At 39.0% G+C, this 102,197-nt stretch overlaps 2 protein-coding genes across 2 annotated transcripts; one reads left to right on the top strand and one right to left on the bottom strand.

The window, feature by feature from the left end:
- Positions 1–7,188: 7,188 nt before the first annotated feature.
- Positions 7,189–9,396, bottom strand: LOC308659259 (carbohydrate sulfotransferase 8-like; the record flags this gene model as incomplete). The annotated part of the gene is made up of 2 exons (XM_081312750.1): positions 7,189–8,000; positions 9,303–9,396. 2 exons carry the CDS (start codon positions 9,394–9,396, stop codon positions 7,189–7,191), a joined length of 906 nt encoding a protein of 301 aa, XP_081168876.1.
- Positions 9,397–25,128: 15,732 nt separating this feature from the next.
- On the top strand, positions 25,129–70,993 carry LOC308659251 (calpain-14-like; the record flags this gene model as incomplete). The annotated part of the gene is made up of 21 exons (XM_081312737.1): positions 25,129–25,377; positions 28,142–28,211; positions 28,336–28,457; positions 29,309–29,445; positions 29,564–29,738; positions 30,685–30,750; positions 33,170–33,255; positions 37,186–37,260; positions 39,627–39,790; positions 43,578–43,741; positions 44,436–44,447; positions 51,382–51,584; positions 52,814–52,850; positions 53,959–54,015; positions 54,971–55,022; positions 59,471–59,535; positions 60,352–60,420; positions 62,060–62,138; positions 68,788–68,904; positions 70,340–70,395; positions 70,967–70,993. 21 exons carry the CDS (start codon positions 25,129–25,131, stop codon positions 70,991–70,993), a joined length of 2,082 nt encoding a protein of 693 aa, XP_081168863.1.
- Between the last annotated feature and the right edge of the window lie 31,204 nt (positions 70,994–102,197).

The following is a 102,197-nucleotide window of genomic DNA, read 5'->3' as shown; positions in this document are numbered from 1 at the left end:
TCTAATTTCTTCTTAATTTTTTGGATGGATCACTTAAGATGGTAAGACAGTCAGGAGAGGCCACTGTTTCCTTTTCCTTTTGTGTACTAAGAAGGAGAGAGGTAGTTTAATGGCTAACAGAGGCACTTTTGGCCCATTTTCAGCTTCCTGTTCTTTCAAATTTGCTAGAGTAAAATCAGTGTTATCCCCTTTGTCAGAGTGAGATAATCACCCCAGGGAGGAGATGCAAGGCCTATAATGATCCAGTACCCAAATCCATGGGATTATGATCTATTGAACTCAGTGGGACTTACTTTTCAGTTAGCATATACAGAATATCAGTAACCTATATGTGTATATATCATAGAAAGCTGTTTTTCTCACAATATATGGAGCATAATCTCCAGTTTAATTTTGTCAAAAAATGGATAAGCTAAACTGAGGATTGTGGGATTGCACAAAAGCACAATTTGTGGAGGCTTATTAGGGAATACTGTCTTCCCATTTTTTTGCCCTATAGTGTTTGTTCAGTGTAGTGTTTATTTAACCAAACACTCCGCTACATGAATATTGATTTTTTTTTTGCTTTTATCCATTCCATGCTATGATACTTTTGTATGTAGGCTAGGATTATTATTATTGCAGTTCTGTATCCAGGCTGAATATGTTCAAAATTCACACATTTTAAAACATATAACAAAAAATGAAATACATTGTACAATAAACATATTTTCAATATATAATAGATAAGAAGTTAAGGAGCCCTAAGATATTAGAGAAATGGGAAGAATCCTGGACAAGTTTATCATACTAGTTCCATTTCAGGAGGAGAAATGTACAGGTGAACTGACTGGATCTTCTTCCTGAAGATGAACTGGTTCATAATTTATTTGAAGTATTTAAAAGCCATTTAGTTCATCATATAACTATGGGGCACTCCATTTCTCCCACATCAAATCCCATTATACTCTTTGTGCTATATAGCTCTTTACATTCTTTTAGAATCTTATAAATTTTAGAATCAATATCAATTAATACAAACTCATTTCCAAATGTTCAGAAAGCAGGCAATGGTATCATTCAAAGATTCTGATTTTGCCTTGGGCTCTTGGGATGCAGTTTGTGGTTGATACCAAGGAAATTGTATGAAAGCAATGTGTACATTCCTAGAACAGAAAAACAACAACATACAAAATTTTAGTGCTTTCTAACAAAGTGAATAGGTACATAAGCACTGACAACCCAAATCTTGAATGGACCAAATATAGTCACATTATTTTCATGTAATTTCCAATGATTTCAATAGGTGTACTCTAAATAAGACTACATTGTAATCAAAGTAGAGTAATACAATACAACCATGCTGTATATTAAATGTCAACATGGATTACAGGATTGTAAAAAAGAGAGTTATGGTACAGTTTTATAATAAGGTAAAATACATTGATTACAACTCTTGTCTGTCATTTACTAAAATAATACTTAGTATTTGGTGTTGATAGTTACCATTTTGTGTTTTGATGGAAGAAAGAGAAGAGGTTGATTGTTTCATATGGCTGTCAATGTCCTGAAACCTCTACATGCTCTAATATTGATACTTGAGACAGACAAATCAAAATGTAATACTAAGCCAGTGACTAATTCTGCCTCTTCCTTCTGCCTTCATTTTTATTTTGTGGCAACTAGGATTCATCACTATTCTGGGGCTGACCATGGCTGATTCTCCATTACAGTTTAGGATGAGATTTTCCTTTTTACTTGCAGCTTCAGGCATTTTTGCATCATAGAAATGACACTATTCTTGAGGCATTTGATACTGCTGTGATGATCACCTCTAAAACATGCAGGGCCTGTGGTCATTACTGAATCTCTTTTCATTGTTGAAAATGTTGGATGAAGCTGTTGAAGTGATATGAAGGAAAATAATGGAGCTGTATCATTTCAATCTTAAGAAGTGGTTTGTGTTACTTCATGAGGCATATTCAATGTCCTGTTGAAGAAAAAGGCCATTCTGAAATCCTACTTTTTGTTTTCTTATTCATTGAATTCATTGGAAAATCCCATCCCTTAGCTGATCCCTAGTTTAAGGAAGAACATGTTATCGGTGGCCTCTTTTAAAAGCTAGCAAAGTCTGTGATACTTAGCCCATAAAATGTGATGTTAAACAAGGATTCAAATTAAATGTACCTGCTGTGTGGTATTTGCAAAAGAAGGGATAGCTATCAATAACATCTTGTTATTAATGATTCTTCACAGGAAGACTACTTTTCCAGGAAGCATGCAAATTAATTTTATCTGCATACGTTACAGACATTTCTGAATGAGCTTACTCTTTTACGATCAATCTGGATGTCTGCTCTAAATGAAACATTTTGAAAAATAAACATGTATTTAAATGCTTTTGTGGTTTCTATATAATGTTATGATGACTCACAGGACATACAGTTTCTCTCCCTCCTGGAGGTTTGCCAGGAACAATTATGCCTTGAATAGAAGAAGGTTTTCTCCTCATCAGTGGCCTCCAAATGCATCACATTAGTTCCTCCCCCTTGTCAAAGATGAAAATCATTCTCATTTATGGGAGAAAGTATTCCACAAAATGTATGTTGGGGAAGCTAGATCTGCCTACAGGGATTACAGTCATTGGGAATAAATTTTGTATTCTCTACACAACTCCGATCTGGATTCTATTTCTTAAAGGTAAAGGTTCCCCCGCACATGCGTGCTAGTCGTTTCCGACTCTAGGGGCCGGTGCTCATCTCCGTTTCAAAGCCGAAGAGCCAGCGCTTGTCTGAGGACGTCTCCATGGTCATGTGGCCGGCATGACTAGACGCCAAAGGCGCACAGAACGCTGTTACCTTCCCACCGTAGTGGTCCCTATTTTTCTATTTGCATTTTTACGTGCTTTCGAACTGCTAGGTTGGCAGAAGCTGGGACGAGTAACAGGCGCTCACTCTGTTATGCGGCACTCGGGATTTGACCCGCCAAACTGCCGACCTTCTGATCGACAGGCTCAGCGTCCTAACCCTGAGCCTGTGATGTGGCCAAATCTAGAGATCAAATATGGGCCATTAATTTAGACAGGATTGTTGTTGTTGTTGTTAGCTGCGAAGTCGTGTCCGACCCATCGCGACCCTATGGACAACATTCCTCCAGGCCTTCCTGTCTTCTACCATCTTCTGGAGTCCATTTAAGCTCACACCTACTGCTTCAGTGACTCCATCCAGCCACCTCATTCTCTGTCGTCCCCTTCTTCTATTGCCCTCGATCTTTCCCAGCATTAGGCTCTTCTCCAGTGAGTCCTTCCTTCTCATTAGGTGACCAAAGTATTTGAGTTTTAGCTTCAGGATCTGGCCTTCTAAAGAGCAGTCAGGGTTGATCTCCTCTAGGACTGACCGGTTTGATCTCCTTGCAGTCCAAGGGACTCGCAGGAGTCTTCTCCAGCACCATAGTTCAAAGGCCTCAATTCTTTGGCGCTCAGCCTTTCTTATGGTCCAACTTTCACTGCCATACATTGCAACTGGGAAGACCATAGCCTTGACTATACGCACTTTTGTTGACAGGGTGATGTCTCTGCTTTTTAGTGTGCTGTCTAGATTTGCCATGGCTTTCCTCCCCAGGAGCAAGCGTCTTTTAATTTCTTGGCTACAGTCCCCATCTGCAGTGATCTTGGAGCCCAGGAAAACAAAATCTGTCACTACCTCCATTTCTTCCCCATCTATTTGCCAAGAATTGAGAGGGCCAGATGCCATGATCTTGGTTTTCTTAATGTTAAGTTTCAACCCAAGTTTTGCACTCTCCTTCTTCACCCGCAACAAGAGGCTCTTTAGTTCTTCTTCACTTTCTGCCATTAGAGTGGTATCATCTGCGTATCTTAGGTTGTTGATATTTCTTCCGGCAATCTTAATTCCAACTTTTGATTCATCTAGCCCTGCCTTTCTCATGATGTGCTCTGCATATAAGTTAAATAGGCAGGGCGACAGTATACAGCCTTGCCGGACTCCTTTCCCAATTTTGAACCAATCAGTGGTTCCGTGTCCAGTTCTCACTGTTGCTTCTTGACCCGCATATAGGTTTCTCAAGAGACAAATAAGATGGTCTGGTACACCCATCTCTTTAAGAACTTGCCACAGTTTGTTATGATCCACACAATCAAAGGCTTTAGCATAGTCAATGAAGCAGAAGTAGATGTTTTTCTGGAACTCCCTAGCTTTCTCCATGATCCAGCGTATGTTGGCAATTTGATCTCTAGTTCCTCTGCCTCTTCGAAATCCTGCCTGTACTTCTGGTAGTTCTCGATCCACATACTGCTGAAGTCTAGCTTGTAGGATTTTAAGCATGACTTTACTAGCATGAGAAATGAGTGCAATGGTGCGATAGTTTGAACATTCTTTGGCACTGCCTTTCTTTGGAATTGGAATGTAAACTGATCTTTTCCAATCCTGTGGCCACTGTTGAGTTTTCCAAATTTGCTGGCAAATTGAGTGTAGCACTTTTACTGCACTGTCTTTTAAGATTTTGAATAGCTCAGCTGGAATACTGTCACCTGCACTAGCTTTGTTGTTGCTCAGCTTTTCTAAGGCCCACTTCACCTCACATTCTAGGATGTCTGGCTCGAGGTCAGTGACCACCTCATTGTGATTATCTGGGACGTTAAGCTCATTCTTGTATAGTTCTTCTGTGTAATTTTGCCACCTCTTCTTAATCTCTTCTGCCTCTGTTAGGTCCCTGCCATTTTGGTCCTTTATCATGCCCATTTTTGCATTAAACGTTCCCTTCATCTCTCCAATTTTCTTGAAAAGATCACTGGTCCTCCCTATTCTATTGTTTTCTTCTATTTCTTTGCACTGTTCATTTAAGAAGGCATTCTTATCTCTTCTAGCTATTCTCTGGAATTCTGCATTCAATTGGGCATATCTATGTTTTTCTCCCTTGCCTTTCGCTTCCCTCCTTTCCTCAGCTATTTGCAAGGCTTCCTCAGACAGCCATTTTGCTTTCTTGCATTTCTTTTTCTTTGGGATGGTTTTGGTTGCTACCTGTTGTACAATGTCGCGAACCTCTGTCCATAGTTCTTCAGGCACTCTGTCTATCAGATCTAATTCCTTAAATCTATTTGTCACCTCTACTGTATATTCAACAGGGATATGATTTAATTCATACCTGAGTGGCCTAGTGCTTTTCCCTACTTTCTTCAGTTTAAGCCTAAACTTTGCGAGGAGAAGCTCATGGTCTGAGCCACAGTCAGCTCCTGGTCTTGTTTTTACCGACTGTATAGAGCTTCTCCATCTTTGGCTGCAGAGCATATAGTCAATCTGATTTCTGTGTTGACCGTCTGGTGATGTCCATGTGTAGAGCCGTCTCTTGGGTTGTTGGAAAAGAGTGTTTGCTATGACCATTGTATTCTCTTGACAAAATTCTATCAGCCTGTGCCCTGCTTCATTTTGTACTCCAAGGCCAAACTTGCCTGTTATTCCAGTTATCTTTTGGCTTCCTACTTTAGCATTCCAATCCCCCATGATGATAAGGACATCATTTTTTGGTGTTACTTCTATAAGGTGCTGTAGGGCTTCATAGAACCGGTCAATTTCATCCTCTTCAGCACTGGTGGTTGGGGCATAGACTTGGACTACTGTGATATTGAATGGTTTGCCTTGGATTCGAACTGAGATCATTCTGTCATTTTGAGGATTGTATCCCAGTATTGATTTCCCTACTCTTTTATTGACTATGAAGGCTACTCCATTTCTTCTGAGGGATTCTTGCCCGCAGTAGTATACCTGATGGTCATCTGAATTAAATTCACCCATTCCTGTCCATTTTAGTTCGCTGATACCTAAGATGTCAATGTTCAGTCTTGTCATCTCTTGTTTGACCACGTCCAGCTTTCCTTGATTCATGGATCTTACATTCCAGGTTCCTATGGAGAAAAAATCTTTACAGCATCGGACTTTCCTTTCACCACCAGACATATCCACAGCTGAGCGTCCTTTCGGCTTTGGCCCAGTCGCTTCATTCTTTCTGGCGCTACTAGTACTAGCCCTCTGCTCTTCCCCAGTAGCATATTGGACGCCTTCCAACCTGAGGGGCTCATCTTCCAGCGTCATATCGTTTTGCCTTTTGGTACTGTCCATAGGGTTTTCATGGCAAAGATACTGGAGTGGGTTGCCATTTCCTTCTCCAGTGGATCACGTTTTGTCAGAACTCTCAGCTATGACCTGTCCGTCTTGGGTGGCCCTGCACGGCATAGCTCATAGCTTCATTGAATTACGCAAGCCCCTTCGCCACGACAAGGCAGTAATCCATGAAGGGGTTAGACAGGATAGAATACAGAATAACAGAGTTGGAGGTCTTCAGATCCAACCACCTGCTCAAGCTGCCAATCTCTTCTTGAAAACCAATATATCACCACTGAATCTTCCAGACATACAGTACATGGATAATTTCCACAAAGAATCACAAATATCATCAGAGCCAGTAATATATTGGTCCTATACTGAAAGCTGTCCTGCCACAACAGTTATTTTGATATCTTCAAAAGTAAAATTTAAAGTGATTCTGATTCTTATATTACCCGTAGATATAAGGAGGGAATGTGTGAGTATAACTCCATATTGCAGTAAGTAAAAGAATAACATGGAAAATACAGAATTCAAAGGGTAGTCATTCAAAAGATTAAATGGGAAACAGTGCAACAAAGCAGAAGTGCATGATTTCTTTTATTTAAACCCTTTGTAGAGGCCAAAATGGAGAACTTCACATTAGTAGATGTAATATGATGGATATTATATTTTTGGACTTTAAAATGCTTTCAAAAAATTTATCTCCGAAAGGTTCATGAACCACATCAGCAGGCATGCAAATAGAACATAGATCCCATTATTATGGGACAATGTGAACAGTAACATTTCCCCAAAGCTCTGTATCCAGACAAGGCTTTTGATTGTTTCTAAATGATATGGAATTAGAGGTGAGAAGTCAGGTGCTAACATTTGCAGATTATTCAGGAGCATAAAATAAAAAATGGACTGTGAACAACTCCAGAATATTTGGGACAAATAAAAGGAAGTGCTTCTTTACAAAGCACGTAATTACATTATGGAATTTGCTTCCACTAGATGTCAAGGCTACTAGTGTAGTTCCCCATTCTGTAAGAGTCTGAGATTTCACTTCATTAGTTCAATTCTGTGCATTTTTCTTTGATGACTAATCCTAACTGTTTCCAGAAATACATATGAGGTCCCAGAGCAAACTTCTGGAAAAGGCAAATGCAGCAAAGTCAAATCGAAAGAAATGGCAAAGCCTTTTCTTCTGCACAAGGGATAATTCACTGAACATCTTTTCTTCTAGCCAGGTATATATCCACTGGAACTTGGAGTCCATGAACTCAGGCATCTGGATATTATCTGGAAATCCAGTCCGGAGCATCAAATGGTGCACTTCATTGGGAAGAAACCCAAACATTATGATATAGTCATATTGAACAAGACATGGATGACACAGCTTGACTAAGGGTGTCCATTCAACACTGGCATTCTTTAATCCAATGTACAAGATGTAGTCAACGAACTCTCCAAAGGTTAGATTTTTTGCCAATCGATGCATGTAAGCAGAAATGAGTCTGTGGAAAGGATCCCTAATGAAAACCACTTTTGTGTAGGCTTTAAGCAGAGCTTCCATTGATGTCAAGTTATATTTACTCAAGGCCATTTTGTTACCAAAGTCCTGGTGATAGGGGACAGGCACCTGCAATGTGACATTTTCGTTCTCCAATATAACTTCTAACAGGTGCTCCCATTCTTCCACCCCGGTGGCTGGTATTTTGCAATACAGGAAATTCAGTTTGTGATTCACTGCAATAGAAGAGAGTACCTGGGAAGCTTCCTTTTGTGTACCTGGAAGTTTAGTGAGTTTGCTCTTTTTCCTGCAAAAAGACCTCAATGTCTTTTTTCTGAGCTGTTGAACATGTAGCAGAGCATCAAATGTGAAGGGTACATCAATCTTCTCTTTGATGGTCAAATGGTCTGTAAACAGGATGGGAAAAGCTATTCAAGAATATGTATCATCAGATGCATGATAACTGTAATGTATTGGGCTTTGTTTGACTTAAGTATATCACGTGGGGTTAATTGCTGGAAGGTTGCTCAAGCAGGGAAGCTGGCTAATGGCTCCCAGCTCCTCAGACAACCCACCTCCAGCACTGCCATTGGCTGCCTCTAGGGCGGCAATAGGTTGCTTTAAACCTATTGGCCGCCACCTAGAGGCCAGGGTATAAATTGCTGCATTTGCAGCCCTGTTTCTCAGTTCAGTTCCTGCAACCAAATAAACAATGATCTTTGCTGAACTCACTCGCCTCGTCTCATCAATCAAGCAACAACCCCAGTATCTAACAATAACATTTGTCCCTTTAGTTCTAATAAGGGCCTTGTGGCCACAGAGATACTTATGTCTGCATACTCCCCCACCTTTTTTTTAGTCTCCTCCAGTTGTGCCACTGAGTAACCAGCAACTTTGTTCCCTAACTTTTGGGGACAAAAAGCTTGCACAAATGCTTTTATAGGATCTGATATGGGCTTAACATAGCCTTTTCCTAAACATTTTTATCTTACACCAGACTAGAAAAAGACCGCAAACCCACATCCCCTCTCATAAATGTTGCATGGCCCCACCCACACAACATGTGAGGCAGACCCCTTTCAACAATTTGCCCTCCAGAAAGGAAAATGTGAAACCCCAGGTGTTGACAAGTTTATCTTCCCCTGCAATAGCTTGTTGGGAGCGATGTTGTTTTACATATTTTCTCCTACCACCAATTGCTAATCAAGTAATGAACACTTGAAATAAATACCTATTGGGTGTGTTTATTTTGCTACTATACTATATCAATAAAGTTACATTTTTATATTATTAAGATACTTTTTGAAAAGGAAGAGCAGGAAACAACTGAGTATAAGTTATGCTAGTACTATTAGTTGTTTGTTATGTGTTACCAGGTCACTAAAACTAATCCTCTGCTATGGAGCTAGGATTCATTGGCAATGTGAATAAACTGTAACTGTATAAAAAGAGAAAGAGAATATGGCAGGTTTGAAGGAGTGTTTCTCCAATTAAGCTGTACTTGTTAGAAATGGTTGACTTTTAATAACTTTATTAAAATTACCTTGGCCTTTGTTGCAAGACACCTATTAAATATCTTGATTCTAAGAACATAGATTCTAAGACCGTAAGTGCCTTCCACTGCCTATATTTCCTCAACACATGTCTTTGGCTAGTTGAGGCAGCTTAGTGTTGCTTTCAGATGAGGGATGTGGAGGGGGATATCTTACCTTGCTGCTGAGGGGTAGAGAGATGATGGTGCCACCATAACAGGGAAATAAAGCCTACGCAGGTTAAGATAATGGCTCGAGGGAGAAAGCGCATTGTCTTGTCTGTCCTACCCAAAGGAGAGCTAAGAAAAACAACAATTATCTGAAGCACTGTCCATGGAAACACTCTTGGATGTTTATTCTGGGCAACAGAAATATGAGAATAAGGTTAAAGTACTGTTTGAACATGCCTGGACTTTCCTTCCTGATATAACTGTGACAAACAAAAGGGAAAAAACAACAACCCTATTCCATGTTACGGAACATAACTATCAAAAACCCACAACCACAATCAGCTTTAACCCTACCTCCCTCAAAAAACCTTTCTTAAATCTTTTTTTTAAATTCTAGCGAACACCAATGTAACTGGATGCTGATAAAAGTAGTAAGAGGGGCCATATATTTAACAAATGAATCCAGGAAATATAGTTTTCTCTGTAAACCAGAACTCAAGGACAGAAGCAAGGAATGGTGTCTTTCATATGGGGACACTGCTGTCTCCTGAATATTCTCTTTAGGGGTCTTTGCTGCAAAGTGATGCTACATGATCAAAGAGCCAATGGCTTTCCTAAGCTAAAAGTAAAGGATTCACAGAAATCTTCCCCAGCGGACACTTCTGAGACATGATAGATTGCAATTCCCATTGCCATCAGTTAGAATGGCTAGAGAAACTGGGAGATATTTTACAGTGCATTTGGAGAGTCCAAAAAAAGAGAAGATTGGTTTGCAAGTGAGATTTTTGACAACAAATCCTTCAAAGAATTAACTATCTTTCTTTAAGCAACTAGCTTCAGAAACTTTGGTAGGGGCATTGTGTCGATCCCTTTATAAAAATGCAAACTTTCTATATCAGGGGTCTTCAAACTTGGCCCTTTTATGACTTGTGGACTTCAACTCCCAGAATTCCTCAGCCAATGTGCCTGGAAGTTGAAGTTCACAAGTCATAAAAGGGCCAAATATGAAGACCCCTGTTCTATATAAACTCACCCAGTACTAAGGAGTGAAAAAAGACAACAAGGAAGAAGAATGACTTAATTACTTCTTTTTAGAGTAGACATATCAAAATAAAGTTCAATTAATCATTACTTTCTTAAATGCCCTTAATTTTAGTGAAATTGTGACGGAGAACTCAATTAATATTTTATACATACAGTACTTAGTATTAAAACTTAAAAAGTTTGAAACAAAGAGATTAGACAAATTTGAAATATTTGATTTCATATTTGGAATATTATGACTTTTACTTTAAGACTTTGGAAATAATTAAAAACAAAAAATAGTATCCTTGTGGGAACCTAAATTGTTTAGTCTTTCGGGAAAGAAATGATTGGTTGATTTAAAAAAAAATGAAGAAGCAAAAGAAATTTGAGATAGGCTATGTCATTACAAAAAAGAGACACTAGATGTGGCTAAAGATCCCAGGTAGAGGTAAAAGAAAAAAAAAAGCCTGTTTTCTACCTTTTTGAATTTGATAACCAGGAGTGAAGCTTGCAAAGTTGACAGATAACAGTATTACATTGGGGACATTTCAAAAGGTTTTTTTGAAGAAATGTGAAAGAAACTTGCAGCTACAATAACAACAATATATGCTCATGAAAATGCAGTATTTAAAAAAAAGATCTTAAAGAAGAAATGAAAGATGTGATGGAGAATAATTTGGAAGAATTTACAGATTGCCAGGATGAAGAAATAAAACAAAGCACAGCATATACATAAATGCCAGAAAATAAAATAGAAGTTTTGAACTGTAAAACAGACATAAAAAACTAATGCAGAAATACAAAAGATAAACCAAGAGATGAAAAACAACCTGGATAATGACTTATTACTAGATTTACAAAAGAGGGCTGTTAAAGCCATAAAAACCCTCTGAGACTGAAGAAAGATTACCAAGATTGTCCTAATTTAAGGATAGCTGAAATATATGTCAAAGTTAACGATGTCTCTGTAAAGCAGCTTTCCTCTTTCCTCCACTGATTAGACATATATTGATATTTCTTTCCTTAAAAACTCTAAAAATTTAAGATCCTCTTAAGCTGCCAGTTTTTTTAACAGTGCAGCTTTAAGAGGAAATGTAATGTATTGGGATTTACTTGAACTGCTTTCACGTGTCTTTTGAATGCTGCTTAAGGTTGCTCAATTGGTGTGTCTGTGTAACGGTCACTGACTTGCCAGACAAGCTGTCTCCAAGAAGATCATTGGAGGATTTGGGGCGGGAATTGGTTCCTTTAAACCTATTGGCTGCTGCCTAGTGGCCAACCGTATAAGTAGCTGCGCAGAAACCTCTGTTTTTAGTTCTGTTCCTGTTTGCAACCTCTCGTCTCGCTTACTGCCTCCAAAGAACTCACTACACAACAGGAAATATAATATTTGCATTAGTACTATAATGGACCACTACAAAGATAAAAATGCAATGTCACAGAGGAAGAAAAGGAAATTTTGGTTATCATTCATCTGATCCTGTTGGTTTGCACAATGGATTAAAACACATATAAAACTTCTGTAATAAAGAAACAAGTTGAAAAAAGAATCAATTGTTGACTGAGTCAGATTTTATATACAATTGTCGTAATAATTTTTGTCCCAAGAACTTCCTAGTTGTTCCAACAACTTCTATGAATTGTTTCCAAAACTAAAATGGGAGAAGTAGATGGCAGTAAATGACTCAAAGAAGATTTTTTATTTGTACACTAGAAAGTTATCCGGTGTCCTCCAAATATGTGCACTTCAGTTCTCTAATTCTTATTCAAAACTGTGCTACCTGAGGAATTTGGGGAGCTGAAGTTACATATTTGGGAGGCAACCAGGAAGATGAAACCTGGTTTAGTCAGTTTATGAGCTGTTGCCAAAAAGGCAGCCGTGACTGAATTCAAACAGTGGATGAAACAGTCAGAGCTGAAGAAGCTTCTTGGATGAGAAGCGAAACATCTTCAAAGAAAAACAAGAAAGTCCAGTTGCTTTGTGAAAAAAGCATCTTTGTGACAACCATGACCTGGATGACTGAGAATCTCCCTAGACAGTGGTTGACACACATTTATCCAATTAATTGCCTCTCCTCACCTTGGTCTATCTTTTTCTGAAAATGATGCTATTTGTAGCCTTTATTCTGAAAAAGCCAAGCTTTTTGAACCTCTTCTTTCATGAGAGTATGTTTAATATGCAGTGGCGTAGCGTGGGTTGTCAGCACCCGGGGCAAGGCAAGTAATTTGCGCCCCCTAACCCGTGGATTTTAGCACTCGAGTCTGCACTGTCCCTCCCCCAGATAGTCCCTCGCTCTCTCTCTGCACCGCACCGCACACCTGGCACCCCCCCCCTCCACAGTGGGCGGCGACCCGGCGGCTCGGATTGGATTCGCACAGCCAGCACTGCAGTGAGAGAGAGTGAGTGAGCCAGGCAGGGGCAGAGAGCTGCGAGTGTGAGCGCGCCCCCCCAGATGTTGCGCCTGGTGCGGCTGGCCCCCCCTGCACCCCCCACGCTACACCACTGTTAATATGTAATGGATGCATTCACAAAATGGTTGTCCACAAAATAACTGCTCTTGCAGGCAAGGCTAGTCACAAATATTTCTTTGTCAGAAGGTGAATTAGCCCTTCAGAATATTAATATCCTTCCAGAAGGCCAAAAGAGTGGGAACAGTTCTCACCTTGGGTGGTAGAGTGTTCCACAGGGACGGGGCCACAGTGCAAAAGGCTCCTCTCCTTGACTCTGGCCACCAGAATTCCTTAGCAGGATCTGTAGCAGGCCTGTTCTGCTGGTGAGAGTGGGGCAGCCTAGTCCCATTGTTATTAAATGTTTTTATTAAAATATTTTTAAAAATCAGATGGGGAAATGAATCTGAGAAATATCCAAGGAGGCACATTGATATGCATGGATAGCTAACATAATAGACAGTGGCATTAAAAGTAACAATGAGATCAGCACATTGCTAGTATATAGTTACCTACAGACTTTTATCATACTGATACTGTTTTCCTTTCCCAAATGCTTAGTCACAAATGGAAATTAGTTGATATTTGTCTTTGAAACATTGAGAATATCTGACAAAGTGTATCTAACTAGTGTTCAGTCTCTCTCTCTCTCTTTCTCTCTCTCTCTCTCTCCATTTAAGTTGTACTATTTAATTACTAAGGGACTCAGTGGCTCAGTGGATTAGGACACTGAGCTTGTCGATCAGAAGGTCAGCAGTTTGGCAGGTCGAATCCCGAGTGCTGCATAACAGAGTGAGCGCCTGTTACTTGTCCCAGCTTCTGCCAACCTAGCAGTTCAAAAGCACGTAAAAATGCAAGTAGAAAAATAGGGACCACTATGGTGGGAAGGTAACAGCGTTCTGTGCGCCTTTGGCGTCTAGTCATGCTGGCCACATGACCACGGAGATGTCCTCGGACAAGCGCTGGCTCTTCGGCTTTGAAACGGAGATGAGCACCAACCCCTAGAGTCGGAAATGACTAGCGCGTATGTGAGGGGGAACCTTTACCTTTTTATTTAATTACTTCAATTTAATTACTTCAATTTAATTACTCTTTTTCAAAAGACTGAGCATTGCAGTGAGGCAAAGCTATCAACTTGCCAAGTTGATGTCCTACAGCTCATTTTAGAAACTTCCCTTTTAGACAGAATTATCTCTATAGGGAAAGGGGAAGCCTAAGTGCTAAAGGAAAAAGCTGACTGCCAACATGCCCTGCAAAGTTGTGGCATTTCTAGTTGTGTAGAACAGGGCTTTTTAACCTTTTCACCCATTGTACCACTTTTAGGATATGGCAACATCCAAGTACCACCAGTCACCTAGCAAGGTGTCAAAAACTTGATGATCAAAAAAAAAAGAAAAGGAAAGGAAAAAGGAAAAAATGATGAAGTACAGGTAGTCCTCGACTTACAACAGTTTGCTTAGTGACTGTTTGAAGTTACAATGGCACTGAAAAAAGTGCCCCCCCAAGCCACAGCTAAGCAAGAGACCTCCCTACCCACCCGGCGGTGTTCTTCCTCTTGAGGTTTTCATTGTTGTGAGCATTTCTGCTGAGGATTGGCAGCAGGGGTGGGGTGGGGTGGGGGGTTTGGTTTTTATTCCCCCCATCTGCTGGGTGGTTGCAGCAGGTTTTGGTCACTTCACATGACCCTGGGACACTGTAACCATCATAAATATGAATCAGTTGCCAAGCATCTGAATGTAAATCACAAGACCCTGGAGATGCTGCAACATTCCAGCTGACCGGTGCTTCTTCTGGGCTCAGAAGCACCGGGATCAGTGCCAAGCTCCAGCTGGAGCCTGGCGCTGATCCTGGTGCTTCCACTGAGCCCTGACAGCCCCAAAGAAGTGCTGATCCTGGCGCTTCCGCTGAGCCCTGACAGCCCTGCAGCTCCAGCCATCTCTCACTCAGGGTTGTGTGGTGCTACCACAGGTTCAACTCATTCCCCTCCCTCGCTACCACTTTTGTAGAATGGTCGCGTACCACCTACTAGGTGCCAATGTACCACAGGTGGTACCCGTGCCACTGGTTGAAAAGCCCTGGTATAGAATACTCTTGTACCTCAATTCAGCCAGAAATAGACCAGCTCAGCTGTCTGAAGGAATGAAATCCTAAGCCCACAAAGTTCTCTATATTTATATAAAAAAATGTTGACTGATTTGTGACTCACTTGGGAGCCTGGGAGATTTGGGGGACATTATCAGAGTGGGAGCCATACAAATCTCTTGTGGAGGTGGGAATCCTATTCCAGAGGACAAGTATTGTGACAGAGAAGATAATACAAATTTTTTGACCTCTGTGACCAATGGTAAGGTAAACCTTGACTAGAAGTCAAGTTCTTCAATTTCACTCCTCCTGTGGAGCACATTGCCTAACCCTTACAGGAAAAACAACAACAATGTAATAAACATTCAATAGAGATTCTTGTAGAATCAAGAGAACAACCTGGATAATTTTCCTATATTGGACTAAAGATCAAGAATTTTAAAAGTAAAAGGAAGGAGTATAAAGCTGATTTATTTGATCAAGGTTAAAATAGACATTTATTTTAATTGTTCCCCACCTTTATTATTTTTTATAAATAACTCAAGGCACTGAACATACTCATCCCCCCTCCCATTTTCCCCACAACCACAGCCCTATGAGGTGGATTGAGCTGAGACACTGGTCACCCAGCCAGCTTTCATGACTAAGATGGGACTAGAATTCACGGTCTCCTGGTTTGTAGTATGGTACCTAAACCACTAAATCAAACTGTTTCTCAGTATGTTGTATCAGTATGCTGTTTTCTCTGGTAACCCTTCATGAAATTTTATAGAGATCCTGATGGAACTAACAAGGATTTAAGGAGATGGTTTATAGATATGAAAAGGGATATGGGAAGAAGACATCATTTGTTGCATTTTAAACAAAGGTGATATATTACTAAAATTGTTTATACTTGTGATGAAGGGAAAAGTAATTTCTTTAGATATTTCTTTTATTTTTCTTTTACAGTATTCTTATTTTTCTTTTCTATTTTTCTTTTCTTATGCACCTGTTTTTTCTTTTTATTCTTTTTTAATGTTTGTAATATAATTTTTAATAAAATTATTATATTTTTAAAAAAGAAGGTTTCGAGCAACAGCCTATTCAGGAAGTAGTTGAAAGCAGTTCATGAGTCACTTAACCAGTCTGAATATAAAAAAATGATCTGGTTTTGTTCTATTTTAAAAATGCAGCAGCCTATTGGCTTCCTAGCAAATGACTCCTCAACTGGTAGTGACTACATATGCTTCACACAATGCTTTCTTCAAAAATATATTTCCTTATCTCTCTGTTTTTTTCCTCCTCCGTAGGTAGATTTATTTTATTATTTTATTCTTATTTTATTTCCCTAAGATTATGTGCTAGAATTCTTCATTTTTCCCAAGAAGGTGAAGCTGCCCAGGCTTGTTGAAGTCATACTACCATTTCATTTCAGCAGATTAAATTGTCAGTTTTTCTCTGTTTTCAAATAGTTCATATAATACAGGATTTTTCTCAAGTTCTTATTAAGAGCCAACTGGAAGAATGTTTGTTGTGTTATTTGGCCCTGTAAGTTGTTTCTTTTAAAAAAAAAAACAGAATTAGCCAATGGTGGGAAGTGAGTAGGATGGTCTGAATGACATAGGTTCTTCCAATTCCTACTTCTCTCCAATCTGCTCTGAAACAGATTAGGAGGCAACAAGGGGAGAGAACCTATCACGTAATTCTGCTGAAGAGGATGGGGGAAGGTCTTGTTGCATGAACAGAATCCTTATCAATAACTAACCCTCCTCATCTTTTTCAACCTCTAACAAAAGAAACTGTGTATGTGTACGATCCAAGGCTACACACACTCTGAGAAACAATTTACATCCTTCAAAGTAACCTCAGATCACAGCTAAACAACAGGCTTCCAGGTTTTGCCTAAAATAAATGTCAAAATGGATATGTTAAAGGTTGTGTGCCTTCACATATGTTCAAGGTCCTCCTCCAAGTCCTCCACAAAGATGTGTAAATTTTTAACTCAGTTTTGGATGCTACTAGACACACACATAGGGACACGGTGGCTCAGTGGGTTAGGACGCTGAGCTTGTCGATCGGAAGGTCGGCAGTTTGGCGGGTTGAATCCCGAGTGCCGTGTAACAGAGTGAGCGCTTGTTACTCGTCCCAGCTTCTGCCAACCTAGCAGTTCGAAAGCACGTAAAAATGCAAGTAGAAAAATAGGGACCACTACGGTGGGAAGGTAACAGTGTTTTGTGCGCCTTTGGTGTCTAGTCATGCCGGCCACATGACCACGGAGATGTCCTCAGGACAAGCGCTGGCTCTTCGGCTTTGAAACGGAGATGAGCACCAGCCCCTAGAGTCGGAAACGACTAGCACGCATGTGCGGGGGAACCTTTACCTTTTTAGACACACACATGGCTCTTCCCAGGTCAAAAACACATTGCTTAACATGTGTACAGACCAGAATTATAAACAAACATTGGCAGAAAGGATGGCTCATTCCTCAGCAAAGTGATGCCATTGTTTCAGGCAGCAGATAATAGAATCCCTCCCCGCTACCCTGGAAATTACCTAACTTGCCAAACCAGGTTTATTTTGAGAAAAGTTTTCTGAATAGATCTTTTTCTTATACTGTTGTTGAAAGAAAAATCTTCATCTGCCTTTAAGATCCTTTGGGGAAATACAATATTCTGCCTTTTTAATATTCCCCAAAATATTTCTTTCTCGGGCATGGTGGGGAGGGCTGACTTCCCACACTGTCAACAATAATTGGAAGATGTCCACAGTTACATAAGACTTTCCATCTATAGAGGGATCATCTTGGTTTAACAGTGTTTACTCTACTTTTTATAATATGAAGAAGTAACTACAGTTTACAAATCATATTGTGAAGTATGCAGAGGATGTGGCAGTGGTTGGTCTTATCTGGGATGACAATGAAGATGCTTATAGGGAAGAGGTGAAGGCTCTGGTGGACTGGTGCAATAAAAGTAACCTGATTTTAAATGTTGATAAAACAAAGGAGATCATTGTAGGTTCTATTCTATTCTATTCTATTCTATTCTATTCTATTCTATTCTATTCTATTCTATTCTATTCTATTCTATTCTATTCTATTCTATTCTATTCTATTCTATTCTATTCTATTCTATTCTATTCTATTCTATTCTATTCTAGCTACATTGATACTCTACTCTCTTTGTACTTTCATGTAAGCAATATCAGAAGGAATAGCATTTCTGGGCTGGGATCTTGCTCTTTAGCCCTAGTGGTAATACAGCTAATGGAGATTTAATCTGGACTGTGGAAAAGTTAAGTTTTCCATCTAGGGCGAACACATTGCATAAGGTAATCTGGAGTGGGAAAAGGGGTACATATCTGAAAGAGACTTCAAAAATGAATAAATGAATTCTCATGCAATCAGGCAAGCATTTTTTATCCTTGCTCAGTTGACTTCTTCCTTTTAAGTTTCAAAATCTTTACGAACATTGAAATGTCAGCCTTCCTTCCCATGATAGAAAGATTCAGCACTATCTACAATGGAGGAATGGTTGGTCAAGATGCTAGAACTGACTGAGATGGCTAAAACTGACTTTTTTGGTAACAGAAAACCCAATATCTACATTTATTGCTGACTGGAAAACCCATATAGATTTATAGACAGAAAAATATGATGTTCTTTATCTTTATCTTTATCTTTATCTTTATTAGACTTATATACCACCCTTCTCCCGTAGGACTCAGGGCAGTTCACAAGGTTTTTAAAATAACAATACAACAATTACAAAAATTAAGAACAGTTAAAATAATTACATTTAGACCTTGAATAAATATAAAACCCAATTAAAATCCAATTAAAACCCCAATTAATACTCTCAGTCCAGGCCAGAAAGCTCAAAGAGCCAAGTCTTCAGGTCCCGGCGGAATGAGCGAAGGTCAGGGGCAGTCCTAAGCTCTATGGGCAGCTGGTTCCAAAGGGCAGGTGCACCCACAGAGAAGGCCCTCCCCCTGGGTGTTATCCGCTGGCAATCTTTTACTGGCGGTACCTGAGAAGGCCCTCCCTGTGGGAGCGCACAGGACGAAGGGAGCTTGATGCCGGCAGCAGGTGTTCCCTCAGATATCCCGGACCCAAGCCATTTAGGGCTTTATAGGTCATCACCAGCACCTTGTTCTAATTAATGATTTTAATGATTAGACAGGATAGATTATAGAAAGAAGAGAGTTATGTTGAAGATCATAGAGTAAGAGATATATTTATAATTGTTCTTATAAATTGTAAAAGGGGTTGGCATCTTGGTAAGTTTTTTCTTTCTTTTGTATTTTTATTTTACTTTTTTCCCTTTCTGCATTTTAGCTTCCTCTTTGATTTCTTCTTCTTTTTTCTTACTTTATTTTAGAATGGATTCATTTTTATATTCCTTTTTTATTATGTATAAAAATACTGGTATAATGAATAATTTGGAAAACATTAAAAAAAATTGTGGAATAGCTAATAAAATGCAGTCCTTTTTGGTTCATGGGCATATTAATAGACTTAAGCTAGAAGGATCTGCCCTCCTACTCTGCATTGTTCAAATCTATGCTGAAACTCCCGAATGTTCAGATTTGGGAACAAATGTGGGAATGGAAAGAGTGGGGAAAAAAAGAGAGAGAAATGAGGTGGGATGGGAAGAAGCATCCATTTACCAGTGGAGTTCATTCTTATGACAGGTGGCCATGGCTGATTGTAAAGTTTCATGAAAATAAGATGCACGTGTTACTCTTAGAAATGAGACATGCCACATTATTGACCTGTCTTCTTTAATATATAAAATTCATTGAAAGGCAATAGCTGTGGTGCTATTTCTATTCAGAAAAGAAAGGCTTTAGAAGTTTAGATGACTGAGTGAAGGTTTCCACCACTGCAATCCATTTTAAATATGTATATATAATTCAAAAATCAACACATTTGAAAGCTAGTTAAAGGCAGAAAAAGCAAGCTGAAATATTATGGCAAATAAATACTTGTTCTTCACAGTTTGTCATCCCATTTCAAAGATGACAAATGACAGGTTATTTAGGAACATTAAAAGAAATACTCAGTAGTTGGCTACATCATAAGGATGTCAGGTGGACCTTTGCATACTTGGTCAAAGTAACCAAAATGGCTTTTCAAAACTGCGGACATAATTTCATTATATTTCTCCAGTGAGGGTAACTTTTAAAACTATTTTTCAGAAACTTGGATTAGCTTCATTGCTATTTCCCAAGAATGTTTTCTGTAGAAGACCTGGTGGCATGTTCATCATTTTACGGTGGCAACCAGGCTCCCATTTTGCATCTTCCTAAAGCCAATATTGTTCTTGGGATATTAAACATTATGACTATTAGGAGAAAATTTGGATTGTCCCAGGCTAGCTGATGAATTTGGTGAGTTTAAATCCATCTAGAAGGTCTGCAGGTTATGAAAGTTTGACCATCACAACTGCCTGTAGCAGTTTCTGTAGAATTTAAGTCTCTCAGTATCTTTTGTCTGCTATTATTATTATTATTTATTTATTTATTTATTTAATTTCTATACCGCCCTTCTCCCGAAGGACTCAGGGCAGTGTACAGGGCAATAAATACAATAAAAATACAATTTACAAAAGTTAAGATAAGAATTAAATAAAAAGCCCAAATTACAATAAAAATTGATTAAAATTAATATTAAAATACCCCAAACCCATCAGACCAGGCCGGCTTGTTCAAATAAATACGTTTTCAGGTCACGGTGGAAGGAGCGAAGGTCAGGAGCCGTCCGGAGCTCAACCGGTAAACGATTCCAAAGGTCTGGCGTGCCCACAGACAACGCCCTCCCCCTGGGGGTCACCAGCCGACACTCTCTGACTGACGGCACCCTGAGGAGGCCCTCTCTGTGGGAGCACACTGGACGAAGGGAAGTTGATGCCGGCAGCAGGTGCTCCCGTAAGTAATCCGGACCCATGCCATTTAGGGCTTTATAGGTCATCACCAGCATCTTGAATCTCACCCAGAGGGCAACTGGAAGCCAATGCAGCTCGTGGAGTAAAGGTGTTACATGGGAGTATCGGGAGACCCCCAACACAACTCGCGCGGCCGCATTCTGCACCAGTTGAAGCCTCCGAGTGGTCCTCAAGGGCAGCCCCATGTAGAGAGCATTGCAGTAGTCTAAACTAGAGATCATGAGCACATGAGTGACTGTACGCAAGGCATCCTGGTCCAGATAGGGCCGCAACTGGCGCACCAGGCGAACCTGGGCAAAGGCCCCCCTAGTCACCGCTCCTATATCATCTTCCAGGGAGAGCTGTGAATCTAGGAGGACACCCAAGTTGCGAGCCCTATCTACGGGGGGTGGTTTGTCATGCAGTCAACCAGATATTGAGACTGGATTTGGCATTTTTATCCACCTATTGGGTCCTTCCCAATGACCTGGGATTGGCAGATGTGGATGTTTGATGCTGTTGGAGGTATCATCATAGCATTTAAGTTGTTCCAAGTAAGGCTGCCTTTTGCAACTCCTTGATGATGAATTATTAAAGTAGGAGATATTGTCTTTAAAATAATTTCATGCAATATTAGCCCCCAATATTAGATAAGAAAGAGCCTCTATGTCACGGTTTCGATAGATGAAACACATCAAAAGAACTTCAAGGCAAAATTCTTCCTCAAAAAACATTTTATTCAGGAAACAAAGTATTGGCACTACATAGTTGAACCCAAAAACTAAATTCCCTTCCCCCAGATACAAAGTAACAAAATGCAATTCCCACCCCCAATAAGCTGTCAGGAATCACATTCTCCAATTAATCTAAAACGCGAGCTTTCTCCCCAGCTCCTGAGCACACCAAAACGTTATCAGCTTGTCCTTGGGTTCCCACAAAGCAGAGTTCTTATTATGGCTAGCTGTGCTTGAGTTTTCATCCCAATCTCCCTTACTGCACCTAATTTCTAAATACCAGAAAAAGTAGGTTAAAGAAAAAGAAATAATGGCTGCATTTTCATCAGTTGTCAGAGCGGGAACATCCAATGTTAGCAGCATTGACACTGTTGCCATGTATCCTGACAGATCAATTCATGCACTTCGGCATAACAGTCATGTAGAAGTGTCTTTGAACAATCCTGGCTTCCTTGCCTAAGTAACATAGATGAGCCTAGTGTTGGACACAATTGGAGAAGGGAAACCTTTAGGGCATGGAGTAACTTTAGGGGATTCCACATGTAGTTGTGGATAACAAAAAATGTGTAACCAATAAAAAGTTCTTCAAAATTATTCTCTGGAATTTATATGATTACAACAATAATTAGGATGCACTTCATACAATTGGTCTATTGCAAAAGAATCCTTACAGGCTTTCTCCCCTGTTTTTAGCACATTTTCTTCAGTTGGTAAATTTCTGGGCGTCTCTGGGTGCTTATATTTGTCTGTGTGATTGTGCTCATGTTTCTATAGAATCTTTGTTTTTAAAGTATGGTGGAAAAAAGTGGTGAGACTCTGCTTCTCCTTGTCCCTGCCCACACCTGAAAATCAAAACTTATAGTGTGTGCTGCATACCTGTTAAAAATGCAGGCACATTCCAGTAGTGTCTGTGTGTGACCGGCTGCGTCATCTGTTCATGCTTCATGATTTGGAAGGGAAAAACAAAACCATAAACAGAGGAGGAAGTAAAATGAGGAGGATCATGATGTAATTATACCTGCTGTGAAGAATGTCAGAAGCCACTTTGTATCTTTATTTCCTTTTTAACATTTTTTTTTCTTTTCCTTTTTTGGCCTTTCTTGCATTTTAGCTTTCTTTTTTCTCCCTTAGTTTGTACTGATTTTTTACCATTCTTTTAAAAGGTTTTAATAAAAGTTATATAGTATTTTAAAAAAACACATAGGAGGAAGTGCCTTTTTGTATGTGTGCAATGTTTGTGTCATTTTTCTGATGATCTTACGGGTCCTTTCAGGTAAGTCATGTGACCAGCCAAACTTTAAAAATCTCTACTGTTACAACATTTCCAGCACTTAGAACCCAGCCTGTTATCAGGTATCTTCCTTGAACTTGATGAGGTAGGTCTTAGCCTTGCATATATATATATATAGAGAGAGAATGCATATCATAATTGTTTAAATAAGAGATTGTTCTAGCATCACAGAAGCGCCCACAAAATTCTCTTCCAGGATTTATTACTTCATTTTGGATAAGAAAATGTATCTGGAGAAGGTAAGTATTCTATAGACAAAAGTCAGCCGGTTAAAATGTTAGAACTTCATTGCTTTTGCCAGCTAAGGTTTTAATATACACAATGCATTGTGAATTTAATTAAGTGGTTTCTAAAATTTACAATCAATTTTCCTTAATTTTAGATTTTAACTATACTATAATTAAATTATATGTTAACTATGGGAACTGAAGTCTATCATGCTATACTAAGACGGTAGAAATATCCCCCACCACCACCACCACTGTGGCAGGGTTGGCTTCATTACTTGTCTAGCCTGGTGACTGGCTCCTTCTCTCATTTTTTTGCTTCTATAAAATAGTGGAAATTCTTGACCAGATCTTTTGTCTCTTTAAATTTGGCAAATAACCATAGTAGGCTTATGGATATGATGAGAGTCAGGCAATAGCACTGGAGAAGAACAACAATGTACATTTTCTTTCCAGTGAAAAACAGCTCCACCAAATCATCTCTTTTAAAAAAAAACAGATTTATAGGCTGTATGAAATAACTTTTTCTAAAATGTGAGAATAGCTTTAGAAAGGAAAGTGACTTCATTAGAAATATAGCAGGAATTCTGAGATTGATCATGGATCAATGACTTCCATATTTTGTTCGTTAGATGAATAATCTAGTACATTGTGAGGAATCCTGAGTTTGAAACACCAAGGACTAGTGAGGAAAATTATATTATTCTCCCTATTTCTCTGATCTCTTTAGCTGATTTCTTTCATAAAATAACTTCTAAGAATGTATGCCCATACAATCTACACTTTCCCAAATGCTACATGCCCTTATGAAAGTTCCTATTTATAGAAACATTCGTGTTTCTATAACAGGGGTATCAAACTCAATTTCATTGAGGGCCACATCAGCATTGCAGTTGCCCTCAGGGGGCAGGCTGGGTATGGCCAGAGTGGGCATGGCTAGAGTGCATATGGCCTACTGGGTGGGCATGGCCAACTCTACATCGTTCGCATCAAGGGTGCCTATGGGGGCCTGGGCAGGAGTGGGACAGATCTGAGGGTCTCTAGCAGAAGGCGGGGGGGCATTCCCTCACTGTTTCCAGGATGGCTTCGCGGGCCACATGAAACCACCTAAATGGACATATGCCAGTTTAGGTCATTTTACTGATTTCAGTATAATTCTAGTGTGGTTTCAAAGAAGAGTTAGTAATAATATGCATCATTTTTCAAAATATGACATCATCTACACCAGTCAGACATTCTTTAGAAATCCAGCTTAAAAAGACTGTTTCTACAGCACAGACCGCAGTCCTTTATTTGCTTTTAATGTGCTTTGTATGCTATTTCTTTTCTCTTTTGAATTCCATTTTGACTCCCAAAAACTTAGAGTGGTGTATATGATTCTTTGTTTGCTAAAACATATAAGGAACGGCTGCTAGAATTGGACATGTCTAGTTTAACGAAGAGAAGGGTGAGGGGTGACATGATAGCAGTGTTCCAATATCTCAGGGGCTGCCACAAAGAAGAGGGAGCCAAGCTATTTTCCAAAGCGCCTGAAAGCAGGACAAGAAGCAACGGATGGAAACTAGTCAAGGAGAGAAGCAACCTAGAACTAAGGAGAAACTTCCTGACAGTTAGAACAACTAACCAGTGGAACAACCTGCCTCCAGAAGTGGTGAATGCTCCAACACTGGAGGTTTTTAAGAAGAGACTGGATAGCCATTTGCCTGAAATGGTATAGGGGTTTCTGCCTGAGCAGGGGGTTGGACTAGATGACCTCCAAGGTCCCTTCCAACTTTATTATTATTATTATTATTACTATTATTATTATTATTATTATTATTATTATTATTATTATTATTATTATTATTATTATTATTAATTATTATTATTTTAAAATGTGATGTTGAAAAATTAACTCACTTTGTTCCTTAATATGATGCATCCCATAATATTTTAGTTGCCTGGGAGGAGCCATAGAGCAAGCGAGTGAAGGAACTTGCTTGCTTGCTTATTTACTTACTTGTTGAACTTTTATGGTATCTTTCCAAACAGCACTAACTTGGATTGAAGAACAACCAGCTTTTGGAAAAGGAAGTTAGAACCAATACGTAGATCCAGAGCAGCACTGTTTGACACAGCCATGCCTTTTCGGCAGCTATTTTACATGCACCAACAGAAGAGGAAGCGACAGCAATGGCGGCCCTTGAAGACAAAAAGCTTTGCAGAGCCCAAGAAGTTTAGCCAACAGAACTATCACACTTTGCTGGCAGAGTGCTTGAAGAAAGGGCTTTTGTTTGAAGACCAGTCCTTCCCAGCAGATGTGAGATCCATAGGCACAGGACCATTACTCCAGAAACTGCCCCAACAGATACAGTGGAAGAGGCCACATGTAAGTGATGCAAGGGTATTACAGGAACATTTTATTAAAAAAAGGAAAAAAATGATTTGCTGAAATCTTAGAAGGCATAGAAGACTTGTTTTTATAAAGATAGTCTTGCTTAATGACCGGTTGGTTAGTGACCATTTAAAGTTATAATGGACTCTCAAAAAGACAGATATGACCTGGATTTGAAGTTCCAACACCCGCCCATGGTCACGTGATCACATTTTGGGTGCTCGGCAACCAACCTGCATTCATGGCTTTTTGTCTTTTAACTTTGTATTTTGTATTGGTATGATTTTAAAATGCCCTGTAAACCGCCCTGAGTCCTTTGGGAAAGGGCGGTATATAAATCTAATAAAATCTAAAATCTAATCTAAATGGCTGTAGGCAGCATCTCATGGTCATGTGACATGATTTACAATATTTTTTTTTGCCGGAAACTAATGTTTACTTCCAGTTTCCAGCAAAAACCACCCATTGGGTTTCTTTAGCAGTTGAGGCGTTTGGTTAATGACTGCCACAAAAAAGTTGCACAATTGTGCTGGCCATGTGATGACCTGCTTAAAGACTGGCACAACTTACAACTGTTCAATTATGGCCATAAGTTGAAGACTACCTGTGGACATATAACATATGCTTTGCAATTCACAGATCCCAAGTTCAAGAAGATTTAGCCTTAAAAAAATATCACATAATGGGAAAGTCATTAACTGCAGACTTCAGAGAGCCATAGCCAGGGTAGATCTTTCTACTCAACCCCTTGTCTGTACTGTACCAGATACTCAGTTTCCTGAATGCAGGAATGGAGGACATATTCTTCCGCTAGTCCCAGCCCATTGCAAATATATCCTGCTCTTTCCAGCATCACTTCAAAATTGATATTTTGTTAATGTGAGCCTTCTTAAATCCTTCAGAAAGGATGATTTCTGGCACTTTTGTCTATTCTTAAGCCAGCTCTGACTGCAGTGCATGATACAACCTCTCTTCTCCAGCAGCTGACTGCTCTGCTGATTAGCAGTGACTTTCCCCCCAGATTTGTTTAGAAAAACTTGCAGCTGATTCCTACAATGGGCTGTTAACTCAGTGAACTATCTTTGTCTCTAGAAGTTCATGTTCCACTTAGCCCTTACATCTTCCAGTGGGCATCTTTGTTTTGTTTCTGCTTGGGTTGGGGTAAAGTAGCTTGCCCTTGCTTGCTTGCCCTCTGTGCACAACACAGAATCTATTCCTTTTATTATGTTTTCCCCTCAATATCATGGAGTTGCTGTCTAGTAAATAAAATAAATAAACCTTTATTGTCAAAGTACAACATGTGTACATTGAGATTAACTGAGCCTACCCCCCCCCCGTGCTCTCTCCCCCCAACACACAGTGACAACAAACCCTCCATCCTACCACACCATGTGAACCAACTACACCACACACCGGACTCCCAAGTCAATTCTGCATAAGATTATGTCCCATTTAAAAGCCTAACAGCCCATGGATAAAAGCTATTTTTCAGCCTGTTGGTACGGCTGGCTATATTCCTGTATCTCCTACCGGATGGTAGTAGAGTAAAGAGATACCGTCCAGGGTGTGAGTCATCCCTGAGAATCTTCCTCACTCTTCCAAGGCAACGAGCCCTGGCGATGTCATCCAGTGGTGTCATGGAACAGTGATGTATGATAATATTATCTTTGATAATATTTCAATAGAACTGAATATTTATAACTCAGGGTTGAACTGTGTAGTCCTTGTGCTCCCTCATTTTGTTGTTTGCTTGCAGATCATAATCTGACTATGTAAATATCATCATGGGTGGGAATGGATGAAGGGTTTGCTCTCTGTTTATGTGCAGTAGCTTGCCTTGCCAGTGGGGGTGGGGGTATGGTTCTTTCCTTGGTAATTCCTTGAGTAGGGTATTTTTATTTTCTGGTGTTAATCTTTCTTTATTTGATTGTAGGAAGTTTTCCACTCTTTGTTTCTTTCTTAGCTTTTTTAATTATCTCTTTTTAATGGATTATAAGTGTGGTTTCTCTCTACAATATGTGTCTATTGATGGCTGATTTGTCTGAATGTCAGGCTTCCAGGAATTGCCTAGTATTGATTTGACTTTGGATTTTGGCTTGATATTTCCTTGTTGGTACAGTAGGTATATTTATTCTTGGGCACATAAATGCATGGATCATCATTTTTTCTAACAAGAATAATACTGGTTTTAGCCTTTCCAGAGAAACTTAGAATGCAATTATCCAATTATGAAAGCTTGGGGGATAAACGCTGTATCAACAAAAGATGTATTGTGTTAAAATATATTCACTTTATCCTTGAAAGAATGAACAGGCTGCAAATTTATGTTTACATGACAAATACATTCCGTTAACAGTGATTCCTAAGAAAAGTTTGACTCCTCACATTTCTAGCTCCTCTTTTGATTCTCATTTAAATATTCACCACCACCAAATGCTACCATATTTATGTTTTGACTTATTCAATTTAGAAATGAAAATTGTCACCTAATGAGTACTATTTTGATTTCTTGGGACTGGCCTCAAATCACATATTATAATGCTAGCAGGAAGCACTTGTTTGTTTTTAGGCTGATCCTTGGTTATATGCTAGATTATAAACTCCCTATGTTGCACTTCTTTCTTGAGTTCCAACATGTTTAATATAATAGCAAAGCAAAGATGCTTATAATATTATAAATGTATTTATACAACAGGGCATTATATAAACATAGTATTGTGTGGGCTTAAAGTGGCTTATATATACCTATATATTCCAGGAGCTGCACAAGAATCCAATTTTTTATTCTACCAACAAAAAAAGGCTTGCTCTATGTCAAGGACTGATAGGTAAGTAATATTTCAAGAGAGAATGTCATTTGTGTGAATATTTAGAATGTGTCAAGGTTGGCTTAGTCTACCAGATCTACAGTTTGTAGGTCACCTTCTGTTTTCCTTAAACATTTTGGCACAGACAACTGCTGGTTTTTGGCTGCGGTGGAAGCTTTAACATTTCATGAAGATATTTTGTTTAATGTGGTACCAGAAAATCAGAGTTTTGAGATGAAGAAATATGCTGGAATATTTCATTTCAAGGTGAGCATAATCCCTAGTACAGCTATCTGATGAAACATCCTAACCGTAAAAATGTTAGATTTCTGTAAATGTAATGAATAATTCAGACAGTTCTGTCAATATATATGAATTAGCCTTCCCCAACATAGTGCTCTTTAGAGGTTTAGGATGGGAATTGCCAGTGATATGGCCCTTTGCACAAGGGAGTAAAGTAGAGGGGAAAAATATGCATTGTGATGTCATTGTGTGAATTCCAGGATTTATGTATTGTGCTTTATGTTAGTCATGTGAAATAGTAGATACAGATTACACAACATGTGTGTCATTTGCACAATGATGCATGTGAGATTATTGTGGTTAGGATTACTATTGCAAGGAGGAAAATGGCCACATAATCCTGTGAAACAAAGCAAAAAGACTAAGAAGTCTGGATACTTAATGTCTGCAAGTAAGAAACACTTTTTATCTGAAGTATTTAGTGCTTTAACTCTATCATATGCAGGCTCCTTCTTGTCACTTCAGACCCTGGAGATGCAGCTTAATTTCATGTAACTCCTACTCATCTCTTCAAACATTATTGTTTTGGTCATTATCATATTACTGTAGCCATGGCTTTTTTGTCATAGAACGCCCAGAACGGAGTTCCGGCACCTTTTTTGGATGGAGCCTTGTAGGGTAGGCAAGGTGGGTTGTATGACATGTGTGAGTTCCGGCACCTTTTTCTTTTACAAAAAAAGCACTGACTGTAGCAAAAAATTCACTTACACTTTCCTGCAGTTATTGTCTGATCACCAATGAGCAGGATTAGATGATGACCTTTCTCCCTCTTTGAAACAGGAGGATGATCATTATGTGTTTCTTTCCTTTTTCAGTTCTGGCATTTTGGAGAATGGGTTGATATCATAGTAGATGATCGATTACCAGTAAATGAAGCCGGTCAGCTTGTTTTTCTCTCTTCTGTTTACAAGAACCTATTCTGGGGATCTCTTCTGGAAAAAGCTTATGCCAAGTATGTGATTTCCCTAGCATTCTGTCATGAATCTTATTCAGTCTATTTTTAATCTATTGTTATATTCATCTAACATCCATTTTTTAAAAAAAAATACTTGGCAAAACTTTCTGGGCAGGCTGTGTGGTTCTTATGAAGATCTACAGATTGGGCAAGTGTCGGAAGCTCTAGTAGATTTCACAGGGGGAGTCAATATGACAATAAAGTTGGCTGAAGCACCACCTGATCTCTGGGATATCTTGACAAGAGCAACCTACAGCAGATCGCTCATGGGGTGCCAGACTGATGCAGGGGTAAGACCTTCGTTTCCTTTCTCTCACATTATTATTAAGAATTTTGGTCTCACAGTTCCCTGTATGTCATTTATTGATGCAAGTGAGACATTTCCCCCTATTAGCTGCCCAATAAATAGCATTATGTGATAAAAGGGATCATTCTAATACAGGAGTCCACAACCCCCAGCCCGTGGATCAGCACCAGTCCGTAGCATGCCAGCGAGCAGGCCGCACAAACAAGGAAAGCTCCATCCTCAGGATGCAGGCAGCATTCAAAATCACACCCCTTTTGGTCCACAGAAAAAACTTTCTCCATGGCACCCGTCCCTGGTGCCCCAACAATTCTGTTCTAATAAAGAAGAAAGCCAAGATTTTTTGTGTGCCTTCTTTCAAGAGTGCAAATACCCCTTAAAAATAATATTTAAAAAAGGAATAAGGTTAATATGAATGACTTAGTAAGAACTTTATTTTATTTTTTTAAAAAAGCTTAAAACACATGCATTAATGAATACATAAATTATTTGTCATTTAAGAGTATCTCTTTCGTAGCATGATCTATCTGTCTGAGAATGATTTTGGAAACGTTAATATAGAATTGTACTGTATTCTATACAAATGCATAATTTATTTAAAAATGAAGCCTAGCAATTAGATTTTGATTTTTCACATATGGACAAAAAAAATTATTGCTATTCTCTTTTTCCACACTGTTCTTTTAAAGCTTGATTTATGCCCCACCTCAGCAAAAAAAATTATTTTTCTAAGCTGAACATTTTTTTATTCCAGTAGCTGAATCATTCCCGTAACTTCACAATAGCTTGCAGAAAGTTTAGTGAGGAGCTTAACTCAAGCTGCTCAAGTATTCCCAATGAACCAACTGCCAGTTGTTTTCTCTTGGTTCCACTAAGCATGAAGAAAATAGTTCATAGCATGGTTAAATAAACTGATTTTTTTTTTCCTACAGCCAACAAAGGTCCTAGCGAATGGCTTAGTGGCTGGTCATGCCTATGCTGTGACTGGCATTCGAAAGGTAAATGCAAACTTGCTTTGATCATTCCAAACATGGTTTCCTTAATGGACTTATATTCTTACCTTCTATCTTAACATAACAAGGAAGAAATTTAGAAATTAGCTCTCTGTTTAGCATTTTTAAGCAATGGATGAAGCCAGCAGTTCATCATTTTCAAAATATGGCATACCTTTATTGACTCACACCTGACTATTTGATTTTCTGGCTTTCATTTTTTTATTTCTGGTTTTCTGTTGTTGTTTAACTTACCATAACCCAGGACTAGACAGATTTAACATTTTTGTATGCCAGGGGACACTGTAATTGGCAAGGCCATGATGAGATGGTTGTTGTCAGAACTTTTGGTTTTGACTGTTCTTAAGCTTCAAGGAAGTGTTTAGTGGAACTTTTTAAAAACAATATTATGGTGCCAGTTTATGAATTTATACTTTGATGCTTTTGGTTTGCATTTTCTACCTCAAAATGGAGAACGGATCTGAAGCTGATGTTCAGCAGCTATAGACAGAAAAGACTCTTAGGAAGCACAGTAGAAAAATGTGGAGACTATATATATATATATCAGGACTTATAATTTCATTCATTCTTTTCTTTAAATTGCCAAGTTACTCTAGACTAGAAGAAATGTGTATACCTACAATACTCAGAAAAGTGAAAAACATTTGCTAAATGCACATAGTGTGCTACGCCATGATGTGGTTTACTGCGTGAATCCAGCTAATTTTATATTTTTCAGTAAGCCATGGTTTAGATTAAGTTGTGAACCAGATTATTTTAACTGCTGTTGCAGATAAACATTTCAGTCTCTGCAAATAGCCCATAAAAGCCAGTTTGATATAGTGGCTAAGACATCAGGCTAGAAAGCAGGAAACTGTGAGTTTAAGTCCTGCCTTAGGCATAGAAAGCCAGCTGTGTGAGTTCTGGCCAACCATTCTCTCTCTCAGCCCAGCCCAACCCAACTCACAGGGTTGTTGCTGAGGGGAAAATAGATAGGTTGGATATGTTTGTCACCTTGAGTTATTTGTAAAAATAATAAAGGTGGGATATAAACAAACAAATAAAAATTGGCTCATCAAAATCTTTAGTTTGGCTATTGAATCTTAGCTTCAGCAGGCTTATAAAGTTTTTGCGATAGATAGATAGATAGATAGATAGATAGATAGATAGATAGATAGATAGATAGATAGATAGATAGAAGTGGGTCACTGAAACCTCTGCTTGTAATATTGTCCTTATATAATTCAAGACCAGGTACCATAATATCAAGTCCTTATTCACCTTTTGGATCAAGGGCCTTTTGGAAACAGAAGTATGGGGGCCCTTAAGGAAGAGGCTGGGAACTGCACCTGGCTCAGGAAAAAGGACTAGGGCAAAGCAGAAAACACTAGGCTAAAACCTGCAGTTTTCTTAGATCAACCCCACTCGATTTATTTATAAGCTGAATCCCCATTCCTCTTACCTTAGCTAGACTTAGAATCACTCAGTTCAGTTTTAACTGATCGAAAATTCACAGTAAGGAGGAAGGGGCCGGGGAAGCACAGAAATCTTTGCAGGGCTGTCACATATAGACCAAAGCTATGAAATATATTTTGCAAAACCTGTGAAGGCACAGAGGCTGCTAAGGAGCTGCTTTACTATATTCCCTTTAATGGCATGAATAAAAGATAGAAGAGTAATAGCTAGCCTCTTGTGTAAATCAAAAGCAGTAACTGATTCATGAGCTCTGCTGACAGTAACTAAGCTAAGCTGAACAAGTTTTATCTTGCTAAAATGAGGACAATGGTAAATGGAGCGCGGGGGGGGGGGGTTTCTAGTGTTTTCTTTCACAAATCATATGATTAAAATACTGAGTTCCAGTACTATATCTAGTTTACGCTTTGCATATTGAATGGAAGCCACCCAACCACAGTTTAACCTAGCAGGGTATGTGAACTCAGCCTATGTGGTTAGTTGCTGATTCAGTATGTTGAATAATGAATACTACAAATACATCTCACTGTGGTAAAGAAGACTAGAATTAGATTATTTCTGCGTGCAGTCTGCAGCTCAGATATTGAATGTTGATGGGCAACTTCAGATCCCTCATAGCTATCTGTATGGTTTTTATCTCTGTATTTTAGACAGGGTGCCCCTTTTAGTATAGATTATCCTGCTTATAGTAGGAGTCACAGCCTTCTTCCCAGTTCTCTAGCACATCTCCAGTCCATTTGGCTTATTTTGATAAATGGCAAAATAAATCCTGGCAGAATGTGTTATTGGGCTTATGGAACCTGGATGCCCTTAGAAGTATTTAGGAATCAAGTTAGCATTTACTAGACCCATACTGGTATCTTGTATCTTGCTTAGAAAATTATAGTTACTCAAAGGAATGGAAAGTTGAAGGATAGTTCTTACTGTAGCAATCTGTTATTGTTTCCCAAAGGTGACGTGCAAACATGGACCTGAAAATTTAGTAAGGCTAAGAAATCCCTGGGGAAAAGTTGAGTGGCAAGGGGATTGGAGTGACAGGTGAGTCCTTACAGCAAAAAGATGTGACACTTCAGATGGATGCAATCTCAATGCCACCTGCAGGCAGAGATTAACACAGACAAGTTCATCAGTTAGAACACAATACTTTGAGCTGCTCTGAAACACCAGACACTGCTAGTGGAACTGAATGTGGGTGAATGTTAAACACATAAAACCGAAGATCAGAAAATAAAAGATGGTGGTATGAAAAAGAAACTTTATAACTTTCACCCAAGACAGATTAAAATCTTAGCACTGATATTTGTTTACTAGGAAATCCACTACCCCAATTTAATTGGAGACTTTTAAACATATCTTGATGAAAAGTGAGAATATCAGCAACTTCTATAAGCAGTTATGATGGGGACTGAGAAAATCCATAGGAAGTGAATCTTTTTCTGCTAAAATTTTGAAAAAGCTTTCCTTGATAGCACTGATGTTTAATTGTGGTACTATTTATTTGTTGATTTAAAGATATAGAATCAATAATAGCAAATCAATAAATTTATCTCTAGTTTAACAGAAAGTGAATGCACTAATTGGATAAAAATAAGCCTATATAATTAACAATAATATATATGAGGAATGTGTAGAAAGTAAATTTACATAGCAAATCAGCTGACTTCTCCTTAAAGAATTCTTTAAGGCTGCTGTAGTAATCCCTTCATGGATTACTGCCTTGTCGTGGCGAAGGGGCTTGCGTAATTCAATGAAGCTATGAGCTATGCCGTGCAGGGCCACCCAAGACGGAAAGGTCATAGCAGAGAGTTCTGACAAAACGTGATCCACTGGAGAAGGAAATGGCAAACCACTCCAGTATCTTTGCCATGAAAACCTATGGACAGTACCAAAAGGCAAAACGATATGACGCTGGAAGATGAGCCCCTCAGGTCGGAAGGCGTCCAATATGCTACTGGGGAAGAGCAGAGGGCTAGTACTAGTAGCACCAGAAAGAATGAAGTGACTGGGCCAAAGCCGAAAGGACGCTCAGCTATGGATATGTCTGGTGGTGAAAGGAAAGTCCGATGCTGTAAAGATTTTTTCTCCATAGGAACCTGAAATGTAAGATCCATGAATCAAGGAAAGCTGGACGTGGTCAAACAAGAGATGACAAGACTAAACATTTACATCTTAGGTATCAGCGAACTAAAATGGACAGGAATGGGTGAATTTAATTCAGATGACCATCAGGTATACTACTGCGGGCAAGAATCCCTCAGAAGAAATGGAGTAGCCTTCATAGTCAATAAAAAAATAGGAAAAGCAATACTGGGATACAATCCTCAAAATGACAGAATGATCTCAGTTCAAATCCAAGGCAAACCATTCAATATCACAGTAGTCCAAGTCTATGCCCCAACCACCGGTGCTGAAGAGGATGAAATTGACCGGTTTTATGAAGCCCTACAGCACCTTATAGAACTAACACCCAAAAATGATGTCCTTATCATCATGGGGGATTGGAATGCTAAAGTAGGAAGCCAAAAGATAACTGGAATAACAGGCAAGTTTGGCCTTGGAGTAAAAAATGAAGCAGGGCACAGGCTGATAGAATTTTGTCAAGAGAATACGATGGTCATAGCAAACACTCTTTTCCAACAACCCAAGAGACGGCTTTACACATGGACATCACCAGACGGTCAACACAGAAATCAGATTGACTATATGCTCTGCAGCCAAAGATGGAGAAGCTCTATACAGTCAGTAAAAACAAGACCAGGAGCTGAATGTGGCTCAGACCATGAGCTTCTTGTTGCAAAGTTTAGGCTTAAATAAAGAAAGTAGGGAAAAGCGCTAGGCCAGTCAGGTATGAATTAAATCATATCCCTGTTGAATATACAGTAGAGGTGACAAATAGATTTAAGGAATTAGATCTGATAGACAGAGTGCCTGAAGAACTATGGATGGAGGTTCGCAACATTGTACAACAGGTAGCAACCAAAACCATCCCAAAGAAAAAGAAATGCAAAAAGCAAAATGGCTGTCTGAGGAAGCTTTGCAAATAGCTGAGGAAAGGAGGGAAGCGAAAGGCAAGGGAGAAAAAGAAAGATATGCCCAATTAAATGCAGAATTCCAAAGAATACCTAGAAGAGATAAGAATGCCTTCTTAAATGAACAATGCAAAGAAATAGAAGAAAACAATAGAATAGGGAGGACCAGAGGTCTTTTCAGGAAAATTGGAGAGATGAAAGGAACGTTTCATGCAAAAATGGGCATGATAAAGGACAAAATGGCAGAGACCTAACAGAGGCAGAAGAGATTAAGAAGAGGTGGCAAAATTACACAGAAGAACTATACAAGAATGAGCTTAATGTCCCTGATAATCACAATGAGGTGGTCACTGACCTCGAGCCAGACATCCTAGAATGTGAAGTGAAGTGGGCCTTAGAAAAGTTGAGCAACAACAAAGCTAGTGGAGGTGACAGTATTCCAGCTGAGCTATTCAAAATCTTAAAAGACGATGCAGTAAAAGTGCTACACTCAATTTGCCAGCAAATTTGGAAAACTCAACAGTGGCCACAGGATTGGAAAAGATCAGTTTACATTCCAATTCCAAAGAAAGGCAGTGCCAAAGAATGTTCAAACTATCGCACCATTGCACTCATTTCTCATGCTAGTAAAGTTATGCTTAAAATTCTACAAGCTAGACTCCAGCAGTATGTGGATCAAGAACTACCAGAAGTACAGGCAGGATTTCGAAGAGGCAGAGGAACTAGAGATCAAATTGCTAACATACGCTGGATCATGGAGAAAGCTAGAGAGTTCCAGAAAAACATCTACTTCTGCTTCATTGACTATGCTAAAGCCTTTGATTGTGTGGATCATAACAAACTCTGGCAAGTCCTTAAAGAGATGGGCATACCAGACCATCTTATTTGTCTCTCAACCCTGACTGCTCTTTAGAAGGCCAGATCCTGAAGGTGAAACTCAAATACTTTGGCCACCTAATGAGAAGGAAGGACTCACTGGAGAAGAGCCTAATGCTGGGAAAGATTGAGGTCAATAGAAGAAGGGGATGACAGAGAATGAGGTGGCTGGATGGAGTCACTGAAGCAGTAGGTGTGAGCTTAAATGGACTCCAGAAGATGGTAGAGGACAGGAAGGCCTGGAGGAACATTGTCCATAGGGTCGCGATGGGTCGGACACGACTTCGCATCTAACAACAACAAAGTGGAGGTCTTTATATGCAAAAATATTTTGAGGATTAACCAGGATAAAAAAGAGGGAAAACATTGAATTTAATAAGTATTTATGTATTTTGCACTTTTAAATTACAGATAGTCTTTGTTTAACATTCACTCATTCAGGAACTGTTGTGGCTGTTGTGGTGTCCCTGTGGTCATGTGATTGAGATTCAGTTGGTCAGTGATTGGCTCACAATTATGACATCACAGTGTCCCAGGGTCACATGATCATTATTTGTGACCTTCACTGCTGGCTTCTAACAAGAAAGTCAATGGGGAAGTTGACAGCAGATCACAAATGTCAATTACATCACCATGAGATATTGCAGTCATGAAAAATTTGCCTAACAAGAGCAACTGGGACTGGCAGAATTGCTGTTGTAAATTGGCATTTACAGCACATTATTTAGTAACAGAGTTTCTGGTCCCAATTACCATCAGTAAGTGGGGGCTACCCATAATGAATCAATCAAATTTCAGGTATTATCTGAAAATTCAATTTTGCAAGGCAATTTTCCAACTAGACATTATATATCAGGTAAATAAACATGGCACATTAATTTAGGACTGGAGAAATGAAAATAGGTAAATTTTGAGTGTACAGAGATAGCTGTATTCTGCAGAAGCTCTTTCTAAACCGAACCTGTTGACTGACAGTTCAACACTTCACTGAACCTGTAATTCTTAGTGCATCAAAGCTGAGTGAGCTCTGTTTTACAATCATCTTTTTTCCATTTTAATTTAGCTCGGGAAAATGGGAGCTGCTCAGCCCCAAAGAAAAGATTTTGCTACGAAGAAATTCTGATGATGGAGAATTCTGGTACTTCCACGAAATAATAAATGGCTGTGTCTTTCAATCTATTCCTTTCCCAGATGCTTTTGCTCAGTACTATTTTGAACAATCTTCTTCGTTTAAGATCATGCCTCTGAATAGAAATGGTAGGGTTGAAGCAGGGAAGGATGAAAAAGGGAACGGTTATCAGACTGCAGGCCTATTGCCCCATCTCTCTTGGGGTCAATATCACACACTTTCTACAGTGATGTGTTTCACACAAATCACCTTCCAGCAGAACTGCTTCATCAAAGTTTTGCACAACCACAGTAGGCTTACCCAATCCAGGCTAGCCCTAGGTTCTAGCGATCAGAAGTAGTGAAATAAATTATGTGCCAGAAGGATATATCATGTTCTCATATTCAACATATAGCTATAGAGCTAGGGTGTAACTACTGGGTTAAAACATCAGCCAGGTAACAAATAAAAATAATAATAATGAGATATTTGGGGAGTATGTATCAGATTTTGAGTAGTCAGAATGAATATGAATATTTGTCTCCAAAGTTTCTAGAGGAGAATTGTTAGAAGCACACCCATTTTAACTCTCCTTTGTCCTGACAGCTAATAAGAGACTCCTGCATAAAGAATACTTAATTCAGGAAAGAATACTTAGTGACCAATAACAAAGTAGGGATTTTGATAATGTCGGAGAGTAGATGTGTTTAGTTTGCAAAAGAAAGCATTAAGGTGAGATATTGCAGCTATCTTGGCCAAAGTGCATCATGCAAAAGATGAAGCTAACTCGCTTTCCATTACTCCAGGATGCAGGCTTACAGTTAATGGTAAGGAACTGCAGAGAAACAGATTTCTCATTAAATACTAGAAGAACTTCCCAAATATAAGAGTTGGTATAGTTGTCTCAGGAAGTAGTGGACTAGGTAGTGGATCAGTTACAGTTATTGTGCATTTCCTATATAGAGTATGAGTTTGGTTCAGATGAAATGAGATTTGATGGATCACTTCAATCTGATCATCTCTTCTTATGAAAGGAGATCCATGCTGCTTTGCATTTTCACTTACTCAAGCAGCCATACTTCTTCAATTTTTGGCCTTCAGGTTTCTGACCTTTAGTGGTCTTCTGTGGATGTTTAAGGTAAATTGGCTCCCTCTGATAAGTTCAGTAGTCATCTCTGAGTCTTCACGTTGAGTGTAGAAACAGACTGCAGAATCCAAACAGACTGTCTTACTTTTAATACTTGAAGCCAAGCAGCTTCATGGTCTAGGGCAGGCATGTCAAACTCGTGATGTCACGTGGCGTCGTGCGATGTATCGTTACTTTTTCCCCATTGCCGGCAATGGGGAGGGCGCGGTTTCGTCGTGATGCATCCAGCCCGTGGGCCGGCAGTTTGACACCCCTGGTCTAGGGCTAGGCCTAATAGATGTTGTCTTAATCAATTTTTATTTGAGATAGACATGTCTATAATACAGACTGCTTGCTATAATACATTGCTTTCTGTGTCTCAGAAGAAAACGAACAGTTCTGCATTATGTTGCAGAGGCCGCAAAGACCTGCTTGACTTAGCTACATTTCTGCTTTTGTTACAGCACTAGTGAGGACCTCTTCCTATATGGTGTAGGCAAGACATATCAACACATTACCACTGAAATCAAATAACCAATCTTTATTACGGTCACAGACCAGCACCACAAACAAAAACATTCAAAACAATAATAATAGTAAAAAAAACAAAACAAAAATAAAACAGACAGAATACCATTGAAATATAAGAACCTAAAACCTATTATAAAACCAGACACATCTTATTCTGACCTACACTAATGAAATTCTTGCAAGTAGTTTATGTTTGGTTTAAAAAGGGCCATTTGTGAAAACCCAAAGTTTGTCACGTTTCCACGTACATTCATACTTGTCATCACATACACAATCACATGCATACATTTCACACAAGCATTTTATATGCACAATGGTTTCACACATGCGCGCAAAGGCACACACACGTTCCATAACTACAGTCAGAAAGTTATTTATTCCATGTTTTTATATTATAGCATTTTACCACTAGGTGGCAATATCAACATAGATTTTAATGTTATACTTTTTGACAAATAACATTCCCCGGTAATTTTTCTTTGCTCTTGCCTTTTCACCCCTGCACTCATAGTCATGTTTTAATACTAACAATATGTCAGGCATTTTACACAAATCTGCATTTTTTTTTTTAATCTTCTCCTTTGGTGATACCCATCCTCTTTATCAGTGCTAATTAGGTGACGGGAGATTTTTAAAAAAAGTAGGTTGTGGGCCATACCACATAATAAAAGCCCTGTTCCTGGTTTACCTATCTACTCATAAAACAAGGAGGTTTTTTAAAAAAATTCTTTAATCATAGGATGTCACTGGAAGACTTGAAAATTCATTTTATGGATCTGGTGATCTGTAAATTGACTCCTGATCTGATGAGTCAGGAAGATGGGAAGAAGTGGACGTGCTCCATGCAGTTTGGCAAATGGATCAAAGGAAGCACAGCAGGTGGCAGATTGAAGAACTTCAGAGGTGAGACTTCCTGGGGAGACGATGTTTGGAAAATAATGCCTGGGTTTAAGGAGCTGTGCATCTGTTCTCTTTTAATAATGTCTGTAGAGCAATTTGAAGACAGACATATAATAGTGAATAACATGATAACTTTATTGTCACTTTGAATGTACACCAATCGGCATACATCAAAATGAAATTTTGTTGCATACAGCTCTCAAAGGGTCACCACCTCCGATGTATACTCCTTGTTTGGGGCCCGCTCAAATTTCACATTGTCCATTTTAGTCTCTAGGGAGTGAACGATGGCACACAGGACAGATGGAAATGGGGCTCCATTTGGATTAGCCCTCAGGTTAGCTTGTATTCTGACAACCTCGCCTTCTTTCCTTTTTCTGATCCTGACTCTTCCACCTTTTCCTTTAAGAGGCCTTGCTTCTTTTCGCCCCTGGAGCACGCTGCCGCTGCCACCAACTCCTCCAAAAGCCTCTCTCTCTCTTCCTCTGGGCCTGCTGACAGCCTCATCCAGTTCCTTTGCTCCATAAGCTCCAGGTCCTCTCCTCCTCTGCCTCCTCTGGAAACAGCCCTGATTTGCAATACAATCCATCACTGGGCCAGCAGTCAGATCTTGCTGCTGGTAGAACAAATTCAAACAGCGCCAACGACTTTTAACGGTCTCACCAACAGTTCCAAAACAACTAGAAACTTGCCATGTGAGCAAAGATTGTCGGTCGTATGTCGTATGTTACCTTAGTTCCACCATGTTGCTCAAACACATTAAAATCTTCCTGATCATGTGGCCTATAGCCCTTACTATCCCTCCCAAAACTATTCGCCTTCAAGAGCCAATGCAGCCGCAGCCATTCCAGGCGCCGCCATCTTAGAACAATAAGAGCGAAGCCTCTGCGTACAGGCAGGGGAAGGGGATGGATCTGATCTGATACCAAAATGCTTAACTCTAGCTGAAGAATTCTTCTTAAATTATTTCTGTTGTACAATGGTGTGCTTCAGCACGCACATCAGCTTACGTGTGAAATTGCAAAAAAGTGATTTTTTTCCTTTTGCAGACTTGGTAGGCAATTTTCCCACAAGCAGGAACTGGTAAAAATATAAACTGCCTTCAGATGTATTGCAGGTAGTCCATGCTTAACAATGGTAATTGGGACCACAATGCCCATTGCTAAGTGATGGGGTCATAAAGTATGATGTCATGTGACTGCATTGCTTAGCAACAGCAATCCTGGCAGTCCCTGTTGTGATTGTTAAGCAAGGGTCACAGGACCTCACTAAGCAAGTGACCAGGATTTTTTTACTTCCTGCCCACTTTCCTTTTTACTTTGCTTGTGGGAAGAGGGCAGAGAAGTTCACATGTGGAGATCACATGAGCTCAGGGACACTGCAACAACTGCAACTTTGAGGATGAGGTGTACAAAGTCCTCCTCATTCAATGCCTTCAATTGTAACTTCAAATGAGTGGCTGTTAAGGGAGGACTATTTATAATTTGTTTGGAGGTTCTTAAAGGGGAAGGTGGCTTGAAAACTCCACAGGTTCTCTTTTATTGCAATTACTCAACCATCCCAATGTAGCCCCAAATCACTTTGCTCTATTATGGATTCTGCAGATACTTCCAAGTATACATATTTACCCTCCACAGTAACAAAGGAACTGGGTGAAAGTGACAAGAGTTTTCATTATTTCCTCCTCCTCTTAAGCAGAGGAAAAAACACAAAGTGCCAGGTTATTTTGGGGGCTTTTGGTGTGGAAGGGCAAAGCAACTACTTTATGCATTTGTTGTTCCAAAACAAGTGACTCCAAACCCAATTCTGTTTTATCTTGATTGGTATTGTTGTTGTTATTCATTTTGATGCCATTTTACTCCAAACGACTTTGGGGAAACCACAATACACCACCAGACAATATAAAAAAAAATATGCACTAATAAGCAATAAACAATCCAGCAGAGGGGGCTCTAGCCACTGAATCCCACAGTCTGGGAGAACAACCAGGTCTTTATGGCCTCCAGAACATCAACAGGACTGGAGACATCTGAGCCTCAGTGGGAACTTTATGGCAGAGAACAGCCACTGTGGCAGAGAAGGAGCACTTCTTGGGTGCTGATACATGACATGGCTTAAGTGAAGGAACTCGAAATGTGTCAAGCTTGTCATCTTGAATTATCTGGACAGATGCCATCTCAAATAACCAAGGTTTCTGCTGTATAAGGCTTTATACATCATAGCCAGTACTTTGAGTCACACCTAGTGTAGCTTGCAGAGAAAAGATGTCACATACACGCATCAAGGCATGCCCATTGCTGAAATGCTATTGCATTCTAGACCAATTGAAATTTCTGAGTGGTATTCAGTGGCAGCCCATTGCTGAAATGCTATTGCATTCTAGACCAATTGAAATTTCTGAGTGGTATGCAGTGGCAGCCCATTGCTGAAATGCTATTGCATTCTAGACCAATTGAAATTTCTGAGTGGTATTCAGTGGCAGTCTCCAATGTAATATTCAAGCTGTGAAGTGTTTAGGGCATGAATGTCTGTCTGAATAACTTCCCATCTGAGGAAAGGTGCAATTTCCACATCATTGTTGACACAGGTCCATCAAACTTGTAAATCCATGAAAGCCCCAAGATGGGCACTACTTTTGAATGGGGACATGCAATCCCCTCCAAGGCCAAAAATAGAATATTTCCCTAAACTAAGTGGCCCCAATAACTATAGATACGCAGTCTTGGTAAGACTAAATCAAAGTCTTCCACCACATCTAGATCCACTCATCCTCAAGGTGCTGGGCCAAGATGGTCTTACATGGCTGGCCTGGGGCTGAAGGATCTAATTGGGTATCATCGGCATATGGATGGTACCAAACCCAAACTCCTGGATAAACTTATCTAGAAGTTTCATGTACTTGTTGAATAAGAGTGGGAGAACCTTTGTGGCACCCCACAAAGGAGGAGTTGAGAATCAGGAGTGATCAGTCTCTTCTATCTAAAACCAACTAAAACCAGCCCTCAAGGAACAAAGAGAAGCATCATAAAACGTCCCTCCCTCATTCCCAATCATGGAGCCAGTCCAAGAAGATCAAAATCGCTACACACTATTTTCTAAAAATATGGATTTGTAGGAAAGTAACAATTATTTAATTTCTTTTTTTATATCAGTTGTGTGTTTCACTTGTTGTAGGACCTAGAGTAGATGGTGGAGGGCATTGATAGGGTAATAGTTTACGTATTCTCCTATTAGTAAGCTAAAGGTTTCATAGTATTCACTGTTTGTTGTATGTTCCAATGTGTGTAGTGAGGGAGATGATCAAAGATCCAGCTTCAAAAAGGATTTAGAACAATTGGAAAGTATAAATGAAGCCATATGGAAATAGCCACAGTCTTCCTCAAAGTGTTTTGATCCTTCCAAGCATTTTGGCTGGCAGCTTCTTTTATTCATGATTTGATTGTGTTCGTTAAGGCAAATGGGAGTTGCAGTGCAAAATATTTTGGGAGTACCAGATGGATAACATTCTCTATTATGGAACTATATAACTGCTAAGAAAGACATTTAGTTCTTTTAATGTATACACTCTTACCTTGGAAAATATTTTTCTCGCTTACTTATTTTAAACCAGACCAGCTAGATCAATAAAACAGTTTATAGTCTATGTGACATTTTTCTTAATGTTAGCTCTATTCCATTTTTGTGGATTTTTTTTTTGTTTTGTTAGCATCTCTTCATGTAAATGTCTCAACTAGGCACAGAATGACATTCTGGGGACTGAGGCTGGAATTTTTGCCCTTTCTTCCCTCAGGCTCATTTTGGACAAATCCCCAATACTTGTTGAAAGTTTTGCAAGGCAATGGAAGCAAAAGTTCTTTATACTCCTGCAGTGTCCTGGTGTCTCTTATCCAAAAACACAGTGGCAAACATCGGAATCGAGTCCCTCATTTGCACATAGGCTTATCGCTCTATAAGGTAAAGGAAATTGTGTTTAAATGTGGGTTTGAATTGCTCAAGATGAAGGGAAGGAAGCTCCTTGGCTTTGCCAAGCAAATACTGTAATCATCAACTTCTTTTCCAATATGGGACCGTAATCTTAACCAACAGAGATGTCCCAGTTTCATCAAATAGGAACTGAATATTTAGTCACTTTTTTGCTTGAATCTTTTATTCTTTTTCTTTCTAGTTTGTATTTATCTTTTTGTTGTTGTAGTTAGAACTTGTAATAACATATTTAAAATATTTAGTCTTAGAAAAATTGTTATTAAATCAAGATGAACAGAGATTATCAACTAGAGGCAGAGAAAAGGAGAGGAGCCAGGAGAAAGAATGTCATGTAAAGAAAATATAGATAAGATCCTACATCCAAGTTTTGCACAGCAATCAAAACCATTCCTGATTTGATAATTCCTTTAAGATAGTAAACACACCAACATTTTCTACTATATTCAACGTAATTTCTTGTATACTTTAAAAAAGGTAGAAAAGGTTTTAAAAGCAATGTAGGCCTAAACAACCCTCCCTGCAAAAGTTTAATCAACAATGGTAGAGATTCTGGTTGATGAGTTTAGTGCTTTCATGTTCTGACTGGTTCCACCACTTAACAACTTTCATTTTTTAAATGTCTTAATGCTTACTTGTTGACACGTGTCCTTTCTCTTCCTTCTAGGTGGATCAGGAGGTATGTAGAACCTTTTCATCTTTTTTTGAGGGTGGGGCATAGTTTGGTACCACAGTTGTTATAAATTACTTTTCCCTGCTCTTTTACCAAATTAAGATTAAGTAGAAATTGTGCAGCTAACCTCAATGAGTGCAGCAAAACTGACTTTCTGCTGAGAATATGATTTTCATTTATTCAAAGCCTGAATGTTGGAGACATGATGTTGAAGGTAGACAGTCTGAAATGCAATATACTTAAATTAGTAATGAAGAACATGTCTCAGTGATTGCAATGGATTTACCGTACTTTAAGTATCATACATCATAAAATACTTATGGGTCTTTATGTGAAAATGTTGAAATATATTGCTTTCAAGAGCTGAAATATTCATATTGAAATCTTAATATTTTTTGCTAGAAATTATTATTGAACTTGTTCACAATCTTGATCATTTTTTGCTTTTCCAGATCTGAACGCTGTCCAATGTGAGTGTTTAGATATGGCATTCAAGTACTCCTTGTTCTTATTTTAGATAAGCTTCTTAAGGAAATTAGAAAAAAATGACTGTTAATGCCAAAGTGATTGAATACATTTTAAGATAATGCACTTTTATGGCTTAATTAAGGATTAATGGCAATGTTCCTGGGATATGCCCAGAAGCAGTAGACAAGGTTGAGTGAGAAACGATTTTATTACATTTTTCTCCTTTCTTTTCCTTTCATTTCTGCCTCTAATAATTATACATTCCTGGGAGACATTCAACCAACTTTTTGGCTGATTTGTGGAAATTACTTGTATATGCTACTAAATCAATATAAACATTTTTCTCCACTGCATATAGCCAGCCTTAAATAATAGTTTAGAGCTACTTCATCTCAAATATGTTGAGTTTTTCAAATTTAATAAATGTATTTTAGGATGGGAAAGTGCTGCTTTCAAGAAGAGATTAATGCTACTGTTCAGTAGAACAGCTTTTCCAAACCTGAACATCCTCTAACATTTGATTTCTATCTCTCTGGATTCTTAGTGAAGTCCCTGTAGTTTGGCAAATTCTGGGAGAGCTGAAATCTAATATCCTAATATTTTTTTTCATGTATTCATTTTTATTCAAGAATTGTAATATTTCTTTATTCTTCTTTTCTTTCCTTTAGCTCCACTTTCCCCTAATATTATTTTTAGATACTATCAAAAATTGATCTGAACCACATTCAGATTATAACCAAATTTATAATGTCTGTATTTTTCCCCAACCTGTTTGTTTTACAAATCCAAGCATTAATGTAAGTGTGCACACATTTTCATTTACAATTTAAGTCCATTTTCATGTGGCTACATGTGCTTTTGAAAATGGTTTGAAAAAGTAACTTCAGCATATGGGAGAGTGTTAGCACAGCACCTCTGTTTAGCAGCCCAAGTCCCGCAGGGACCCAAAGGGAGAAGCTGGCCCAAGGCTTGTGAAGACCCAGTGGGGCAGGAGGAAGGGTAGGGGGAGATAGCTGGGAGGGGGCACTGCAGCATCCCTGCAGTTGGTTGTATGGGCAAATGACTGCAGGGGCACTGCAGTGACTCTAATTTCAAAACTGGGTCATAAGTAGCCTTGGTGTGTGTGTGTGTGTGTCTGTCATAACATTGAACAGTCACTAAGTGGTCATAAATTGAGGATGTATGGATCCAGACTAATGATTCATGAATGAATAATATGCTCTGGACAGTTGTGTGTTTTAAATCAATACACTGGACAAGAATTTTCCCCCCAAATGTTTTGCTTTCTGTTTGGTAATTATGATAGACCCCTTCAAACTGAATAGAATTATAATTTCAGAATGACAGTAGCACACAGGAATCTTGAGAAATATGAAATTAACTTTTAATAACTAGAACGTATTTGATTGCAATAAGGGACACGGTGGCTCAGTGGGTTAGGATGCTGAGCTTGTCGATCAGATGGTCGGCAGTTTGGCGGGTTGAATCCCGAGTGCCGTGTAACAGAGTGAGTGTCTGTTATTCGTCCCAGCTTCTGCCAACCTAGCAGTTCGAAAGCACGTAAAAATGCAAGTAGAAAAATAGGGACCACTACGGTGGGAAGGTAACAGTGTTCTGTGCGCCTTTGGCATCTAGTCATGCCGGCCACATGACCATGGAGACATCCTCCGACAAGTGCTGGCTCTTCGGCTTTGAAACGGAGATGAGCATTGGCCCCTAGAGTCAGAAACGACCAGCACACATGTGCGGGGGAACCTTTACCTTTACCTTATTTGATTGCATTATGTTTCTGACATACTGCATGAGTTCAAGAGGGCTAAAAGTGTTTTGCTGCTGATTTTTGTTTGTACTCAGTGTCTGATGCATCTCACTGCAATGTGCAACAATAGTTATCCAGCACTGATAGAATCCAGTTGCCCTGATACTATTTTTCCATTGTGGCAATATGCAGGTGAAACCTTTCGCCATGCTTGTCACTGATTGCAATTGGATTTTCAGGGAGAAAAAAATCCAAATATGAATGCAGAAAATGAATTTTTGGTGATGTTTTCCACTTCATGGTCTTGTATGCTGTAAGAAGTTTTTCAACCAGCTAAACGCAGTTTGGTGCTCTGTAGTTGCCAAGAAAATTCTCAACATCCTTGAATGCTTGCTAGGATGTTTTTGTCTGACTTCACAAACTGATCTTCAAAGCACCTGTCATTGATAATGTATCTGATTTGTGGACCAACAAAAATGCCTTCCTTAATCTTGACATGAGTTATTCTTGGAAACATCTGTCTTTAAATAATGAAAACCTTCAGTTTCCTTGTTCATCGCTCTCACAAAATCTTTCATTAGTTCAAGTTTTATGTGAAGTGGAGGCAAAAATATATTTTATTGGGCAACAAATGAAACATGTACCATGTTTTTCTGTCCTGGAACCAAATTCTTTCAAAGTGGCCACTTCTTTTTAATGCAATGCAACTCTCTTACACAGCTGTCCCATTCATGTATGTAAAACAGTACTTAGTTATACCCAAGCTTCATTGAAATCAGCTAAGTCACTACTATTAGATATCCACAGATATTCCAGTTGTATTTGGCATACTGGATGTGCTTCAACACCAGTTCCATGTTTTTGTATGTTTCTTTCATGTATGCAGCATAGCTAGCAGATACTGAATGGTGTTTATTGCCATTGTATAAGAAGACTTCTATAAAACAGCATGCAATAGGTTAAATCACAGGCTATTTCCTTGATTAGCAGCCCAAAATCTACAAAATAAGCCTCAGAGTGTTTAGGAAGCAAAATCATTGTTGTTTAGAACAATACAAATAGAACAACATAATCAACATAAAGCTAACAAAATCAACATCAAATAAGGTCATAAATGGTATAAAACTATTACTAAAGTAGACTGAGACTAGTTTGTAAACATAAAAAAGGGAGTGCATTAGTGCCAAGATGAAATCCATATCACAAATCTATATATTACTGAAACTCTCCTTGTCTATTTGTAACCTTCTGTTGGGTGAAACAGTGAATCATTAAATCAATATATTTCAGATTCTTGTCAGATTATATTGTCAGATTAAAGAATGCACCCAAAATATGGAACCCATGGGACTGAAATTTGTCACAGTTGTGGTTTAGTGCCTCTGCATTGTCATGGTCAGCTGTGGTCATATAATAATTTCTAACACTCTCTACCAGCTGCCTGGCAAGAAGGAAAGTCAATACGTAAATCAGTAGGAAGTCAAAGATCATTCCCACTTCCACTGTTTTTTGCCTGACTATGGTCATGGTCTATTTAGGCAAGGAAATATCTCTGAAATGATGACCCAATGGGCTATGAATCACCTAGTAAGTAACTAAAAGGTAAAGGTTCCCCCGCACATGTGTGCTAGTCGTTTCCAACTCTAGGGGCCGGTGCTCATCTCCGTTTCAAAGCCGAAGAGCCAGCGCTTGTCCGAGGACGTCTCCGTGGTCATGTGGCCGGAATGACTAGACCCCAAAGGCGAACGGAGCGCTGTTACCTTCCCACTGTAGTGGTCCCTATTTTCCTACTTGCATTTTTACATGCTTTCGAACTGCTAGGTTGGCAGAAGAGTAAGTAACTAAAAGTAACTAAAAACCCTGGGTATATTATATTTCCATCTAGCAATGAAAAGACTACAAATAGGTGTCATATGAAATCCTCTAATGAGTGTATTCCATTGGAATAAGGATTAAGATTGATGACAGCCTAATAATGGTAGACCAGACTAAAAACACTGTTGCCATATAGGTTAGGAGTACTTTTATTGTAATAGCTATAGTAACAAAATCTTGCACATCAGATTGTGCTTCCCTCTCCCTCACTTTACCTTAGTGCAGGTATGTCAAATTTGCAATGTCATGAAACATCACATGATGTATTGGGACTTTCCCCCCATTCCTGGCAATGGGGTGGGTGCAGTTTTGGCGTGACGCATCCGGCCTGCAGGCTGGCAGTTTGACATGCCTGCCTTAGTGTGTGCTAGGGTGGGCCTGCTTGAGATATTTACTGAACTAATTTCTTGGTCCAGGCTCACGCCCCTCTTATCTGACTGTTGCCTTTGTTGCTGCTCTTTCTTCTGTCCTTCAAAGTCATTGCCTATTTCCTCTACATTTTTGCCTTTTATTTTATTTTATTTTATTTATATATATTGATAGAGTCATACATACATGACTCTAGATCATGTATGTGAGATGACGTAGGATTGACCATCAACACTAAGGGAATCAGTAATGAAATATGCTGCAAATAAGCACTTAGTAGGACAGCAATGAAGGGCATGGAAAAGATACAGTGACAAGTCACTAACTATAAAGAACCAAATTGTCCAGGCAATAGTTTTTCCCTGTGATACTCTGTGGGATTAAAGAAAATTGGACTTTTAAGATGCAAATAGAAAGAGCAATGACATTTTTGAAGTTTGGTGATAGAAGAGATTCTTGGGAATACTACAAATAACAACAAAAATGAACAAATGGATCATAAAGCAAGACAACCAGAGTCCTTACTCAAGACATTAATGACTAGGCTCAAACTATTATATTTGTCATACATTGTGACCAGGTTTTCAGCTTCTTGAAGGCCATAAAGGTAGGGAAATGGAAAGATAGAGAACAACTTGCAGCAAGTTGGATAGACTTTTTAAATTAAATCCAGTTTACTGACTACAGTATCCCTTAAATGAGCTTACATTTAATGCATGACAAAACTCAAATCCTGAAGAGATTGTCCAACTTGTCAAAAGCACTCAAATTTTATTAAGGTTTGAGAGTAGTACACAAATTCAAATTCTGACAACTTTCCAAATGTTCTGAAATTTTACTTCAGATTTAATGAGAATATTTTGTTCCTGAGTGAACCCACCAGGCTTTTATGCTTTAAAAGCTAAACTCTAACAGGTTGCTTTGCTGTGAAATCTGTCAGGCTGTCGTTGCTTCCCATAGGGAGCTCTTAAGGCTATAGGGGATGGTAACTATATTATCTGGCTAGAGCAGGGAAACCAAATCTATTTGTCTTTCATGTGGTGCTTTGGACCAATTGGGAGACAGCACTTTGCCATTTAAACTCATTGAAGCTTGGAGCTGGAGACTGCTAAGAGGTAATTTTAGACATGTATTGAACATCAAGATTAATATAGTGAAGTACAAAACCAAGAGCAGTTTTAAAATTGGAAATACACTGAATCACAGCATTGACCAAAGCATAAATGCTTTGCATTTAATATATGATGCATTCTAAGGGGCAACCCCACCCTCTTAGCAGATGATATATTGCTCCATTAGCAAGAGAGAAATACAACGAGAGTGAGGGAGAGTGCAAAAGTTGCTCTGCAAATGCTCTTGTGGTAACAAAGTCCATTGGAGAGTAAAATGTCAGAGTCATTGTGAGGTATGGCTGGCTCCGGGAGGCTCCATTTTTCTTAGCCAATGTAATTATTGATAGTCTTTCTGTGCTGAGTATTTTATTTAGTTGTTGGTGATAGAAATGCCTATAAAAGGGCACGTTTTTCTTCATGGTCACATTATAATAGTGGAAGTGCTCAAAATTTATCTACAGTTGTAATTCTAAGCATGCTTTCATAGAAGTAAGTCTGATTAAGATTAAAGGAGCTTTTATGGAAAAACAACAACAGGAACAGTATGAAGAATATAGTGTTGGTGTATTCTTGGGTTTCAGGGTGATACAAAAATGGAGCTAAATACAATTTTGAAAACAGTTGGATCGCCCTATTATTGCATGTTTTTTTTTCTTCTTCTGTTTATTTGTGTCTGATTCTCAGAGAGTGCCTGGACAAGTCGTTGCAGGTTTTTGGCAAGTTTTTTCAGTTCAAATAGACTTAACTTTCTCCAAGTTCTGTCTCTACGAGGTCTTGGAGGGTCTCTTGGAAGCTGTTCTGAAGTGATTGTTCAGAGGGCTTAAAACTGTACCCAAAGAAAGCATAGGGCAAAAGGGAAGGAAGTGAAACTGAAGAAAGAATAACACGGGGAGATGAGTAAAATGGCTCAAATATTTGTTGGTTTGGCCATAAAGGTTTAATTTCTATTAAAACATGCAATATGCATTTTAGAATGTTAAATTAGAATGTGGGGAGGCTGAATTGACTAATATTCTAGTTATAGGGAGTAGCTTGGAAAAAAGTGTCGGGAGAAGGAGGAAAACCTGACCCATCCCCAGTGAAAATCTGCCACCCTTGTGCTTGATATTCATTTTTTAAAAATATTCCACTAGGGTTTTTAGTGTTGCGTTTCATTTAGAAATATCTAGAAATGATCTCCAGCACCTGTTTTTAAAACAGGAACAGGATGGTATGTATATTTGTAACCAGAGCCTGAGCCAATATTGTGAGCACCATGAACATGTAAACCATTAATCTCCCTTCTATATTTTTTTTTAAATTCTCAGTCATCCCAAGAAATGCTCTTAATTTATTTTGTTGTTTTATTTTTTTTTAGTCCTGCGCTAACAATAAAAAGCTTCCTCCTTCGTTCTTCATTTGGAACGCACGTTTCGGTCAAACGTTCTTTGTGAATAATCGGGAAGTGACTCAGGATTTCCGCCTCCCTCCTGGGACATACGTGGTGGTTCCCTCTACTTTGGAACCTCATCAGGAGTCAGAGTTCATCTTGCGAATCTTCTCCAGAAAGCACAGCTTGCGGTAAGAACTCCTTTTCTTAGTTTGCAAAGACAAGTTCCCATTCTAATTCCTCCAGCAAAACCTCTGTGCCTCCCTGTGCAGTTCTGCTCCCCTTTATCTCCTTTTTCGCCACATTCATAATTTAGCATGCTCTGAAGTACCAGGCACACTGAGGTTGGTAATTAGGTAACCAGTGGATCTTTCGGTGCAGATTTCAGGCCTGTCTGAAGTACTCCATATTTTATAGAGATTGGCCATCTGGATGCGGATGTAAATAAGTAAAAGATTTCCAAGATGAGCAATTGGTTTAAATTAACAAGGGAACTCACAATCCTTCAAGACACAACCCACTGTGGTTATCCAAAGCTTTCTTCACTTCACCAGAACAGTTTGGAGGAGGGTGTCAGAAAGATTTGCTGATCTACCCCAATCAGGCTTCCATTACTGCTCATCTGAATCAGCTGCATGGGCAACTTAAAAGTCCTCCATCATTTGTGAGTCTTAAAAATCACTCATGCAGCCTGCTATGTGACCTTAGGTTGGTGATGTCTCTCCTCGAATTTCCTCCCGTACTGCACCCTCAGTTTCTTACTTATGCCATTACTATGATTGTCCAAAGAAAGACAGTAGAGAATCCACAAATTAATTACCTCGTGCTCTTGACTCCAGTACTGTCTCCATCAAGACGGCAGAAGAATCAGCAGCTCTTAAGAATTCTGATCAAGACCTTCTCTTGGTGAAATGGAGAGCCAAAATTAAAGTCTCTTTCCACTAAAGATGTTGTTGTACAGGTTTTCTGCAAAGAAAGAGAAAAAGAAAACAAATGGCATTTGTCAATGTGTATGTGTTGTCTATGTGTAGTTTAAAAAAGGACTTCTTATAGTGAATTCCACTATAAAAAGTATGCTTTTAGGGTATGTATGAAAAGAAGAGGGTATATGAAAGTTTCTCTGATAGTAATTTCTTGGGAGGTCTTCCATTTCCAATCAGAAATAGATGGGTGCTATTAATTGTACTGTCTCCAAGCAAGGTCAAATTACAGAGAAGCCAAAACTTAGAATATCATGTCCTCCAGATTTGTGGTTTTATGAAATAGGTTTTTTTATAATAATTTTTACTACTTTAAAAATCTAAAATATACTTCTAAGCAAGATAAAATAACAGCTAGCCTGAAGATCTCAGTCTAGATAAATCACAATACTCACTTCATTATTCTAACATTCATGGTGGTTTCTTTCTTCTTTTTAAAGTGAATTGGGTGGAGACTCCAGCTGTGTCCTTTCAAAGGTGAGATGTGATTAGGAGCCATGCTGTATAGCTACTATTTTGTTTTGATCTCTTGTTCTTTTCTGCTTAACTGCTCTCAGAGGCATAGACTGAATGGGGATGAGGCCATCAGTGAGCTAAATTTACAAATGGATTCTGATTGTCAGTCATGACACCTGAATGTCAGAATAAAAATTAGAGAAAAAGTAGGAGTGATTGAGCTGTCCTTGCGGTGTGCTTTTAAAGGGTAGCAGAAAGCAAAGGAAATATAACTCATAGTACTTCATAAAGTGGAAATGGCAACAGAAGATCTCTCCTTCATCACTCATGTGCAGTGAATATTTCTTTTGACTTAAACCATAATAGCTGATCAAGAAAGAAAATCTTGAGAACTCACTAGCTAAATGCCACAGGGACCCAAAACACATGCACTGTCTCTTGCTAAGCTGAGGCTAAGGTAGAATAGATAAATAGACAGCTATTAAGAATAGCATCATTTAATCTCAGTTTTTGACCTTGAGGTTTAAGTCAATGTCTCTGTTCATCTGTTTCAACATTAAAATCTGCCAAATGGTGGGGAAACTTTGGAAGCTAAGAGGCTCACCTAAAAAAGAAAATCAGCTGCATTTGTTGCCAAAGTTCAGGAAAGGGGAATTTTAAGAGCTGAAGATATTGTATAGATCAATGAGGCAATTGCTCTCCATGAATTGCAGATGGCAAATAAAGTGATTAAGGTGATGCTAAAGTTTTTTATGTCCTCTGTACAGCACACAGTTTAACAATTTACCAGTTTAGTTGGGAGACACAAATGTGATGAGGTTGTAGACTTAGATGGCTATCTCATGAGCTTAAAGACATTTATGGAGAATCAATAACGTCTCTAGGGCAGGATAGTTTTTGATTCTTCCAGATTCTGAGTCTTTACATTGTATACATACATAATTAGAACTAGGGAGTCACTGTCATATAGTGCTTAAGAGTTTGGGCCAGGACCACAAAGACCCAGGTCCAAGCCAATCTTTAGTCATGGAAACTGACTGGTTATATACAAATCTCATATTGGTCCATCCTGAAAAATTGGATAGATTTTCCCCTTCCATCTTTTTAATTTTTGTTTTATTCTTTATAGGAAATAGTTGATAAACATGAAGACTGCAAAGAATTCTTCTCTAATTATTTTGATCAAGTGAGTATCCCTTTCTGGTACCGCTGAGTACTTTTTCTGAACATGCCTGACAAAAAACAGTTCCTCAGAAAAATTATGGATTTTCCACTTGGCATTTGTCAGTTGGTGTGTAACTATTAATTAAAGGAAATATACACTAATTGGGTTCGCACCGCAAACTAAACCATAAAATGGTTTGTGTGAGTTTTCTCTGCTATGTGAACTCAGACCTTATGTTTTACAAACCATGGATTTGGGCTTAGTGTGTTGCATGAAACCAGGTAATTTTGGTGAACCTAACCATGGCTTAGCCTGAATTGTAAACCACCTCCTTGCAGATAATTAAATTCTTGAAGATTCAATCATCAATGTCCAATGGAAAAAAAAAGTTCTTCTCCAGTGTCAAATGTCAGTATCTCTTAACTGCATGATGTAATCACTGGATCCAGAATGTCATAAATGAAACATCCCATCTAGCAGCACATATTGGGATGTTGAAGATGTCAAGTCCAAACACCAAGTTGAGTATTGCTTGGTGGACCTGAAATCCAGACAGGCATAGCTAATTCTTGCTGAAAGTGCAGCGACAGATAGATCAATGATCTTGCTTGGTATAAATGGACTAAAAATCTGTAGGCCCAATAGAGGACAGTAACAGTACAGAAAATCTGAAGGTTTGGTATTTCTGCAGGTCCAGACATAGTATATCTAACATAAGACAGTTTGTATATGGTTGAACAGAATAATATTTTTAATATATCATTGTCTAATACATGGAGAAAAGATGGGACAAAATTAATTTTAAGTTAATTGAGAATGATAAAGCATTATCTTTTATTGCTTTGACATAATTCAAAATGGATTTTTTCCATTAAAAAAAAGACAACAGGGCAACTGTATATCTTCCCTATTAGTAATTTTAGATGTAAAGATGTTAATCACTGGATTTTCTATAATTTTGCCTCCCTTGCTTTAGTATCCTGAAATAAACACAGTGCAGCTGCAAAGGATCCTAAACAGCATGGCAAGTATGTCTGGTATGGGATTCTAAAACTCAGTATTTTATACACATTTTATACACATTTTATGCACATTTTCACACATACCTACATGAAATCTATGAGTGATGCAAGCAGTGTGCTTTCTACTCATCCATATTTTAAGTATTTTAACTGCTTTAAGTACTTTTTAAGAAGGAAAGTAGGCAAAATATTTTAAATCAAGAAATATATAGGTTAGTCTCATAGGCTTTTAAAAGAGAACAGGATTTAATTTCCTCTTTATTCTTTATAGCACAGGGTCTCATGTTACAGATGTCTAAACTGCAACATTTATATGGTCTTAATAAGACTTTTTTTAATGCAAGTAAACTCATACTCATAGTGAAAGTTTAGTGATGGCTTTCTTTATGGGAGAAGGGCTGCAAATTAGTGATAGTTCCTGTATGCAAATGCATTCATAGTGTTAGGAAAATCCATTTCCATCTCATCATATAAACTACAGATGTTCATTTAGGTAGTCCTTGACTTATGACCACAATTGGCACCAGGATTTTCATTAGTGAGCAATCTCATCATTAAGTGTGCCATTTTTGCAATTTTTTTTGGTCATGGTAGTTAAGGAAATCACATGATTTGTAGGAAGTGAATCTGACTTCCCCCACTGACTTTGCTTGTTGAAAGCCAATGGATCCAAATGCATTCTGCTTGCATGGTAATTTATTTAAGTTTACACTCCAGTTTTCCTCAATGTGTTTAAGGTAGCATGCCAAATACTCCCTTCTATTTTTCCCCCCAAGCAACAAACCTGTGAAGTAAACTGGGCAGAGTGAAAAGGACAACCCAGTGAATACATTAGTATTTCTGGTGGGATTGGAGGTAGATCTGGGATTTCAAGGCCCTAGTTTAAGATCTTAATTATTATCTATCTGTCTCTTCTCTTTCCTTACTTTGTTACATGACTGGCTTGTTGGCTCCTTTTAAGTTTATGATAGCACATTAGTTTACCCAACTTTCACAACTTCTCAGTGTGTGATCTTCAGTATCTAGAATTCCTTAGTCAAGCACGGCCATTGTAGAGGATTCTGAGAGTCTATACATTTGAAAGCTGGCAAGGGTGCAAAATGTTATCTCCTTTCCAAAGAAATTTGGGTTTCTGCTGGAGTTTTTATTACAGTTGCTTGTCTTCATTATATTGCAAATGTTTTTGCATTTCATATGTTAGTATTTCATTTCTATTGTATATAAAATAAGCCTCCCTCAAATCAAGCTTGGCTCTGTAAACTGTAACAAAAATATCTCCAACATTCCACATTACATTTGATTAAATAAAAGAAAACATGTTGTATTATTTTAAAGAATAGGTCCCTTCGGCATACCAATGAAAAATCATCTTATTTTCTTTGTTGTTCACAACAGTAAAAATAATCTATAAATAATCTGCCAATGAATAATCTATTGTTTCCACATCTAACACAAACAGCATCCTAGAATACTCCTTATAAATTTAGTGTTAATACCACCAAATAGGGAACAATTAATAAGATAGTGTTCCATATCTTCAATCTGAATGTGTAGACGTTTTAGGCAAATCTACTTTCCATGATACTTTAGAATAGCATCATCCATTACAATGAAAAATATCAGCTGAAAATGTAAGTTGTAAATGAAATCATTTGTTTTGGAAGATTGTCCAAGTGTAGTGCTTTATTATGAACCTCTTTAAAACAGGACAGGAGTCAAGAGTGCAATACTTAAGGGTATCAGGGTACCTACTGGAATCTTCCCCTCCTATTAAAGTAAGATGTTAAAACTTGCAATATCTCAAAAGCCTACATGATTTTGGTAGTATTGCATGAAACCACATGAGGTTTCATATATGATTATGAAATATTTGTGAAATTCTACTTGAGAATGCCTAAACCTTTCAGCTATGTAATCTTGTCTGTCAGGTCCTCACCAAGATCACATGACACCCAGAGCCAAACTTTAAAATAAAGAAACATTTTGCAATTTTTGAAGTTTGACTAATTTTAATGGTTTAGACAGGCTTCCAAGAAATTAACTCCTGAATGATCTTTTGCCCATGTGCTACAATTTATTTGATTCCTTCATAACACAAATCTTTAAAAACCTCTGATAAATTGAGGCTGTTTATGTGCTAGTCTAATACAATTAACTACAATCTCTTCTGACATTATTTTGTTGAACTTTAGCAAGCAACAATAAATAATTGCAGTAATAGAACTGTTGGGAGTCCAAAGGGGAAAAAAACATTGATTTAAAAAATATTTTAGAATCTCTCTATATCTAGTCCAAAACTCTTTAAAGTTTCCAGAGGACCATCTTTTGTCCAAGAACTAAACCAATTGCTAGTTTTCTATTAGCCAGTTGATATTTTAAATTCTAATTGCATCTGGAAAAAAATTAGGTAATCTAGCTAGCAGTAGCAGTAAGCTGTAAAATGGTTAAAATCTTTTCTCTCTCTCCTATTTTATTTTTTACTGCCAGAAATAGGAGATTTACAAAAACATAGCATTTGGTGAATATAACAGATATATAGGATGGAAAAATCTTGAATGGATAAGAACTAAAACTGTTCAAGAAGTTAACGAGATAAAAGCTTTTGTAGCATCAGTTCAGAGCAAAAGCAGGGATGCGGAAGCAAAACCTTCATCTCCTTAGGACATGCTAGTCTTTTTAGCTTCCCCAAGAGTGAGAGTAGACAGCCATTTCATCGCTCTTGAACATCTTTCCAAAGTAGCCCATCAGGCATGGGGAAATCTATAAGGAAACTAACCAGGCTGTGCAGCTCATCTTTTATTCTTCATAGGCAATCAATTTTAAAGCTTTCATTTCCAAACTTTACAGTGCATGATTCATATTTAATAAACAGGGCAATAATGAGATTAAAACATCATTGGTTTCTGTAGAGAAGGGATCAGTGAGTTATGAGCTTGGCGCCTGCTCGGTAAAAGTCTGCAGGCAATCTATAATCATGATTTGCAACAAGATGAGATGCTCTTTCTGTTTCATTTCTTGTCATTCGTGTATCACTAGGACAGCTTGGGTCTAGCTTTTAACTTGCCTATTTATTCTGTCTGAGAGAGGCAGAGAGAAAGAGGGCAGGAGGGAGAAAGAATGCACAACTGTCAAGATTTATCCATGTTCCTGTTCTAGTTCAGCTGGTATAGTTAGACAAGGGACAAATCAAGCAGAAAAGAAAGAGACTAGTGACTTCTCCCAAGGTCATTTAGCACACTTCTTTGGAACTAGAAATTAACAGCAGTAACATTTTACCAAGATGCCAGAATGAAAAAGCCTAAGATGAAAAAGCCACTATCATTATTATTATTTTGGCAATTGATCTAATATCGTGTCCAAGCTGGAACCCTTAGGATAAATTGAATGAATTAAAGAGAATTAAACATACCAATGAAGGCTTGTTCATTCAGTAGATAATTATATTTAGGATAGCTTTACGGGTCTCAAGTAGCCTTCTGTTGACAAATAGCTGCTGCAGGAGCAAGAGCACCAGAAAGTTATTGCATCTTTGGTGGAAAGATTTGGTATGACCCACAGTGGATGAATGATTGGTGAAGATGATGGAACTTAGATGATGAAATTGATTTCTTTGATTAAACAGAAGACAATAGCTACATTTTTGCTGACTAGAAATCCCTTGTGGATTCTTCGCATGAAACAGAAAAAAAATGAGCTTATGATTGTGGTTTTTATGATTAGACAGGAGAGATTATAGAAAGCAGAGAGTTGTGTTGAAACCACAAAGTAAAAGGTAAATTTATAAATGTACTTACAACTGATAGAAAGATCAGAAGCTACTTCTTTGTGTCTTTCTTTCTTTCTTTTCTACTTTTCTCTTACTTTTCCTCCTTTCTTACATTTTAGCTTTCTCTTTGAAAGCTTTTTGTTTTCTTCTTCTTACTTTATATTCCTTTTTCTTAAATTATTTAAAAATATGTTTGCTTGTTTATTTGTGTGTGTGAGAGAGAGAAAGAGAGAGAGGGAGAGGGAGAAAGAGAGAGAGAATCTCTGTTACTTCCTTTATAATCTATTTGAGAGGCCTCTCAGAAGTAACTGCTGGACCATTGTGAAGAACAGGATAGTTTAGCATTTAGTTTTATATGTGAACTTGGGAAATTATAGCTTATTCACAGATCAGGGTTAAATAACCCAGGTTAGTTTTATGCAGCAGCTCATTCGCTTTTTATATTCACACTGAAGATACATGGGCTCAGGCCAGTGGTGGGATTCAAATATGTGAACAACCGGTTCTCTATGTGGATGCCACTTCCGGAAGTCCATTCTGGGCCTGGGCAACAAAAAATTAGCTACCGGTTCTGCCGATGTGGTGCGAACTGGCTGAATCCCACCACTGGCTCAGGCCCCTACTCTTCTATGGAGAATATGGTTATATTGTGGTTATACATTTTCATTTCTTTCTTTTTCCCCTCTAGATCATCAAAATTATGGGATGAGATTTAGCCTGGATGCCTGCCGTAGTATCTTGGCCCTCTTAGATGTATCCTCCTTTTGGTTCTTAGCCGTGTCACATATTTTGCTAGCTTGACTGAAGAATGCAATTCTTGCCCTTTTCTGTAATAATTACTTAATATCTACTCATATGTTTACAGTTCTTCTGAACTCAGAGGAAAAAAAGACAAAAAAGAAAAAAGAGAGGAACATATGCTTTCATGTATTATGAGTGTATGGTTTCCTACATGCTGTCCCCGACTCTCATTACTGTTTTGTGCTCCTCTCACTTATCTCTCTGTTTCATATTCACATGTCCTTCCCTTAAGTATTACACTGGAGATTGAGATCCTTGCAAACAGCTCAAGTCCAATAGCCTCGCCATGAGGGCTGCATAATAATATCAGGACAGTGAGAAAGAATGAAAGGAATAAATATCTTGCAGTGGGTCTGAATCTCTTTGCATGTAAAACAGGCCTGAGTGCTTGTCTTAAGCCTTAGGAAGAATTGCAGGATTTAGATGCATCTATATCAACAGTCCAACCTTATAAATTATTCATTTGAGCTAACAGGGGGGTTATTTTTCCTCCTGTGACTACTCAGCCTGACATCTGGCTTTGCAATCTTGGAAATTAATGGTGAAGAGACTCTTTTAGGGATTGGTACAATGTTCCTCGGGACATAATTCAAAGACCTTCGAAATCAAGACCTAGTATTGAGTTTGAGTATGCTAGACACAAGCTATGTTTTACTGAAACAAATTCTTATCCTGCTTTTTGCCAAGCTAACTTGGTTTCCAGCTTTGCTATCTCTTCCAAGTCCCAGCCTTCTCTGTCATATTGTACACCTTAATAGCATCATTCAGCTTAACAGTACTGGAACTTTGAGCATTCAAGAATTCAGATTTCTCAGGAAGAAGCTGCTTCTTTACCAGGTAAACAACAATGTCTCTCTCTCTCTCTCTCTCTCTCTCTCTCTCTGTGTGTGTAAGAGCGAGCGAGCGAGCAATAAATCACCAATAGATCACTGGGGAGTGGAAAGAGGAAACTTTTTTCTAGGTTTGCTCCCATTTTTGCTTTAGGCAGTATCAATGCTGGAGCTGAGAGTGAATCACTATGCACAACTGCTTCTATAATGGTATAACCTGTCAGCTCCAATGTAGATGGTAGATGGTAAGTAGTACCTACTGGGGCAGGTACTACTGTCATTCCAAGCCTATTATATAGCAATTAGTCTTATATACTGTCTCATAGTACTATACATCACTTTCTGGGCAGTTTACAATGTATTTGTATATTGCCCCCTGCTGTCTCTGTCCTCATTTTACCAACCATGAGAGGATGGAAGGCTGAATTAACCTTGAGACTCATCAGGATCAAATTCCAGGCTGTGGGCAGAGTTTGCATGCAATACCACACTTTAACCACTATGCCACCAGGACTCCTGTTGCAATCTCATAATTTGACTAATATAATGGCATTTAATTGAGGGTGACAAAAACCACGAGCAATATATATTCCAATCTTACAAACATTCCAAGACATCCTGACCTCACCACTGAGTTGAATTATTAACTGGAGTCTCTCTGCTATAAATATGTGTGATCCTGGGGAAGGATTTCCAAGAATCTATGCAGAATCTGGGATTCAACTACTGCTGATATGTATCTCTTTTGTTTTATTTTTATTTTGGGAGTTCTTGGATGACTTGTTTTTCTAATAAAGCAATGTAGCATGCATCTGTTGGATTTCTGATCAGCTACCAATCCCCCAGCAAACTTTTTAAAAAGTGGTGACAGCTGTTTGAGAAAGGAACAGCTGCTTCCAAGATAAAACATTTAAAATGTTTTTTTTAAAAAAATGGAAAGAAAAGGGAGCCAAATGGTAGCCACCAAGATCAGGTTTTGCTCCTCCTGAAACATTTTATAAAATATTTTCACCCACCATATGCCAAAATACCAGCAATTTTGCTAATTCGCAACAAATGAAGACAAAAAAATGGCAATTTCCCCTACAGTTAAGGCATCAAATTCACTGTAAAGAAAAGCCACCATATGCACATGCATGCATGCAGATGTGCATTATGTTGTGCCTAACTTAGCCAATGATCACTCCATTTGCTTAATTTAAGGAAAATGGGGAAAATATAGGCTAAAAGACCTTTCTTTAATTATTGCCAGTTGTAGAGATTTAGCACACTAATGTTCCAATCTCTACTTCCTTGTGAATTGTGCCTTTTTGGAAACATCTGAAAGTTTCCATCTATTTTGGAAAAAAAGTGCAGCAAACCCAACCACGTTTTGCACAGAACTGGGTGTTTCAGAAAACACTGACATCCTTAGCTTAAAGTTTTTCTTAAAATTTTCTATTTGATAAAACATTCCTGTCTTATATTACTCTAAGAGTTCTGCTGTTTCTCAGCCTCTCTTCAGCTAAAGTTGGATCATAGCAATTTTCTTGGGTCATTGAAGAAAAAGAAGACATTAATGGAAGGCTTGACCAGCAGTGAAACTAGCTGCTTAGCGTGATTTCATGTTACTAATTTCTCTCTTCCTCTTGAAACTCCCATGGCAGGAAGTTTTCCAGAGAAACGATACCCATCAATTAGGAACCTTGGATCGGTTACAATTGCGTGTTGCTATGCAAGGAACAGGTAAACAGAAATTAAAGTAGCAATAAGGTGGTTTTGCATCTAGATGTCGTGATTTATCTTTGATCCCCTAGTCAGATATAAAATAGCAAATGCCTGAGCCCTTTAGTTTTTCCACAAAAATATCCTATAGCTGCCAAACGTTATAAATGAGTGAATGGTATAAATGGTAGTGACTGTAACTCATTCACATAAGCTTTGAAGGCGAAAACCCTGGCTTCAGTCCTGGAATTAGCATTTAAAAAGCTCTCAGGTGACAGACCTGAGGGACAATGCTGTCAGAAAGAACTTTGCCTCTTAAATCCACCCCATTTCTGAAATAAGAACCAAATTTCCATCCCTCATCCACCAGTAAAATTGAAAGCAATATTTTTTGCTTTAGATGTCTATGAAGCTTAAAATACTGTTTTCTACTTAATCTGCTCAACTATCGGTTTTCAAGAATGCCTTTTTGTGTTTTGGGATGCATGTCTTTCTTTGCTGCTCCTTTTATCATACCTGACACCTGGAATTAACCTCTCATCAGCAGCCTCCATCTAAAGCAGGTGGTTGTTTTTGTTGAGAGACCACTGCAATACAATCACCACCAACTCCACTAAACTACTCTGACTGACTTACAATACACAGACACACATGCATACATATGCACATATACATACACTCCCTTTTTACAACCCTGTAATCCAGGGGTTCCCAACCCCAGGGCCGTGGACCAGCACTGGTCCACAGCATGCCAGAAACGGGTATACATACACATACACATATATATACATATACACATATACACACATATACAGACACATAATACATGCGCACACACTCAGATACTTGCTACAAATACACAACACCTCCTTTCTTCTTTTAATCTATCCTCAATATATTGTATACAATCAATGTTAACAGTTTTGTTTTCTTTTTGGACTAAGGTGAAATTGTTGTTGTTGTTAGCTGCGAAGTCGTGTCCGACCCATCGCGACCCTATGGACAACATTCCTCCAGGCCTTCCTGTCCTCTACCATCTTCTGGAGTCCATTTAAGCTCACGCCTACTGCTTCAGTGACTCCATCCAGCCACCTCATTCTCTGTCGTCCCCTTCTTCTATTGCCCTCGATCTTTCCCAGCATTAGGCTCTTCTCCAGTGAGTCCTTCCTTCTCATTAGGTGGCCAAAGTATTTGAGTTTTAGCTTCAGGATCTGGCCTTCTAAAGAGCAGTCAGGATTGATCTCCTCTAGGACTGACCGGTTTGATCGCCTTGCAGTCCAAGGGACTCGCAGGAGTCTTCTCCAGCACCATAGTTCAAAGGCCTCAATTCTTTGGCGCTCAGCCTTTCTTATGGTCCAACTTTCACTGCCATACATTGCAACTGGGAAGACCATAGCCTTGACTATACGCACTTTTGTTGACAGGGTGATGTCTCTGCTTTTTAGTGTGCTGTCTAGATTTGCCATGGCTTTCCTTCCGAGGAGCAAGCGTCTTTTAATTTCTTGGCTACAGTCCCCATCTGCAGTGATCTTGGAGCCCAGGAAAATAAAATCTGTCACTACCTCCATTTCTTCCTCATCTATTTGCCAGGAATTGAGAGGGCCAGATGCCATGATCTTGGTTTTCTTAATGTTGAGTTTCAACCCAAGTTTTGCACTCTCCTTCTTCACCCACAACAAGAGGCTCTTTAGTTCTTCTTCACTTTCTGCCATTAGAGTGGTATCATCTGCGTATCTTAGGTTGTTGATATTTCTTCCGGCAATCTTAATTCCAACTTTTGATTCATCTAGCCCTGCCTTTCTCATGATGTGCTCTGCATATAAGTTAAATAGGCAGGGCGACAGTATACAGCCTTGCCGGACTCCTTTCCCAATTTTGAACCAATCAGTGGTTCCATGTCCAGTTCTCACTGTTGCTTCTTGACCCGCATATAGGTTTCTCAAGAGACAAATAAGATGGTCTGGTACTCCCATCTCTTTAAGAACTTGCCAGAGTTTGTTATGATCCACACAATCAAAGGCTTTAGCATAGTCAATGAAGCAGAAGTAGATGTTTTTCTGGAACTCCCTAGCTTTCTCCATGATCCAGCGTATGTTGGCAATTTGATCTCTAGTTCCTCTGCCTCTTCGAAATCCTGCCTGTACTTCTGGTAGTTCTCGATCCACATACTGCTGAAGTCTAGCTTGTAGGATTTTAAGCATGACTTTACTAGCATGAGAAATGAGTGCAATGGTGCGATAGTTTGAACATTCTTTGGCACTGCCTTTCTTTGGAATTGGAATGTAAACTGATCTTTTCCAATCCTGTGGCCACTGTTGAGTTTTCCAAATTTGCTGGCAAATTGAGTGTAGCACTTTTACTGCACTGTCTTTTAAGATTTTGAATAGCTCAGCTGGTATACTGTCACCTCCACTAGCTTTGTTGTTGCTCAGCTTTTCTAAGGCCCACTTCACTTCACATTCTAGGATGTCTGGCTCGAGGTCAGTGACCACCTCATTGTGATTATCTGGGATGTTAAGCTCATTCTTGTATAGTTCTTCTGTGTAATTTTGCCACCTCTTCTTAATCTCTTCTGCCTCTGTTAGGTCCCTGCCATTTTGGTCCTTTATCATGCCCATTTTTGCATTAAACGTTCCCTTCATCTCTCCAATTTTCTTGAAAAGATCTCTGGTCCTCCCTATTCTATTGTTTTCTTCTATTTCTTTGCACTGTTCATTTAAGAAGGCATTCTTATCTCTTCTAGCTATTCTCTGGAATTCTGCATTCAATTGGGCATATCTATGTTTTTCTCCCTTGCCTTTCGCTTCCCTCCTTTCCTCAGCTATTTGCAAAGCTTCCTCAGACAGCCATTTTGCTTTCTTGCATTTCTTTTTCTTTGGGATGGTTTTGGTTGCTACCTGTTGTACAATGTCGCGAACCTCTGTCCATAGTTCTTCAGGCACTCTGTCTATCAGATCTAATTCCTTAAATCTATTTGTCACCTCTACTGTATATTCAACAGGGATATGATTTAATTCATACCTGAGTGGCCTAGTGCTTTTCCCTACTTTCTTCAGTTTAAGCCTAAACTTTGCAAGGAGAAGCTCATGGTCTGAGCCACAGTCAGCTCCTGGTCTTGTTTTTACTGACTGTATAGAGCTTCTCCATCTTTGGCTGCAGAGCATATAGTCAATCTGATTTCTGTGTTGACCGTCTGGTGATGTCCATGTGTAGAGCCGTCTCTTGGGTTGTTGGAAAAGAGTGTTTGCTATGACCATCGTATTCTCTTGACAAAATTCTATCAGCCTGTGCCCTGCTTCATTTTGTACTCCAAGGCCAAACTTGCCTGTTATTCCAGTTATCTTTTGGCTTCCTACTTTAGCATTCCAATCCCCCATGATGATAAGGACATCATTTTTTGGTGTTAGTTCTATAAGGTGCTGTAGGGCTTCATAGAACCGGTCAATTTCATCCTCTTCAGCTCCGGTGGTTGGGGCATAGACTTGGACTACTGTGATATTGAATGGTTTGCCTTGGATTCGAACTGAGATCATTCTGTCATTTTGAGGATTGTATCCCAGTATTGCTTTTCCTACTCTTTTATTGACTATGAAGGCTACTCCATTTCTTCTGAGGGATTCTTGCCCGCAGTAGTATACCTGATGGTCATCTGAATTAAATTCACCCATTCCTGTCCATTTTAGTTCGCTGATACCTAAGATGTCGATGTTCAGTCTTGTCATCTCTTGTTTGACCACGTCCAGCTTTCCTTGATTCATGGATCTTACATCCCAGGTTCCTATGGAGAAAAAATCTTTACAGCATCGGACTTTCCTTTCACCACCAGACACATCCACAGCTGAGCGTCCTTTCGGCTTTGGCCCAGTCGCTTCATTCTTTCTGGCGCTACTAGTACTAGCCCTCTGCTCTTCCCCAGTAGCATATTGGACGCCTTCCGACCTGAGGGGCTCATCTTCCAGCGTCATATCGTTTTGCCTTTTGGTACTGTCCATAGGGTTTTCATGGCAAAGATACTGGAGTGGGTTGCCATTTCCTTCTCCAGTGGATCACGTTTTGTCAGGACTCTCGGCTATGACCTGTCCGTCTTGGGTGGCCCTGCACGGCATAGCTCATAGCTTCATTGAATTACGCAAGCCCCTTCGCCACGCCAAGGAAGTAATCCATGAAGGGGGAGGTGAAATAAATATATAAAAATCAGACTGAAACTTCTCTTGTATTGTCATGCCATCAGCCATATCCCCTCCAGCATTGGGAGGCCAAAGCAATAAAGTATGAGTCATACAGTAGTTCTTAAAAAATGACCTGGCCTATATAGTGGCACCCTATGTATGACTATTATGACATTGTCTTCATTTACATTCTGGCCCTGGTCCCAGCCATGAAGCTCAGGGTCAATCACTGTCTTTCATCCCAACCTATCAGCTTATCCAGAATTCTCTTTTAGTATCTGGGCTGGATACCAAGTGAGGGCTTGGAATATCTGTGGATATTCCAAGCCCTCACTTTGAAGGAAAGACCAATCTCAGTCAGAGCATTGTTCCCAAGGAGTACTCAGATCATAGTACAATCAAAATGAAACCCTCCTATTTAGTTTTTACATGAAGAACATCAAATGCATGAAACAAAGTCATTCTTGCCTGGCCACATATCTGCATTTTACCATAAAACCAGATCAACTGGTAGTAATGTCTTCACATAATAGATAGCAGCCATTTAAAATTTCATTAATCTCGATTATATAGAGCTGAATTATCCTTCTGACTTTTATTGTACTGAAATGAACCAAAAAATAATTTTACCTTGTAAAATGTTTTTAAAATGCATTTGATTAAAATAGTTACAAGGTAAATGATTTTAAGGTGACAATATGGAATACTGTTAAATGAGATTAGTTCAGTATTTAATGAATCTGAAATTTTAGCTCAATTATCTTTATTTAGTTTGACATTAACAAATATAAAGTATGGAACTTACAGTTAAGATTATGTACAAAACAAAACAAAATTAAAGTTGATTACATTTCACTTGCATTCGCATATTGCAGTAATGAACCAATCATAAATGAAAACATAATGCAATTAAAATACCAGATATGACATCAAATTAATGCACTTTGACTGATTAAATTAAAGAACTCATTAATGGACAGCAGATCCCAATGTAAAAGATGTTTCCATTTTTGAGACTATCAACCCTGTGTTTTCATAGTTTCATAAATGGCAGAAGGAATGATGACTGTAATTTCATAATTGATGAGATACATAGTTCTGTGTGATATTAAAGGAGGTTAAAGATTATTTCCATATTATGGAATTGCGATTAATCATTCTAATTGCTGTTGCCATAGATGATAAGGCCAATGTGATGTAGCAGGAAAGTTTCAATTCCAGCTTTCCACAGTCTGAGAACTATGGCTCTACTAAAAGCCCTCTGATTAAAATCAGTGCAATTCACAAACATATCAATACTTCTCAGCTTGCCTGAACTGCAATAGATAATCAGTTTAGCCACAGAGTGCACCAAAATAGTCTTCCTCAGATCAGTATTCTCCAGTTCTTTCAGGCAAGGTTGGCTGGGAAGTTGGGCTCTGTATGGTTTTTATAGTGTTTTTATCTTTGGACGTGGATATTCTGTGATTTCTTTGTGTGTATAAACTGCGGAGAGACTTTTCGATTGTGGTGGCATGGAAATATATTCAATGAATACATGCAGAAAGTAATAAACAAACAAATTTGGAAAATACCATGTTGGAGAAAGCCTTTACTTCACTCTGTGTGAATTACCTGCTCACTGAGGATCAGCCTCTTTGCTCCAGCAACTACCTACATTCTCATTTGGAGAATGAAGTCACCACTGTCTTGATATGGAAAATATTCACCCACCAGATACAAACCATGCAGCTTTGGATTTTGGCTATTGCCGGTTGAAACCACTGGAGTTTGGAAAATAATAATAATAATAATAATAATAATAATAATAATAATAATAATAATAATAATAATAATAATAATAATAATAATAATAATAATAATAATATATATAATATATATATACCGCCCTTCTCCCGAAGGACTCAGGGCGGTGAACAGGGCAGACATATAAAAAATACAAAAATACAAAAATATGACTCCTGCTTTCCAAAAGGAACTCCTTTTGGGCACAGTCATATAGTTCTCTTTTACAGAGAGACATTATTTGTGAGATGTGAGGAAAAAAGAAAAAAAAAGGAGAGAAATGCTACAAAATGTTTGCAAATAAATGACAAATTTGTAAAATGTCCTGCATATAACACAGTTCAACTTTTCCTTGTCTTGCATATGTTAACTATTATAATCCATTATAATTAGATCCAGTGAAGTGTAATGGATTAAGTATTGAATTTGATCAGGGGCACTGGGTTCAAATCCCTGCTCAATACTTAATTTATTATACGATTTGCTGTTAGTTATTAATCTCTCATGGCATGATAAAATATACATCTCCAACAAACCAATCTCCATAGGAGGAACTATTGAATTAAAAAAAAGGTACCTGAATGCTTAAATTTATAAAGATCTGTGCCATACTAAATTCTACTTTCTTAAATGGGACCTGTTTAACATAAATAAATAAATAAATAACATTGATAGTGATCTAAGCATCTTTGTGGGCATTGCTTATGTTTCCAAAGGAATCTCACTTAGCGATGAACTTTGTAAACTGTTGACAGTCCGGTATGGAAATCCTGATCTAAAAATCACATTTGAGAACTTTGTCTGCTTCATGCTACGTGTGGAACTTATGATGGGTGAGTAGACTTTTCAATAAATTTCTTACATGGGACTCCAGGGGAAATTATTTCACAGATGGCCCTTTGCAGAATACAAATGAATGTTTCAGTGAGCTCACTTTAGATCACTGCAAGAAAGATGCAAGGATTTTTTTTTTAAGATTTGCAGATATCATTAGAAGACAAGGAATTGACAGGGTTTTGCTTTTTTTTCTTTCAAAATTCTATACCCATTTGGTTTTTTTTGTTTTTGTTTTTTAAAAAACCCCTCAAAAACCTATTTTGGGGCAACCATAATCAGGCAGCTTACAATGAAGCAGAAGAGAAATTCATTAGATGGAAGAAGTTTAAAAAGTATTAAAACTGATTGTAAGTAATACAAGCAAATAACCAAACAGCCACAAGCAACACAACTGAAATAACAATGCATTCCATTGTGATAGAAAAGCAGATGTATTGGGAGACAATATCTCAGAAAGGACATAGCTTGTTTTATTGATTTATTTATACAATTTATATGGCCATCTATCTCATGTCACAACAACCCATGATACATGATGAAAAAAAGAAGTACCCTTTTGCATCAGGCTTAATGTGCCAGGTTTTAAGGCTTGGTGCTGCTGAACCTGCTACCTGCTATACTTCAACCAAGGGAAAAATAAAGGTTTTCCTCCAGGAATTTATTTATTTATTAATGGGACTTATATCCTGCCCTATCTCCCGAAGGACTCGGGGCGGCTAACAACAGAGCAGAGGTCTTCAAATTGGCCCTTATATGCCTTGTGGACTTCAGCTCCCAGGCACACTGGCTGAGGGATTCTGGGAGCTGAAGTCCACAAGTCATAAAAAGTCCAAGTTTGAAGACCCCTGAATTAAAGGGTATAAATTGGTTCAGATTCCCTATTAAGGATGAGGGGATGAAAAGATGCTCAAAAGCCAGTGTTTTCTGAAGGAGCAACTCTTCCCACTGGGACTCATGCTTTCATCACCTCACATTTAGATAATCTTTGCTTTGCAAATGGTTCTTGTAAAATTAATTGGTAATTTAGTTAGTTGGGTCATACTTTTGTTGCATTGTTTAACAATAGGCTTCCAGGGACAACAGAAGGTTCTGGTTTTCACCGTTGAAGTCCTGCAAGTCAGTTTTTAAACTCCTGTGTGAACTTGTAATGAAATGGACTAGTACAAAGCTCTAGAAATAGTTGAATCTTGGCATCATTTAGTTTGTTGACATATTTGTGATGTTGTGGAGTAGACAGTATTGTGAGGCATTTAAAAAGTTGATGTGACCTCTGCCAATTGCTCACACTGGGAAAGGAGAGGGCATTTTCCTCAAGGACTCTTCATTGCTATAGCTGCTCTGGTTTTTGAGATGCAAAGATAGGAGATAACCAGTCTTGCCTTTTTCTCTCTTAATATCTCTTAATATCTCCTTATTTCCTTTATTTTACAGAAGCCTTTTACAATATGAGCGAAGATGGCAAAGGTATCTACCTTCTAGAGTCTGAGGTAAGGATGAGATTTCTATTATCTTTATGGGGAAAAAATTCAAGATATATGTAGACTATGGTTCTCAAGGATAAAGAAGGTTCTTTAAAGAATGTAATGGCTCATTTCAGCACCTTCTGTACTATTCCATGTACCCAATGTAAGTTCCTTTTGTGCTATTCCAATAAACAATGGGTGGGGGAATATTATCTCAGAACTGCTGTTTGAAGCAACTGTACTGCAGCTGGATCAAGAATTCTGCCAAAGGAGCTTCAGGTTCTGAGTTATAATGCCACCTCATCTGAGAGCACTTACAGAGCTTGGTCCATATAATCATACTCGCATACACATATATACATATACAGATATTGTACATGCACTCTTTCCTTTAGACAACTGTATTGATAATTGTGGAATTGTTAGGAATAGCTTCCTCACATTGTAGACAGAACGAGTTTATTTAGCCTTGAATTAGGACAAAGAACAATCCAAGATTTATTCTCTCATTGGGACCAGTAACAATGTTTAGATAAAATATTGCTGGTGAATATGAAATAAATGATTCAGTTCATTTCTCCATATTGTTTTTCAGTGGATGACGATGACATTGTATTCATGAAACAGTAAAAGAGAATAACTCAGTTGAGCTACATTGGCCCTTCAAACCCAGAAGCCAAAATCCTGAATGCTAATGTGACTTTTATTATAAGATTACAGTAACAGAATCTTGTAAGTCTGAATGTGCTTCTTCCTCTCCTGCTCCTACATTCCAGAAAACTAAGGAGAGTCAATTCCGAGGTGCTTACTCTAATTACATTTCTGTTTTGGACTCAGATTCTATTGATCAGAATATTGACTAGGCTGCAGCTCTTCCTCCTGTCTCTCAAACCTGTTCTCACAGCTCATTAGAAGAAGGAAGCCAACTTCTTATTGAGTGTTTGTGTATGGTGCTTGACATTTTGAGCCAGGCTTATCTTTCTTGTGAAGCTCATGCATTATGAGCAATTCCACTCTTCTATTAAGGATTGCTTGTGGGTTCAAAGTACTTTGAAAATATTGTTTGTTCAGAGAGGTTTATTTTTAAAAGTAAATCTGAGTTACAGAGCAATTACTTGCGCAGCAGTCTGGATTGACTATCACGTTAAGCCATAAATCATTTAAAAACTTTTTCTCCAAATCTGCAGTTAGGTCACAATGGCTCCAGTTATATCTTCTTAGTAGCAAGGGGCAAACCAACACAAAGTGACCTAAATGGCCTCATAGCAATGTTTCTCAAGAACCGCCATTTCCAAATTTGTTTGAGGCTTAAGATTGGTTTTGGTGGCTGTTGTTCCCCTCTTTTTCCAATAGTACTGCTGGTTTATAGCAAGACTGCAAAGCTGTACCTTGCTTTCCAACCCATTGCAACCTTCCTTAATTTATTTTCATTTTAAATGTATTTTTATGTATAATTGTATTTAAATTTTCATCATATTTATACTGTATTTTGATAGTATTTAATACTTTTGTATTTGTTATTTGTATTTTTAAAGAAAGCATAAGAAAAAATAACAGTAAAAATGAGATATTTGACTGTTTATTAACATGGTCTGCAACATTTGGATAGCTGAATCACTGTGAAATCTTATAGAATGCTGTTTATCTTGTACTTGCTTTCAGCCATAGCTTTGAGTGTTAAGACTCCTTTTTGAGGCTAGAGTTAAGTTGCTGGACTACTTAAATGTTCTTTTATTTATGGTTTTGATTAATTTACAGTTAATTTATAGTTACCTATCTAAGGTTTATGAGTCTCTGAGTGACATATAATAGAAATGTAAAAGAATCTATATAATTTCCAAACTGATGGTAGAGGACAAAATATGCAACATTGTTATCCTACAAAAAAGCTGTGTAAATCCATAAATTTCTGATGAAATCACGGTTAAATTGTCATTTGGCTGTAATTGACTGCACTTGTTGCATTTCTCACAGGAACAGGGGCTTATTTTAACTGCAGAGAAAACCTTTTCAGCCTATGCAGTTGTATGCAATTAGATAATGAGAAACCCTTTATGACGATTAAATAAATAAATAAAACTTAAGTGACTGAAATGTTAGCAATTTTGTTATGTTAGAACTTTATTGTTCCTGATTTGTTTTATGTATCAATTTTATGTGTTATATAAATACAAATGTATCCTTTTATATACAAAGTCTCTTTGTTGTTAGTTGCGAAGTCGTGTCCGACCCATCGCGACCCTATGGACAATGTTCCTCCAGGCTTTCCTGTCCTCTGCCATCTTCTGGAGTCCATTTAAGCTCACGCCTACTGCTTCAGTGACTCCATCCAGCCACCTCATTCTCTGTCGTCCCCTTCTTCTATTGCCCTCAATCTTTCCCAGCATTAGGCTCTTCTCCAGTGAGTCCTTCCTTCTCATTAGGTGGCCAAAGTATTTGAGTTTTAGCTTCAGGATCTGGCCTTCTAAAGAGCAGTCAGGGTTGATCTCCTCTAGGACTGACTGGTTTGATCGCCTTGCAGTCCAAGGAACTCGCAGGAGTCTTCTCCAGCACCAGAGTTCAAAGGCCTCAATTCTTTGGCGCTCAGCCTTTCTTATGGTCCAACTTTCACTGCCATACATTGCAACTGGGAAGACCATAGCCTTGACTATACGCACTTTTGTTGACAGGGTGATGTCTCTGCTTTTTAGTGTGCTGTCTAGATTTGCCATGGCTTTCCTCCCGAGGAGCAAGCGTCTTTTAATTTCTTGACTATAGTCCCCATCTGCAGTGATCTTGGAGCCCAGGAAAATAAAATCTGTCACTACCTCCATTTCTTCCCCATCTATTTGCCAGGAATTGAGAGGGCCGGATGCCATGATCTTGGTTTTCTTAATGTTTAGTTTCAACCCAAGTTTTGCACTCTCCTTCTTCACTCGCAACAAGAGACTCTTCAGTTCCTCTTCACTTTCTGCCATTAGAGTGGTATCATCTGCATATCTTAGGTTGTTGATATTTCTTCCAGCAATCTTAATTCCAACTTTTGATTCATCTAGCCCTGCCTTTCTCATGATGTGCTCTGCATATAAGTTAAATAGGCAAGGCGACAGTATACAGCCTTGCCGGACTCCTTTCCCAATTTGGAACCAATCAGTGGTTCCGTGTCCAGTTCTCACTGTTGCTTCTTGGCCCGCATATAGGTTTCTCAAGAGACAAATAAGATGTTCTGGTACTCCCATCTCTTTAAGAACTTGCCACAGTTTGTTATGATCCACACAATCAAAGGCTTTAGCATAGTCAATGAAGCAGAAGTAGATGTTTTTCTGGAACTCTCTAGCTTTCTCCATGATCCAGCGTATGTTGGCTATTTGATCTCTAGTTCCTCTGCCTCTTCGAAATCCTGCCTGTACTTCTGGTAGTTCTTGATCCACATACTGCTGGAGTCTAGCTTGTAGGATTTTAAGCATAACTTTACTAGCATGAGAAATGAGTGCAATGGTGCGATATTTTGAACATTCTTTGGCACTGCCTTTCTTTGGAATTGGAATGTAAACTGATCTTTTCCAATCCTGTGGCCACTGTTGAGTTTTCCAAATTTGCTGGCAAATTGAGTGTAGCACTTTTACTGCATCGTCTTTTAAGATTTTGAATAGCTCAGCTGGAATACTGTCACCTCCACTAGCTTTGTTGTTGCTCAGCTTTTCTAAGGCCCACTTCACTTCACATTCTAGGATGTCTGGCTCGAGGTCAGTGACCACCTCATTGTGATTATCAGGGACGTTAAGCTCATTCTTGTATAGTTCTTCTGTGTAATTTTGCCATCTCTTCTTAATCTCTTCTGCCTCTGTTAGGTCCCTGCCATTTTGGTCCTTTATCATGCCCATTTTTGCATTAAACATTCCCTTCATCTCTCCAATTTTCTTGAAAAGATCTCTGGTCCTCCCTATTCTATTGTTTTCTTCTATTTCTTTGCACTGTTCATTTAAGAAGGCATTCTTATCTCTTCTAGCTATTCTCTGGAATTCTGCGTTCAATTGGGCGTATCTTTCTTTTTCTCCCTTGCCTTTTGCTTCCTTCCTTTCCTCAGCTATTTGCAAAGCTTCCTCAGACAGCCATTTTGCTTTTTTGCATTTCTTTTTCTTTGGGATGGTTTTGGTTGCTACCTCTTGTACAATGTTGCGAACCTCTGTCCATAGTTCTTCAGGCACCCTGTCTATCAGATCTAATTCCTTAAATCTATTTGTCACCTCTACTGTATATTCAACGGGGATATGATTTAATTCATACCTGACTGGCCTGGTGCTTTTCCCTACTTTCTTCAGTTTAAGCCTAAACTTTGCAACAAGAAGCTCATGGTCTGAACCACAGTCAGCTCCTGGTCTTGTTTTTACTGACTGTATAGAGCTTCTCCATCTTTGGCTGCAGAGCATATAGTCAATCTGATTTCTGTGTTGACCGTCTGGTGATGTCCATGTGTAGAGCCGTCTCTTGGGTTGTTGGAAAAGAGTGTTTGCTATGACCATCGTATTCTCTTGACAAAATTCTATCAGCCTGTGCCCTGCTTCATTTTGTACTCCAAGGCCAAACTTGCCTGTTATTCCGGTTATCTTTTGGCTTCCTACTTTAGCATTCCAATCCCCCATGATGATAAGGACATCATTTTTTGGTGTTAGTTCTATAAGGTGCTGTAGGGCTTCATAGAACCGGTCAATTTCATCCTCTTCAGCACCGGTGGTTGGGGCATAGACTTGGACTACTGTGATATTGAATGGTTTGCCTTGGATTCGAACTGAGATCATTCTGTCATTTTGAGGATTGTATCCCAGTATTGCTTTTCTTACTCTTTTATTGACTATGAAGGCTACTCCATTTCTTCTGAGGGATTCTTGCCCGCAGTAGTATACCTGATGGTCATCTGAATTAAATTCACCCATTCCTGTCCATTTTAGTTCGCTGATACCTAAGATGTCGATGTTCAGTCTTGTCATCTCTTGTTTGACCACGTCCAGCTTGCCTTGATTCATGGATCTTACATTCCAGGTTCCTATGGAGAAAAAATCTTTACAGCATCGGACTTTCCTTTCACCACCAGACATATCCACAGCTGAGCGTCCTTTCGGCTTTGGCCCAGTCGCTTCATTCTTTCTGGCGCTACTAGTACTAGCCCTCTGCTCTTCCCCAGTAGCATATTGGACATCTTCCGACCTGAGGGGCTCATCTTCCAGCGTCATATCGTTTTGCCTTTTGGTACTGTCCATAGGGTTTTCATGGCAAAGATACTGGAGTGGGTTGCCATTTCCTTCTCCAGTGGATCACGTTTTGTCAGAACTCTCTGCTATGACCTGTCCATCTTGGGTGGCCCTGCACGGCATAGCTCATAGCTTCATTGAATTACACAAGCCCCTTCGCCACGACAAGGCAGTAATCCATGAAGGGGAAAGTCTCTTTAATATATTGTAATTGTGACAATATTATAAAACCATTGATTACGTGACTGATACGTATAAGGCATTTTCTCTATATGTCAGTAAGGCTTTTTATAACATAAAACAGCCTTGAGCTGTGTTTTCAAACTGGGAAGAGGCATTTTGTTGGAACTGTTATATCATATCTGTTGATAATACAGTCTGTTTTGTGTGGATCATAATAAAAGTTTTTAGCAAGGTTATTGGCTTGGACCTCTTGTAGAGTATGTAACTGTTATACTTATTATGTAACTTTCATACCTAACCCAAAAAAGCATTTCTGAAATTCTGAGAAGACTCATTTTCAGCGTGTGGAGTTCAAATGATACAAAATATTTCTGAGATATGCATTCAGCTACAACTACAACATTCATACAAAGTCATTTGTCTTTTATTGGGGGCCATTGCAACAACAAACCAGCAGAACAAACTGGACAATATTTATTAGGGAACTTATAAAACCATGAGAAGCTTTTGAAAGAAACAGGATGTGGACAAGCCTTTTTCTAGCATGATCCAGCTTTCCCAGGATGACATTGTTTTGCCCTAACATTACTTTATGAAGCAGAAAATAGTTAATATGGAAATAAGGAAATGGTAGATGATTCAGCTACCAGCAATAACATGGAATAGGATTCTGTATTTCACTCAAAAGTCCTGGGTTATTCATTGGGTTCAATGTGTTTCAGTTTCCTTTACATTTCCACCCAATTTTAAATCAGTAGCATACAACTGCACACGTCAAGGGCATTATTCTACGTGTTACTGCTGTAACTCTAGATCTAGGTTATTTATTGGAAAGGCTGTTAAGAACCATATTGACCAACATAACATAGAGGTGTTGGTGGTGATGAGATCTATCTGGTCTCAGGTGAACAATGTGTGAAACAGTTGGAGGAACTGGGTGTGTTGTCATGGAGATGAGAAGACAGTGGGAAGATAGGAGAAGATACTTGTTTCCAAATATATGAAGGGCTACCATGTAGAACTTGGGCGGAATTGTTTAGAGGTTTCTAGAAGATACTCAAGGAACAAACATTGCAAAGGAATAGATTTCAGTTGGACCTCATGAAAAATGTCCTAAGAAAAATATCCAGTCATGAAACAGACTGGCTTAGGAGGTAGTGCTGCTGAAGACATTTAAAAAGAGTCTGGGTGGCCGTATCTTTGGGGCGTTGGAGCAATGGATCTCTGTAGTGGGTAGGGTGTTGACTAAAGTACCCTTCAATAATTATCACAATCTTTTCACAATCAAAGCCATCATCATTTTTAATTCAATTCAATTTAATTTAATTTTTAAATTCATATCCACTTATGAATAGACTTATTTGAAACAAACAGAGATTTTTATAAGTAGATACTCACCAAACATGGTCTTCAAATGGCCCGGCCAAGCTTTTTGTATTCCCTCATATCATTCTTTATCCCCAATCCACCATTCATGTTACTTATCAAAACATTTTCCCCATGGAACACATTCATTTATTCAGAACATGGAACAATTTCTCTCCCAAGACATCATAGCTGCATTCTCTATTTATTATCATTCACTGTAACGTTACACACAACTTTCACCAGCCTATGAATTGCTAATTGTATATGTAGAACAATGTAGATGATACAAATTTATGTTTCTGACACATATTTTAGCCTTTACATTAAAAAAACTCTATACTTTTACTTCCTGTGCGTATGTATGTATGTATGTATGTATGTATGTATGTATGTATGTATTTATTTATTTATTTATTTATTTATTTATTTATTTATTTATTTATTTATTATGAGACTTGTATGCCGCCCTATCTCCCGAAGGACTCAGGGCGGCTAACAACAATAAAATACAAATAAATACAAATATTAAAAAGAATTAAATTGTGTCAAAGTCCCACTAAAACCAATAAAAACATTTATTCATTTCTTACCACAAGATCAGAACCTCCATTTGTATCTATTATATCCTTCCTGTCAGAACCCTTAAACCCATTTTCCCTCAATCCCCCTTTCCCTTTTTTTGGGTTCTGCCGTTCAATTTGGGGGGGGGAGAGGGGGAATATGGGCTTTCTGCAGTGCATTTCCTTTGCTGTGCTTTGCTTTGTTCTTTCTCTTTGAAATGTCCCATCCCTTTCTTGGGGTAAGAAAGGAATGTGCCTCCGGCCATCTCTCCGGGCGGAGGGAAGAAGGCGCGATGAGACCTGACAATCTTGAGAGCTGCGCCTTATCGGTTCATTCCCACAACAATTTTACACCTTTGGATTGGCTGTATTTGAGCTGACCGGATGGACAGTTAGGGTGTGGTTTTGGATTCCTACTTTGAATGTATTGTTTCGCGTGGGAAACCCTCAGATCCTGCCTTACTTTCCTGTAATAAGGAACCCCAATAAAAGTTCCTGTTGAAATGTTGCACATTTCAAGAGTTCTGCTTTCTTGGGAGGTTAGCTGTTCATAGACATACTTTTCTTTTTCGTTCATTTATTTATTTATTCATCAACTGTACCATTTATCCCTCTTACGTTTCAAATCACTAGATGGAGTATAGATATTGTCCTCTGCCATTCACTGTGTCTTTGAACAGTCAAGGATTCCATGCAAAGTTGTTTAGTGAGAGAAAGAAAGAGTAGACTAGGCTACTGGTTCTGGCAGATCAAATGATTCTTCCCTCTTATTTCCCCATTCCTGGAGGGCATCTCTGGAAACCTCTGAAACAGGTGGACTGTACATGTGAAGCAAAAAGGCACATAGGTTAGGCTGTGGGTACATTAGGAATTTTGAAAGCATATGGTGGCTACATTTTAAAGATGGCTGCCATGGCCCTACATTTTTAACAAAACACTTATCATCTAAGTCAGGCATGTCAAACTTGCAGCCCACAGGCCGCATCTGGCCACGCATCTGGCCACGCCCACCCCAGCACCGCCAAGGTGAAAAAATCCAGATATGTCACCATACAGCCCGCTTTGCAAGCAGGCTTGACATCCCTGATCTAAGAGGCACTTTGCAGAATCACAAAGCAATCTGGCAAACAATAAGGTATTTTTCCCTCCAGATACATGATACGTACTCCTGCTGTTGTTCAACTCTGGATTTACCATTCTTCTCTAAATTATTCCAGAGGTCAGTGGTCTCCTGAGCCACTGTCCACTAATACTCATAAGAAGAGCAAATCATGGATTCTAGTTTCTCTTGCCCAGGGATGAGGAATCTGGGATCCTCTACAGGTTGCTGAATTACATCTCACAACAGGACTAGTCAGGAGGCCAGTGATGGAGTTATGTTAGTGATTGCAGTTTGGGAGTGTAAGCGATGAATGAATCCAGAGGAATGGAGGGGATTCACAAGGAATTTAGTGCAAATAAAGAAATTTAGCCTTAGCCAAACAGACATCATTATTAGGATGCAAAGGTAGCTGAAAAAGCTCAGAATAGATCAACAAATGGTCCCTAAGCTCACATAAGCACAAGAGAAAAGTTCAGGTGGAATGGACCTGCACACTGAGCCATGAAACAGCTTCTATAGTTAATGGGATAAGTCTATAGTACTGTAGGTTGCTATGGCAATGCCACAATTATGATGTGCATGTGCAAAGATAAATTTGGGGTGGATTATCCACTAGCTTAGAATTGTGTACATGACCTACACCATTTGAAATTCCTTGCATGAAATTATTTGAGTAAGTTTCCCTGAATATGTATTTGGGATCTTTCATCTAGGGACGTGAGTTTAATATGGTCCTTGTTATCTGATAAAGATTCTGCAACTCTTAATAAAATTCTGTAAACTTCTTAAATTGCTTGTCCTGACTGAATAGAGCAATAGTGGTAGATCTTTTGGGCTTTGAACTTTGGAAAATGCCTTACTTGATTCTGCTGGCATGTCACCTCCCTGCTAACAAAAGAGAAACAATTGTTTACATATTTATTTATCTGAACAATGCAGTACAGTCATTTGTGGTGCTATGTGTTATGTAAAGAAACATCAAATAATTACAAAACTGAAATCTGAGCAAAGCAAACTTGTGTTTGGAGGGTCCTGAGGCGATGTCAGACCATACCCCGTTCTTACGTATCTTCCGAAAATCACATGAGACTAGTTGTCAGGTGTTGGTGAATGCTAGTACGTCATCCAAAATGTCATGGTGTGTCATCTTTGACATATCTGTCACAGGTTTGCCATCACTGGAGTGGAGGAATGGCCCTGACCATCGCCACTTGGCATTGCAGAGAAGGGTGCTGGGGATTTTCTCAGGGTATTTCTCCAACAAGGGCACAAGTTTCCATCTGTTCAAAAATGGCTTCACCCACTTCAGTAGCAGTGTGCATTTTCTTCTGAAAGACAGTGGGAAGGAAAAGCAGGGCTAGAAAGATTTTTTGCAGAACCCTAGTTTTCAAAACAATTATAGTTGTTCTGGACCACATGAAAAAAAAATATCAAATCCATTCAAACTCTAAAGCTAGATCATACCGTTATTAGCCCCAACCAATCAGTAGAAAGGGAGATGGTGGGCTAAACTTTAGAATTATCCAAAAATTATTGTCACTTTACTAAGTATTATTTTAACTCTTTAGGTAATCAGAATAGAATAGAATAGAATAGAATAGAATAGAATAGAATAGAATAGAATAGAATAGAATAGAATAGAATAGAATAGAATAGAATAGAATAGAGCTGGAAGGGACCTTGGAGGTCTTCTAGTCCAGCCCCCTGATCAAGCAGGAGAACTTAGAATTTAGACAAGTGACTATCTAGTCTCTTCTTAAAAACCTCCAGTGGTGGAGCACTCATGATTTCTGAAGGCAAACTGTTCCACTAGTTAATTGTCCTCACTGTTAGGAACTTTCTCCTTAATTCCAGGTGGCTTCTCTCTTTGATCAGTTTCCAGCCATTGTTTCTTGTCCTGTCTTGTGGTGCTTTGGAGAATAATTTGACCCCCTCTTCTTTGTGGCAGCCTCTCAAATACTGGAATAATTGTGCCTGCCTTACCCATTCATAAATGGGGACATGTGATGAGACCCTGAGTTTCCAATAATTATGTAAAGACTCAGCTTCCTTTTTGGATTTATGATTTATTTTGCTATTAAATATTTTACATGAATGAATGAAGGAAGGAAGGAAGGAAGGAAGGAAGGAAGGAAGGAAGGAAGGAAGGAAGGAAGGTATATGTGCAGTTTTTTAAAGTCAGTTCTTCTTGCCAAGATTCATAAAATGACAAGCTGCTGTACCTAGTCCTTGCCTTGTTTCCTTCATTTATCCCCCCAGAAATATTTTTAACATATGGCATACTGCAGCTAATTTCCCTATTGAGCAGGTTTTTGCAAAATGAAATACTAAGGTGCAAAAAAAAGAAAGAAAGAAAGAAAGAAAGAAAGAAAGAAAGAAAGAAAGAAAGAAAGAAAGAAAGAAAAAAGATGGCTCCGTTTGTTTTTCCTTCCTGCTATGTCTCACACTGGATTGCACCTGAAAAGGAGCCTTGCAAAGCTTGAAGTTCAATTTATCAGCACAGTCAAGATTGATTTGTTACACCATCTATGCTGGGGAAATGAATATCTCCATTCTGTTCCCATCCAGTCCCAGCAGATCTTTGTTTTCCTCAGGTCATCTGTGTAATGTAAGGAGCTGACATTTCTGTGAAAAGAAAGAAGGAAAAAAGAGAGAGGTGAAGAATAGAAATAGTCTGTGAAATATAAATTAACTATCAATATCCAACAAAAAAATTGCCAAGAATTAACATGTTTTTGGAATATGAAGAAAATTCTTGGTATTAAGAGGGATTTGTAGAAATTGCTTTGGAAGATAATAGCTGAAGTAAGCCCATGTAAATATTTAATTTAGGAATTTTTACACTGATGGGCTTTGAACTCTATCGTGTGACTTATATCTATCACAAATGTGTAGTTTGTTCATTAACAGAGTTAATGTTTTCTTTTGTGTTTCCTTAATGTGTTAATGTTGACAGCTGCTTCGTCAGCTACTTGGTGGAAAAATGTGATACCCATCCAATAAAGAAAGCTGTAAACAATAAATGAACATCTCACAAGTCAAATTATAAACTTTATAAATTGTAAACTCATGATAACTGTAGGCTAGTTTTGAGTGTATCTGTGGCATTGCCAAGACAACACAGTTCTGTAGTAGAATCGTCATTCTCATCATCAAAGCAAAACTAAAAAGCATAAAAACAACAGCATTCTGACAGTTCTTTCACATAAGGAGTGTGTTTTGCTTTACCTCACAATATACTGTAAATTAGAGAACAAGAAAGCAGCCAAACTACCAAAGACTGCAAATTTAGAAGGGAGCCAATAAGAAAAGATGGAGATGTGATCTTATTTAGATGCATGCATTTTTAAACGATAGAAGGAAATCATGGAAGAAGGCTGTAACAAATTACTTCCTTATTTCTCCTACTATTCCTACTCAGTCCCATTTATATTTTGGGATGGACACAGTTACAGAGGTCCTGAATTCACAATCTCCAAAAGTTACAAAGTTATTGGAGATGCAAGGGAGATCACTTATGTGTGTCCAATTCAGCTGTATGCAGGTGCAGACAAACATAGGATTGAGATTGTTTTAATATTTCCAAGGCCAATTCTATCTAGATCTCCTGAGAAATAAGTTCTACTGAGTTTAATATGACCCATTGCCAGATGAGCACAAAAAGGATTGCTGCATTAATCAAGAATAAGGATCTGAAACTTATATTGAAAATTATGTTTTTATCTTACAACTGGCAACACATCCAGCAATTACCTAAAACCATAGAGTTGCTATGAAAAATGTTGCCAGTGCTGATAAAATAACAAAATGTATTTTTTCAATACAATACTCAGAATTATTCAAGTTTAATGACTTAAGGTTCAATGAAATCAAATCATTAGTTATTGGAATCAATATTTTCAGCTGATTTTTTTTAAAAAATATACAATTTGTCACATCATTTAAACAAATATGATGATATGGAAATTAATAATAAATTGCTTCATTTCAGACACAGCTCTCTGAAAAATCAATATTAAAATATTGTAAAATGCACAAATAAAACGGTGCAAAATATAAAACAAATTAAAACATCTACAGAATTAAACTAAAGCAGAACCAAATGCAGAGGACAACATCAGCACATTTTTAAAACCGAAAGTCAACCCCCCCCAATAATATCATGGAAGCATTTACAGTAGTCCAAACGGGGCATCAGTTTGTGTGTGTGTGCACATGTGTGTGTGTGTGTGTGTGTGTGTGTGTGTGTGTGTGTGGAGATGGCAGAAGCAACTGTACAATCAATCCCTGCTTTTTATGCCATAGGGGTGGCCATATACATTCTAAAGAAATAAATTTTAGATTAACCAAGGTTTTTATAGATAAGCATAAATACTGTGTTTTCCCAAAAATAAGACTGGGTCTTTTTTCCCCCTCCAAAAGAGGCACCTGGCCTTATTTTGGGGGGAAGTCTTACTCACCTAGAGTACTGACAGCCCCACCCAGCAGGTCCACTTCTTCTGCTAAGGAGCAGCTTTGTTCTGCAACTGCATTCTGGCCTACATTTTGCAGTCAGACCTTTCCAGAAGGCCTATGCAGCTGAGTACCAAGCTATGGATTCAATCCATAGCTCAATCCTCGGCTGCAGAGGTCTTGCAGAACCAAGCTATGGATTGAATCCATAGCTCAGTTCTTGGCTGCAGAGGCCTTCCGAAAAGGCCCGTGACTGAGAAATGCAGGCCTGGCTGCAGAAGATGCCGGAGAAGAAGTGGGCTGGCAAGGAGAGGCCTGGCTGCAAGGTAAGTGGATGCAGGGCATGTGGGGAGGCTCCACTTCCCCCATCCCTGCTCTAGCTTGATTTCTAAGTGTGTGCCTCACCCCAAAACTAGGGCTTATTTTTGGGGTAGGGCTTATATGAAGCCTGTTGAGTGCTGGGTTCGTTGCTTGAGAGAAGAGACGAGGTGAGTGAGTTCAGTCAGGAACATTCTTTATTTGCTTGCAGGAACTGAACTGTGGAACAGGGCTGCAAATGCAGCTATTTATACCCTGGCCTTTAGGTGACGGCCAATAGGTTTAAAGCAACCTATTGCCACCCTAGATGCAGACAATGGCAGTGCTGGAGATGGGTTTTTTGAGGAGCTGGGAGCCGTTAGCCCAGGGGTGTCAAACTCAATTTCATTGAGGGCCGCATCAGCATTGTGGTTACCCTTGAGGGGCCGGGTGGGTGTGGCCAGGGTGGGCATGGCCTACTGGTTGGGTGTGGCTAGAGTGCATGTGACCTACTGGGTGGGCGTGGCCAGCTCTACACTGTTCGCGTCAAGGGTGCCTATGGGGGCCTGGGCAGGAGTGGGACAGATCTGAGGGTCTCTGGCAGAAGGAGATGGGACTGGGACAATTGCCAAGGCATGGTCCACTGGAGGAGCCTCACTGTTCCTCTCAGGCCATGCAGGGGGGGGCTGGACGGTGGTGCGGGAGTCAAATGCCCAGCCCAGCCCTCAAGCACCCGCAGCACTAAGCCCAGCCCCACTTCCCCAAGGGGGTGCCCAGCTGCTGTGCTTGCTCTCCTTAGCCAGGTTGCTCACGATGGGTACGAGGGCAATGTCAAGAGGGAGACCCACTTCCTCTCCATGTGAGGAGACCTGGCTTTGTATCCAAAGCTTCCTTAGCAATAGGATGGGAGACCCCCCAGGATAGGCCAGGAGGAGGGGGCAAGGGGATGGTGAAAGGGCAGCAGGGCAGGACTAAGGCAGGACTTTCCACAGACCCTGCCTCTCCTTCCTTCCTTCCTTCCTTCCTTCCTCCCTCCCTCCCTTCCTTCCTTCCTAAGAACAGAGTGGTGGGAAAATATTTGAGATGAGGGAGAGAGAAAAACAGGTAAGAAACGCAGCTGGGGAAGTGTCATCCTTCATGAGGAATGAAGAAATGCACCATCGCCTGGAAGTGGCCAGCATATGGCCCTCTTCTCACAGCGCCGAGAGGCTGAGCCAGGTGGCACAAATCTGAAGAGAAGCACAATGCTGCCCAGCCCCTAGCCTGCCTGAAGTAGGCAGGGCCATGTGCTGGCCACTTCCAGGCAATGGTGCATTTCTTCATTCCTCACAAAGGGTGATACCTCCCCAGTGTGCACCCAGGGGCAATGCCGATGCGGCAGGGGCCGGTCCCTCACTGTTTCCAGATGGCCTTGTGGAGCTAACACTGAATGTATTTCAGCATAGATGACCACCACAAAATTGTACATTGGCTCCTGGCCAGCCTGGGCCGGGGCCAAGGCAGCGGGGGCCATTCCCTCACTGTTTCCAGGATGGCTTCGCGGGCCACATGAAACCACTTCGCAGGCCAGATCTGGTCCCTGGGCCTTGTGTTTGACATGTCTGCGTTAGCCGGTTCCTTGCTTAAGCAACCTTCCAGCATTCAAACTCCCACATGGTACACTCAGTAAAACAAGGCCCAATACATTACACCCCTCCCCCCTAGAATGTACACACATTATAGCAACAAAAGAAATAAAGTACAGCAATTACAGAGTTTAAAAAAGTACAAACAGAAGTATGTACAAGTATAGTATTGATCCAATTGTATTCACTAATACAGAGACTTTCCTGGGCAGGCAGCAATTACAGTAAACACAAACAACTTTACAGCACAATTATTTTAGGACAAAATCCTGTAAATAAGCTGGAGGTTTACAAACCCTCGTAGATCGCTTGGGGGATCCTGGCAACTCCCGGTCTACCATCTTGCCTGCCGGGCTGGGTAAACCAAGATTAATGAGTTCCTGAGTGTCTGGCTGACTCAAATTCCTCTGGCTGGCCATTCCAGGTTGGCCCACCCAAGAGTCCATTGTGTGAGCAGAGTTAGCACAGCAGCTGTATTGTTCAGGTTGACTTTCCCTGTCAGGGGACCCATGTTGCACTCCTGGGCTTTGCCCCTCTACAACCACCTCTCCGTTGCTCTGACTGCTAGGGTCCTCAGAGCATATGAATTGTTCTGCTTGGCTGCCGGTCTCAGGCTCTGGAAGTAGACCTGGGACAAGGTCCTCGCTTTGTGGCCATTCTGGAAACCGCTTCCGCAGCTGATCAATATGGCGGCAAACGACTTGCCCACCATCTAAAGCAGACATGTCAAACACAAGGCCCGGGGGCTGGATCCGGCCCGCGAAGTGGTTTCATGTGGCCCGCGAAGCCATCCTGGAAACAGTGAGGGAACGGCCCCCACTGCCTTGGCCCTGGCCCAGAGACCCTCCTTCTGCCAGAGACCCTCAGATCTGTCCCACTTCTGCCCAGGCCCCCATAGGCACCCTTGATGCGAATGATGTAGAGTTGGCCATGCCCACCCAGTAGGCTATACGCACTCTAGCCACACCCACCCAGTAGGCCATGCCCACTCTGGCCATACCCACCCAGCCCCCTGAGGGCAACTGCAATGCTGAAGCAGCCGTCAATGAAATTGAGTTTGACACCCCTGATCTAAAGTCACTTTTTATGAGAGAGGGCCTGAGATTTTACCGATTTTGCCTGGCACCCACAAGTTCCCATGCCCATAGTTCTAGGCCCACACCCCATCACCCACTTGCAACCCCCTCAAAGGCCTTGGTTGAGAGGCGTCTGCTGCTACCCGGTCTGGGTGCAGCCTGTCCAGTTTTGTGATTAGTCGCCTTCCCCAGTGAAGCTCTGCTGGGCTCTTGCCTGTTGCTGTGCAAGGCGTAGTATGCTGGCAAAGCAAAAAATCAGCCAGCCTGTGCACTTTAGTGACTCCTTTGTAGTGCACACCATCCGTTCAGCCTGCCCATTACTGGAAGGGTGAAATGGAGCTGATGTAGCATGCCTAATGAGGTTGGTCCTCAAGAAAGCTTGAAATTCTGCCACTGTGAACTGGGCCCCATTATCGGATACTATGACGTCCAGCAACCTGTGTGTTGCAAAAACTTTCCTAAGCACCTGGATGGTCCTAGAAGTAGTCATATTTACGATTGGAATAACTTCCAGCCATTTAGAGTGGCTGTTGACCACTATAAAAAATAGCTGTCCCTGAAAGGGCCCAGCGAAGTCGATATGAATCCTTGACTAAGGAGTGTGTGTCTCCTCCCATCTGTGGACAGAAGCGTGTGGCATTTCAGGCCTGGACTGCTGACACGTGTAACACCCATGTACTTGAGCCTCGATAGCCTTATCTAACCCAGGCCACCATAGGTAGCTTCGTGCCAATGCCTTCATCCGGACAATGCCCGGATGTCCCTCATGAAGTGATTGCAGTACCCTGTCTCTCAATGAAGTGGGGACAATGACCCTGCTCCCCCATAGAATACAACCCTTGTGAGCTGAAGCTCGTGTCTGCGTGTGATGTAGCTCTGGAACTCAGGTCCCGGACTGTTTTCCAGCCACCCTGTGTGAATCCATGATAGCACCTTGCTTAAAACTTTGTCTGCAGCAGTTTACGCAGCCACATCCCCTGCGTGGAGGGGAAACAGGCAAATCTTGAATAGACAAAATGTGAGCAGCTGGAGCCAGAGCCACTCGATCTGTAGCAATGGCAACCAGCTGAGGCCATCTGCATGACCCATGTCTTTGCCGGGTTTGTGAATCAGCCTGAAGCTGTAAGCTGACAAGAAGATGGACCATCTTAACATCCTAGGCGATAAGATGTGGGGTGTCTGTCTGTCAGTAGTGAATAACCCCAAGAGTGGCTTATGGTCTGTGAAGACCCTGAATTCCCTGCCATACAAGTAGTCGTGGAATTTTTTAACTCTGGCTACAATGGCCAATGCCTCTTTATCAATTTCTGCATAATTACGCTCTGCAGAGGACAATGTTCTCGAGTAATAAGCAATTGGGACTTGGGTCCCATCACTCTCCAAATGGCTTAAAACGGCCCCCACTCCATATGGGGATGAGTCATACACAAGGCACACCGTCAAAGACTCTTTAAAGTGGGTGATCACTGAACTGGAGGACAGTAGGGCCTTCAGTGCCTTAAAACTACTTTCATGAACCTTGGTCCATTTCCACAGAGCGATCTCTGTGCCTGAAGTGATCAGAGCAGATTATTTTCTGGTGACCTGGAAATGGATCTCTGTGCCTGAAGTGATCAGAGCAGATTATTTTCTAGTGACCTGGAGATGGAGTCAGTAGAAGTAAGTTTGAAGAAACTAGATATAATTATGTGGAAACGGGCAAGAATAATGCTGGCCCAAATTGCTGTTTTAGCTGGATTTTGTTTTAGTTAATTCTCTGTTTTTATTTGTTTGCTGCCTAGAGTTTCTTGGATAGATTGATGACTACATACATTGGATCAATCCATCAACTGGAATTCCAGACTTTGGAAGATTCCTTTGTCTTGTGGGAAAACAAGAATTTTTTTCTTGCCTTTTTTTTTTTGCAAGAAGAAAAATAATTGAGCAACATGTTTTTTGTATTGTCACCTGGTCATTTCCAGCAACAGTGAAAATAGTATACAACGCAGAAACTACCCAAAAGTTGAGTTGTCTATCTTTTTCCTCTACTCCTACTCCTATAATACCCACTCCCGGTACTGCTACTCCTATAATACCCACTCCAGCATGCTTCTTGACTCTTGCTGCTGAGTAGCTGCTGGGCTAGAAATAGCAGCAGTCTGATCCAGAATGAGATTACATCAAAGTATGTGCTACTGCAGTATTTCTCAACTTGGCAACTTTAAGATGTGTGGACTTCAACTCCTAGAATTTCCAAGCTTGCATGTTGGCTGTGGAATTCTGGGAGTTGAAGTCCATATATATCTTAAAGTTGCTGAAGCTGAAAAACACTATGCTTGTGGGCAGTGATAAAGATCCAGACAAGTGCACAAATGTAATGTGAGTGAAAAAAAGAGAAAAGGCCAATGTAACAACAACAAATTCTGGAAATTCAAATTAGGAGAATAAAAATACTACTAGAGCAGAACTAAACATGTGTGTATGTTTATACATATGAAAAAGTGTTTGTTTGAGTGTAAAAAAGAGAAGAATTCCTAAATTTATCCACATTTTATCGTGACCAGGTATCCACTGTAGAGGTTTTTTTTTAAAAAAATGTATAAATGTGGTGTGTGTGTGTGTGTGTGTGTGTGTGTGTATTAAATACATATATATATATATATATATATATATATATATATATATATATATATATATATATATATATATATATATATATATATATATATATATATATATATAAATCTGTATTTAAATAATATAAGGAGTCCGTTTTTTAAGTTTGGAATTGAATTAAGACTCTTATTTTTAAAAAACACATTAGAAAGCGTATTACAGCTAAAGCAATATATTTTTAAAGATAAGACAAAAATGATAATGAGATTGGAGAACTGTATCTAACCCAGGAAAGACTGTGATTTCAAATTTTCCAAATCAGCAAGATGCAAATTGGAGAGACAATATGGCTCTTTCTCTTTTTAGCTTAATTAGAGGAAGAAATGCAGAGCACGCAGAAGATATGAAGCACTGTGTTTTTCTTTTTTCTTTTTTTTGCATATGGTGGAGTTCTAGGTCTTTAGACAATCTGTTTTTATAAACAAATAACACATCCATTTACATAACTAGTCCACATCTCTAATGCAAATCATCTGCCTTAGTGTTGCTGTGTAGAGAATAATATTCCATATTAATTACCAGGCATATTTACTAAATAAATTCATTCACAGTAGCTAGCAGTCCACAAAAAATGCTTTGCTAAATGGGCCAACTAACAGACTCAAGCTGCAGTTACTAAGATTGGAGTGGTTTCTCTCAGCCATGTCCTCTCCCATTTCTACTCAGCCAAATGTCATATGTCAAAAGTGACATACCATACTGCAATCTCCCCCTCCTTTTGGGATGCATGTAAATAGGAGGGTTTTCCCTCCCTCTTTTTAAATGTGAAAACTAATTGATATGGAAAGTAATATATAAATTCTTTAAATAAGTAAACATATAAATAACAAAGACTCAGGAGAAATTCTGTTGGGTTGTCTGTTTAGTATTGTGACTTCCATATAGTTATCCATTTCTATAGGCATCTTTTTCCCATTCTGAATGAAGTCATCATTTAGGAGCTGTGATGCTTTGAATGGAATCACTGTGCACTGGAAAGTTGGCAAATGACAAAACATTTACCCAAATTTGGGATAGTCATCCAGATTATGTCCTTCAAAATAGCACAGTCGTGTAGAGGAATGTGCTATTACAAAACTGTTTCCTCAGAGTTAACATTGTGCATATTGAAATTGAATAATCCATGATACTACAACTACTGTACTTTAAAAACAAAATTAAAATGCTTAACTACATATTTATCATAGGATTGACAGATATCTCAAAGCTTGATCCCTGACAATGCAGAAGTCTTCTATAATATATTCATGCTGAATAGTTCTTCAGTTTCCATCTGTAACTTCATGAAATTCTTCCTAGTCGTCAGTCAAAATTTGAATACATTCATCCAACTTTTGTGATTTGGAGCAACTAAACACAAAGTGGTCAAATGACATATGTCAGACACGAAAATGGTCCAACACTGTGGCTCCATGTAGTTTGCCAGCATCTCTTCTATGGCCCCCAAAGCCATTTTCAACTGTTGTTAACAATGTTAGGTGTTTTTAAAAACATTATAGGCTTCCAGTTTGCACTTGCAGTGCTGGCAGACGTGCGTGGAGAGCTCTCCTCCCCGCTACCTGGTTTTCCTTTGGTGGAAGACCCTGAAAATGGTCGAAAGTCACCCTGGAGGGGCAATGACCATGAGAAGGCCCTCTGATTGATCACAGAGGGGCAGCAGCCCCTCTGTTTGATCCGGAGCAGCTCCTCTGGACTGACAAAGAAAAGATCGGCCATCAACATGGCTGATCATCAAGCCGCACCAGCCAAAAGCCAAAAGCACTAACAAGCACGAAGAAAGCAACGCGGAGGAATTGGGTGAGACCCTACCTTTCTTATTCCACCAACTACTTTCCTGTGGGAGTGTTTTGAAAATTTCTTCCCACTCTTTGGAATAGCAGCATCTGCCTACTTGTGGATTTAAAGCTTTGAAAAGAAAAGTAAAATACAACTAAATTAAACAACTAAAAAATTGGACTTGCATCTTTTGGATATTTGGGCTCCCAAAAAGTTCCTATTTATATGGGGACCTATTACCCTATCTACTTGTTAAGCTGGAAAAAAGAGGAAAAATTTAAACTGGATAAAAGCTTAACTGGAGCTTGGAAAAGGATTTTATATGCTACTAAGGTCATCTTGTGGCGAAGCCTGGAACAGCAAGGAAATTTACCTTTTACTGTGAGACCTGGCTACAGCCTAGCTGACCTTGGCATTATCTAAAAAAGATAAGAATTTGAAACAGCTGGCAGAGAAAACAACTCCCAGGAATAGTGGAGGTGGACATTCACTGACTTTTATTAAAAATAGTCTCCACTAAAGAACTATCTATAAACACCTAAGAAATGGAGGAATACTATCCATAACTTAACTATAAACTTATATGTGAAACAATCCTTGTAATTACTGAGCAGACAAAATCCAGACTGAAAGACAAAGGTGCCAGCCTAAATTTACAAAATGAAGCTGATTTCAAGTGATGAATCTACAATCCAAAAAGCAACATAAGAGGAAGAAATTAATATCAAGACAGAGGACTTTAAAGAACAACAAGTACAATCTACTGAGAACCTTGATAGCCAATCCTTGATCTCAACTATAGAACCTGCAACCCCCAAAACAACAGAAACTGAAGAAAACAACACTAAGATGGAGGGTTCTAAAGAGTTACAACTACAACATACTGAAAACGTAGACAACCATACAAAACTTCAACTCTGAACATGACCTCTCACCCTAGCCAGATGAAACTGGAAGAAGAAGAAGACCAGACTGAACTGATGACAAATATACTGATCCAAACACGGAGACTTGAACTATCAGAGCAACAATTTAATGATTACAAAGGGGCCAGTTCCTTTGAAAAATTGACAACTGGATGGTCTTCCTTGATTCAAATAACATGTGTAGGAATGAAGGGAGATCCATTTGAGGATTTAAAGGGTCTGGTATGGAAGCCTGCTTGGCAGAAAAAGAAAGCCAGAGTTAGACTTTTTTAAAAAAAATGTTTTCTTCTTCTTTTCCCCTTTTTTATCTATAATGGAAGAGCCTAAAATTTTACTTAATGGGTCAAGGGGAGAGTTTAAAAGATATTATTTGATTTAATATTTAGGATTTAGACTTACAAGGGAAATTAAAATTAGCTATTAGAATAAAGTTTTGACTTATAATATGGAAGTTGGATTGACACATCACTTATTAGTAAGTGATGAGGTACTAGGATGACAAATAGAATATATCTGTGAAATATATTTGCGAAATAAAATAAGAATGTATTTAATTAAGCAATATGTGTATTTTAGACATGATAACTATTATGTAATGAAATAGGGGAAATTTGGGTTACCTGAAAGTTAAATACTATGGATCTTAAAGGCTAAATGAGCACTGTAATTGAAAATTGGTAAAATCTTAAAAACAGAACATGATAACTATAAGCAAAAATATATTGATAAATATATTAACCGATTGTGTTATAACTAGAAATGTATTAACTTGATTGTGACATAGTAATTATGGGAAACAGAGAGGGAATTTTTAGATGCTTTAACCTGAGATAGGTACAAATGGTTTTGTTACTGGACTGTTGATTACCCAATCACCATGTTGCTTTCTAAACATTTTGATATTTTGATGTAAAATTGGAAAATTAATAAAACTTCTTTTAAAAAAACATTATAGAAGCAGTTAAGAGGCAAAATAATTATCTTATAGCACTTAAATCTATCAATTCCTCAAAATGGCCCTTGGCCTCTTTTAAAGTATGCCCTGCGACATATCATGTAAAATTTGCTACATTATTCAAACTGATGGACCTTCTCTACTTCTATACAACACATCATTAGCCTTTAAAAAACTGAAGATGTCTATAATTTCATAATTAACTCTTCTCTAGTTGAAACAGCCCAAGATTTTTTTTTAATGTCATATGATTTGATCTTTAGTTCAGGCTGCTAAGATTTGTAGTCTAGTGAAATAAAAAAAATCTTCCTGCATCAACACACAGATGAAAGATTGATATATAGCTGTACATCTTGTAACATATGTCTCCTACAATCAGGACCACCCATTTACTGTGAATTAGAGATTGGGTTTGTGGACACACACACACAAACACACATTTCTCAGAAGCAATGTTGCTGTTTTAAAATGCCTTCTGTACGCATTTTCTTAATATATTCATTTTAACTTTTTTTTTAGTTACAAGCCATGCTGCAAAATTCTAAGAAGTGCTGGTGTCAGCAGGCATTTACATTTTTGGTTCAATTTATATTCAGGAAGTCTGAAATTGGTGCATGTACATTAAGTTTGGACAGGACAAATATATTCTCCATTTTATGCTCACTTTGGCTGTATGTGTCTCACTCTTTATTGGTGAGTATATATACGAATATACATATCCTCCATTGTTCATATGTCTAAAATCTGTCTTTTACTCTTATCTTATTATTGAATTCCCTTTAGAATCTCTTTCTGTATTGTTTTCTTCTAGCAAGGTGGAGGAAAATACAGTTGCTGTTGTTTTCTTTGTTATTCTATAACCTTTATTTTTGCTACATTTCCAGTCTGAAAAAAACTCTCAAGATATCCTTTGGGATATCTTTCTTTGGGATTTCAGCAGGGCTGCAGATTTCTAAATAGGGGTTGTACATAAAAACAAGATGCTTATAACATTGTTTGACCAACCTGTAGCCATCACAACCCATGGAAATCCAAATAGCATTTTTCCATTGAATTCTTTTCCATTAAATAGAATGAGAATGCTTTAAAAGATGCAAAACAACATCTTCCAATTCAGCACACTAGGGGTCAATCTGTCTTTCTTGCCATTACCAGGAGATTGAGAGAAAACTAACAGAGAGACAGGTAACTAGTAATGCAAAGGTTGCACGGTTGTCCCCATGCCTCTTTTTATGTACCTTGGGTCTCCCTCTGACCATTTTTACTCCAAACTGGAGTTCCTCATGGAAACAGGAGAGAAGCAGAAGGCCCAAAAATGACCTTTGGCTAGTTTTTTTTTTTAATGAAACCTTGTATTTTCTCGAAACCAAGGGAATCTGCTCAAAAGATTCCTTTCCAACCCCTTTACATGAAACATTTGCTTCATTGGCCCCAAAGTTTGTCCAGTGCTAAACTAGCTTTATCTAAAGATATTCCTGCATCAGCCTTATCTTGGAGGGCAATGCCAGTTTTTTTTTCTTTGCACAACTTGTATATCTGTGCTACTCTTATTGTAAATAAAAGCCCCTTCATTCAATAAAAAAGGTAGTTAAACCATTTGTAATTTGAAAATTGCTATGGGAGGTGGAGATCTTCCCAGATTTTAACCATTCCTAATTATGCTCTCATGCATTTGCATTGCTCACCTGCGTGCTCAATCATTGCAGAGAGAGAGAGAGAGAGCAGAAGGCAGCTTTGCAAAGTAGCTTTCCCCCCCTGTGCTATCTTATAGGGAAAACATCCAGGTGAAATTCACCACCTCCTTCCTCTTATACAGGATAATCTTCTTGAGCTAGAATGAATTTTGCAGCTTTCTCCCAATGCAATTAAGACAAATTCACTTGCTTTCAGCTTCTACCCTGTCTGGTTTATTCCTTATCAAAGGATTATTGCTTATCCAATGGAAATTATTGCAATTTCCTAATGTGTGCTGTTAAGAATTCTGATTGCCACCTTTTACCTGTTCTGTTTGCCTCTGCAGATTAGTCCAGTCTAACAACATCAACTGCAGCCATTATACACTATTCTGTATATATGTCTTGAGGTTCAAACAAGGGTGGTCTTACTAGATTTTAATGCATGTTACTTTTTTCTCTTTGCAGTTATGCGGTAAGCATATGGACAAAATGCCTGGTGTGGGAGATTGGCTTCCTCACAAAATGGCCTTTTCTCTGAAGGCAACCTGGTCGCCCAGGTTCCCCTTTACAATCCAAGTGGGACTTTTATAAAGCCCCCAAACATTCCTAAAAATGATAGAGGCTTGTGCTTTGCTTTGCAGTACCCCAGCAGCTCCCCTCCCCATCTTTCTCTCTCTCTCTCTCTTTTGTGTGAAATAGTGCATACTTTAAAAAATCAGATGTAGCAAAGGGTCTGAAGTATGTGCATCATGTCAGCTATTCTTATTGAATAAATCCTTATCTTTGACCATATAATTTTATCAGTACAGAACAGGTAGTATATATTAATATCTGGTATCTGTCAGATATACAGGTAGTTCTTGATTAAAGACTGCCCTGTTTTGCAACTATTCAAACTTACAACATGGTGCTAAAAAGTAGATTTATGACCAGTCCTTAAACTTAGAGTGGTTGTAGTGTTTCCATGTTGTGTAATTGCAATTCAGCCCCTTGGGGAACCAGCCTACATTTACAATGATCACAACACCCAATGGTTATGTGATCACCATTGCGGATCTTCACAGCCAACTTCCAACAGGCAAAGTCAATGGGGAAGTTGAGTTTGAATGTTGTGCTCTTTGTGAGGGAATTAAGCTGGAGTTGCTGTCTGCATCTGGGGAAAGCAACTGAAGCCAGACAGAAATGCTTCCCATCTGTACTTCCCCAAGAATAGGATCAGCTCCTCCTCTCTCCCAAAGGGCTGTAAACATTTACAACCCCAGAGATTTGAGAAGAGATGGATCCATCCCTCCCCCCTCCCTCCCTCCCTCCCCCACTCGCACAATATACTCACAAGCATCTAGGCTGGTGCTCCAGGTGTGTGGCTAGTTCAGCCAAATACTGGTTTCTAGGAACATGCCAACATCCCTAGGCAGCCTAACCCCACTCAAGTCTACAAAAGTGTGTGTAGGAGAAAAGGATAAGAAGACTGCAAGAAGACAAAGAAGCAATGTCTGGAACTCTTCCACACAGGCAAAAGGATTCTCAGTCAACTGTCAGGATCATGAGCTAGGCCTAGGGTAAATAGCCTATTGTGATGTGATTTCAGTCTGAAGCCTAGCTTTTTGCTTGGCCTGAAACTCAGCGTCAATCAGAAAAGGGGCAAGCACACATTGAGGCAGTACTGAATTCTAACAACTGCAAGAACTTCTGGAGGGAAGCAAAGTAAGGACTAACCTTCAAAGATTTAATTATGTGTCTACAACAACTTGCAAAGCCTAGGAGGGTGGTGTGAACACCTAAAGTATTTTGTACAGTTGTCTTCTACCCTCTGGTGTGTCCAGTCCTTGGAAAGCAAACAACCTTTATAGAAAGCTGTCAGTAAGTTGCAAGCCATGGTCATGTCATGTTGCAACTTAATGACAGCAGGAAATTTGATTAACTACTGCAGTGAAACTGACATTGTAAGTCAGGCATAGTCACGTGAAGTTTCATTTAACAATCACACCGCTTAGCAACGGGATTGCCAGGCCCAGTTGTAGTCATTAAGTAAAGAGTACTTCAATGATGGGATTCAGCCAGTTTGCACCGGGTCAGCAGAACCGGTAGCTAATTTTTGGTTGCCCAGGCTCAGGATGGACTTCCGGCAGTGGCATCCACACAGAGAACAGGTTGTTCACATATTTGAATCCCACCACTGGAGTACTTATATTACAAATATATTTCTCAGAACTTCTGGCCAGTTGTAGTTCTAGTATATCTACAGGGCATCTGGTGAAGAAAAGCTTCTACCATTTAAAGGCTCGATTCCTAGTGATTTAGCCTAGAGGCTGCAATTTTTTATAAAATGGTGCTAAATGTGAGCAATACATGTGCCTTGATTTCTCAAAAACAACAACAAATGTATTGTCTAGCAAATTGTGGTCTTTTCTTGGGGTTGAGGGAAAAGTGGTTGAGAATTACTCCTCCTTTATGGCTAGCATATAAACATGGCACAATATGTCCTGGCAATGTCCTTTTGACCAACCTGAAGGTGTATAAAATGTATTAGGTCTTGTCACCCATTACATTACTACTGTATATTCTATTTATACTCTATTGTTTCACACAGAGGCAAAAGAAGAAGGACAGGAGTGGGCAATGGATGCAGCAAACGTTAGGATGGTATACTTTTCTTCTAACTCAGTGATAGCATATTTGATGGGTACAAAAAAGGGAATGATCAAAAACCAGCTATCAATCTCTAAAGAGGAGAGTAAGTGTACTATGTAGAAAGGGAAAGGGACAGATAAGACTAACATTCAGACTAGCTTTCAGAAGTGGTTTCTTTTAGTCCTTTATCTTGTGAAATGCCTGCAGATGTCATTGGAAGTAGCTTCTGTAATATTATTTGAATTATTCTTCATGCTCTTTTGGAATCTTCAGTGAACTGGAAGGTTAAAATCTCCACATCAGCAAAGGCAAAGGCTTGAATGCCAGATGGGATCTGTATTGTATTCAGATGAATTAACACATACAGTATAACTCAGTCTCCAGAATGCCCTTTCTTTTCTTTGACCAAGACAAGAATGGAAAATGTTATGTATCCAGTTGCAGGCATCTGCATAGCAACAGCCACTAGGGGGCGTTGGCCTGGACGGTTTTGGCGGGAAACCTAGTTTCGGCGGGAAACCTAGGGCCAACCCCATTGGCTGGCCGCCTCCCTGGCCGGGTATATAAGGAGGCCAGGTAGCCCTTGTTCCTCAGTACACACCCCCCACAATAAAGAGCTGAACACGTACTCCGGCTGGCAACTCTTCCTTGCGTCGGACCCACTACATTACAGAAAATGTGTTGCTTCTTTTAAATTCCATCATCTTAGCTATAATAGTGACCAATACTGGACTAGGAGAATAACTTATACGATCGCCTAAGGCTGCTGCTCAGGATCGATATATCACCTCTGGTCAGACTAAGGAAATTTCTAAATATTATGTCCTGGAAAATGACATAAGAAGAAATGTATTGTCCTGCTTGTATGCCTTCTAAGAAGAGGAAGCAGTTGCCCATTGTAAGAAATAAGATGCTAGACATTGGCCTGATATGAAAATACTTCACTTACACTCTTAACTCTATGCTTAATATTCTACACATAAAACTGACAATGAAGAAAAGGTCTATTGCATCCTCCCTGGCACATGAACCTCCTAGCAGCATGTCAGAAACACGGTGAAGTAGGAGGTGGACTGATGGTTGGATTTCAGGGCTATTCTTACATAGTCTACAGATGTTTCAAGACCTCTGGGCTTATTTTGAGAGTAGGATGACTTGAGGCTGCTTTGTTAGCAGTAATAGGTCAGTGCTAAGAAGAACCTGTATCAGATACCACTAAATTCCAATAAAAGAAACTCCTTTGTATAAATGGTGTAAACGATAACATAAAATAAAGGCAGAAATGCACTTTTAAATTATTTTGTTTACTTATTTAGGAACAGTATTTTTAACCCACACTAATCCCAGAGGACTTTGGGTGGCATGCACCACAAAAACAAAACAGAAAATGTACATAATAAAAAACCCCTAATCTACATATTTATGATAGATGCTGTTAGTGAAATCAGCTGGGGCTAACATACAGTTGAAATAAATCTACTTAAAGGCATTAGGCCAGGAGATTAAGTGAGCTGGGTGAAGTGTATTCACTATGAATACATGAATTGCCTTGGATGTAATGTTTTAATTGCTGTTTTTGTTCTTTTGCTGATGTTTTTGTTGGTTGTTAACTACAACCAACTAAACAGGTTTTTCATGGTGAGTAGGTGACTATATACATTGATTGCTTGACTGAATGAATGAACAAACTTCTCCTTAGTGGTTGGGGAAAATCTTCATGTGCCTCATGGAGCCTCTCCAGATCCAGTAATTCGTGAAATAGGCTGGTCTACTAATTGTGGAGGACTTCTCTGATCTGCAGTTTCACAAGGTAGTGCTAGGACCATGGCAACAGTCAGGTATTAATGCTGTCCTGGGTTGTGGTGAGTTGGGTGGTCATGTGTAAGCCAAATAAATAAACAAATATATTCTATCTTCAGATCTTTGGATTTTAAGCAGCATGATAGAAGGATTATTGATGCTTTTGAAATTTGGCTCAACATTTCTCTCCTGAGAACATCTTAGATAACCAAGAAAACAAACAAATCAATTGTCAAATAAATCACCCAGAGTGCATGCTTGAGATATAAATGACCGGGCTCAAATTTATTTATTTATTACATTTTTTATCCCATTTATTTTTATAAATAAGGTGTGAATTTACATAATACTCTTTCATCCTCCCATTTTCCCTACAACAAGAACCATATAAAGTGTGTTGGGCTGAGAGAAAGTGACTGGCCAGCCAGTTTTTCATGCCTAAGGTAGCACTAGAAGTCACAGTCTTTGACTTGCTAGGCCAGCACCTCAATCACCACACCAAACTGGCTCTCATTAGTTCATTATCTCATTATCATAATTCAGACATATTATGTGAAGTCTTGATTCTTTGGAGAAAACTGTAATGCTGGAAAAAGGAAAGAGAAGAAGAAGACAACCAGCAGATAGTTGAACTCAATTACAAAGTAGCAATCAGTACATCACTGGAAAACTTGAAGGATCAAGTTGGGGAAAAACCTGATGGCACATAATCAGCATCTTCAGATCATATTGTATCTGCTCCACACTAAAGGCTACTTTTAATGATTATCATTCAATGCTATGATTAATTGTGGTAAGCCCATGTTTGCCATAGAAAACATTAACTCATAAACTGCATGAGACTTCTTCTGCAGGATATGATGGTTGAAACCAAGAAAGATCAGAAGCTTTAGGAATTCCAAACTCAGTATCAGGGATAGGATTGCCTTTAACATTATTTTAAGTCCTAAACCAAGAGCATAATGAAATCATAGTGTTGTAGAAACTCTCCAGAGGAACATTTAGCTGGGAAGTCACTGTGGTCAGCTTCATAAACCCTTCAGGGTATTAGGGTCTTTATCATTAAATATTTGGGCAACAGCATAGGCCTATTAAATAACACATCCTCTTTTTTCATTTTTTAATGAATTACATTTCCTCAGAATTTAAGTTGTAAATTAACTAGAGATTTCATCAAAGAAAAGTTTGGTCAATTAAAATTATTTTAATTATGAGAAAGAGAAAAACAAAAACAAGCAAACCATAATGGAAAACTTTTCCCAGTAGCTATGGTGAATAAAAAAAAATACAGGAATGCTCAGGAAATACCTCACTTTCAATGGTTTTATAACTTCAAGATCAGTACAGAAAGAACTGGCTAATTATGGGACGTAGTCCTATGTATCATCACTGAGAACTCCTAGAGAAAAGTTGATGAGTAGATGACTGGAGGAGGACATATGTAGTTTTTATCTTCATAAAAGGGTGGGGAAAGAAAAATTCAGAGAATTAAAGAGATGTTATTTTGACAATGATATCTTAGGAGATTCTAGTGAGAACATAAAGATTTGATCTATAAATACCTCAAAAACAATATAAAAATTGCCAAAGTCAGGACAGAGTTTTGAAGTACATACATTGCCAAGCTAATTTTTTCTCATTTATTATTTTTCTTCACTTTTAGTAGATTGTAGGAATGTCACAGGTATATCTTGGTTTCAATGAAGTTCCCTTGAAGAGCAGCCATTTGTAGCTCTTCATTCATTGGATGCAGCCCTTTATCCTTCCATTTTTATAGATTTAGATGAAAAGGGCAGAGGGCATGCTTATCAGATATGCAAATGATACAAAATGGATTGGATACCAATAGAATAGCACTTAGACTTATATATCATTTCATAGTGCTTTACAGCCCTCTCTACGGGGTTTACAGAATCAGCATATTGCTCCCAACAATCTGGGTCCTCATTTTACTGACCTTGGAAGGATGCAAGGCTGAATCAACCTTGAGCTGGTGAGAAGCAAACTGCTGGCAGTCAGAAGAATTAGCTTGCAATACTGCATTCTAATCACTGCATCACCATGATTCTTCAATAGTCTTGAAAACAGTGTTTATAAAAAAGACAAATGTAATTTTAGGCGACATCAACAGAAGCATAGTTTCTACAGAAACCATAATTCCACTTTATTGTTCTTAGTCAAACTCTAACTGGAGTATTGTGTCCAGTTTTGGATCCCATGCTTTATGAAGGATTCAGATAAACTGGAATGAATTCAGAGAAGAGTAACAACAATATCAGAGCAGTAGAAAATAGATACTATGAGGGGGAGGTTGAAGAATTTTAATGTTTATTCTTGAAAAAGAGGATTGAGAGAGGATGTCAACGTTGTGACAATGGAGCAGAAGTTGTTGCTCTGACAACTGAGAATCAGCAGCCATTTTTACTTTTGCTTCTAACGTGCCTCTTCTATTCTTTTAGAGTTCAGATGTAGAAGGGGGGATGGGGTAAATATTTGAGTGTTTAGCTAGCCATAACAATGTAGAAGTGTGGGAACTCAAGGACATGGTCTGATAAGGTTTTGGTGGGCTGTGGAGCCGGTGAGAAAAGCCTGAGTCTTGCATTAATTGGGGAATGTGATTTATGACAGCGTTTGTGGGGTGGGAATTGCAGCTTGTTACTTTGTATCTGGGGAGAGGAAATCTCAGTTTTGGGTTCAACTATGACAGTACCGATACTTTTTATCCTAATAAAATGTTCTTTAAGGAAGAATTTTTGCCTTGAAGTTCTTTTACCAGTTTCATCTATTGGAACCATGACAGAGGATATAAAAGATATTCTGATAAGTACCTGAAAAAAATGTTACATATCAGAAAGCAGCCAAAATAGCAATAGCAATAGCACTTAGAGTTATATACTGCTTCACAGTGCTCTACAGCCATCTCTAAGGGGTTTACAGAGTCAGCATTTTGCCCCCAAAAGTCTGGCTCCTCATTTTATTGACCTTGCAAGGATGGAAGGCTGAGTCAACCTTGAGCTGACGAGAATCGAACTGCCAAACTGCTGGCAGTCTGCAGTTAGCAGAAGTAGCCTGCAGTATTGCATTCTAACCACTGCACCACTACGGCTCCTGTCTCTACTATCCTAGAAGGCAGGATTTGGAATATGGGTATTTAAGTTCCATTTCAATGTTAGCACAATACTGCATTTCAACACTGGAGCCACTGATTCAGGGTATTGGTTGGCTTGCTTTCACAGGATTTGTTTGAGAGGTGGACAGCAATCTGTCATGCATGCTTTAAAACTGAATGGAATTAAACTTCATGGCTTAAATGGTCTCTTCCAACGCTATGACTCCATGAATTTTTTTCCATTTTCGGTTTGATGATTTCTAATGCTAATGCCAGATGAGATCACAGCAGCTCAAGCAGATATGAAAGTGCTTTCAAATACACAACATTTAATTCACTGATTCTGTCTGCTGTTTGGCGCTTTAGATAGAAAGCAAGCTGGAAACTAGCTAGCCTTGCCAAGGAAG

Source organism: Vipera berus (genome assembly GCF_964194415.1).
Source record: "Vipera berus genome assembly, chromosome: 1".
Classification (NCBI taxonomy): domain Eukaryota; kingdom Metazoa; phylum Chordata; class Lepidosauria; order Squamata; family Viperidae; genus Vipera; species Vipera berus.
Note: the sequence above shows the minus strand (reverse complement) of the source record. Positions and strands in the feature narration are given on the sequence as shown.